General features: G+C 41.2%; 5 protein-coding genes across 10 annotated transcripts; 4 read left to right on the top strand and 1 right to left on the bottom strand.

Annotated features, from left to right (window-relative positions):
• Nucleotides 1-28563: 28563 nt before the first annotated feature.
• LOC107380225 (arfaptin-2) lies at nucleotides 28564-36583 on the top strand. 3 transcript variants are annotated; one of them, XM_015951361.3, is made up of 10 exons: nucleotides 28564-28780; nucleotides 28873-28981; nucleotides 29683-29791; nucleotides 31315-31377; nucleotides 31881-31967; nucleotides 32089-32189; nucleotides 34892-35113; nucleotides 35186-35343; nucleotides 35454-35628; nucleotides 36215-36583. In XM_015951361.3, exons 2-10 carry the CDS (start codon nucleotides 28883-28885, stop codon nucleotides 36368-36370), a joined length of 1170 nt encoding a protein of 389 aa, XP_015806847.1. In that variant the 5' UTR covers nucleotides 28564-28780; nucleotides 28873-28882; the 3' UTR covers nucleotides 36371-36583. The 3 variants fall into 3 exon arrangements, with proteins under 3 accessions (XP_015806847.1, XP_015806848.1, XP_015806850.1); XM_015951362.3 differs by lacking the exon at nucleotides 31315-31377; XM_015951364.3 differs by lacking the exons at nucleotides 31315-31377; nucleotides 31881-31967.
• A 3641-nt stretch (nucleotides 36584-40224) lies between these two features.
• fhdc4 (FH2 domain containing 4) lies at nucleotides 40225-46586 on the top strand. Its single transcript, XM_015951366.3, has 12 exons — nucleotides 40225-40330; nucleotides 41036-41404; nucleotides 43085-43146; nucleotides 43665-43767; nucleotides 43869-43954; nucleotides 44037-44137; nucleotides 44225-44295; nucleotides 44384-44491; nucleotides 44586-44656; nucleotides 44735-44852; nucleotides 44936-45100; nucleotides 45184-46586. Exons 2-12 carry the CDS (start codon nucleotides 41063-41065, stop codon nucleotides 46444-46446), a joined length of 2490 nt encoding a protein of 829 aa, XP_015806852.1. The 5' UTR covers nucleotides 40225-40330; nucleotides 41036-41062; the 3' UTR covers nucleotides 46447-46586.
• A 4145-nt stretch (nucleotides 46587-50731) lies between these two features.
• LOC107380228 (tripartite motif-containing protein 3) lies at nucleotides 50732-70266 on the top strand. Of its 4 annotated transcripts, XM_015951367.3 has the most exons (13): nucleotides 50732-50885; nucleotides 63909-64084; nucleotides 64162-64402; nucleotides 64502-64653; nucleotides 64751-64931; nucleotides 65016-65745; nucleotides 65820-65923; nucleotides 67022-67189; nucleotides 67357-67525; nucleotides 67979-68038; nucleotides 68227-68297; nucleotides 68497-68637; nucleotides 69884-70266. In XM_015951367.3, exons 2-13 carry the CDS (start codon nucleotides 63939-63941, stop codon nucleotides 70034-70036), a joined length of 2316 nt encoding a protein of 771 aa, XP_015806853.1. In that variant the 5' UTR covers nucleotides 50732-50885; nucleotides 63909-63938; the 3' UTR covers nucleotides 70037-70266. The 4 variants fall into 4 exon arrangements, with proteins under 4 accessions (XP_015806853.1, XP_015806854.1, XP_054598622.1 ...); XM_015951368.3 differs by lacking the exon at nucleotides 67979-68038; XM_054742647.2 differs by having other exon boundaries at nucleotides 64162-64653.
• Nucleotides 68647-69877, top strand: LOC129163809 (uncharacterized). Its single transcript, XM_054742649.2, has one exon. It carries the CDS (start codon nucleotides 68749-68751, stop codon nucleotides 69853-69855), a length of 1107 nt encoding a protein of 368 aa, XP_054598624.1. The 5' UTR covers nucleotides 68647-68748; the 3' UTR covers nucleotides 69856-69877.
• A 5237-nt stretch (nucleotides 70267-75503) lies between the features above and the next one.
• Nucleotides 75504-143587, bottom strand: frem2b (FRAS1 related extracellular matrix 2b). Its single transcript, XM_015951369.3, has 24 exons — nucleotides 138433-143587; nucleotides 137279-137368; nucleotides 109349-109495; nucleotides 105217-105447; nucleotides 102022-102147; nucleotides 101051-101302; nucleotides 93089-93238; nucleotides 92052-92261; nucleotides 91759-91956; nucleotides 91517-91681; nucleotides 90533-90715; nucleotides 90318-90448; nucleotides 90071-90226; nucleotides 89560-89863; nucleotides 89250-89381; nucleotides 88780-89111; nucleotides 85973-86165; nucleotides 85787-85891; nucleotides 85495-85622; nucleotides 85291-85425; nucleotides 83730-83856; nucleotides 83070-83257; nucleotides 82834-82980; nucleotides 75504-76217 (listed from the first exon to the last, which is right to left on the bottom strand). The coding sequence occupies exons 1-24, from the start codon at nucleotides 143444-143446 to the stop codon at nucleotides 75711-75713; spliced, it is 9351 nt and encodes a 3116-aa protein (XP_015806855.1). The 5' UTR covers nucleotides 143447-143587; the 3' UTR covers nucleotides 75504-75710.
• Between the last annotated feature and the right edge of the window lie 592 nt (nucleotides 143588-144179).

Raw genomic sequence — 144179 nt, 5'->3', positions numbered from 1 at the left:
AGGAAATCAACCTTCTCATTTAGTGGCTGGGCCCAGAGTCTTCTGAACATGCCAAGAGACTAAAAGCAGTCAACATAAAGTATCCACTTGTCGGTCTGAACATGATATGGTCGAGACTAGAATGTTATGGCTCAACAGAAGCAACAGAGAACTCATTGTTTGCCAGACTACAAAACTTTCCAAAACTCTCTAGTAAAGAACCACAGAAGCTTCGAGACCTGTCAGATTTATTGTGTGAACTCCAAGCTGCAAAGCTGGATGGTTATTTGCCTGGGTTAAATTACCTTGACACAGCCAGGGGAGTTCATCCAATTGTGGAGAAGCTGCCCTTCCATCTTCAAGAAAAGTGGACAATGTCGGGGTCAAAGTTCAAGGAAGACCACAATGTAAGCTTCCCCCATTCTCATTTTTTGTTGAATTTGTGAAAGGTCAAGCTAAGGCAAGAAATGACCCTAGTTTCACCACAACCTTCAACTCACCTCTCTCTTAATGTCAATCAGATATCAAGCCACAGAAAAGACAAATCAGAAGGCCACTATAACCAAAGGTCAACGGTTACAGTGCACAAGGTGGACATATCATCAGAGGCTAAAGAAGCAGAGGACGATAAAAAACAATGTCCCATACATCAAAAACCCCATCCACTCAAAAAATGCAGGGGTTTCAGAATCATGCTGCTTGATGATAGAAAAAAGTTGCTCAGAGAGAATAAACTTTTTTTTTGCTGCCTTACTTCCACCAGCCACCAAGCCAAAGACTGCTCAGTCCAGATTAAGTGTGAAGAGTGTGAGAGTGAAAGACACCTGGCAGCTCTTCATCCTGGCCCTGCACCGCAACTGCCCAAGTCTCCTCCATCCCGTCAGGGGCACGGCGGGGAGCAAAAAAAAAAAAAACAAACAAACAAAAAAACAGGATCAAGATGTGACAACTACATGCACAGAGGTATGTGGAAATAAATTCACGGGCAAATCCTGTTCCAAGATCTGCTTAGTACAAGTCTATCCTAAAGGTCAGCGAGAAAAAATGAGGAGAATGTATGCAATGATTGATGATCAAAGCTACCAGTCACTTGCAAAGACGGAGTTTTTTGACATATTTGATATACAAAGCACAACTGAACCATACATGCTGAAAACTTGCAGTGGTGTAACACAAGTGACTGGGAGAAGGGCAGGTGGCCACAGTCGAGTCACTGGATGGGAAAGCAAGTTTTCCTCTTCCCATGCTCATAGAGTGCAACGCCATTCCCAACAACAGGGATGAAGTGCTCACTGCTGAAGCAGCTTTACACCACCCTCATCTAAAAGCAATAGCTGCTGAAATACCACCTCTCGACCCCAAAGCAGATATTCTGTTGCTGATAGGACGAGGCCTTCTGAGAGCTCACAAAGTAAGGGAACAAATTAATGGCAGAGACAATGACCCATTTGCACAGAGGTTAGACCTGGGCTGGGTTATTGTTGGTGATGTTTGTCTTGGCAACGCTCACAAACCAATTAAAATAAATGTTCGGAAAACCCACATATTAGACAATGGCCGACCAAGCTGTCTTATTCCCTGCAACAGTCACCTCAATGTAAAGGAGGACTTCAGTCTGTTCGAAGGATCTTTCATGGCGGTGAAAACGAAGAGTCGGAGTACCCGGCCCGGAGGGTTACCGGGGTCCCACCCTGGAGCCAGGCCTGGGGTTGGGGCCCGTGAGCGAGCGCCTGGTGGCCGGGCTTTCGCCCATGGGGCCCGGCCGGGCCCAGCCCGAACCGGATACATGGGCTCGTCCAACTGTGGACCCACCACCCGCAGGAGGAACATGAAGGGTCCGGTGCAATGTGAATCGGGTGGCAGACCAAGGCGGGAGCCTTGGCGGTCCAATCCCCGGACAAGGAAACTAGTTTTTGGGACATGGAACGTCACCTCGCTGGCGGGGAAGGAGCCGGAGCTTGTGGCAGAGGTTGAGCGGTACCGGCTAGATATAGTCGGACTCACCTCGACACATTGCATTGGCTCTGGAACCCGAGACCTGGAGAGGGGTTGGACACTCTACTTTGCTGGAGTTGCTCCGGGTGAGAGGCGGAGGGCTGGGGTTGGCTTTTTGTTAGCCCCGAGACTCTCTGCCTGTGTGTTGGGGTTTACCCCGGGGGACAAGAGGGTAGCTTCCTTGCGCCTTCGGGTCGGGGAACGGGTCCTGACTGTTGTTTGTGCGTATGGGCCAAATATCAGTTCAGAGTACCCACCCTTTTTGGAGTCCCTGGGACGAGTGCTAGATAGTGCTCCATCAGGGGACTCCATTGTCCTGCTGGGGGACTTCAATGCTCACGTGGGCAATGACAGCTTGACCTGGAGGGGTGTGATTGGGAGGAACGGCCCACCTGATCAGAACTCGAGCGGTGTTTTGTTATTGGACTTCTGTGCAAGCCGCAGTTTGGCCATAACGAACACCATGTTCGAACATAAGGATGCCCACCGGTACACTTGGTACCAGGGCAGCCTAGGTCACAGGTCGATGATAGATTTTGTAGTTGTATCATCTGACCTGCGACCGTATGTTTTGGACACCCGAGTGAAGAGAGGGGCGGAGCTGTCAACTGATCACCACCTGGTGGTGAGTTGGATCAGATGGCAAGGGAACATGCCGCGTAGACCTGGCAGACCCAAACGCATAGTGAGGGTCTGCTGGGAACGCCTGGCAGAAGAACCTGTCAAGACGGTCTTCAACTCCCACCTCCGGCAGAGCTTTGACCACGTCCCGAGAGCAGTGGGGGACATTGAGTCCGAGTGGGCCTTGTTCCACTCTGCGATTGTCGAGGCGGCTGTTGCTAGCTGTGGTCGTAAGGTGGCCGGTGCCAGTCGTGGTGGCAACCCCCGTACCCGCTGGTGGACACCAGAGGTTCGGGGAGCCGTCAGGCTGAAGAAGGAGGCCTACAGGGCGTGGCTGGTCTGTGGGTCTCCGGAGGCAGCAGACAGGTACCGGATAGCCAAGCGGGGTGCAGCAGTGGCAGTTGCCGAGGCAAAATCTCGGGCGTGGGAGGAGTTTGGTGAGGCCATGGAGAAAGACTATCGATCGGCTCCAAAGAGGTTCTGGCAAACTGTCCGGCGCCTCAGGAGAGGAAGGCAGCAACTCGCTCACACTGTTTACAGTGGGGATGGGGAGCTGCTGACGTCAACTGAGGCTATAGTCGGACGGTGGAAGGAATACTTTGAGGAGCTCCTCAATCCCACCAATGCGCATTCCGAGGAGGAACCAGAGCTGGGAGGCCTGGGGATGGACTGTCCGATCTCGGGGGCAGAAGTTGCTGAGGTAGTCAAACAACTACACAGCGGCGGAGCCCCGGGGGCGGATGAGGTTCGTCCTGGGTATCTCAAGGCTATGGATGTTGTAGGGCTGTCATGGTTGACACGTCTCTACAACATTGCGTGGTCATCGGGGGCAGTTCCTAGGGAGTGGCAGACCGGGGTGGTGGTCCCCATCTTTAAGAAGGGTGACCTGAGGGTGTGTTCCAACTATAGGGGGATCACACTCCTCAGCCTCCCTGGAAAGGTCTACTCCAAGGTACTGGAGAGGAGGGTCCGATCGATAGTTGAATCTCAGATAGAGGAGGAGCAATGTGGTTTTCGTCCTGGCCGTGGAACTGTGGACCAGCTCTATACCCTTGCAAGGGTGATGGAGGGGGCATGGGAGTTTGCCCAACCAATCCACATGTGCTTTGTGGATTTGGAGAAGGCTTATGACCGTGTCCCCAGGGGCACCCTGTGGGGGACGCTCCAGGAGTATGGGGTGGGTGGCTTTCTGTTAAGGGCCATTCAGTCCCTTTACCAGAGGAGCGTGAGTTTGGTCCGCATAGCCGGTAGTAAGTCGGACCTGTTCCCAGTGAGGGTTGGACTCCGCCAGGGCTGCCCTTTGTCACCGGTTCTGTTCATCATATTTATGGACAGAATTTCTAGACGCAGCCGTGGTGTGGAGTGTGTCGAGTTTGGTGGCAGGAGAATCTCGTCTCTGCTTTTTGCGGATGATGTGGTCCTCCTAGCTTCATCCAGCTCTGACCTTCAGCTCTTGCTGGGTAGGTTCGCGGCCGAATGTGAAGCGGCTGGGATGAGGATCAGCACCTCCAAATCTGAGACCATGGTTCTCGACCGGAAAAGGGTGGCTTGCCACCTCCGGGTCGGGGGAGAGGTCCTACCTCAAGTGGAGGAGTTTAAGTATCTCGGGGTCTTGTTCACGAGTGAGGGTAGGAGGGATCGGGAGATCGACAGGCGGATTGGTTCGGCGTCTGCAGTGATGCGGACGCTGAGCCGATCTGTCGTGGGGAAGAGGGAGCTGAGCCAGAAAGCCAGGCTCTCGATTTACCGGTCGATCTACGTCCCAATCCTCACCTATGGTCATGAGCTTTGGGTAATGACCGAAAGAACGAGATCGCGGATACAAGCGGCCGAAATGAGTTTCCTCCGTAGGGTGGCCGGGCTCAGCCTTAGAGATAGGGTGAGGAGCTCGGACATTCAGGAGGGACTCGGAGTAGAACCGCTGCTCCTCCGGATCGAAAGGAGCCAGTTGAGGTGGTTTGGGCATCTGGTCAGGATGCCTCCTGGACGCCTCCCTGGGGAGGTGTTTCGGGCATGTCCTGCCGGCAGAAGGCCCCCGGGTCGACCCAGGACACGTTGGAGAAGTTACATCTCCAATCTGGTCCGGGAACGCCTTGGGGTCCTGCCGGAGGAGCTGGTGGACAAGGCCGGGGAGAGGACGGCCTGGAGCTCCCTAGTTGGGATGCTGCCCCCGCGACCCGGACCCGGATAAGCGGAGGAAGACGAGACGAGACGAGACTTCAGTCTGAGCCAAACTAAAAGTAGCTCTACACAAACACCAATGGTGTACCCACATCCAAAGCCTACAGCTGATCATTTAGGACTGTGTTTCAGCAAGCCAGCAATGACAACCAGCTTGCTCAGTCAGTTGAGGATATGATTTTTCTGGAGAAGATGTTTGGGTTTTTCAAAGATGAAACAAACAGCTGGGTCGCACTGCTTCCCTTCCGAAGTCCCAGACGCAGGCTCCCAGATAACCGTCCCTGTGCCTACCGGCGGCTTATGTCTTACGACGTATGCTAGACAAAAGGCCAGAAATGAAAATGCATTTCTTGAATTCATGCAGCAAATGTTTAACAACCAACATGCAGAGCTCGCTCCACCTCACAGCAAAGATAAAGAGATCTGGTACCTCCCTGTGTTTGGTGTGTATCATCCCCAAAAGCTGGGGAAGATACGCGTGGTGTTAGATTCAAGTGCCCAGTTTGATGGAGAGTCCCTGAACGATGTCCTATTATGTGGCCCGGACTTAAACAACACACTCCTGGGTGTGTTGCTCCGCATCAGGAAAGAACCAGTCGCTGTCACAGCCGACATAGAACAAATGTTCTACTGCTTTGTAGTGCGGGAAGATCATAGAGATTACCTTCAGTTTCTATGGTACGAAGACAACAACCTTGCCAAGGACATAGTGGATTATTGAATGAGGGTGCACATCTTCAGCAATAGTCCCTCCCCGGCAGTGGCAATATATGGGATGAGGCTGGCAGCAAAAGAGGCGGAAAATGAATATGGAGCTGATGTACGGAACTTCATAGAGCAAAATTTCTACGTTGATGACGCGTTGAAGTCTTTTCCAACCATTGTCGAGGCAGTTGACGTCCTAAAGAAAGCGCAGAAAATGCTTGCTCTCTCCAACCTGCGTCTCCACAAGATCGCCTCCAATAAAGTGGAAGTGGTCAAGGCATTTTGTCCTGAGGACAGAGCCAAAGACATCAAAAACCTGGATCTGACGAAAGATGAGCTTCAAGTCCAACGCAGCTTGAGGGTAAGTTGGAACCCCACGTCAAACACCTTCACATTTCATGTTCCAAAAGAGCAGAAACCCTTCACTCGCCGTGGTGTACTTTCAACTGTGAACAGTTTGTTTGACCCTCTTGGCCTGCTGGCACCTGTAACCATCAAAGGCAGACTTCTACTTAGAGCACTCTCTAGCAGTAACCTTGAATGGGACCGTTCTTTACCCCAAGACATGTACGAGAGCTGGAGGAGTTGGAACGATTCACTGAACAGTCTGACAATTCTACACATTCCACGCACCTACGTCGCATTCTTCATCTCACAAGCGACCTTCACCGAACTTTGTGTGTTCTCAGATGCTTCAGTGAAAGCCATCGCTGCGGTGGCTTACCTGAAGGTCACACATGAAGACCAGCACAGTGAAGTTGGGTTTGTCATGGGAAAGGCCAAACTGGCTCCCATACCAGAGTCTACCATCCCACGATTAGACCTCTATGCGGCAGTGTTTGCCGTGGAGATGTCAGAGCTCCTCAAAGAAGAGCTAAAAATCCAGATTGACTAGACAACGTTTTACACCGACAGTAAAGTGGTGTTAGGATACATCAATAATCAGAGCAGAAGATTCCACATATATATGAATAATCGTGTGCAGAGAATCAAACGGTCGTGTTTACCAGAACAATGGAGATATGTTCCAACAGAACACAATCCAGCTGACCATGGTTCCCGGTCTGTACCAGCAGGAAAACTCTCCAGCACGTTGTGGTTCCATGGACAAGCATTTCTTCATAAGGAAGAGACTGTATTTCCAGAAAAGGGTCCATTCAAACTCATCGATCCAGAGTCAGATGTGGAAATCCGGCACAACGTTAGTGTCCTTGTGACCACGGCTGGTCCAGGAGTGTTGGGTTCATCACGCTTTGAAAGGTTCTCAAAGTGGACTTCTCTTGTCCGTTCAGTGGCCTACCTTTACCACATCGCCGACAGCTTCAAGTCCAAAAATGGTGGCGAGTGCAGAGGCTGGCATCTTTGTAAAACAAGTCTCAAAGGTGATGCCTTAAGTCAAGCGGAGCATACAATCATTAGGTGTGTGCAGCATGACATCTATGCAGAAGAAATAAACTGTATCATGATGAAAAGAGAAATCCCGTGCACTAGTACTCTTCTCAAGCTTCATCCCATCATGGATAACTACAGCTTGCTGCGAGTGGTAGGACGTCTTGCAGCATCCAACTTAACGAGTCACGAAACTAACCCTCTTCTGATACCAGGAAAGCCTCATATTGCCACACTGCCTATCCGACACCACCACGAGGCTGTCCAACACCAGGGAAGACATTTCACAGAGGGGGCTGTGAGAGCAAGTGGACTATGGATAGTTGGTGCGAAGAGGTCCATCAGCAGTGTAATCCACAAATGTGTCACCTGCAGAAAGCTTCGGGGCAAGATGGAACAGCAGGTCATGTCAGACTTGCCTGCCGAACGCCTACAGACTGACCCCCCATTCTCTTATGTTGGTCTCGATGTGTTTGGACCATGGGAGGTTTCAGCACGCCGAACCAAGGGTGGCCAGGCTAACAGTAAGAGATGGGCAGTCTTGTTCACCTGCATGTCCACCAGGGCCATTCATATAGAAGTGATTGAGACTCTGAGTACCTCTAGTTTTATTAATGCACTTCGTAGGTTTTTCGCCATCAGAGCCCTGGCAAAACAGTTGAGGTCAGACCGAGGAATCAATTTTGTTGGCGCTGCCAAAGACCTGAAGTTGAATCCTCCAAAACCTGATGAGACAGTTCTGGATGCCTACCTTCAACAACAGAGGTGTTCCTGGGTGTTCAGCGCTCCATACTCATCCCTTATGGGCGACACTTGGGAGCGTATGATAGGAATCTCACGACGCATCCTAGATTCGATGCTTCTCCAAACAGGTAACCCCACCTTGACACATGAGGTCCTGACAACATTGATGGCCGAAGTTACAGCCATCATCAATACGAGGCCCTTGATACCCGTTTCCTCCGATCCTGATGCTCCATTCATCCTGACACCTGCAAGTCTACTCACCCAGAAGTTTGATCCTGTCCCTATACCATCTGGAGATTTCACCAAGGCTGACATGTATACGTGTCAGTGGAAAAGAGTTCAAGCCCTTGCTGACACATTCTGGGCCAGGTGGCAGAAGGATTACCTCCACATGCTCCAAAGTTGTCAGAAGTGGCAGTGCAGGAAACCGAACCTAAAAGAAGGGGACATCATTCTTCTGAAGGACAGGCAACTAAAGAGAAATGAGTGGCCTATGGGCATCATTGTGAAGACGCTTCCAAGCAAAGACGGAGTTGTCAGGAAGTTGGAAGTCAAGGTTGCACGAGACAAGACGTCGAGAACTTTCTGCAGACCTATCTCGGACTGTATCCTTCTTTTAAGAGATCAACCTGTTATTTCGATGGGGTTTAATGGCATTTTTAGAATAATGCCAGACGGGGAGTGTATTGGAACCAGTTTAGGTTCATGTTTTCTTCCTGGCCAGTAGGGGGTGGAGGTTTGCACAGTTGCTATGTTGAGCCAGTGTGTAGAAGTGTGCCAGTAAGTTTCCCACATGCGAGAAGCAAAACCATCTGTTCAGCAATCTGAAGCCATCCGCTCTATTACATCCCTTTGAGTGGAAATATGAGTGAGTTTTTCCATGTGTGTTAAGTTTACACAGGATTTATGATATTATTGGGAATGAGTTTGAGTTACTTAGTATGTTTTATAGATTGAGGATCTGATAGGAAGCAATGTTAACGTGCTGTTGAGATGAATCCTTTAGTGCACCTATGCTGAGGATGTTTGTTTAAATTGATCATCTGTGCTGTACACTAAGATTATTTTTCTGTATTTTGTATAATTTCAGTTTCACACTTTGTTGCATTAAATTCCGTCCAAATACAACACGTGCCTGTTCATTGGAGGAGAGCGATGCAAGAAAGAGTTTAGCTGGCTGGGAATCTCAATATAGGACACAGGGTTCACAATGGGTGCAACAGTACATATATATATATATATATATATATATATATATATATATATATATGTGTGTGTGTGTGTGTGTGTGTATAAATATATGTATATATCTATATACATACTAATATTTAGGCTTACTAGAAAAAAATGATTTACATGGGAGTCATGGGTGCAAAAAAATGCACTAAGGGCGGTAACACTACAAAATTATTTCAGTGGGCACGTTAAACACAGGTCTTAAGACTATGATGGGCACTTAATGCACTGTGATTTATTATCATGTGATTGTTCAGTTAAACATTGTTGATTATATATTTCTTCATCAAGTTGACGCAGTGATAGCCTGATGTTGTTGTATTGTTGTTGCGTCCCTTTTTATGTTCTTTTGCTTTTTTTTCTTGTCTTTTTATGCAGGTCTGGAAGCAGACTCTTGTTCATTATTGTTTATTTTTGTGGAACCCCCCCCCCCCCCCCTCTCTCTCTCTCTCTCTCCCCACCTTTTGTTTTTTCCTTTCTCTTTCACCTCTGACTCAGTGTCTGGTCAGAATTACAAAGCATTCAAAAACAATAACAATAAAGTTTTAAGTATCAGGCGTGACATTAAAAGCAGACGCTTTGATGCTCCACCTTAAGAGTAAATCTGTAAGGCTTGTTACCAGCATTCAGACATCAATTCTGTTTGCTTCACAGCCAGAAAGGACATGGTGAAAAATAAATAAATAAATAAATAAATAAATAAGTAAGTAAATAAATAATTTCAGTGTTACAGTAATAGGAGTAGGGGAATTTTTTTAATTGTTTTTTTATTTCCCCCCAAAATACACATTCTCCCCCAAAAATACATACATTGCAGTGGCATAGCCAAAATTAACCCCAAAAATACACCTATCTGCACAAAAAAATGCACTTAAGACATATAAGGGTTACAGCTGCAACAGTCTTTAAATGCAAACAGTCGTGGAACTCTCACCCCTCCCAATGGTTATCATTCCCAGGCCATGTCTGCATGATACAGGAACCCGCATTGCCAAAGTAAACGAGAGAGTGCTAAAAACTACTTGCAGTTTTCTACAAACATAGACTTCAAATGGTGTTTTTCCTTTTTGGGACACTGGTAGTTTGCCTTAAAGTTGAAGTGGTAGCAGCTGGCTGTTTGTTCTTTGATATTATTGAGCAGAGAACCTCTCAAACCAGTGGTGTTCTGTTGCAAAACACTTTTCATTTTGGGGCAGCAGTAGCTCAGGAGGTAGAGCGGGTTGTCACTTGATCGGAGGGTCATGGGCCCAATTCCAGCTCCCGCCAGGGGTATTCTGCTGTTGTGTCTTAGGGCAAGACACTTCACCCAACTTGCCTGTGCTGGTGGTGGTCAGAGGGTCCGACGGTGCCAAATGGCAGCCTCGCCCCTGTCAGACTGCCCCAGGGCGGCTGTGGCTACATAGTAGCTTACCATCACTGGCAGTGTGTGAATGTGAGAGTGCGTGGAAGTGTCTTTGAGTGTCCTAAAAAGTGCTATATACGTTTGATGTATTATTATTATTATTATTATTATTATTTAAAGGAAGCATATATAAAGTTAAATAAAATGTACCTAGTCCAAGACCCTGTGGAATTCCATAACTAACTCTTGTGAACATGAAGGACACATTGTGACTCTGAACAAGCTGAGATCTATCAGATACTTGTGATTTGAAACCAATTAGTCCTGATTGTAATGAGATGGTCTAGTCTGTGATGAAATGGTGCAGTTGGGTCAAGCAGGACTAGCACTGAAACAAGACACTGTCCGACGCGATTAGAAGGTCTCTAGTCAATGCAAAGTCTGAAGTAATTATCTCAATTGTTGCTTTTATCAATTGCTACTTCCATGCCTGTCCTTGCCTTTCATTGTCTTTCGCTTGTGAAACACTAACATTACTTGCTTCTCAGTGTCGGTCGTCATATCTTTCCTCAGCTCATTCAACTCAGGAGACAGACATAATTTGTAAATCAGCGCTTTGCCAAATAACAGTGTGGTGAGACTGGTGGAGTCCAAGTATTTGGAACTTCTCCTCTCCTGCCACATCTCTGAAATAAACCCAGTAAGTAAGTTCTGAACAAGTGTGGCCCACTTTAAGTGGAAAGAATTTGAACATGCAGTCCCATCTGCTTTCACTTTGATATCCCTTCGGCATAGACACCGCCACGAGAGTGAGGATATACATATTTTACACTGCAATTCACTTCAAAAATATTGATGTGAAGTAGATTTTCTCACATCATTATAAGTTTTTAATACACAGCGTGGAGGAGTAGCACTCTCGGCATCTCATAAAGTCATAACTCATAATTGCAAAAGTTTTCACAGCCCATGGGAAACTATTAAGTTAGAAACTTCAAACTCAGACAACAATGTTACTGATATATTGAGAAATTGGCTACTTGTTTTTTGAATTCCCTAAATGCGTAAAAATAACTTAAGGGAAAACTAACACCAGAGGAGTGAGGTTTCTCGCATATAATTTGCGAAAGCTCTCACCATCCACCTCCTCAACTGGTAATGCGTATTAAAGGAAAACATTTAGGAATTCTCATAAAAACCGCAGCATTTATTTCTTGGTAGAGCCACATTTATTGATAAGAGTCTTGAGGCTAGGAGGAAGGAGATTGATTAGCTCACATGTGAAAAACATATTCAAACATGGCCAACAGAAACATGGTGAATGACATGTGTCAGGATGGCTCTTTTTGGATTATCATGATGATCTCTTTAGCTTCTTTGGCTTTTTTTTTAAATTAATATTGTTCCACCTAAGATCTGAAGACTGTCAGCACTGTAAAAACTGAAATCTTTATTACAAATGAAAGAGAAGTCAACCTTTAATTGTGACAGATCTTTGTATATCTAATGGAGCCAAGTGGAAAATACGGTGTAAAATGGCAAATGTGTCTTGTTCTGTGTCCCTCTGTCCCCAGCCTGACTGAAATGCAAGTAAAATAACAGAAACTGTACAAACAGCAAAAAGCAGCAGGGTTGCAAAAATACGTGTATAATATAAATCAAATGTACCAACTGGTTTTGCCATGTTGGTATCCTCAACAAATTACAAAAATAAATCTTTAAGTCATTTTAAAGACACTGTTAGCAAGACCCATAGCTAAAAGAGATCATTGCACACAGAGCAGGAGAATCCATCATAGTCCGAGGTAGTGATCGAAACTAGACAAAAGAAAAGACAATAAATGAAAAACAACAGATCAAATCAGCCGAGCAATTTACATCGCGATGCACCTCAGAAAAACCAGACTGCACAAATTCTGCCCATATATTGCAGTCCTTATTCATTAGTATTTTATTCTTGCAAGCTTCTCATTAGTATCCCCATTACAAAAGGAACCTGAAAACCTAAATTGTTCAGTAGAACATCAAGGAACAAAGACATTTTCTGAAGTATTTTATAAAAGTTGAGATGCAGTGTTCAACAGGTGCGGTTTTAAAACCCCACTTCAAATGCCTCAAGGGAGTCTGAGCCTGTAGAGGCAGAGTACAACAGATCTTTGTCAGAAGAAGCAATTTAGCTTCCTCACAGCTTTGTCCCTTTTTTCCGGTTGCTATGATTTAAAAAAAATAAAAGGAGTCCTGCAAGTTTTGATCCACTTGTTCGGCGCTATAGTGACATTGTGTTCCCATGTGAAAATAGAATGCTGCTGTGCAGAACTACAGTGGTTCTGTGAAGTGGACCCCATGGTGGGAAAAAACTTTTCAGAGTAAAACGTTGGTAATTCTTTTCTACAAGGAATATATTTTCTCTACAGCAGACATGTTTGGTTAATGGCCATCTTTGAGCATTAAATATCTTTACAACTTCTTCATACAGCATTAGCCATGTTTCCCACTACAGGAGTTCTGGGAAGTTTTTGGGAAGGAGGAAAGTCGAAGGGGAAATACAAAGGCTTGGTACTCTCTGCCGTTACCGCTTTACAAAATCAGCTCTTTCAGGACTTTGCTATGACGTCCACATGTTGAAAATGAGTGACATCACTGACATTCCCAGCTATTATAGGAAGCCTAAGGGTGTTTCTGGCGAGGCCAGGGCACCTTCCTTGGTCAAAAAAAAAAAAAAAAAAAAAACGTGAAATGTCGTTATATATCGGGCCATTTCTGAGGACATAGCCCAGCTTATGTACTTGGTTGGTTCCGTCCAGAAAATGCTCCTTTTGGGCCAACCTGGTGAGATCAGGACATGCATGCCTACTGTGAATCTGGTTAATTTATCCGGAGGTTCCGATAGTAGAAACAGGGCAAAAGTCTTCCTTAAAAATAGAATAGGAGACCTCGTGGAATTGAGTCATTAAAAAAAACCTGTGCCTTTACTTTATATAGTGGAGGGACGGGGGTGTTTTTGACTCTAAATAATACTAAATCAGATATAAATCATTACAGCTGTAACTGTAAAAAAAGAGGGGTCAGTGTGAACACAACAGACTTTGATAGAAAAACTTTTCTATAGTGCTTTAAATCAAACTAAACCCAAAAGTCAAACATATTCAAAACAGATAATTGGATTCCTTCACAGCAGCAGGTTGGCAAAATAGTATTCAATTCCCTAAGCTAATGGAGGCATACAAAGTGCTTCTTGAATCACAGCCTTGACTGTTTTCTGGCCTATCCTCCAGATAAGCATTCATCTGGGCTGAATACTTATCTTTAATCTGTTTTTCAGTTTTAGTCAGACTTTTTTATACCTGCATTTTTAAAATCACGAACCACAGTGCATCCACTGCCAACAAATGCTGAGATACGGTCATGAAATCCTCCTAGAATGGTTACTTTATTGTTGGAAAAGAAAAGCGCACAAGCAAAGCACTGCTAAATTAGACACTTGCATCAGACGATTGCATGAGAAAGTAAGTAAACAGTATAAAAATGAAGTAAACACGGCCTTTCGTGCATGGCCTGACCACAGCTTCTGTGGGCCAACCAAAGGTAGGACTCATGAAAGCAAGTAACAGCTACTTTAACACGTCACTGAAAATGCCAACAATGCTTTGTAAGATTTACAGTTGTTAAATTGCTTTCACAGTTTATTTGCGACCCCTGACTAAGTCGTCTCTTTGATTATGCAGGTGAATTTAAGAGGAAACATCACAGTAACACCACAGCCTGTTTCACCGAGGTAACGGTTCTCACGCACCCCACAGTTTGGCTCACTGCCAAATTGTCGGCTCATAAAATAAGTTTGCTGTTTAGAAAATCACAGGGAAAACTGCTAAAATTATCATGCTAAATAATTCATTGGCTTTTGTGTATTTATTTTTCTGTTTTAAAGATGTTCCTTTATTCAATGTTTGGGATCTTGCCTAAATAAATAAATGAAAAGAAAACTTTTGACAGCTCAGTGTTTATTCTTAAATTAACACTTTGAAAATGAGGAGGTTGAGAGGAAAAAATGAAACGGAGTCTTTGTGTCAGCGAAAATCCTTTTAAAAACATCTGTCAGTCAAGATAATTTATTGGTAATGGAGAACAGATTGTTTCTTAGAAATTTTACAAAGATTTGCTCTTTCTTTACATTGAGGACAATGTTGTTGTTATTATTAAGACTAATAATCATTCAAGTACAAGCAAACAAGTATTTATTTATCTTCATTATGTATTGTCTTGTTAGAGATTAGAGCTTGAGTCACATCAATGAAAACATTCAAAATAATAAATTATTAATATGACAGTTGACTGAGTGCTTGAAATGACGTTTAAAGAAACCAGTTCCATATGTCTTCATGTAAAAACATATTCTTTGTTGATTGTTTTCTCTGTTTATACATCCTTGTTTTCTGCTGTGGAGCACAAAGGACCGTGTGAGGATGAAGTTCCCAGCCAACATCTGGAACTACACTTAATGATCATTAATAAAAAACACAAGATACTCTAAAATAGCAGGGGGAGGGTTACATTTGTGGTTTAGAGCCGCCATGGTGACAAACAGCCTTTTTTCAGAAGAGACCCCGCCTGAGATCTTTGAATTTTTAATTCTGATGTTCTAATTTGACAGGCAAACACTACCTTCAAATCTGCATGATATTTTGGTGTCTTGATGATTCCATCCCACATTAAAGGAAAATAAAAAACCTCACAAATGGTGATTATTGCCTTGTTAAACTATATAACTGTTGCGGTGCTGCAGCTGTGATGTTTATCGCTTCAGCATGTTGAATCGTGGGAGAATTTGTAATTAAACTCTGGCTTAATGAGGCTTAATTGCAACCTGCCAAACTTGCAATCTTGTACTGTGCTATTGTGTAAGCCCAGCACATAATTTCCTTTACTTTCATTCCAAAATGCAGAACAATTGCTTTTCATCATTCTCAAAATCTCAGCTACAGCAGGCTGTTTCAGGCCCGTGGAGGTTAAAGATACCTGATGTTAAATCTGTCACTTTTTAAATGCCAACTCCTTTCAATAATTCAGTCAGCCAACTGTAAATAAAGGGAAATTACATGGAGGTAGACAATTCAGACAACTCTTCTGTCATTTTTGTCCAAACTCCAGTGAAGAAACGTAGCTTTAAAGTTTGTTGCAAGTATAGACCCTAAACTAAGTTGAAACATTAACATCATCTTATGACATCTCTCAATGGGAAAAAACAGCCAAACTAACTTTTCTTAATCCTTAAAGCTAGTGTACATAATTCATATTTTTTAAAGTCAAACATGCTTAAATTTGACTGTCTGACCCTAATATATGATATAATGTAGGTCTTTTATAATTTATGTATCCCTCACCTGGCCTCTACAGCAAAACAAATCACTGACATGAGTCTAGAGCAGGGGTGTCAAACTCATTTGAGCTCAGGGGCCACATTGAGGGAAATCTAGTCCCAAGTGGGCCGGACCAGTAAATTAAAAACAACTTCAGATTGTTTTCTTTGTTTTAATACAATCGATATAAAACAAAGCTGGAGCCTGAGGACAGTGTAGTACAAGTACAACACCTGAAGTGTACTTGAAAATTTGAAAAACATTAAAAATCAATAAATGAAAAAAAAAACATTCCTTAGTGATTCAAAGAGCTTACAGATCACATGGCAAGATCAGTTTCATGCAGCACTTAAAGTATATTTGACTCATTTTACTTTACATCTTTTAGCTTTCACCAGCACATCAATATCAGAAGTCACATCCTGTGTGGCAGCCAACTTCAGGATGTGATTCAAGTTCTTGTGTGAGCCTTTAGCGCAGCTTTGTTTTAGTTATACTCATTACAGAGAAAACTTGCTCACAAAGATACGTTTATTTTCACTCTACATTGTAAAGTATGAAAATAAAGTTTACACAACCATCTCGCGGGCCGGATTTAACCCGTTTGCGGGCCGGATGCGGCCCGCGGGCCGGATGCGGCCCGCGGGCCGCATGTTTGACACCCCTGGTCTAGAGTGATGACCAACAGAGTTGCTTGGTAACAAAGGGGAGCCAATCAACAAGAACGCACCCCAGTTCCCATCATGCACTATGGGGCGACACAGACATAGACGTGGATGTGCTTTTTTAGGTGATGGAGCAGTGTTGCCAACTCAGCAACTTATTTTCCAAAATGCGCCTAGCGACAAACCTAGCAACTTTTGTGAGGAACCTTTGCTACCTTGCTAATGTCTCTAAATGTACTCCCCTGATGTTACAGAAGTCTCTTTTATAAGACAGACCATTGCGTCATTACAAAGTGATAAATACGAATTTGTGGGTCTCGTAAATGTGGCAAGGAGCAAAGGGGAAAGGTGATAAAACTCGATTCTGATGCGTGTAGCCTCGTAGTAATATTACTGCATGAGCCCCTCACCTCTGATGGCTAAATGTGTGTCAGCCCCGCTAATCCCTTTGGAGCGACTGTGGGAGCCCCCCCCCCCCCCCCCCCCCCCCCCCCCCCCCCCCGTCCGGTCTAAGTACTCTACTATACCCACTAACAGAATCATCCAGTACTTTATGCAGAGCAGAAGCAAGTATGTGAACAAAGATGGAGCCTGCGCCAACGTGAGGTTAACAGGAAGTATATTCCAGCCCTAAATGATCTTTGTAGCTTCAATATTGTGTTCCATTGGACTATTGTTTTAGCCTGTTGTAGCATTAGCTAGTTTTGTGTGGGCCATGTTTGTGCTATTTTTAGTTAAAATGAGTGTTAAGCAGGTCCAGCAGAATCTGGTCAAGGCTGAGAAAAGTTTTCAACAGTAAAAATCAGGTGCATCTGAGCAGGAACATATCAAAAACATGACTAATCCATTAGTACTAAAAGGTTATCGGTGTGCGCAAGAGGGGGGACTATTGCTGTTCAAATTTCAAAATCCCCTCCTCTTCTTAATGACACCACGCTATGGACCTATTGACCATGTAAACATGTTAACCTTTTAGATATTCAACTGGAACCAGAACATTGAAAAGAGATTTAACAGCTATTGTGTCTGGTTCCTGAACATGTTTAAAGTCCCAACTCCTCCATGTAAAGACATATTGTCGATTTTCATTGGTCCTACCTTGCTTTGCTCAAATATTAATTTTGCTTGAAGAGACAATGTGTACTTTTTATCATTTAATCTCTGGAAATATTGGCGCTTCGAAAGATAAAACCAAAATCAGGTCTATAACACACAGGAGTGGCTCTAAGTCTCTGGATGATGCCATATTAGAATCTGAATCAGATGGGTTTAATTGTATGGTGGCGCAGTTGTTAACACTGCTGCCTCGCAGCAAGAAGGTTACAGGTTCGAAACCTGGCTGCAGCCTTTCTCACTCAATGAGTGCGATGTAGAACTGCCTCATCGACTGTGCTGGCAGGTTGAATTTCTTCAGCTGCCTCGGGAAGCTGTGCCACGATCTGAACTAGAGGACCCGTGATGACACCAAACACAGTGAGACACTTTAACAGTCTTAATCAGCCAGGAGCTATGAGGAGGTGTTACCAGAGTGATACTCAGGTAGGTGCAGAGTCGAAGACAGGCGTGGGTCAAAACCAGATTGAAGCGAAGCAGGTACATGGTGCAGGCTAGAGACGTGGTCGTGGACAGGCGACGGTCGTGGTTGCAGGCAGAGTCCTTGGCAAGGGTCAGGCGTGGAAACGAGGTCAGGAGGCTATGATACAGGCAGAGGGTGGAGTGCTGGAGAATTTAAGAAGAAGAACGTATCATTTCTATAGCGCCTCTCAAGATAAAAATCATGAGGCGCTTCACAAAAACAAAAAAATGTAAAAATATAAAAAACGCATTTAGAAAATGTTTAAAAATATATTTCAAATGAGAAAAAAGAGACAATTGTGATAAAAAAAATGTTAAGAAAGAGAGAGAATAGGAAAAAGGGAAATCAGTGGTTCCTGAGGAAGATGGAATAGGTGGGGAGAGCAGAATAAAGAGAGAGTTGTGAAGAAGGTCATACAAAACCCAGGTGTGAAACACGAAGGCTGATGAGGTGAATGATGGTGCATGGAGGTCAAGGCATGGCAGGATCATGACAGAACCCCCCCCCCACAAGGGCAGATACCAGATGCTCACAGGAAACCAGAGCAGGGCGGGAGGAGGGGGACTAGGAAGGAGGGCCACAAACAAAAATAGAAAGAAAACCAAAAGGCGGACCCAGTAAAGGGTGCCTGATGAAGCAAAGTTCAGTAGGGCGGCCGGGAGGCCGCACGAGACACAGCTCTGGGGCCCGATGACGTGGAGCCAGGGGTAAAGTCCGAGAGGAACTGGGGGACCGGCGGCGACGAGGCAGGGGTTGGAAGACCCTCGGGGTTCGGCGACGATGAACCAGGGACCAGGAGAATTTGGGAGTCTGGTGGCGACGAGGCAGAAACCGGAGGGCCCATGGGGGTCGGTGACGATGGACCAGGGACCAGGAGACTCTGGGGGGCCTGCGACAGGGAACCAGGGACCTGGAGACTCTGGGGGGCCGGCGGCAATGAGGCAGTGGCCAGAGGGCCCTTGGCTTGAGACTTGAGTGGCGTGATGACAGGAGCTTGAGACTTGAGCGGTGTGGCTGCTAAATCTTGAATCTGGGAAGGCAGTGAATTAGCAGAGGGTCTCCAGGCCGCCGCTGCCGCTTTGTCAGGAGCCCGCTGCGCAAGACCACCGCAGCAGGCCTGGATGGAGGGGTGGAACCTCTGCGCAGCAGTGGCCTGATTGCCAAACGCGTACCCCAAAAAGGTGACTCCTGTTCCTTCTCCAGCTCCATGAATTCAAGGAGTGTGAGAAATTCACCTGCTGGATCCATGACAGGTCGGATTGTACAGAACGTTGGCTCACCTCCTGCTTTGCCAGTCCTGTGTCGGCGTCGAGTCCAAGTATGGCCAGATTATTTTGTCACGATCTGAACTAGTGGACCCGTGATGACACCAAATACAGTGAGATGCTTTAACAGTCTTTATTAGCCAGGAGCTATGAGGAGGTGTTACCAGAGTGATACTCGGGTAGGTGCAGAGTCGAGCTGGCCTTTTTTATGATGGAGGTGATGGTGGGCTCCCACTTGAGGTCTTGGGTGATAGTGGTGCGCAGGAAGCGACATGAGTCCACCATCGTGATGGGAGTGTCAGACAGGGTTATGGGGGGGAGGGGGGCTGTATGGTTCCTAAAGTCCACAACAACCTCCGCTGTCTTCTGGGTGTTTAGCACCAGGTTGTTGTGGCTGCACCAGGACACCAGCTGTTCGACCATCCCCGTCAGAGATGAGTCCGTTGACAGTGGTGTCATTAGGTGAAATTTTTACTGTCCTGTGAGAACAAAACACATTTAATGATTTGTAACAAGTGGTTATAAAACTTTGGCCATTCATAAATGTTGTTGTTTTACACATTTATCTCTTCACTCCCTGCCAGTGATGAAAGGGAGTCTTATCTGCTTGTCATTTTGCTGGAGGTTGAACAATGTGATGAAATACTCGTTTGAAAAATGCACTTCCATAGATTTTAGACCCAAGTGGCCGCCCATTTGTAAGGTCTTACTCAAACACATATATACTGCTTTCTTGCAATGATTTAGGTATGTCCTGCTCCCTGTCGACAGGGAAAATACACACTGTCACTTTAAAAGTTTTGTTGCAAAAGGTTATTTGTTGTGTGGACCGCTAAGATGACCAGACAAATATTTGTTGAGGTGAAGCTCGGAAAATTAGAATGTCATGCAAAAGTTCATTTATGCACGAATATCCTTGTTTTATTGATTTTAAGTAATAGTCTAATTTTCTGAGATTTTAAATTAGGTGTTTTCATAAGCTGTACGTCATTATCATCACATTTATAACAAATAAAGGCATGAAATACCCCAATTTGAATTTCATAAGTCTTTGTTTATTTATTTCAAAAACTCAACTTAAAGGGTTAAACTGTATTGGCCGAGGAACACTGGAGGGGGTCAGTTTAGTTTCATCACTGCACAAATGTGCAAATGATGCAATTCCAAGTCTCATTTGTCATTTGGAAAACTTCATTTCTTATTTACAATTCACATAAAAAGAGGTGATATTGTGTCTGGTATAAGGAATTTAGAGGAAAATTTCCCATCATGCAGTACTAAAAAGTTTGTGAACAATAATATCCAATAATATGCTTAAAAAAACTAAAATGGTAGGATGATCAAAAGCAAAATTTGAACTGAGACAAATGAGGAAAAGAACTTAAAACTCGCCCATCTCAAGGCATTCCATAACATGCAACTCTCACAATCATATAACATGTCTCCACCCCCATAGTGGAATCATGCCATCTATGAAACATTTGACATGCTCATTTGTGGATTAGGGCAAAAACAAGAATATACCAACATCATTTTTTACCACTGTCACTTTGATCTTGCAAAAATGTAAAAATCAGGAAATGTTTGGAAAAAACATGACTTTCAAGTAAGCTTTAGATTGAGAAAAACTATTACAGTGTGTGTGTGTGTGTCTGTGTGTGTGTTGGAAGGATGGTAACTGATCAAACCTGAGCATTTACCAAGAGCATCAACATTTGGAGCCCATGTGTAATTTTCCTCGCAACTCTGATTATAACAAATGGGGCAAATTATTTAAAGTGTGGTCATTTAACTAGCATTATGTTTATTTATCTTTGGGCATTTCACATGAAAAAAACAAAAGGTTGTAATTAGGGTAAAATAGTTTGATTTTTTTGAGATTTTTTATTCAGTGCTGCAACATTTGTCTCTCTAAAGATTTAAAATTACAGGGTGTGCGCATTGTAAAGAATTTGGAGTCCTGAGGTTTATTTCTTTACTAATTTATTTACCTTTAGCGACATCTTCAGGTAATTGTTAGTACTGCAATGGGAGGAGAAAAGAAGAGTTTGCACGGATCAGCTGATCTGAGGTTCAATCAACAAAAGGGAAAGAAAAAGGATAAATCTCCAACCTTGTCTTGCTACTGGAGAGCAGGAAGACATTTTATTTCTGTTTTTAATTTTTCATTTCAGTTCAAACCTTTTGGATTTGTGTGTTCTCATCACATTCAGAGTGTATATTTTTTGTAATGTCCTCATCTTTATTGATATACGGTATGAGAAGTTTAGTGTAGTATTGTTTGAAAAAGAATCAAATAGAAAATTATTAGAGATGTTTTGTATATTTTTATACATTTTTTATACATTAAATGTTCTTTAAATGACATTTTGCAGAATTATTTGTTTTGTTGCAATTCCTGTGAGAATGTGTAAAAACGGTTATTATGACATAAATAACCAGAAGAAAATAATATATTGTTACCAAATGTGCTTAAAAATATATTGTGATATACTGTAGATTTGAGGCCATACCGCCCTTTCCTAGTTTAGCTGCTCATGTGATTTCTTTTACTTTATGACAATGTACACACGGAGTCTGGAAAACATGTTTCCATAGGGAAACTTTCTGGAGCTGCGGAACCGCACAGCAACACTTCCAGTGTGAGTTTTCTGACTGGACTCAACGGGTGTGTCCGAATCTGTGGGCAGGGTGCTTATGAGAACGGGTCCTCACCGGTCTAAGACCGGAACCCAACGGCTCTGAATTCGGACAGTCTAGCCTTCACCTCTACGGTGGCCTGTAGGTCCCGTCACAGCCGGGACGGCAGCTACACGCAAAGGAAAAATGATAAAGCTAGCGAAAACCGAGCAGGAATATTTAGGAGCTACAGCAGCTTCACCTCCATCAGCAGCGTTCTTTCACAACCGTTTTAAGGTAAAGTAATTTATTTAATTCTAGAAGCTTTCAGGACTTACATGTTAACTTTAGATAGTTTCATTATGTTTCAAGCTACAGAATGAACTGGTTAAATGTACACAACACATTACTACAGAGTATTAACATGAAGGTAATTAATATAAACGTAATGCATTATAAATGTTGAATGCAGTAGGGCATTTTCTAATGTTAATTGGACCTTAGAACTTATTATGCATCAAATGGGGGTAAAATGCTTTAAAAAACAGGCTTTTTAATAAAATAGCATTGAAGTGTTTTCAATGTGCATTTTTTATTCAACTTAAGCCTAATAATGCTTAGATCTGTCTTAAAAATGTAAATTCTCTGTTGTTTTGATTTAACTATTTCCTGCTGCTTTGCTTTAAACTGAACATAACCAGTGTACTGCAGGTTATATGTTTCGTTTTAAAATTTTCAATTAAAAATACTCTTTTTTTAATCTATTACAGTATTATAGGTCAGCATGCACTATTCTGCACATCTGCATCTGTGCTGGTGAAGTTGTGGGTCTGGAGGATGAGCCTGAGGAAGATGTGTGTGGAGGAGGTCAGTGGTGCTCTGTCCTGGAGGAGGTACCAGCAGACCACCACTACTGTTAACATGCAAGTCATTTATGTAGGAACCTCTATTACTGTGGTTTTATTTGCTGAAGTGTCACAATTGTTATACTAGTGGATCCATAAACCATCTCCTCATTTCATATTTCTGAATACATCTTAGAGATGTAACAGCCGTCGTCTGAGCCAGCCCAGCAGTCCCTGTAGATGGACGATGGAGTGGACAGTGAGAGGAAGCGTCCCCAAGCTCTCTCTGCAGACCGTCCTGCATGATGTTCCCCTGACCAGAAACGTCCAGCCACGGGTCTGCTCCAGCCCTCCATCCACGTCTGGATCCTCCTGCAGCAGATCCAGCTGCACTGTTAAAGACTTCCTGCTCACTCAGTTTAAATAAAATATCCAGAAGAGTCACTCAGGTTAATCCTGCTTTAACCATACATAATTGGTCCATACTGGTTTTGATCTATAAATAAGTTTAACCTATTATAAATAATCTTGTCTCCTTACCATCTTTTCATTTTCTGTTCATGTAACATGTTCAAAAACCTCTGTAATAATAAAACTGGTGATTAAATCAATGACCAGAAAGAGTTATCAGTTAGTATTTGTTTTAATAAATGTGTTCAAATATCAAACAGCTAAATAACATTAACATGATAACAGTAGAAGGCCTTTCTCCCAGGAGGACCACCAGGTAAAGCCTCTCCTGACCCTGGACACCTGCAGTCCTACAGAGAAAATCAGATCACAGGTGACAAAAAGGCAATAAACACATTTTTATATTTATCCACATTAGAATATAAAAATTATATTCTTCAAACAAACAATTTTAACTTCATTAAAACATGTCAGCTGTGTAAATCCCTGAATGTAAAACTACTTTTCACAGCAGAACACAGAAGAACCTCTGTGGATGTGTGTAGACAGCTTCACTCTTCACCTCTAAGCTTAATAAAAACCACTTCTTTGCGCTGTTGTCCTTAAAACAAATGATAAGAAGCTTAATTTGCTAAAGAAACACAAACACAATTTTAATTGTTCTTTAAAATGTAAGCTGTCTGAATGTAAAACTACTTTTCACAGCGGAACACAGAAGAACAACTGTACTCATGCATAAACAGCTTCAATCTTCACCTCTTAGCTTAATAAAAATGCTCTGTTGTCCCTAAAACAAATGACAAGTTTAATTCGCTACACACACACGGGAATAACTACGGGACCCGCGATACAAACTCGTTCTAGAGGATTTCTGCCTAAAATGTAATTTAAAAAACGAATATACAAATGAAAAATGTCTATAAACAGAACCGCTTTAAGCTTTTTAGGTTTCTACGGCTAGTTTTCAACAAACTTACGTTTAAAACTTCGTAGCTCTCCCCATTTTCTCTGCCTGTCGAAAATCCACAGCCGGCTCGCATGCTGGGATAGCCTTGTTCTGTGAGGATACAACAGACCCATCCTCGAAATGTGGGTGGAGCGAGGACGCATTTGAGGACGCGAGTATGAATATTCTTGGAATTCGGACAGTACTCGTTGCTGCGCTGTGACGTCATCGACCTCAAAATGCGCCCTTACAAGCATCCTTCCCACGGATTCGGACACACCCAATGTCTTAGTCAGTGGCGGTTCTACATCGAATTACTCCCCGGGCGAGGCCCCCTTTGAGCGCCCCAACCGCCCCCCCCACCACCACCACCACCACCACCACACCTACACGAACACACGCATGTTTTCTACAAACAGGCATGTTTTATTAGAACGACTATTGAACATTCATTTTTCTAAGTTGCACATATTTACATTAATTACTATGAAGTTGTCAGAATGTAAAGCACTATACATTATATACTGTATCAAAATATATAGAATCAAATATACAAAAACAAACAATAACTAAATATTAAGAATATATGAACATAATTTATAATAAATATTCTAAATAGCAAAAATATTTCACACATAACAAACTAAAGATAATCACTACAGCACTGCACTTAGAATAGAAAACACAAACTAAAATTAAAACCTAACCTTGATGCAACGTCATCAATAATGTCATCATATGAAATCTGCTCCCCTACTGAGTGATTGATACTAATCAGAGCCAGGTTAGTGAGCGGCCCCTGAAACATAGTTGACCTCAGGTATGACTTGATCAAGTTTTGAAAAGCTCCTCTCAGCTGGAGCCACAGTGACTGGCAGAGCAGTCCAAAAGTTGGGGTAGATCTCCAATAGATCTTTATCATGATCCATAATATTTTAGAATTGCCTCTGAAATTGTAATTTAAACTGACATAAAAAACTGTAGACTACCAAAAATGCCAACTTTTACAGAACAAATCATGTAAAAATAATCAGTGCAGCCATCTGCAATAAATAAACAGGATAGTTAGTGGTGACTGGGGAGTTTTCTTCTGCTTGCAGAGTCGTTTTATTTATTATTATGTGAACATGATCAACATGTGTTTGTTGTTGTTCAGGCAGGCCACAGGCTGCAGTGAGCATTTAACAAATCCTAGTTTGAATCAGTAAAAAACAATTCAAGGACTTTTTTCGAACCATTTGAATATTCGTTTCAATATTTCAGCCCTATTAGCTCTGTTAGCAATTAGTTGACCGCATTTAACCGTTAAAATCCCAGTTAACTGGTTCAAAAAATTGAAAACATGCATCATGAGAGCTACATACCTTTATCTTTCTCCTCTTTTTTCTTTTTTTTCCTTTTCCCCCTGAATGGGGCACCTGGTGGTTTTAGCCTTTTTATGTTCATCTCTTCTGTTTGGCTCCTGACTCAGTAAGTTTCCTTTAGTCAGGACTAAACTATTTGACCTTGATGGGGGGGTGACCACAAAATCGTTTTGTTTTTCCTTTTTTTTATTCGGCCATTTCACACAATTCAGAGAAACCTGAAAGAATGATAGGCCTGTGTTTATGATATTATGAATGAAATATAGAAGAACGTTAAGATGTGATTGACTTTAGCCATGTTAATACAGTTGATTCAGCCCCTGCACGCTCATTTCATTTGGGAAAGACGCAGAGGTGAATTCCCCCGCCACACCCCTCCCCTTCCTGTTCTTCATAGACACACGGTGCACGTGAACGTTCTCAGTCAGCAGGAGCGCCTGCAGCTGCAGGGGGCGCCAACTTGCTGTTTCCAATCCAGACACTGTCATATGACAGATAATAGAAAACCTCTGTGCGCGCAGATTTCCTTTTTTTGTTTTTTTACTCCGCGCTTGTGCGCCCCTTTTGTGTCATGAAAAAATGCCGCCCCGGGCAACTGCCCTGTTGGCCCGTGCCTAAAACCGCTACTGGTCTTAGTCTATGTGGAAGCCATAGAGTAAAAGTCCCATTAGTCATCATCACACACTGGTGAAATCTCAGCATTTGACCCATCCCCGTGGGAGAGTGGTGAGCTGCAGCTGCGGCTGTACTCGGGAACTATTTGGTGAATTAAACCCCAAATCCAACCCCTTAAAGCTGAGTGTCAAGCAGGGAGGCATTGGGTCACATTTTGAATGTATTTGGTATGACCCGACCAGGATTTGTACTTCAATCTCAGTCTCAGGGTGGACACCCTACCACTAGGTCACTGAGAATGTCAGCCGGAGTCAATTTGCTCCATATTAGATGCAAATGAGGCTTTATTAGCTCTCTGTTTGGTTTCTTCCAGAGTGTTGGTTGTCCTGTTTTGTTTTTTCTCTCTTCTGTTTGCAGACACCGTGTTATCAGCGTTTGAAGCACCTGAACTCAGTGACCTCCTGCCCTATAAAGGCTGCTTCCATCTCTCTGTTCCGGTGGCTCTCCAGTGCAGTGGAGACTCCTCTTTGACCACTTTTTCTATTTAGTTATTCACTAGGTGGATTTAAAAGCACAGCTTATTATCTTTAACAAAAACGTTTGAATCTTTCTGGTGGCACAAACTGTTACAGAATTACAGTAAATCAAAGTAGGCATGTAAAACCATCCAGGCGGTCCACCTCCGTGAAACTATGCTGGGAAAAATTTGCATGCATGTTTGTTGTAATTAAATACATTTGAAAGTAATTCTTACATTTTAGTTTATACCCTTGCATTATTAGAGTAATGGCTCAAAGTGTCACACTCTAATCAGGTAATTAACCAAAAACACCTGCAAAGGTGCCTTTAAATGGTCTCTCGGTCTAAGCTGAATTACTGAAATAAAAGAACTTTTGCACCATATTTTAGTTTTTTGAGTTTCTCCTGTATGATGTCTTACCTGCAACAAGTGTTGCAAAGTGCAGGGTTGTTTTTACCTCTCACTGCATCTGATTGTCTTGGATATTTTTTTCTTTCAGTTAATGATAAAACATGTTTTTGTTTATGAGCAATAAATAGAAGTAAAGTCTGAAATAAGTACATATAATCTGGGTAATTCCAGGTTTAATAGTGATCATTTCACAGTTTTGAAAATGTTAGGATTTTGAAATGAAGAGTTTACACTTAAGAGATAATACAGTTAAATATTTGTGAAAATTGTGTACGTATTTATCCACAATGTAAATGGCTGATTTAAAAGTGCTTGAATTTGACAACGGAGTAAGAATCTTTTTGAGGGGCACCTATTCTAGTTTTCCTGTTTCCATCTTTATACAGCTTAGATTCTGATCTTCACCAAGAACTAACTTACTAGCAGAGGTGAGGACTGGAGTCACATGACTTGGACTTGAGTCAGACTTGCATCTTTCTTTTAATGACTTCTGACTTGACTTGATAAAATCTATAAAGACTTACGACTTGACTCGGACTTGAACACCTATGATTTGCTACTTGAATCGACTTGCATCTGTTGACTAGATGATGACTTGAGCATATTTGATATTTTAGCACAAGAGTGGCACGACATGGACAAAAATCATTCTTCGTTCTGGGTTTGATGTTGTTCTGCTAAATGCAGCAGCACTTTGTTTATAATCTATTTCAGTTGCACTTTCTGCTTTGAGCAAATAAATGAAGCTTTAAGAAGCTTTAATTCTGGAATTTATTATCATTGTCATTAAACTGGACTCATTTGACTTGGACTTCCACATGACTGACTTCGGACTCGAATTGGACTTGGTTGTCTTTGACTTGAGCTTGACTCGAGACTGGACTGGAAAGACTTGTGACTTGCAAAGCAGTGACTTGGTCACACCTCTGCTTACTAGCCTGGCAAGCCAAACTAAATAAAGACATCATTTAAACTTTGCATGGCAATAAATTGGTTTAGGCTAATAACTTGCAGCAGAAAACCTTTTCCCTTTTGACTCCCGCAACTTTTTGTTGTTGGGTAAAATATTTGATGGTGCATTACATAAAATTTTCCAAAACCGCATGAGGTCACATAATTTCCTGAGTTATCAAACAGAAACGATATTTGCATACACAAACCCCAAACTCAAATTTTCATAAACCAACTTCACTTTGCAAATCTTAAAACGAATTATTAACCTAAAATAGCTGCTTAGAGTGGATGAACATATAGCAGAAAAATAAAATAACTACATTATTTCTGAATGTATTTTAGGAGGGACCTGTCTAAGAGGCCATTGTTTTCGGCACAACACCTGTTACGGGCGGACTGGCTTTCTGGTATATACCGATTACCCGGTGGGCTGACGTGCTGTTTGGACCGACAGAACTCCAGCCACTTATTTTATAGTCGTGTTGCGGCCGGGGTTGCGGTCCATAAAACAGTAGCTCAACGGAACGTCAACACTACGTGGAAGATTGTGTGGGGGAGGAAGCTTCGGGGTGATGCTATATGTTAAAAGTATTACGCTTCAAAATAAGAGCGTCGCAGTTAAAATGTCCAGTCCTACCTGTTGTTTTTATGCAACTTGCACAAAAAAACACAAATAGAGTACTTTACTGTACATATTTGCTGTTTTATCTTGTAAATGTAATTGCAAATAGAAATAAACTTTAAGCAAGCTTTTATTTTGAAGGGATACCGTTAAACTGCTAGCTAGCTAGATGCAGGGATTTTCTGCCTGAATAAAGAACAGCAGGCAGGTAATCATGTAACTAATGTAGATAAATGATATATCCACATTAAAACAGTTCTGTTTTTCAGCTGAGTGGATCTAACATTCAGTCAGCTCACGGAACATTTGCAGCTTGTTTCTTTTTCGAAAGACTGGATTTTATTCCTAGCTTGGTAGCACCAACCAGCCACATCAGCACCGCAGCTGCTACTCTGCCACGTTAGCTCCGCTTCAAGTGAGCTGCTTCTTTTGTTTCTATGTAGATGAAAAAAAAATGCTATTTATTTGTTACTGCAATAACAGTTCGCATCGCTTCTTGTTTTGCAGATATTCCATTATGGCAGACAATATCATGAGCAAGGCTGCTACCATGGAGATCCCCATTAACAGCAATGGGGATACTGGGTCTCTTCCAGAGGATGACAGCCTGGAGCAGGTCAGACAGTCACATATTCTTTCACCTCACTGTTAGCAGCCTGGTGTTGTTTACATATCATTTGTGGTTCTTTTTAATAGGACCAGTGCGTATGTTATGGACTTAAGCTGCTGAGGCAGTAGCTAACTATGCACAGGCCTGTGGCTCAGGGCAATAATGATCTATCCTAACCAACAGGAGCACCTGCCAAAATGGATCTCTTAAAATATTCATTATTTTAAAAAGTTCATTTTGAATTTGCCTCTTTCAAGCTGTTTACCATAAATAATCCCACTCTTTGATTTATGTCCTACTCTGCTTGCTGATGGAATACTTTTAAGTATTTTTTTCAGTACATGTTTATTTCTCCCCAGAAGTAGATATTTGATAATCTACAAAAGTTTAGTTGCAAATATAAAAACAGAGGAGAAAAGCTTTTTCAGGGAGAAAACAATGGTTTTAAAAATACGGTGGTTATATGCAGAGCATAAAAGTAACAAATTTGAAAGGTTTTTCAAAAAATTTCCACAAACTCTAATAAAAATAATTTTTCATGATGAAATGAAAACATTTATGCTTTATACATCCTCAAAGATTTTTTTCTTCATTGATGGTGCTCATTGTCATTTTAGTACATATCACAGTTCATGCAAATTACAAAAATTGTGATGATATGACTTTTAAACCATATATATGGTCATTATTTGGCTTTTGTCCATCAGGATCTGCAGCAGGTGATGGTGTCTGGACCCAACCTGAATGAAACCAGCATTGTCTCAGGTGGTTATGGAGGACCTGCTGGGGGCATCATTCCCACAAGCACCATTAAAGGTACCGCAATCAGATCAGACAGGCAAACTTTACAAGTTTCAGGTTGTTTTCATCTAATAAAAAATGGTTTGCTCTGTAAAGATGAAACAAATGTAAAGGTACATTAAAGTAACACATTGCAGTTTCCTGCTCCTCTGCTCTACTTTGAAAGTGAAATTACAGGTGTCGTAAACAACCCTGCTGCAGCTAGCTCTAATGATGAGCTAACGCTAACATGAGTTGACTAATACTAAAATAAACCACAAAGTAAAAAAAGATCCACAATGTTGGACAAATAATATTATTAATTTCAAGTAAAGTAGCAACAAAGCCAGGTCACCATCAGTCCGTGATTTTGAAGCCTCCTTTAGCTACCTCAAACTAGTGTAGGCCGCGCCGTTATTCACTCCGGTTTTAACTCTTTGCTTAATCTCCAAAAACATTACTCTTACTTTTACTTTCAGGCTCTGCCATGATGCCAACAGAAAAAGCAAACTGCTTCTATTTATTCTTCGTGTGCTTTGTATTGAAGGTCAGCGAAATGAAAATGCTAACCGATAGCATTACAGCTAACAGCTGTAAAGCAGATAAAGAGTGCCCCCTAGGACACCTACCTGCTCCACAAACTATGAAGTGTGTTTTTTCTTATGTCAGCAGTGTGGTGTCAAATATGAAACTGGTCAAATTTCTTACCCAAATATCACTAAGATCCATGTTAGCTTAAAGTTTAAAAAACTATCTATTGTTACTTTAAAAAAGAGTCACTCTTTCAAAACTTAAAGCAGATTTCCGGAGTTTTCCCCTTTCAGAAATGATGTATAATTTGTCAGAAATCCATAAAAGTGATTGTCTTATCATGTACTGTGATATAATGTAAGCAATACATCTTTTTTTTTTTTTTTGCTAAGCACGCCCCCTGCCCCTCAGAACTCCGTGCAATAGGAAATTGAGCGCCGACCAGAACGAACCAATAGTGTTAGACTACCGCTTACTTGCTTCAAATTTAAGGAATACCTCGGCTGATGCAGAGCTGATGAACTTTTCACGGACAAGTAAGTCTCTAAATATAAATATATGAGAACACAACATGACACGAGAATAATACTCGTAAAACAACGTGTTTTAGCTCTGTGTATCGGCCACAGAAGCACATTTATAAACAGAAACGTGAAGTCGCCATCTTAAAAAACAGAAGGAGTGTGATATGCTTGTCAGCCACTAGATGGTGCCATTGGATAAGAGAAATACTCCGGAAAGAAGCTTTAATATTCAGATAATAATTAAACCTTTTATTCAGCAATTCTGCTGATGTTTATATCTTAGGCAGCGCACACACACTGTTCTTTCCATCCTCCATCTTCACTCTCCCACTCCAGTTGCAAACCATTTTTAGCTTTGCCAGAGATCCATCGGTGTTGTCATAATCCTTCAGTAGCTGAAGGAAGGCAGGACATCATACACTTTGAGAAGAATCTTTCCTTCGTGTCTGTGTGGTTGCTGGCCTCAGTGCTGCTGGCTTATTTTACAAACCTCATATTCTTTAGGACCTGCAATTCACTACAACCCTGAGTATCTGGACAGAAGGCGAGCCCCTGCACCCGTACAAGGTGGCCTAGTAATCTGATGATAACATTTTGGTTTTCCTCCTTTACCTTTACTGTATGCATTTGGGTTTCTGGACTCCCGTAAAAGGTTTCAGTCCTGGAGGGAATTGTATGCAACCTTGCTTGTACCTACCCAACTCACATTAGCAACAAATATTTGGCAGCTTTGGAAATGAAGGCTGCACTAACATTCCTGAAAATTTTGCGTTCATGCCCAATAAAAATGCTTCCTTTGGGTTACTTGTCTGCTTTTCATCTCATATTGTCCATTATCGTTTTTTGTTTGTTTTTGTATGCATGAGAAAGCTGCATCATGGACCAATATGTCTTTAAACCTTCATTGACCCCAACTTTTTGCATTTTTTTGTTCACATAACCCGATAAGTTTACTTTAATCTGCATTTTCTCTCATGCACATGCACATTGTATGTTTCACTTTCAGTTTTCGCTCCATTCATCTAAAATTTCTCATGTCAACATTTCATCACTACCACTGCCTATTTCAGACATTCGCATGAAATCCAGGGGAGTTAGCTTGTCTCAGAGTCACTCTTCAGCCAGTCGGCTTGCCCATCACTCAGTCCAGCATCAAGGTATCGCCAAGTTCTTCATCCCCATCCCCATGCTGTCTTTAGTTTTTGTCATTCATGCTAAAACATGAAAACAAAGTAGATAAAATGTACATTTTTATGATTTATCTGTTTTACCCTTAAGGATCCTTGAATCATAACAACGGTTCAACCGAAGAGGTTTCTCGTGGCGTAGCTGTGGAGAAACTGGACAGTGTAAAGAAATGGGGCATTAACACATACAAGGTATTGTAGACTGTAAAGGTAATTTATTCAAAGTGGATCTTTTTTTTTTTTTACTTCAGATTAAACAATTTAACATCTTAAAACTTGTAGCAAAGAAATACAAACAAAAGTAGTATATGAGAGAAAAAAGTGAGGACGGTTACCATGCAGGGTATCTGCAGGTTTAAGGGAGCCAAATTTAAGACTTTTTAAGACCTTTTTTAAGACAACTTTGACCAAATGTAAGCTATTTTTAAAATTAAATTTAAGCTATAATTTCCAGCTATTGCCTGGAACCGGTGCTAACCACGTCTTGAACGTGGGATTAACATCCAGTGACCATTAAACTTGCACTTCCTATGGCGCAAGCTCCCACTAGCTTAACCAGCTAATGTGCACATCTAAAAATAGCCCCCTTTCACAACCAACTGAATGTGTACGGTTCCGCTTACGCCAACATCGTACACAAAAAACGCTGAACACCAACTAGAAATTCACGAAAATTTTTATACAGGGTATCCGCGGATCCTTAAAAAGTCTTAAATTTGCTTTTCCAAATTTAAGGCCTTAAAAATCCTTAAAAATGACCAATAATCCTTAAATACAGTTTCCAAAGGTCTTAAATTACCAAAGACCCAATTAATAAGACTCTTTTATTTCTAAAAAATTTTTTTTGTGAATTTCTAGTTTGTGTTCAGCATTTTTTGTGTATGGCATTTGCATAAGTGGAACCGTACACATTCAGCTGGTTGTGAAAAGGGGCTATTTTTAGATGAGCACATTAGCTGGTTAAGCTAGTGGGAGCTTGCGCCATGGGAAAGTGCAAGTTTAATGGTATCTAGATGGCTAATCCCACCTTCGCAACGTGGTTAGCACCGGTTCCAGGCAATAGCTGGAAATTATAGCTTAAATTTAATTGAAAAAAAAAAAGCTTAAATTTGGTCAAAGTGGCCTCATAAAAGATCTTAAAAAGTCTTAAATTTGGCTCCCTTAAACCTGCAGATACCCTGTTATAGAAATAAAATAATCTTGTTTATTGGGTCTTTGGTAATTTAAGACCTTTGGAAACTGGATTTAAGGATTATTTGTCATTTTTAAGGATTTTCAAGGCCTTAAATTTGGAAAAGCAAATTTAAGACTTTTTAAGGACCCGCGGATACCCTTCTATGACTTAGCTTAATTCAGGTAATCTTTTAATCGTTAATCCTGTTTTCCAATAAAGTGAGGTCAGGGTCAGGGTTGGGCTTATTGAAACAGCTTATTGTTGTGAGTTAATTATGTTAACAATGTGACAACCTTTTTATTGTAGAACCTATCTCAATAAAGTGTAAGATCTATTTTTAATAGTGGATGGTTTGATTTAATTTAAAAACATTTTTACTGGTCTCGTTTGCTTGGAGTGTAATATTTGTTATTTTTGAAATATGATTGGTCACTGGGTATTTCTTCAACCCCCATCGCCTGCATTGGCCACAGAAAGGAAATAAACAGGAAAACAATATGGTCAGAAAAAGCCAGACTTTTGTAAGTCACAAGGAAAATTAGCATTCATGGCCCCGCCCACCTTGAGACCACCCATGGAAAGGAGAGGGCAAGTAGAAGCTGACCATCAAGTTCACAACATGGCGGAACATGTTCCTGCTTGTTATTGTGGAGATAAAACATCAGTGTTGCATTTTTTTACCCAAGAAAGAAAAGCGAATGAAGAGAGTGCAAGAGTCACGTTGCTGTTGGCCAATCAGAGTTGAGACCTCCTGAAACATGAGTGCAAGAGCTTTATTTCTTTACAGAAAATGATGCACAAGGCATTCAATAGGTGTGTTGCCACTATTGGAACTTCAGGGTAATTTTACCAGAGCTTCTCAGCATTTGCGTGTCTCCACTTCAGCAGGCCGGACTAACGGGCCATTTTCAGGAACTCGGAGTGGCCCGGCGTAGTAGCTGAGTGGAACCTTTGATTAACTCACACTTTACGTTAACGCCACATTTTACATGGTTGGTTGTAACTCAGGAGGAAATGACATCATCAGACGCTGTCCAAAACAACCAGCATTAGTAAAATTAGAAGAGTTGCTTGTGAAGCAGAATAAAAGCACAAGCAAATAAGAACCATTCATGCTGCTTTAAAATCACTGTAACTACATTCCTAACACCGAAAAACGCTGCAGAAATTCCCCCACAACGACGTAATTCACAGGCTTTGTTGTCTAACAGCGCCGTAAAAAACGGTGCTTCTATTATTGATCGCCAAATTTTACATCACACAGCTGCTCTTGTCCTCCGAATTGATTAAATTGGTGTTCTTCAACAGAATAAAACTTGTAATGTTACTGTGAACGCTTTTTGGCGCTGATCAGTGACATCACTCACTGCAGAAAGCAGTCAGGATATGCTGACGTCTGTGAAAAGTACTTAAAGGGCTGAATTTGTACAGAACTCCCAAGAGCTGAGAGTACCAGGCCATCGTGTCTCCCAGTTCCCCACTCTCAGAAAATACCCTGAAGTTCCGACAACGATAACATGCTTATTTATACTAGAGACCACACCAGAGTTGACATAACCAGTGAATGAGACCTTTAAATGTACATCAGCAAACATAAATGAAAACAAAAAGTTAACTAAAATGACAGTTGAGGTGTAACGTGAACAATTTTCAATCAAAAACTCAACAGAAATTGTCAGCACTATCAAATATGCTTATTGTTCTTATGTATTGTTTTTAGTGTACAAAACAGATGTTCTCTGAGAAGTTTGGCAGAGGTTCCCGAACAGTCGACCTGGAACTGGAAGCTCAGATCGACGTGTTGAGGGACACCAAGAGCAAGTATGAAAACATCCTAAGACTGGCCACCGCACTCATCACTCATTTTCAAAACATGGTGCAGACGCAGCAAGCTCTCGGGGACACGTTCACCGATCTGAGCCAGAAGTCACCAGAGTTGCAGGTACGGTGCTGCAAACACCTCTCAACATGGTGTGTTGGGAAATTTATAGGTAACAGTTGTGTTTTGCTGCAGGATGAATTCGGGTACAATGCAGAAACACAAAAGCTGCTGTGTAAGAATGGCGAGTCTCTGCTTGGTGCCATCAACTTTTTTGTGTCCAGTGTGAACACCCTGGTTAATAAAACAATGGAGGACACTTTGATGACCATTAAGCAGTATGAAAATGCAAGGTAAAAAAAAAAAAAAGACTTCTTATCAGGGGTTTAAGAATCTCATTTGAATCGCTGTAAATGCTTGTTTCTGATGTTTGTTTGCTTGTTGCATGAATTGTAATGTGCAGACTTGAGTTTGACGCTTATCGGTCTGATCTGGAGGAGCTCAGCTTGGGCCCGAGAGACGCAGCTGCCATGGTTCGCATCGAGATGGCCCAGCATGAGTACCATCTCCACAGAGAAAAATATGAGCGACTCCGTAGTGACGTCTCCATTAAGATGAAGTTCCTGGAGGAAAATAAGGTTTGTTTGACAAAATTAGTGCATGCTTTTGTTCAATTTAAATGTTATTTTCCAGTAGCTCCGGTAAAATTACCCGGAAGCTCCGATAGTTGAAGCGTGTTTGTCTTTGGGGGTAAAAAAAATATCAGCCTTATGTTTAGTCCAGCTGGAACATTTGTGACACAGTCTAGCTTTTTTAAAAGCTTTTATTGAGCTAGAAACCAAAATAATCTGTTTTTTCATCTTTATAGTCACCATAATGACAATACTCGTGAATTCCCATTATAGTGCAGGAATCACCCCATGACATCACAGTAGGGTGTGGTCAGACATACAGTAGAGCAGAAATGTGTCCACACCCAAACTCAAAGACCATTGGTGCTTGATGCGGTCATGCCTTGATGGAAATGCTTTTAAAAACAAAAACTTGTTTCAAAACATCCTATTTAGATTAGATTGGGGAATTTGGATTGCATTCTTGTCTGTCTTTTTTGGCAGCCACAATTTGTTTGAACTAGTTCACTTTAGTTTTAGTAAAAACGTTTATTTACTTGCAAATATAATTGTATTTAAAATGAGAATTTCCATCTTTTCTTTTTTCTTCTAGGTGAAGGTAATGCACAAGCAGCTGCTTCTCTTCCATAATGCAATCTCTGCTTACTTTGCTGGCAACCAGCAACAGTTGGAACAAACTTTAATACAGTTTAATGTAAAGCTAAAGCCTCCAGGATCCGACAAACCGTCCTGGTTGGAGGAGCAGTAATGAGCGGCCAGGGTTCAGCTGTTTGACGTGTGTGGTGATCAGTTAAAAAATGAAAAACTAAAGTGGCATTGTGGTTAGATGGACAAGAATACAAAGCTTAAGAGAGGTTTATTTGCAGGATCAGTAGAACAGAGAAATCTTTTTTAATGTTTTTTTTTTCTGTATCATAAATGAAATAATCCACTTTTGTTATTTTGATCTTTATTAGTACAATCATCTGTGTAAGTCACATATTTATGTACACCATTAGGTTTAGAGTGGAAATCCACTTGGGCTGTTTGCACATGTCATTGAATTTTTTTATGTTGCCTAAAGATAAATAATCGTTGCAGAAATTCCACAGATTGGATTGCTGGAATATTGTAAACAATGTTATGAGATATTGTCCTGAACTGTATTTTCTGAACCATTTTCTTCATATTTTTACAGATCTTATGTCAGATCTCATGATATTGCTTTAGTTTTCCAAATGAACTGGTGTTGTTTTACCATCACTTTGTGGAATACCTGCCTGAATAGTGATTTTACTGTTGATGTTTAGGGGGAACCAACGTATACGGGGAATATAGGGATTTTTCTTTAACATAATACACAATCCTAAATGATTTGGTCTTGTAAATTTATGGTGACTGCAGATAAAGTATATTCATATGAATCCAGCACTATTACAGGTATGTGTTTGTTTTTGTACTTCAGAGTTTATGCTTCCAAACTGAAACTGGATGTCACATTTCCAGTATTTTTGCAGCAATCGATACATGTCTGATGCTTTATAACTGAATGATCAGTTATTGTACAAAAATTAAAATGTGGTAAAAAGCTAGTTCAGTTTTGGTACAATAGAAGGTATCGGTGTGTGAGGGAAATAGAAAAAAAAACAATCACATTTATTCTTAAAGGTGTGGATCACTCGTTTAATTTATACATTTGCAGTGGTCTCTAGTAGGAACAAATGAATGCCTTGTAAGTTGTACTCTGGGGAAACAAAGCTTGGGTGCACCAGTTTCAGGAAGTAGAAGTGAGCCACATCAGAGTTGAGGTTCAGATGGCAGGATTTGGAGTCTTTATTTCCTGATATTTAAACATCTCTCCTCTAATTGGCTGACTCAGCTTGTTTTACGTTGATGTTTTATCTTCACAAAGAACACAAGCCTGGAACAGTTCTGTGTTGTGGAGTTGCTAATGCTAACATATAGCTTCCACTTGTTGTGATGTTCTCTGTTTCCTGGACGCTAAACCAACAGCCTTCCCCGTCAGGAGTTAAGATGGATGGGTCCACAGAGTTCGAATTAGGGCGAGCTAAGGGGAGCCCAGCTCCCCTGAAAGGATGACAGGCTCTCCTGGAAGCCCACAGCTTACACACCCAGGAGGAGCCTGGGAAAAAAAAATATAAAAACTTTTTTAATCTATATTGCATTCTTTATATGTACTCTCAGTGTACCGACACTTTTTATGAGCGGAGAAGACAGAAAGTGCTGATTGTTCATGCGCTCAGGCAGCTGCATCCTGCGCATGGCCACAGCAACATTCTCAAAGTGGCGCCACCAAAAAAAAAATAGTTAACACACTATCGTTCATGCCTGCTCATATGCTCTGGTACTTTCTGTTTTGTATCTGTGCCTGACGCGCTCCGCTGCTGTGGAGCTCATCACCCGTGCGCCGGTGCTTAACCTCACTGACGTGGTCACACCCAGGGCCATGTCAAGGCACTTTGGGGGCCAAGGCAAAATATAGGGTTCCCCCAGATGCCTCTGTGTACTTCCCTGTGAGTCCATGAATGTTAAGTGACTGTGTGATGTGGATCTATCAGGATTTTGAAATCCTAGAGTTTCACCATTATTTTTTATCAGAAGTGAATGCAGGAAATGGGTGTAGGAGATTATTTTTATGTTCAGCCAGCATGAAAAACTCAGTGATTCATTATAATCTGACATAATTTTGAAAATATGGTTTTTCGGTGTTCCACACCTTTAACTTTTACAGTTTGATGTATTAAAATCTTAAACTGCATAATTAATCTCAAATTACAGCCAGTAAAATCACATGCACTTTAGATTGCTGTACAAATGTCAGTGTCCCTTTGAATAAAGAATGTACAGAGTTAGTTTTATTTATTCACTTGTTTGTAACACAATGTATGTTATGGAGGTTTCTTTTAAGGCTGTAGTCAGCTGATTGTGTTATTCTTGTTCTGCATTTCCAATAAAGTGCTGGTCGTTACATTTCATCGAACAGTGTCGTTGACTCAGATTTGTCGTGATGGAATGTGGAAAACATCAATAGTTTAAACGATGATACAAAATAACGAAGGTTTGATCAGCTGTTATGTTTGCTATTTCCTCTTAATTACACATTTCAGGTCAATCTCTGATCATAGCATGATATTTTTATAATTCACACTCTGTTATCAACAAAAAACTTCACACTTCATTTAGAACAGCTACATTTTATTTGGTACTAACTTGTGATAAACTAATTATCTCAGGTTTGTTTCAGTAAGCTGCTGCAAACTGAAAATGCTCCAAAAAGTATTAAATATAAACAATGCATTTTCACAAAACAAGTGAAAAATATGCAGTTGCTTGTTATGTTTTTGTGTATATTGTAGTATTTTTTCTTCAGTTTGCTATTGATCAGGCATAATGTGATTTAAAATATCAGAATGGGAATATTGGCCATCTTCCAAAATGTTAAAAACTGCATGTTTTAAAAATGTCTTGTTTTTTTAAAGCAGTTTTAATGGCAAAGCCTCAGATGAACATACTGTAGAAAGAAAAACAATAAAAATAGTTCTGAAAAAGTAACAATTTGAAGAATAGCCCAAAAAAGCAAATCCCAGTTTGCATCTGAACTTAATTGTTTACTTTATGATAATAATATAATGTATATAATAAACTATTTTAAGGCTTGAAATCCCTTGAGATATTTGTGAGCATGCTTCAGACTCTTATTTTGAAGGATTTAAGGAAGTTCTCACTGCGGAGCCTGCTGCGAAAGAAAACAACCTTGAAATCAATACGTTTTTTTTTTTCGTTTTTGTAATACATGTTTTTTCTTATCACACTCATAACCATTTTTTAACAATGCCAATAAAACAAAGGCTTTTGCCTTTCTTGAATAAAACTGCAATCAATTTTTTTCTGGACATTTCAACTTAATTCTGAAAACAATGTCCATTTATTTGTTGACATTTCTCGACACTTTATATTTTTCTTTGTCACAGAATAAACATTGTTTTCTTGAGTGAAAGAAAGACTCAAAGATAAAATGTTTTTAATTCTGTTTTCATTTATTTTAATCTGAAGCCGTTCCCTAAAAACACGTGTTGCACAAACACCGGGTTCCATACAACTCAAAGCTTCAGTCCTTTCAGGCAACGTTGCATTCTTATTTTTAGTCTGCAGAGCTGTCCAAACATCAGTCCAAACTAGCGGAAAGCAAAACAGGGTTCATTTTCAAAATAAAAGCTGGTTTTAAAGTAAAATCCAGCTAGCGCTCACCTTCCATTAAACAAACAAAAAAAGTCACCCTTACAAAGTTACGATTGGTGTTTGGTTTTTATTGGGTTGCTGAGGAATTGATGGGCGCTCAGGCATCCCTAAAACAACCCCAACCCGCCTCTAAATAGCTCCAATCAATGGGAATTCCGATGAGAGGATCAGGAGGTCCGGATTCCGCTCACATGAGTCGTGACCTGACAGCTGGACAGAGAAGGCAGCTCTGTCACAAACTCCTGCCAACATGCCGATACCGTAAATCGGGAATCAAAGGCAGATTTGTTGGTGCTGGGAAGGTGTGGACTAACATGGAAAGAAATGACTTACCTGGGTGTGTCGTCAAACCCGCAGGTAATTTCGACACTCTCTCCATACTATATCCTGGCTGACGTAACTGGTGTTCCCGAAGTTCCAACAAAAGAGTAAGAAACGAAATGGGACTTCTGCTCACACCTATTCACACGTAAGTAATCTTTTACGTTTCATGAGAGTTTCTGAACAGAAATAAGTTAATGCTTGTTTTAGGTTTTAGAGTTGGTGCTGAGGAAAACATGGACAGTGAGAATTAAGGGTGCTTTTTTTATCACACAGAAAACTAAAGATGTTTTCTATTTAAAGGGTGATCACGTGTTCGACCTTCGTTATTTGTCTGACACAAGTAACAAGTTGTAGATAAGAGAATTGTTGTTCTAAGATAGACTAGAATTTAATGCCATTTTTGGACGTTTCAGCAGTTTTGTGTGAGGTTTATTCAATGGTACAACTTTAGTTAACTTTAAAGAAGTTTATTAAACACTATTGAACCCTAAAAAATTCTATATTCTCTAATAAGCTTCCAGTTAACCTCAAATGTGCCCCAACTCTAGCAACATTTAAATCAAAATGGAAAACACAGATGTTTTCATCTGCCTTTGGCAATAACTGATTAGATTTGTAACATAGTCTTTTATTTTTCTGAAATTGTGTATTTTAATTTTAAACACATTGTGTTATTTTATGTTTTTGCTGTTTATTTCACCTGAAAGCACATTGCATTGCCTCTGTGTAATGTGCTATAGCTCATAAATAAAACTTCCTTTCCTTTTCAAACACATTTAAATAGTTTTCTAGTCAAAGTAAACCTAACATTTAACTGGACATTTGTTAACATTCCAGTTTGTGTTCATAGGAGCTCCCGAGGCCATCTAATTTAGAGATGCAGTCAGTAATTCCTTCTGTTCCACCACCACCACCACCACTTCTTCCACCTCCACCTCCTCCACCACCACCTCCACCCCCTGGACTTCCTCCATCCCAACATGGACCTGGCCTCATTGGCCGGCGGCGGTCCAGGATGCGCAATTTCAACTGGGAAACCCTTCCCAAACACAGTGTAATGGGGAAGCACAACATCTGGACCGCTGATAAGACAGATGGGAAGTATGAGCTGGACACGGATCATATGGAGGAGTTGTTTAGCCATAGTCAGCAACAGCTCAAAGGCCTAAACCATCCAAGTGTCAGAGGGCAACCACTTTCTGGTCCAGGAAGGGAACTGGTGAGCAGTTTTACACCTCATCACCCATAAATTCAACAGATTGTTACATTATTAAATCATATTTACAATGAAATATTGAGATACCAAAACATGTTATTTTGACCCCAGTTGATTTTTCTTTCTCAAGGTGAGCGTTGCAGATCCCAACAAACTCCTTTTGTAAAATGGTCAAGCACTGCTGCATCAATCATTTACAAGAACTGACATAAAGTCACTGGCTTGGCTCATCATTAAAAAAAAACAAAAACAAAAAAAAAAAACAAATAAATTTAGACCGACCACAGCAGTAGCAAAAGATTTAGCTCTGCAGATCGGTTTAGCCATGCTACACTGTAGGCTCAGCAGGTCTACCATTGGTCTGGACAATTTTAGGTTCACACTTTAGGTCCACACTATCACAGCGGTCTGTTTGTAAAGAAAGTTTGGGACAGGCTTAGCACCAGAGCTGCAATGAAGAAACACTACCAATGCGGCATTGGCTCAGGAACGGAGCTCACGTAAAACATCTTTACCATCAACTTTGGACAATTAAGACTGGGGCTTTTCTTTGAGACTTGAGCAGATCGAGGTACTTACAAATCTACAGAACAAGCTAGCTTTTAAACACAAATGCGGTCATGGAACACTCACCCCTCCCATCGGCTACCATCTCTGGGCCACAGCCGCCGGAACCAGTATTCCCAGAGGAAAAGAGATGGTGTTAAACGCCATTTGCCGTTTCTCGGTCCAAACATATTTTTTTCCCCGTGACTTCAATAATTTTTTTTTTCTTTTTGGGTTTCTCCTTCTCTGACGTAATTGAGCAGAGAACCTCTCACACCAGTGGTGTTCTGTAGCTAAATGCATGAGCGTGCAATGAGTGGAAGACCCAGGAAAGTACGGAAGTGCAGAGATGCCAACAACTGGATGGTCCATTCGTTGGTTTCGGTCTGACTTGGTTATTGACTGAGGTTTTTAGACACATGCAAGAGAACCACTTTATTCATTTCTTTCATTTATTTTTAATCTCTACAAAACATTCATAGCTATACTATGTTAGAAAGTTGTTTAAAGGCATGAAATGTTTTAAGCAAGCAACAATGTAACTGACTGCCCAGTCTAGTTACAGTAGATACGGATATATGACGTTGCTCTGATTGGTCGTAGTGCAGTCCAATTGCGTGCATAGACTGTAGATTCTGTTGCACAACCGAGTTCTGTCCAGCATACCTTTTTGCAAAAATTCAAACCATTTATTAACACATTGTTTGACCAAAACAGCAAAAAAATGAATAAAAGAAATGCATTGTATGTAGCAACAATGACCAACTGAAAACAAGGGTGGAGTCTTGCTTTTCTAATTTGTTGACCAAAGGAAGGCATAATTGTGTCCTTAAAAATAGACTCGTGCTGCTCTCAGTTGTCACTATTGATGTAGTAAACAGTATGTTTGTCCTTAATCATCCCAGTTCAGTCAAAAATGTGTTAATTTGATTTGGTTCTTGGAAAAATACACTTAATAATGTCCAAAATATGTTTTTATCTGTCTCCACACTGTTCAATAGCCAGCTCAGAAACTCGTTAACCTTTGGAATCAGCTGTCTCATTAGGAAAGTCGAGGTGTTTGTGATAAACAAGATGCTTCACAGGCCGATACTGAACTGATGATATATGTGGGCATCTGTGTCCTTTCCTTTCCAGGTTTCCATCCTCAGCTCCAAGAGGAGCATGAACATTGGAATATTTTTGAAGCAGTTCAAGCGGTGAGTCAGCGGTGTTTGTGGCTTTGCGCAACATTTTCTTCATGTTACAGTGCAAAAGGGCTCCTGATGAGGCAGATACAGTAGGTTGGTCTGCCACATGGCTGCGTTATACTGACAAACCTTTGAGAGGCGACGTGTCCAAACATGCTGGATCTGCAGGGTGACGTCTCTGGTATTCAGTTCAGATTGTCTCTGTAACTGAACAGATTTGTTAACATAATGTTCAAGGCTGTTTGGCAACCGCAACACATGCAACAGGAAGTCAATAATCTCATAAAACATTTGCAGCTCAACTGATAGAAAAGTCAGCAACTCAAAAATGAAAAAATATTCATTGATTTTGTGCATTTTATTTTTTTTCCAGAACATTTTTTGTTGGATTTTTGGGTTTGCAGAGCATCTAGAACAGGGTGGGGCTTGTTACTGTCTGAGGCCAACGTTTTTAAAGTGCACATCACATACTGTGATTGTGATTGATGTTGACTGAATCCTTCCTGTGTCTCCACCTTCATCCTCAGGCCTGTGAAAGACATGATCCAGGACATCAGGTCAGGCATGGCTCTCCGTTTTGGCACAGGGAAACTACAGGAGTTGTGCAGGTTGCTGCCAGATGAAGGGGAGGTATTCGAGTCAGCTTTTTTATCTTCAGTTCTTTGTATTTTTTATCTGAGAATAGCAGCTCAGATTTATAATTTGCATTATTTTGTCTTTCCTGGATGCAGGCAAAGCAGCTGGTTGGTTTTAAGGGGGACCCAGCTGCTCTTCCTGAAGCGGATCTATTCATGCTAAAGCTGGTCCAGATTCCCAGGTAAGCATCCTGAAATTCCAATAATGGTATATTTTAGTGATCTTGATGCTCTTCTAGTGAGATGATGGCTTTTGTTTACTAGTTATGAAGAGCGTCTGAAATACTTGGTGTTGAAAGAGGAATTTTTCCCCCTCATGAATGAAATGAGAAAATTCATTAGCACTCTGGCAACTGCTGGACAAGGTATGTTTGATGTCCTTGCAATATTCACGAGACTTGAGCCAGATAAATCTTTGAATGTGGATTTGAACACCGTGTCATTTCTGTTAGAGCTGTTAGAATGCGAAAACCTCCATTCTGTCATCCGCTTGGTACTGAAGACTGGAAATTACATGAATGCTGTGAGTGTTTTTTGTTATTCAGGAGTATTGAAGGTATTTATTTCTTCCTTTATGCATATTTGATGTAAAGCGTTGTGTTTATTCACAGGGTGGCTATGCAGGCAGTGCAATAGGCTTCCGAATGTCCTCTCTGCTGAAGTTGGCTGATACCAAAGCAAACAAACCTGGAATGAATCTGATGCATTATGTTGTGATGGCAAGTCATCTTTAATACTTCCATTTGATTGCAATGAAGCCTTGTTTTTATGCATTAAAGTCAAATGTGATCATTACGCATTTTAACCACACAGCAAGCTGAGAAGGCAGATGGAGCACTGCTTCAATTTCCAGAACAACTCAAACACATCGAAGCTGCAGCAAGGTAGTCGTTTGATGGCATCTCAGTGTAATTTAGAAATCTGCTGTAGATTTGTAATATTTATTATTTTGAATGTTCTAGAATAAATAAAGGCGACATTGACGCTGAATTTGAAAGGCAGGTGAAGAAAATCCAAGACGCCAAAACAAACACTATGAAACATGAAGATTTAAAGGCACAGATGGAGGTTTTTCTTCAGGTGAGGATCGCTGTAGGTGTACGTTAATGTGAAACTTAATGATCAAACAAACAGGCAAACTTCTTGGTTTGGGCTTTGTTCAGGAAGCCCAAATTTGCCTGGAGGAAGTAGGAGCCGATCGGGAAGAACTGCAGTCAGCGAGCGACTCTGTGGCCGAGTACTTCTGTGAAGATCCTACGACTTTCCGACTGGAGGAATGTTGCTCCATTTTTCACTCGTTCTGTGAAAAGTTCAGGCGAGCCATGAAGGTAAATTCATATACTGGTGTGCTTCTCATCCAGGCTAAAATAAACTCTTGTCTTTATTCATTATTATGTTACTTTCTCTGCAGGAAAACAAGGCGAGAGAGGTGGCAGAGATCAAGCGGAAACGCATTAATCGATTCGATAACACGGCCAAGCGCAGATCCACTGCTACCTGCTCCAGCAGAGACAAAGACATGGATGGTATTGCATTAGAATATGCGCTCCAAAACATTCTTACGGATCACATGTTTAAAAAGAGATCTGCAAGGAGTTCTCCAACACAAGGAAGCCCCAGGAACGGCAGTCCAGCCAATGGGAGCCTATCAGAAGTCGGCTCACAGTTAAGTCTTCCCTCTGAAAATCAAAAGCATCGAGACATTTTCAGAACCAAGGACATGTGCAGAAAAGAGTGGAACTCAGCAGCTGAACTCACAGAAACATTTGCAGATAAGTCACGTTTTGAGGAAAATAAAGCAAAATATGACAAAATCCACGATGAAGAGATTAAAATGATTAATGAAGAAAACTCTAAGGGCTCGATACAACCAGCCAGATTAACTACAAGCATCATCTCCACAATCAGGGCTTTCTCCGTCACTGCCGAGGGCGATGAGGAGGATGTGCAAGACAACAATGAGGAGGAGGCGCAAAAGTTACGTGAAGCATCCAAGAAGGTGATGCTGTATCAGAAGAGCCGTGGCAGCACCTCTTCAGCCGAAAACCCTCCGGAAAATCTGAAGTCTCCCGCTTCAAAGTCCACTTTGTCTCGTCAGCTGACCTTTGATGAGGAAACACAGAGGTACTCTGATGACCCGACCAATGAGGATCTGGTTAAATTTTTGCTCGGCTCGCAGACTTCCTCAAAACGCACCCCCGTTCGCCGACACACCATGCCTACGAACGTGGCTCAAGAGAAGGAACAGCAGTGTAATCAGAGGAGTCGGTCAACCGCTAAAAGTCCAAATCATTTGGCACAAGTCAAAGAATCCCAGCTGAAACAAGCTGTTGGACCAAAACCAGTCTTTGATTTTAATGACGCTTCTCACTACCTTCAAAAGTCATGTGGTCAAGACCAGAGTTCCTCATCAGCTGGAGAGAAAAGTCAACCAATGGATTCTTCAATCTGTGTTTCAGATGGGGGGTTTCGGGAGCTAATCCGAGAGGGTGAATCAATGGAGAGTGCAGGCAAAGACCAGCAGATAAACAATGAAAACATTCTTCCTCAGACCTCGTGGTTTAAGTCCGAGAACCCTGGATTTTTCTTTAACTTCCTTAAACGCCTTGGTGATTTGGGCAAACAGCCGCACGGCAGGGAGGCTCTTCACAAGGGTACCGACTCCAGTGTGTAGGCGCTCCGGACCTGTGGGAATTAGATGAAAATGTAATATGTAGCTTTTAAGCTTCAGTAATTTACATGTTATTTAGAATCAGAGTTGAATTAAAATAATATATTAGTGAGATGTGTTTACTAATGGTGACAGTTTGCTGATTTTATTTAAAGGGAAGAGTTGCAGGTAGCAATTTGAAGACTTCTTTTAAGGAGGTAGCTTGTATTTTATACCACTAGATGGCAGGTTTGACAGTAAGATGAAAGAGGAGGGTGTGTGTGAGTGTGTGTGAGGGAAGTTTTGTGAAGGCAAGCTGTATGTTGTTGAATATCAAAAGAAAGATGGGCAAAGTCAGTGTTAGAGGTTTGTTTTTGCTGACTGTGTCAGAACGTTGGATAACGAGGAAGTGCCAAAAATTTGGTAAGTAAGAAAAAAAAAATAAGAATGTGCAGAGGAAGTGTTGAGATTGGAGATGAGATTACAGCATAATCTGTTAAAATGACTTGTTTTTATATGATTATGTACAATTTTGATAATTTTAAAAAAATGTGTACCATGATCTGTGTATTTCCATTCTGATTTGTTGAATTCCCGGTCTGTTGCTGCAGATTTGCAGGACCTTTTGTGTTTGTTTTCACTGTGAATTCATCCTTTGTTTTCATCTAATATGGGTCAGTGTTACAAAGGCTTCCTGTGTGTGAACAGAGCTTAACCACGGAGAATCTGTGGCACAATTCTGATCCTAAAAGAACTTGAGAATATGTTTTTATTGTTGACCTTTGAACAGCACAGCTCAGTTATTACTGTTAGCTCGATGGAGGAAGTCTTCCAGTGCATAAAATAAATCAAACGTTAATTTAAATATCCTTAAAAAGTTGGAATCACTATAGTTTTTAAAACTTGCATTAATCCAACCAAGAGAAGACCAAGTATGACCATGGAAATAAGATCAGATTGCTGCAAATGTTGTTTTGAGACAAAATGTTTTTTTTTCTTCCAGTTTATGTCAAGTTAAAAAAAGGGGCCCAGTTGTGTGTTCGGAATGTTTTTATGACTGAATCAAAATAAATGAATAAAACATTGAAGAACCTGGATAAATTTATTAACTGATTTTATTTCTGTATAATAGACAAATTACATTATTTAGTAAAATCCTTCGTTGTTGATGACAGACGACAAGATCAGATGTTGTTGGGCCTGAAGAAATGACAAATGTCTGTTAGCTCCACCTGTGGATGGGATTGCAGTCTGCTATAATAATTCTAACAGCGCCTCTGATGAAAAAAAACCTGTTATGTGATGATGGAACAAAAAAAATTCATTTTGTACAAATGAAAAAAATTGACACTAATTCAATAAAAATAACAAATACATAATTGTTGCAGCTCATTGCTTCATTGGGAACCTGCAAGTTCAATAGTGTTAGTAGTGTATTTTTCTAATTAAGTGTAACCTTGAGGACACAAATTATACAAAGTACGGTACATAAAACTAAAATGATGGTTTATTTATAACTAAATGTATGAAGCATTACATCACATCTCAGCCTGCTGAGAGCTGAAGTTATTCAGGAAATGCCAGTCATGCCAGAGAAGCTTTTATTATGTATGTGTGTTCTGTTCACTGCTGATGCCAGACTGCAGCAGGCATCTTGACTAAACTGGATGCAGTCTCCATGGCAACCCACACTGCAGAATAAAAGCCAGAGAAGGCAGTTTGCCCTTCACCCTTAGCCCCACCCCCAACAAATGCCCCATAGCCTACAGCATTCACACAATACAACACATTATATTACAGATTACCACCTTTTATGGAGCACACGGGGTACTTTTACACTGTTGCATCCCTTCTTTAAACCACATTAAGAAGTCTTGTACTTTTCCTCTTTCTATCTCCTTTTCTTTTTTAAGTCAACAGTTTCATACCAACACCCAAATAAACTGTATCAGTATTTAACAGAAGGGAAAAGAGTTCCCAACCTGGATGCGTTTTTCTACAATCTTTTTATTTATCAAAATAATTATAAGTTTAAGTTCTTTTAATTTTTTTAAATGGCTCCTTTGGGAAATAATGACGAACTAACTATAAAATGTTTAAATAAGTGTGTTAAAATTTTCACATTTGCATGATCATTTGCTAAATAGTCCCAACAAAACTTTGCATACTAACAATTAGATGACCTGTGTGGATTAAAGTGCATCCTTTGCCCTTTTAAGGATGTTGGGTGGGAACTAAAGAAGCCAACCCCTTTGCAGCAGACATAATTTCCTCCAGTCAGATCCTGAGTATGGAGGACTCAAACTGTGGAATGCTCATCCTGCCAAAACAGGAAATAAATAAATACTTAATTTAAAACAAATGTATAAATTAGGAAATAAATAAGTGAAGAAGAAGAAACAATTTTTATATAGTACCTCTGAATATAAAAATCATGAGGTGCTTCAAAACAACAAAATAAAAAAGTAAATTTTTTACATATATCATAATAGAAAATGTGTGTGTGTGTGTGTGTGTGTGTGTGTGTGTGTGTGTGTGTGTGTGTGTGTGTGTGTGTGTGTGTGTGTGAATCATCAACATTAATATATGGACAATGGGTTTCCATAGACTCCAATAACAAGTTTTTGTAATAAAATGGGAGGTGGCCACCACCGCCATTTTGACCTTGTCACAGGTTCCATCAAGCCCAGACAATTCCATAAAAGGGAAGAGAGGAGGAGCTGAGGGTGGGGCTGTAAGGCTGGGATCAAGTGACGACACCCGGTCGAACTAGCTACAAGCTAACCTGAAGCTAACCCAACGCTAATGCGGAGGTGGGAGCTAAGCTAACGGAGGTAGCAACCTAGCTACAACCGGAGTTAACTGTGCACAACACCAGAACTTCTGAGTCAGAGATACGCCGGGCTGACCGCTGGGTAAAACCGAGTGGAACACAGAGGTCTCGGAGACCTCCACAAGCCGGCAGCTGCACAGCAGACAAGCGCCGCTGCGCAGAGCTGCCGCTGGGGAGAACCGGGTGGAAAGGTTTCCATCCCAGAGCTCCACAAGCCGTCAGCCCGCTGTAGCCCACAGAAGCCGCGATCAGACAGAGATGCGCCGAGCTGCGGGGAGAAGTGGCGTATTTTGGCGGTTCTGGCTTGCCATAAGAACCAGCCGTCAGCCCGCCGCAGCACACAGAAGCCGCGATCAGACAGCGATGTGCCGAGCTGCGGGGAGAAACAGCCGGCATTCCGGGTGGAAAACATCTGTCTCCCGAGAGCTCCACAAGCCGATAGTCGGAACCCAGCTCCACCAACATGTTATATTTCAACCCATTTTCTAAAGTGCAGCATTATGTTAAATGCACTGGGTTTTACCCTATTACATTTACATTTCATGGTTAAACAGTACATGTTAAAATCTAAGCTCAGCTCGGCAGTGACCTAAAATACATGAATATAATTTTACTTATCGAAAAAATGAAGTGGAGACTCCTTGGACGCTCTATTAGTGCAATTAATGCCACAGCAAGTCATTTTGTCCAACAATTGCACTAAAAATATCCAAAACAGAATACACAAACACAGATACTCTAAATCCCGGAGCAGTTTCCAAGCCAGACCGAGGCCCTACTGAGGCCTTTCCACGGAGCTAGCTCTGTGGTCACGTGGGTCAGATGCTCATTAATTATACAGAATTTTAGGCTTTTAATACACTTAAACAGAAGAGTGAGATAAAAATTCAGCCCCCTCAGAGTTGTCATGAGTGTAAACTAGATAATTTAAACAAAAAACCTGTTTTGGTACCAGGCTGTAAACATGTTTATTTCTGCTGTGAAATTGGCATTTTTAACAAGGGAGTCAATGAGGATTTGCTCGCTTCTGACACCAGCCCCCAGCGGATGAGGGTGGAACTGCAATTTTTGGTACTTCCGGGTTGGGACCAATTTTAGAGCCGCATTGTGGGGGCTTGGTGTAAATAAAAAGTGTGAAGAAAGAGACAATTGGTAGAATCAGCAGCATGAAGAGAAGGTATTGAGGATAAATAAAAGGATGAGGACGTACAAATGTGAATAAATGATGAGGAAGTACAAATGTGTGTAAATAAATGAATAAGTTCATGTCCAAATAAATAAATCGACAACTAAATCTATTTGGACGTAAATGAATCATAAATAAAGGCGTTTTCTTTTTTGCTTTCCTTGGCAGGATGAGTCCTCCATACAGGACGTCATCTCTTTTGCATAATCTCTGCCCCCTCCAGGATCCTGTGGCTCCGCCTGCCGGCTCTACGGATAGGCCACGCCCCCCCGGGCGCCTTCTCTCCACCACTCCTCTCCTTTTCCTCGCTGTCCCCGTCTTCTCTCCCAGACAGACCCTGCCCTTTCCTTTCTGTCGCCTTGTCTGTGGATTGTGGTTCTGTGCTGGAGGATCGACAGACTGACAATGGGAGCCTCTCTCTGACCCTCCTGCTCGGGAGTTTATGTAAGTGACATTCTTGGCCTCTCACTCCTTTTCATGCGGTCGTGTTTCTGCTCTCTCATCTTGTTTGTGCCTCTACCCGGAGTCCACCATAATGCACTGAACAGAGAGCGGGAGGGAGATGAATAATTAATTACTTCATCCATAACAGCATCGGTGCTTTGATAAATCACTGAAGGGTTTTACTTGTTTTCAAGATTTAAAAAAATCCATCTTATTTTCTCTTATTATCTTTAGCAAATTCATTCTCCTTTATAAATTAAACAACCCACTAATACAGTTGCATTAATCTGCTCTGCTGCTGTGATTTCCTTAGTGCTTCCTGAATCGGTTCTCCATTTTCTGTGCAGCCGGCTGGGTCCAGTGGCAGGTGGGCATCCCTGCTGCAGTCTGAGGGCTGGGCCGTAATCAGCCATGCTCTTTTGTTTAGAGGATTACTGAGCTTTCTTTGCTTGTCTGGTTTGAATTCATATGAAGCCTTTAGCTGGGAATATGCATGTTGCTGGCCTCTGTCAGCCTGTGACTACTTGAATGACATTGTGCTGCAGCAACAGCATCAGGCGATGCATCATGTCTGCACCACTGGCCCGTTAGCAGATGCTTTTGTGCTTCAGTGTGGAAGGTCTTTGTTCTTGAGGATGACTCATCGCTGTGTAAAATCATGGGAAAAGTTTCTTCTATAGGTCAGCCATGGGAGTTCACCGAGAGGTTCCTAGACAGTCCTGGATGCTGCAGCAGAGGGGATGATACTCGGCAGTAGTTGCATGTCTGCGAGGCCTTCAGGGTTACTTTAAAGTCTGCTACTCCTCAGATTCGAGAACCATGTTTTCATTAAAATGCATACCAGGGAGTATGGTGGGATGGATTCAGTTATGCAGACCCTTTTTTGAATAGATCATATTGATGTTTACTGGTCTTGGTGATATTTAAAAGCTTGATCAACACTATTGCATAAAAGTGTGTGTGTGTGTGGGGGGGGGGGGGGGGGGGGGGGTGTCACATCACTGTGTTGTTTACAGTAAAAATAGTCAAAACTGTATTTTTTACAGTTTTAATGGTTTAGTGCTATCTATCTGTAAAAGGAAAATACAGCAATGCCTTTGAGCCAACTTACATTTTTTGAACAAATCTTTGAAATAACGTTACATTTAGACAAAACTTCAATCTCTGCTATGCTGGATTGTCAGTATTTATTATTAAACATTGAATGTGGTCATATCATCCACCTCTATTCATAGAAGGCGTTGTCTGAGATCATTTTATTCTTAGATATTATACAATTTTAAGTTTTATCACGATTTCAAAGAGAAACATGCAAATTGATTTATTTTCTACCAGTTTTTATTCAGTTTTCTCATAATTGGATAAATGATGGTTTTGACCTCCATACAACAACAATATTCTTACTGAAGTAACCCAAAATTTGTATTATTATATATCATTAAATAATCCAAAAGTACAGCCAAACAGCTAGTCTAAGAAGTGGATTAACTCACACCATCTGGTTTAGATCATTTTTAAACCAGGTACATAATTCAGATCAACTTGATTGTGTTCTGTGTTGTTTTTGTGCAGCATTTCACAACAATAAATACAATTATTCAAAGAATTGTCGTGAATAATTGTTTAGAAATAGACCAGTTATGGTGGAGATTTCTTTAAATCTTTTAGGATTTCAACTAATCTTTTTTGTAAAATCACACAAAAAGATAAATGGGGTTTTATGAAATCCATGTTGGTTTTCGTTTCTCTCTCAAATAAATCATTTAATGTATTTTTTTCATGAATTTTAGATTTTAAATCATGGAGTTCTAAAAAATAAAATCCATACGATATGGGTGGGGAAAACAAGCTCAGAGAAAGATTTAACTGTATTTTTGCTGTTTTCAACCATGTTATTATTAAATCAAACACAGTACAATGCAATACTTTTATATTTTAAACAAGTGGTTCTGCAACATGCAGCTCAACTGTAGCATATTTAATCAAATCAACAATTTCAGACCAACACAAAACCCATTAAACATTCTGATCATTCACTCGTCATGCTTCAAGTCCTTTATGCTCTGTTTCCAGCCATCAGGATGATTTATGCACTCAATGCATCACACAGACCAGTGGTAATCAAATCAAGTTAAAAACTCTGTTTGCATAAGATAGGGCATTGATATGATTGTGATGAGTTACTTTGTGCAGAGGTGTGCTCTCCGTTGCTCCTCCTGCAGGAGTTGCAGGCATTGATCGACCTTTTGTGAAAACCTGCAGTGCATGTCGGGCCTGCAGACACACTGCCTGCATGCCGCATTTTTTTCTGTCAGGGTTTATCACAATAGGGTCATGTGGACTGAGACACATCTGATGTGATGTGGTCTACTTTGACACGTGTTCACTTTTAGGTTGTCAGAGTTTAGCAATCTAAAGTCTGCTGACACTTTTAAATGGATACTATTGGAATTAAGGTAGATAGTCCTGGGAAAAGTTGTTCAGGCTAGCAGCATTGTGAAAACAGACCATTTAAAGGTCCAAACCCTTTATTTCAGGCTCCTCCTTTAAGTTATTCTTCCAGAATACAGGGAAACGCCAGAGGCAACAGATACTGTCAAACAACCATAAAACATAACGTTATCTTACCTTTTCGACCTGTTGTTGACACCTTTTCTGCCATAATTTCTAACATGACGCACCAAATTATAGTCGCAGAGCCTCCAGGCTTCTGATGGACGTCTAACCTGGTGCAGATCAGGAGTTCTCTGGACTCTGTCCCCACAGAAGGTTGAGGGGCAGAAGCGACTGGGATCTATATCAGTTTGTCGAAACAGAAGGATGCTTTAGCCACACTCCAGTGGAACCTCTGCAGCTCCGGCCATTTGGCCATTCACAGCTCTCTGTTAGGTTTGCATCTTTTTTGATGATGTACGGAGGACTGTCCTGTTCACTGATATGTGTAGCGGTCCAATCACATCGCTTTATCAGTCAGTTAGGCAGGAAGTTAGTGCAACTGATCAAAACTAAGATGGCGACGGCTCTGCAGCGGTCCAATCACAGCACTTTGTTGGTGGGTGGGTTGTTACTGCGATTGAGCAATCAAACATCCCACTTCACATCTAAGAGCTGTCACTGGGCAGTGTCCAGACCATATATTCACAAATACTATAGCTTGCCATGCTAATTGCTGGGACCTAGATCTAAGGACCAATGGGAAGGACTGGGGTTACGCTGGAAATGCCCTTTGCCACTTCTGTTCAGGCTACATGACTGTATAATTGTTTTGAATGCTAACTAATATAGCTAGCTCTGCTCTGGCTTCACATCCTGTTCACCTGCTCCAAACCGAGAACAATCGATTTGTGCACAAAGCGGGGTATGTGCAGAGGGGGTTTGGTTAGAGGGCAGTTTGATGGATGGATCAGGATCCAGTCATTAGCAAGGGGATGTTTACAATGATTGCAGGAGGTTTTTACAGGATTGTACGTTTCAGAGAAAATCTCAATTATTGTTATTGTTTTTTTTTAATAGGAAATTTAATTTATTGGTTGTCATCGTTATGTGAAGAGCATTTCTGATAATATGGCACAAAAAGCTCTGCAAGAACATCTTCTATCCCACCTTACTGTCGTATAAAATCTCGATGAAACTTAGGAAGCAAAAAAGTGGAAAAATTATTACACAATCTTCAGAAAAAAAGTAAATAATAGATGAAATAGCATCTTATGTTTTTTTTCCCATCATGCCACATTTTAACATTCATTACCTTGACCCTTCTTACCTTTCTTTTCATCTGATGCGTTGAAGTGTAGCTTGTACATTTCAGTAGCTGTTACTGTTATGTGAATAATGACTGATGAGTCATCATGGCTCCAGGCACCCTTAAAGGCTCTTCAGCTGCTCCTTATATATATATATATATATATATATATATATATATATATATATATATATATAAGAATGGAGCTAGTCTCATTCATTATTATTTTTATTTTCACTAACAACATCTCTAACATATTGTTTTAGTTGTCAATAGTTTTAGAAGTAACTCTAATTGTCGTCATGGTAAACGCTTGATTATTTCCATGCATCGTTCCTTAACACTAAAAGCATCCGAGGCTGCAGGGTACAGGAACAATTACTGCGTGAAGACACATGAGTAAGTGGTTGAAACGCAAACTGCGGTCTATTTTTGAACACCATCTTGACAGCACATCAGAGAGCCAACATTTCTGAGTTGAGATCAGCGAGAGTTTTGCCAAAGTTTGCCTGTCTAGTACACGGCGTGAACAGCTGAAATAAACTGTCCCAGGGTTTCTCGCTGCTGTGCCACAAACAGAAAATATTAACGCAAAAACAAAAGACATATTCTAACTAACTGTCTGTAATTCAACATACAAGTGAATAAAATATATTTGAGGGATTGGCTGTGATAGAGATGTAGAAAAAAGACTAAAAAATTGAGTTAAGATTATGAAAAAAATATACATAAATATCATGATATTTTTATGTTATGATACTGAATTGATCTTTAAAGAGCAAGTCACTCCAAATCAACATGTTTTTGCTTATAAACTATATAAATGGGTGTCTGATCGTGCTGTAGACAAATGTATTCAATAATTCGGCATTTTAGTTAAAATTTAAATATTCTGCCTAAAACTGTCTGCGATGCACCGTCGTCAGGTTAAAACTCTGCAATGCATTTGAATTTAAATCTGCCATCGCTATTGGCTAAAAGTTAAACTATGATGTTAGATGGTACATTATGATGTCACAATGTCGTGAGTGTGTGTATTTGTTAGTGACTCCGCCCTCTCGGTCTGCTAGGCAACAGCATTTGTTCCATTATTCAAACAGGAAGTGGGAGTTGAGTAAGAATCTGGTCGTGGGTGACTTGCTCTTTAAAAGCAGTGTATTGTCTTATTTTAGCGAGAATTTGCATGCAGAAATTTACTGTGTTGCTTTTGTGTGGTGCAATTCAAACGCAGACTGCTAGGTGGCCGCGGTTTTCACCGACTTCACTCTGATGGAACATTGAGAACTCACGATAACAATGAACGTGTCTTGGAAATATCCTGCCTGTGTTTTTGATGGCATGGTAAAATGGTAAATGGCCTGTATTTGATATAGCGCCTTCTAGAGTCCTGGAACCCCCCAAGGCGCTTTACCACACAATCAGTCATTCACCCATTCACACACTGGTGGGGATGAGCTACGATGTAGCCACAGCTGCCCTGGGGCGCACTGACAGAGGCGATCATGTCTAATATAATACCGATATCGGTTAATGCAATAAACGCCGTATCAATATCAGATATCGATATTGCCCAAATATTGATATTGATATCAATGCATCCCATTGAAAATTTTTCATGAAAGTAAGCTTATTTGTTTGTGTGTGTGTTAGAATCAATTCTACAATTTAATCAGACTTATTTAAGTGCTCACATTAGCTGATTGGCAGCAGATCTTTTTCCACTAAATGTGAGTTCTCAAGTGATGGGAACATTAAAACAGGGGCGAGAGGATTAGATCAAACATCTGTTTAGTCTCACAGATGTTTTTCATCCACAAATATCTGAAGGTCACAAAATAACTGGTTAACTTGCAAAGAAAATAGCATTTATCAGATTAGTGTATTAAGGGATGATCAATTGAATTAATGCGAGATGCTTAATTTTACAATATCGTTGTGTGCAATATCAGTATTGCATAATATTCCAGTAAACTGCAGGTGCAACAGTGTGATTATCAAGCAAACCCAGTATTTTTAATAATGGTTTGATCATGTGTGTAAAATCTGTTAAACTCATTTTATAAGACGTCCTGCATGATATTTATTCATTTGTTTGGAAAGAGAGTGCTAAAGGCTGCAGCCAGCCCGCCGAGAGGGGAGGAGCCTCAGGGCTTTGGCTCATCCAGCTTCCTTCTGATGTCACTGTTCATGCAGTAAGGAGAAATCTTAGGGAGGGGAGATAGGGGGCTGGGGGTGCGGAGGGTTGGCCTCGTTGTGTGGACAGTGAAAGGGGCTCGATGAAGGCCTTCTGTTGGGAAGGGCAACAATAGGATTTATGTGCCTGGAAACATCCTTGCAAGATGTTCGCGGTTGAGTTGGAGGCCCGGAGAAGCGACGGGGGGCATCTACGACATAAAAAAGTAAAACGATAATTAAAAGGAGGGGAAGATGAGAAGAGGGTTAGATATCTGAGCAGAACTGGAATGTTATTGTTAGTGTCTGCCTCTCTCTGCTGTAGAGGGACAGCTGCATCAGAGGCCAGGCCTGCATGTGAGACAGACAGCACACTGAGTCTCTCCTAAAACAGAGAGAGACAGACAGGTGGTTCCTGAACTCAGCCTGCTATGAGTCAAGGGAAGGAACTAGAAGGAATTTGGGGAGTGGCCTTTTAAAGCTTCCCTTTTCCTCTTATACTCTCAAAGAAAACCATCTCAGATGTTTTTGTTAGAGCACAGTTCCAAGCTAAAGGTGGTCCAGATCATTAGACTGAACCAAGGTCAGCTCAAGAAAATGGTTTTAGATGGCAATATTAACAGTTCGTGCACAAAAAGCAATAGTGAGGGTCTGCTGCACTGACATGACTTAGTCTTAATGAAGACAGCTGGGTGTTCCTTTGGTTTACTTACTAGATTGAAGGCAGTACATTAATATTTTATGTTTTACACTGAGTGATTATGTAATAAACGCTGCAGCACATGAATATCAAAGACAAGGACCGAGTCTTGTCGTTTTTGCTTTTACCCATCAGAAAAATCTTTATTTTATCATGCAAGTTAATTGCATCGTCTTTTAAATTCTTGTTACCGAGTCCTGTTATATTGATTTAGCTGAGTTCATATTGTACATAATTTCGGATAAGTTACAAACATTCAACCCCTTCAGAGTTGCCATGACGGTAAACTTGGCCCATTAAACTTAACCCCCAGAGACCCACGGTTGTAATATTACAACATCAGATTTAAGTCTACAAAAATAAACCTTCCCCATTTTTTTCTTTTTAAAACCACATTTACATTGCTAATAGGTCCTATTGTTCAGTTCTGCAACACTATTGGCTGTTAAAATGTGTAAATAGGCCCGTTTATCTGGCCTCCTAGAACAACATGTGAAAAGTTAAAAAAAGATTTTGCAGTTGTTTTCTAAATTTGGGTTTCTGGGGGTTAAAATGTTTTTTGTACCAGACTGTAAGCATGCTTATTCCTGCTGTGAAGTTAGCATTTTTAACACAGGAGTCAATGGGAACTTGCTCCTTTCTGGAGCCAGCCCCTAGTGGATGAGAAGGGAACTGCACTTTTTGTCACTTCTGTGTTGGCTTCACTTTTGGTTGGCACAAGTTTCCTCCTTGGGGAAGCCATTGCCTTAAAGCTCTGGGGTCTCATTTATAAAGCTAGCTTACATACAAAACGGGGTAGAAAAACTGCATAAGTAACTTACACTCAAACTTTGGTATTTATAAAAAAACGTAGCGAAAAAATGTGTGCAACTTTAAGTTGACTAAGAACCTGGCTTACGCAGTGCTGCTGCTGAGAAGGATAAAATTATGAATTCCAGCAGCATTAGTACTTGTACTGCTTCATGTGCATACAGAACAACAAACACCCCCCCCCCCCCCCCCCCAAACGCACACACACACACACACACACACACACACATTTTATAACTGAGACCCCTGGTTTGTAGCGTGGAGTCATCAAGAAGGGCAGGAGGAGAATGGCTATAGGCCCCCGCCCCATCTGGCAAGCCATCCTATATGTGCGAGTATGTAGTCTGGCCACAACCCATGGGAAGAGCTCAGTTGTTGGGCAGAATCTATGGTTGCCTTTCAAACTTTCTCCGCATGTTATTGGACAACAAACAACGTGACATACTCACCGCCACGGATGTCAGTCAACATGGCAGTCCGTCATACACTGTCGAAGAAGATGCAAATACATATTTTTTCTACATAAAGTACCTTTATTTGCTCTTGACTCAAAGAAAAGCCCAAGTCTAAAGCAGTTTCAAACAAGCTGCCACACTGTTGTATCAGTCCGCCATGTGATTGGCATAATACAAAACTCCTTAGACCAATGATAGGTCTGCAGAGGCTCCTTTGGAGCATAGCTAGACCGACCTGCAGAGCAAAATCATTTTGCTTTGGCGACTGTCTTTCTAGATTTCTATGCTAGTCCATTGTTACAGTTCTCTAAAATACAATAACTTAGTTTACCTGCCCAAAACAAACTTGGCCAACTCGTCATCAGTTTAAGTGGTGATGCACTGATTTGAAATGTTTGGGCCGATATCCGATATTAAGATCACTTTTATGGCTGATAACCAATATTTGTCGATACCGATATACTGACATGAATGCTTCTAGAATCAGCAGATTTTGTATAGAATAAAAAATGATTAAATCTGAATTTACGTTATTATGTACACACAGCACACACATTTACGGTTCTGAGATGATTTCATTCACTGTTCACATGATTAAACAATTACACACACACCCACCCCCCACCCTCTGAAACAGGCAAACAAATGGAGACGAGATGGAAAAAATATCAGTTGTTAATATCGGCTCTGTGTTATTTATCAGACAGATACCGATATGTTAAAAAATGACTAACATATATATTGTCCATTCCTAGTTTTAAACCCTTGTAGCTTCCTCCATCTTAACTCTTTCGCTGCCAGCCATTTCCTGATTGGTAAAGCTCTTACCTGCCAGTGTTTTTCACTAAGAGTCACAGAACGTTGCGCGCTAGGATGATGTCGACGCCAAAACAACCAAAACAAAGCGGAGACTCACCTCTTACATCAGGAAGAATACACGTGTTTTGAGCTTTATCCCTTCTTTCATTGTTCCGTTGTTGAATTGTGATCGGCAGAAGCTTTTCTGGTTTGCGCTAGGGGTGCTCCGATTGATCGGCCACAGATAATTATCGGCCGATTTTCCTGCAAAAGTGTGTGATCTGTGATCGCCGATCACTGCCTTTCATTTCCGATCTGGCACTGGCGCTTACTCTTCCCGGCCGGTAGTTCACCCTTCTGCTTCTCCCCGCTTACTGCGCATGCGCGTGGCGGCAAACCCGCAAAGACAAACATGTCTGCCGTGTGGAACTTCTTTACGGTGTGCGAGAGTGATATTAAGTTTGCGTGTTGCAACACTTGCAACGAAAACATACCCCGCGGAGGAAGCACTTCAAAAAAATTCAACACAACGAATTTGATCCGACATTTAAAGACTAAACACTTGGCGGAGCATGGTGAGTTTATGAGGCTCACCGCAGACAATGAAAAGAAGCCTGCTATTGCAGCCACAGTCAGACGGCAGCTAACGCAGCTGACGCTTGGAAACACTCGCCCATATGAGCGTGACAGTCAAAAAGCTAAGCAAATTACCCGTAAAATCATCGAGTTTATTGGACTAGACGACCAGACTTTTTCAGTTGTGGAAGATGCCGGATTCCGCCGACTACTAACCCACTTGGAACCTCGCTACATGCTACGGGGACGTAAATATTTCGCCGACGTAGCCCTTCCAGAGCTCCACCAGACAGTGTATTCTTTCATCGAGGGACTCCTTAAAGAAAGCGTTTCATCCTCTGTGAGTTTCACAAGTGACATTTGGAGCTCAGATGTCAGTCCTGTGTCAGTGCTGAGCTTAACAGCTCACTGGATGTATCTGAATGTATCCTTGGCTACTTAATTTGATTTAGGCGGTGATGTGAGATATTGACTTTTTTTGCACTATTTGTAGCCTAAAGAGAGCCTTAATGTTTTCAATTTCATATAAATTGTTACTGATATTACATAATTTGAAGTGAAGTAAAACCATGTTTTTTCTGAATTAATATGTAACACATGCATTAGAACTCACCATAGCTAAATGAACAATTTACAGCCAATCTATGTAAATGGTATCGGTAATCGGCTGATCGGCCATGATCGGCCTCTTGGCTGATCGGTATCGGTGATCGGCAAATTAAAACCTGATCGGAGCATCCCTAGTTTGCGCCTCACTTCTTTTACAGCAGCGGCCCAAAACGATCTCCTAACTCATGGATTTTCTGCTTCCTGATCTCGTGACATGTGACGTATGCGGATGAAGATCGGCTTTAGAGCTGAGATGTTTTGTTCTCACGGTGCGGGAGCTCGTTCCGATGCCCACACAGTGAACAATGCAAATGATGACTTTAGTCGTCATTGGCAGTGAATGAGTTAAAAGTGTCTCCACTGAAAATGTCTCCTCGACTGTTGTGAATGTCTCATGGTGAGTTTAGCTGAAAAACTTTTTAACTGTTTACATATTTTTTTAGATTTAATATGTAACTTCTGTTCTTGTTGCTTCATTGCAAACCTCCAGCTTTTTCTTCTTTGTTGGTGTTCTAAGCAGGCTGGGACGTGTTATTGCTGATTAACAGCTCCCTCTAGTGGATATGCAGCTCTATTGGTCATCACTCTAGGTTTACGTAAACGATTCATTTTGCATTAGAGGCCAGAAGAGGGGCTTGGAAATATAAATCATGAAATATTACAAATTTTATATTATAAAACTGGGATTGTACGGAAAAGGATTAGGGCCACGGAAAAGAAATTTTAAAAAATTAAAAGAAAGAGAATTCTGACGTTTTTATCAGAACCATTGACATATAAATATTGGACAATGGGTTTCCATAGACTCCAATAACACGTTTTTGAGGCTAAATGGGAGGTGGCCACCACCGCCATTTTGGCCGTGTCACAGGTTCCGTCAAGTCCAGACAATTCCACAAAAGGGAAGAGAGGTGGAGCTGAGGGTGTGGCTGTAAGGCTGGGATCAACTGACGACACCCGGTCGAACTAGCTACAAGCTAACCTGAAGCTAACCCAAAGCTAAAGCGGAGGTGGAAGCTAAGCTAACGGAGGTAGCAACCTAGCTACAACCGGAGTTAACTGCACAACACCAGAGCTTCTGAGTCAGAGATACGCCGGGCTGACCACTGGGTAAAACCGGGTGGAACACAGAGGTCTCCCGAGAGCTCCACAAGCTGGCAGCCGCACAGCAGACAAGCGCTGCTGCGATCTGAGATGCGCAGAGCTGCCGCTGGGGAGAACCGGGTGGAAAGGTTTCCATCCCAGAGCTCCACAAGCCGGCAGCCCGTGCAGCAGACAGAAGCTGCAATCAGACAGAGATGCACCGAGCTGCGGGGAGGGGAGAAATGGGTGGAAAACATCGGTCTCCTAAGAGCTCCACAAGCCGATAGTCGGAACCCAGCTCCACCAACATGTTATATTTCAACCCATTTTCTAAAGTGCAGCAATATGTTAAATGCACTGGGTTTTAACCTATTACATTTAGATTTCATGGTTAAACAGTACATGTTAAAATCCAAGCTCAGCTCGGCAGTGACCTAAAATACATGAATATAATTTTACTTACCGAAAAAAAATGAGAGAATCCTTGGACGCTCTGTTAGTGCAATTAATGCCACAGGGAGTCATTTTGTCCAACAATTGCACAAATAATTTCCAAAAAAGAACGCACAAACGCTACAACTAATGGTCTAAGTTGAGAGACTGAAAATGACCGAACAGTTTTCAGGCGAGGCCGAGGCTCAGACTGAGGCCTTTCCACGGAGCTAGCTCTGTGGTCACGTGGGTCTGATGCTCATTAATTATACAGAATTTTAGGCTTTTAATACACTTAAACAGAAGAGTGAGAAAAAAATTCAGCCCCCTCAGAGTTGTCATGAGTGGAAACTAGATAATTTAGACAAAAAACATGTTCTGGTACCAGGCTGTAAACATGTTTATTTCTGCTGTGAAATGGTATTTTTTAACATGGGAGTCAATGAGGATTTGCTCGCTTCTGACACCAGCCCCCGGTGGATGAGGGTGGAACTGCAATTTATTTCATTTCTGGGTTGGCTTCAATTTTCCCGCCGCATTGTGGGGGCTTGATCAGAACTCTGACTTTTTTTCTCAGAATTAATGAAGCCAGAATTCAGAGATTTAAGTCAGAATTATGAGGAAAAAAATCTGAATTATAAGAAAATAAGTCAGATTTCTGACAAAAAAAATGTCAGAATTCTTTCTTTTCTTTTTTTTTCCTTTTCAGTGGCCTTAGTCCTCTTCTGTAAGAATGTGCAGTTTCATCATTTTACAGGTATTTAAATAACATTTAACTATGCACCCCAGCTTTAATTTACAATTGCATGCTGTGATCACAATACTTTCATTTCCAAATTGATTGAATTTGCACAATTACTTGCTCTGATCAATTGAATTTGAAGTATTTCTTAGAAAAAGGATGCATTCCCATTCCTGCAAAGTAATACACTGGCTGAATCCTAATCAGTTAAAGAAAAGCTTTTCTTGTTTTTAGGCTGCTTTGAGTTTGGACCCGTGATTCCAACCATGCTGTTTTCACCACAACCTAATGATCCATGGTGTTTTCCTTCTGATGTTGCAGAAAAATTATAATGGACACAAAATCCTCCTTTATGTTCATCTGTTTACCAAAACCTCAGTGTACATTATATTACTTTATTTAGTCTCTTGTGCTTCCGTGCAATATTACAGATGTACGCCGCGCCATAGACGTGCTGACCTAATCTGTGCTTGACCCGGTGATACAGTTTCATATGACGACAGAGACCCAGCATGACATCAGCTGGTCTGAACGTCAGGTGAATCATAAAATGACTCTCTTTAGGGTGAAATACAAGCAGCAGTGAAACAAAGGATTGGCCGGTTAAAGCCCACGGATGTTGAGACACGGATATGATCACATGCTTCGTTTTTCCATCACAGGGAGATTCTTTAGTCCTGAAGTCATGTGAGCTGTGGCTCAGAGGCTCCCACTGCTGACATAATTTCTGAGAGCACAAAAAGTCAGAGAATACAGAATTTAAAGGAGGTTTTTATAATGCCAACAGAAAGATGACTCATGTTTTCCATTTGCTCAAGCAAATGCGCTCTCCTCGCCCTGTGTGACTGTTTCCTTCAGGGTTTTTCTTAACACTTCCTCTGTTTCTTCCAATTCATATGTGCAGGCTAATTGGTCCCCCCCACTCCGCTTTTGAATGTCAGTCATTATGGCTAAGCGTGAGACCAGCAGCACCAGCCCTGTCGTCAGGCAGATAGACAAGCAGTTCCTGGTCTGCAGCATCTGTTTGGACCGTTATCACAACCCAAAGGTTCTGCCCTGCCTGCACACGTTCTGTGAGAGGTAAGCTCTCTGTGACGCATGACGATAATGCTGAGCTTTCAGACTGTTATTCACAGTTTGATTTCTCTGTGTCGCAGATGTCTGCAGAACTACATCCCTCCCCAGTCTTTGACGCTTTCCTGTCCAGTATGCAGACAGACGTCCATTTTGCCCGAAAAGGGGGTTGCAGCCCTGCAGAACAACTTCTTCATCACAAACCTGATGGAAGTGTTACAGAGAGATCCAGAATGCAGTCGGGCCGAGGCGTGCAGCGTCCTCGAGTCGGCCACCGCGGCTAAAACCTGTCAGCCCCTTTCCTGCCCCAACCATGAGGGCAAGGTAAGAAAAAAAAACCCAACTTTTAATGATTCATCACACATTTACAGCATTTACCCACTTTTGCCCTCTATGGTTTTTGTTCCACTGCACCATCTACAGGTGATGGAGTTTTACTGCGAGTCATGTGAGACAGCCATGTGTCTGGAGTGCACAGAAGGGGAACACAGGGAACATGTGACGGTTCCTCTGAGGGATGTGCTGGAGCAGCACAAGTCGGCTCTTAAAAATCAGCTTGACACGGTGCGCAACAGGTACGACTCTCAGGGATTTAACTAAAAAAGGACATTTGTAGATGGGCCGAAAGAAAAACGAGATCAAGTTTTAAACATTTTCATCTGTGTTGGGCAGGCTACCTCAGCTGACGACGGCCATAGAGCTCGTAAATGAGATCACGAAGCAGCTAACAGACAGGAAAAATGATGCAGTGACCGAAATAAGTAACACTTTTGATGAGCTTGAAAAGACCTTGAATCAGCGCAAGACTGCTCTAATTACTGAGGTGGAAAACATCTGCAGTGGAAAGCAGAAGGTCAGAAAACCTCCGGAAGACGCAAAAATCTTCCTCACCTTTCAGTGCTTAAATATCACTGCTTGTCTTCTTGGACTTTTCTAGGTGCTTCAGACCCAGCTGAGCTCTTTACTTCAAGGCAAAGAAAACATCGAAAGCAGCTGCAACTTCACCGAGCATGCTCTCAGCCACGGCAGCGCCACCGAGGTCCTGTTGGTTCAGAAACAAATGGGCGAGCGCGTCAGTGCTCTGGCAAGACACACCTTTCCCGAGCATCCTCACGATAACGGACATCTGGAATGCCAGGTCGAGACGGATGGACTGAAGCGCTCCATTCAGAACCTGGGCGTCCTCATCACAACCGGAGCAGTTGGCCATACAAGTGTCGCCACCGGAGAAGGCCTGCGACATGCCGTGGTTGGCCACCACACCACCATTACTGTCACCACTAAAGACAAGGATGGAGAGTTGGTGAAAACGGGGAACGCTGCTCTCAGGGCAGAGATAGTGTCCGCGGATGGAGTGCGCACTGAAGCTGAGGTGGTGGACAACAAGAACGGCACCTACGAGGTGGGATATACCATTCGATCTGAGGGAGAGTTCACCTTCGCTTTGCTGTTATACGAACAGCCCGTGCGGGGGAGTCCATTCCGCTTGCGTGCCGTCAAGCCGTCAGATGTCCTGCAGTCGCCAGACGACGTAAAGAGACGAGTGAAGTCACCGAGTGGAGGAGGAGGTCACGTTCGACAGAAGGCTGTACGCAGGCCCTCCAGCATGTACAGCACCACCAAGAAGAAGGAAAACCCAATCGAGGATGAATTGATCTACAGAGTCGGTGAGTGAAAAACTAAACAGAAAGAACAACTTGCAAGGATGTCTCACCGCTGAAGCCCTCTGATGTGTTGGCAGGAACAAGAGGGCGAGACAAAGGAGAATTCACAAACCTTCAAGGCATCTCAGCCTCCAGTAATGGGAGGATTGTAGTTGCAGACAGCAACAACCAGTGTATACAGGTTTGTGTTGAGCATTCTTTAAAGCAGGGGTGTCAAACTCAAACTCACGCGGGGCCGAAATGAAACTCTGGGACGGAGTCGAGGGCCAAACTTAATATTTTTTGAAAAAGTGACGGCAAATTTGCACATTTTCTTTATCAACATATATGCAATTTTGAACCTTTAAATTTGGAAATAAACTTATTTCTGCATTAACACTGAATGTGGGATAACCAAATTACACACGAGCAAGTCAGTTACAAATAAAAGGCATCAGTGGTATTCATTACTTGTGGTATAATCAGCATTTTTAAAATCTTTTGAATCTTTAAATCTTTTAAATCTTTTCTCACGGGCCAACAACAACAAAAAAATATCATTTTATCTTAAATGAAAATGCAACATCTCACCTGTTAAGTTTCATGTTTTGGAGCAGAAAAAGAGCATAAAACTAACATATTTAAAGCTCAGTTTGCTCCACTGGTTTACTGTGATGCTCACCTGTTCCAGCCAGATACCTGCATCATGGGGTTGATCTGAGCTGAGGAGGACACTCCTGTTGTTTTGTTCACCTTCATCATAATAATGACAACATTAGATGACAACAGGTGCTCACATACGTTTGTGCTGCTGAACATGTCTGAGCAGCTAGACCACGTTGTTGTGTGTCGGGGAGGAAACACGACAGCAGCCACAGAGTCGTGCTGGTTTGAGCGTGTCGCTGCTCGCTGGAGTTATATCGGCTCTGTCTGGACGTTAGTTGGAAAACTTTCTCTTTCAGTCGTGAACAGATTACTGAGTGGCTAGAATCTCCGTTTCTGGGCTTCAACGTCAGAAAATAGCTGAGTGAACTCGGCGCTGAGTGAGAGGAGTGTAGTTTGTCCGAGACAGCGGAGCTGCAGACACCCGGCAGCAGGCGCTGGAAAAAACACAAAGGAGGGGGAGTCTTTGCGGTAAAATCGGCCAGCGGGCCAGTTTTAATATATTTTTGATATTTATCTCGCGGGCCACATAAAAATGCTCCGCGGGCCTTGAGTCTGACATATGTGATTTAAAGTGACAACATCTTTAAAAAAAACCCATTAATTTCAGATTCTGAGCACTCTTCTATTTTTCCAGGTCTTTTCCAATGATGGACAGTTTAAGATGAGGTTTGGCGTGAGAGGTCGATCACCAGGCCAGCTGCAGCGCCCCACAGGTGTAGCTGTAGACATGAACGGTGACATCATTGTAGCCGACTACGACAATAGATGGATCAGCATCTTTTCCTCAGATGGCAAGTTCAAGGTGAGAAACGTTAGGCAAACGGGCAACAAAACACCCGGAATGTCTCTAAACTGTGTTTTTAATTGACTCTTAATTTACATCGAAGGTTCAGAACCTGAAGCAGCCTTGCAATTTCGTTGTGCAATGACAAATGAAGACTTCTGTTCCTATGTATTTGGCTTTCACAGAATAAAATAGGTGCCGGAAGACTGATGGGACCCAAAGGTGTGGCTGTAGATAAGAACGGACATATCATCACTGTTGATAATAAAGCCTGCTGCATCTTCATCTTCCAATCCAACGGGAAGCTGGTGACTAAGTTTGGAGCCAGGGGAACTTCAGAGAGACACTTTGCAGGTAACGGGTGCAGATTAGAAAAGATGTCTGTTACACAAAGGAGCTGGTGTCAGCTCATGTGATTGGGCCAGATTTATGGATTTTAATGTTGTTTATGCAATCACCTTGTTTTGAACACCCTTTCATTTAGAGTCTAATAAGTGTGTGCATGTTCATCAGCTTGTTTACTTATGAGCACGCAGTCACTTGTTTGCCTTTGTTGCTTTAATCACCTCAGACTGTAGACATGCACCCACCCAGTCAGCTGTAAAACAGAGCAGCTATTGGGAGTTTCATATAGTTTCACAATACACATCAATGCATGAAGCAATGTGATGTGTTTCTTAATGCATCCCTCAGGTTTATGTAAAAGGACAATTCCTGGTGTTTCCGGACCTTAAAGCACTATTTTAAGTTGTAACTCACCCGTTCTTTCAGTTTCGTTGCTCACTTGAACCTCTTGTTTTCTTTTAGAGAAAAGTGGTGCAAACATTGCACTGGAATCAAAGCTAAGTAAATCTGGCCCTGTTTTCAGTAAGTAATCATTTCACCGTGAGAGTGAACTGATAACCTAAATCTTTATTAGATTCTATCTGTGAATTTTTTTTTTCATCTTGTTTTAGGAGTTTAGAAAAGGAGAGGAACTTCCTCCTGCACGTTGCAAAGCATCTGATGACTCATCGTTTCTCTTTTCCTTTTTATGTGTGCTTTGCTTTTTTCAGGTCCTCACTTTGTGGCTGTAAATAACAAAAATGAGATTGTGGTGACAGACTTTCATAACCATTCAGTCAAGGTATGGGTTTCTGCAAAATATTGGAACACTTTAGGTCACAGTAAAGTTAAAATGATTTGTTCTGTTAAAACCAGAAAAGGTGGATTCATTCAATCCGTTGAACCTGATTAACTGTTGCTTTCTGTTTTAAATGCACATTTTCTATTATTAGCAACAGTGTCATTATCCTAGCCTTTACTGTGCTTAATCTTGTTGACAGGTGTACAATGCTGATGGGGAGTTCCTGTTTAAATTTGGCTCCCATGGAGAGGGGAATGGCCAGTTCAATGCACCAACAGGTGTGGCTGTAGATGCCAACGGAAACATAATTGTTGCTGACTGGGGCAACAGTCGCATCCAGGTAATTCTGGGAAAAAAAAGAATGAATAAAGATTTCACCTAACACTACGGAGCCATTAAGGGGAAGTGAGCAGGTAAAAAGTTGGTATCTTGTACACAGCAGATTTTTTTCATGAGCACCAGATTGTATCTCTACCGCACCAGGTCCAATCTCAATCACACCAGACAGGATCTCGTTTATACCAGATATGATCTCATCCACACCAGATATGATCTCATCCACACCAGATATGATCTCGTCTGTACCAGATATGATCTCATCCACACCAGATATGATCTCATCCACACCAGATATGATCTCATCCACACCAGATATGATCTCATCCACACCAGATATGATCTCATCCACACCAGATATGATCTCATTCACACCAGATATGATCTCATCCACACCAGATATGATCTCATCCACACCAGATATGATCTCATCCACACCAGATATGATCTCATCCACACCAGATATGATCTCGTCTGTACCAGATATGATCTCGTCTGTACCAGATATGATCTCATCCACACCAGATATGATCTCATCCACACCAGATATGATCTCATCCACACCAGATATGATCTCATCCACACCAGATATGATCTCATTCACACCAGATATGATCTCATCCACACCAGATATGATCTCATCCACACCAGATATGATCTCATCCACACCAGATATGATCTCATCCACACCAGATATGATCTCATCCACACCAGATATGATCTCATCCACACCAGATATGACCTCATCCACACCAGATATGATCTCATCCACACCAGATATGACCTCATCCACACCAGATACGATCTCATTCACACCAGATATGATCTCATCCACACCAGATATGATCTCATCCACACCAGATACGATCTCATCCACACCAGATACGATCTCACCCACACCAGATATGACCTCATCCACACCAGATACGATCCCATCCACACCAGATACGATCCCATCCACACCAGATACGATCCCATCCACACCAGATACGATCCCATCCACTCCAGATACGATTCCATCCACACCAGATACGATCCCATCCACTCCAGATATGATCTCATCCACACCAGATATGATCTCGTCTGCACCAGATATGATCCCATCCACACCAGATATGATCTCATCCACACCAAATATGATCTCGTCCACGCCAGATATGATCTCGTCCACACCAGACATTATCTTGTTCACACCAGATATTACCTTGTATATGTTGTCTAATTACCTAAACTGTCTTCCTGTCTTACAGGTGTTTGACAGCTCAGGGTCTTTTCTGTCCTACATCAACACATCAGGTGACCCCCTTTATGGCCCCCAGGGCCTGGCCCTTACCTCTGATGGCCATGTGGCAGTGGCGGACTCTGGGAACCACTGCTTTAAGGTCTACCGCTACCTGCAGTAGAGACCCGAGATGGCTAACCCAACCACTGCGATCACTGATGACACAACAAATATATTCCACTGGGTGCAATGAAATTTCCAGTACAGCCTTTTGATGTGCACATCGGCATATTTGCCAGACACAACAGCCATCCTGTTTTAACTTTTTCGATGTGCATTGAAGGTTGATCCTTTACTATGTAGCGTCCTTTGAAACCAAGGAAATCTACAGACAAGTTTTAGAGAATGTGCAACCACATTTTAGTGTGATTACTACAGAACTAGGTTTTCTGTGATATCTGACACCTTAGAATTTAGACTGAAGTATTTAACCAGCCAAAACCTGCATGAAGTTTACATTTCTTTTTTTTTCTGAGTTCATTGACAACAATACAGCTTTACATGAGTTGTTTTTTTCACCGATATTGTTAATGCTTACAGTGAAATGAACAATGCTATGCCTCTCCAGCGGTGAAATGTAAAAGTTCTCATTTACTGGCTTCTATCATAAAGCTCTAATCACCATCTGTGCATTGATTTTCTGTATTTACTGTATATACTGTACATGAATGTACATTGTATATATTAGATCACTTCGTATGTAAGTGCTTTGATTTTGAAACACGTTTTTTTTTTTGCCTATTCAGAGAGCATGATGATGATGATGATGATGATGATGAAGGACTCCCGGGCTTTATGTGTGGAAGCTCTTAAAAAGGGAGCTTTGGAAACATACCCAGCACATGCATTAAAGATGAGTGTCATATAAATGCTTATGTAAGCAGCACAACAATATTTTGTGTGTATAACTTTTATGTTAAAGGGGAAAGCAATGTAAAGTGGTAATTTATTTTATTTTATTTTATAGTGGCCAAGCATGTAAAATATATTTTTATAATTTGTTTTTCTTTATGTGCTTCTTCTCTTTCAAAACTTTAAACCTTTAAGGGTAAAAAATGTCCTCTAAAACAGAATTCAGCATCTGCCAACATCTCAAAAATGTAGGTCAGCGTTTATCCAGAAGGATGTTCGTTTCCACAGCTAACCCATGTGTGTTTTCATTTTCAATGCCATGAAAAATAATTTTATGTTCTGTCTATATTAGTTTAAAAGCTTTATTCGGTGAATTGCTGTCACCTAATGAGGACAATGCACATATCTCAGGAAACGCATTCAGATTTGATTAAAGTGGCAATGGAACAATGTTTTATATTTTTAATGCATTTGCATGAAGAAGGGACACATTGGTAGGGTTTTGAATAAAAACAAATCTAATTTGAAAGGTTACAGATCTGATGGAGATGGATAATGAATTCTGTTTTAATGAGACATTTGCTGTTTTTTGGCTTTATAACAAACAGCTATACTGCAGTGAATGACTTTTTTATTAGATGAAATTAGCCTGCGAACGCTTAAGAAATCCACTCAAAGCAAAACATTTGTTACCTGCCTGATTAGTGTCAGAATCCATCTTCATCACAGTGATAGTGCTGCTGTTGCTCATGCTCCCCCTCATGTTCATTCTGTGTTCTACAGCAGAAGGGCGTGAGGTTGTATTTGAGACAGTTTATTCATGTTTCACATTCAAGGATCAATCTCAGCTTTTCAGAGTTCAGTTGCTGTTTTTAATGCACCTGATCGGTCATTTGACATCTTGCCAAATAGAAGCCAAAACATCTTTTAGGAGTCAAATGTTCACCTCTTTTGGATATGTCTGAGTTCTTTCACCCTACTTGTACCATTTTCTTTTCCTCTCTGAATATGCACTGGTAATAAAAGCACATAGTTTACTGAATCTTGGTGAATCATTTTAGAAAAGTTGCAGCAACATTTAGGTCTTAAAGGGGACCTATTATGCAAAACTCCCCTTTAGCATCCTTTTGTGTTGCAATGTAAGTTTCTATTGGCTCTAGAAACACTTCAAACATGAAAAAAAACTTGGCCCATGTGTTTTCTGTCAATGTTGGGTTTTAGGAATTATATGCCTAAAACAAGCAGTTTCAAAAAGTCCCTTTTTGTGACATCACAACTGAGGAAATTAGTATAGAACGACTTCTCACCAGCAGGCAGGTGCGAGCAATGGCTCTACTTCGAGCAGCCCCTGGATATTGGAGCTTCTCAGCTTATAGCAGCCTGAGTGGGCGTGGCCAGCTGCAACTTGCTTTCTTAAAGTGAGAACCTTGAAGCAGCTGATTTGGACAGGTACTGAAACTGTCAAGAATAAAACTGCTGAAATCTCAAACTTTTTAGAAACCCTGGGGGTGCTGCTGATTAAGACTGCTTAATAAAAAAGTTATCTTTAAAGCTTAAAATAAAAGCTTATCTATGGCTTTATTACTGGTTTATATTATCTTCTTTATGCCTTATGTACAGCCATAAAAAATTGGACATTTTCTTGAAAAATTATTTATTTGCAGACCAGGTTGTGCTTCAGGTCTGTGATACAAATCCTTACAGCAAATAACAATAACCATTTAAACAATAGCCATTCCCCCAATCCTCCAAATGGTACATTTATATGTAAAATATATGTATATACATACATACATAAATGTGCTTAAAACACTCAGAATGAAATCAAAGCAATAATTCATAAAAAAACACTGCAATGTATAAAAAAAACAAGACATAAACACACATTCACACCTGAACTAGTGAGCTGATTGTGTGAAAACAAACAAAAAATCATTTAATAAAAATGTTACAGGTTGCATAGAAGTGTTTTCAATTTCTAAATCAAACTATGTAAGCTCAACATATTTAACAGACAAGAGGAATAAAGAGGTATTCAAATTGTGCTTTGAAATTAGGAAAACGCACAAATAAACCAAAATCTTGGCGAGTTTTGTGTAATTTACAGTGTTACACTGAAAACATGACACAGTAACTTTCCATAGATATTCGTATCATGTAGAAAATCTCAAATAAGGATAAAAACAACCACGGGAATATACACGATTTACGCCACAAAGCAAAGCACTGAAAAATAACTTAAATTTAGCACTAATAAATCATCCAGAGAACGATGAGAACAGCAGTGACTGAGATTAAAACATCAAATTCCCTTTATGCTTAAAATATTATTCTAATTATTTAAAACTCGGTCATCATGAAGCCTCGCTGTGACAGATTTAGTGTCGGTGTTATTTCTACCAAACTACATTAGCGAATAATTAAAAATAGTGTACAAGTTCATTCATCAAGAGTGAAAATTGTTTTTAAACTTGATTGACCTTAAACCGTTGCTATACTACACTATACTGCAGACCAGCTGTCTTTAAAGTTGCTTTCCTACTATTTTTCTTTAAAAAATTTTCTTCTATTTTTTTTAGTGCCATATGCATAAAATCATACAGTGGTTCAACATTTAGATATCAGGACAAAAGTCATAATAACTGTGTGCTACCGATAAATACAGGGATAGACAGTAAAATGCAGCCTGGTAGAAATACAGCAGCTCAGACACAAATTCAACTCTAAAGAAAAACATTAAACCCATGCAAAACATGAACACAACAGTTTTATTCTAATGAGTTCTGAGTTATTTAATTTGAATACATGTTTTACTGATCACACAAGACAAACGTTTTAGATAAAAACCCTCAAAAGCCTGGAACCTTCTTGAGCACGCAGCGAAACTAAATCAACGTATTCTGTGGACTGTCTTTGTGCACTTAGATTTAATGGCAAATATGCACAACAAGCTAGCTTAGAGTGAGAATGTGTTTTCCTGGTGATAGGGGGCAGTACATAAATAAATCTTTGCAAGCAAGCAGTATTTTTGTGTTCGAGTAAGACCGTACCAACGGATGGCCATTAGGGCCAAAAATCCCTGGGAGCGCAACCTCCAGCAAAGTGACGCACATCAGTTGTTGTTGCCGTTCATCACTGGCAACAAGTGAAGAGGTAAATGTGTAAAACAATGTTTATGAATGGTGAGTGTTTTGTAACCCTTTGTTACAAATCAGTAAATGTGTTTTGTCCTCACGGGCTCCCATAGAAGGAAACATGTCGTCTAATGTGGTGTCACCCACAGACTAAGGGTGTTTCTCAATGCCAAGGAACCTCGCCTTGATGTCTTGGTCCTGCTCTGGTTGCCTAGGAGATATGTCATCAGGAACTGCCAAGGCGTGTTCCAATGTTCATGATCTACCGAGGCGTCTTTTCCATTTGTTAGCGTTTAGCTAGCTGAGCAAGGATACACGGGAGAAGTGTAGTCTAGCCTTGGTCAAAAATTTCCCAGAATACACCGCAGTATTTTCTAAAGGATGGCGGTTCCGAAGCCATCAGCTACTTTGGGGGAAAATTTAAATGTAAGTCAACTAATTGTAGCTATCGGGCTGATATCTGAAATGCTTTTTTTTAAATATCCAAAGCAGTTATATATGGTTGGTTAGATGCTAGTAGTTGCAGCTTTAGTGGCTAGCAGGTAGTAACTCACTTACATATTTAATTAAACAAATATATACAAATTTAAAAAGTAAAAGGCTTGTTATACATTTATATTGAAACATATAAGTATAAAATATAATGTTATCTCCCGTATCACGTGATGTTACGTGACTGCCGTGGAAGCCGCGGTTGTGATGCAAGTCTGTTCCATTTAACCAATTTCTTTCATCAAGGAAGGACAGTGTCCTTGTAAGCAAGGTGCCTGGCCTCGCAAGACATCGCCTTGCGAGGCCAAGTACCTCAACACATTGAAGAAAACCCTTAGGCCTGCTCCCATGTATTTTAGACCCAATTTTTATGGTTACGAAACCATAAATAACGTTCAATAACTGGGCATCACTTAATTCATTTTCAGCAACACTTTGATGCATGTTTCCAGAGATTAATGGTAGAAACTACACATTATCTCTCAAACATTTTCAACATCCAATCTACAGGATAACTATAAATATTTTGTAGAAATTAAATCAAATGAAAAAAATAAATGAATGAAGGGATTTTCTCTCATGCGTCTTAAAACCTGAGCCAATAACAGGGCTCGGTTCAAAACCACCAATTGAACCATCTAGTTGCCGGTCTCACCGAAACACCACACTTCTGCATTTACTTGTGTCATCCACTAATTACACACTCACACATTTTGCAACAGAACACCACTGTTTTGTGCTCTATTGTGAAGTTTTGTGCTCTACTGTGGCAATGTGTGTTCTGGTATCAAGCAGACCCAGGGGGGTGTGAGACAGGAGTGGCGAGAGCTCGTGACCGTGTTTGTATTTAAAAACCAGATTGTTCTGTAGATTTGCCATTGCAGCTTTAAATATACAAAGTCTGTTTAATAACAGCAAGCAAAAAAAAATTAATAAAATAAAATCTGCTTCTCTTGACCTACTTAGCAAAACAGCCAGTGCCATTCAAGTTAAGGGAGATCTCCCGTAGCACCTTTGGAAACACGACACAACCTTTATTTTTTGGATAAGTAGGCAACAAAAGCCCATCAGTAACAATAAGAGTGTTCTGACATATTGACAAGTACCAGAAAGCAGCTGCTAACACCATCCGTCTCCTGCTTAGTGTCCAGATTTCTCCCTGGCTTTGGAAGTGATGCAATACTTCAAGTAGTTTTCTGAATAATGTCAAGGCTTTTGTAGTTTGTGCTGCTTCACACACAATCTTTATTTATTTCAGCTAAACGTGAGGCACTTGCAAAATAAAAGTGTTGATTAAATCTGTTGACCGTTGGTCCGTTAGACCTCGGAGCTGTCAGTGCTGCTGAGGCCTTGAGTCATCATCATAGGCTCTGCACTGCTGGAGTTCCTGGGCACTTCTTTCTTCTCACGCTTTGCCCGTACTAGTAGCACAACCACAATAACGATGAGCACGGTGAAGAGCAGTCCAACAAAGACACCGATGATTAACACCAGTCCATCATCACCTTCTCTCTTGTTGAGCTCACGAGGATTGCTGCTTTTGGTGAAGATTTCCCCATCTGGGCTCATCTTCCGCTGGCTGCTGCGGTCCAACGCAATGTGCAAGATGTTGGTGCCCCGGTTATTGCTCTCGCCAATCTCGTCTACTATGTCTGGCACATCACTGGCTGACCTTTTGCTGCGATGCTGGCTCTTTGGAAGAAGATTGGAGTACTGGCTCATTACATGATATTCCAGGCTTCTCTTCCCGATGCCTCGATTGGCATTGGTCCGGGAACGGACGGTGTAGATGGAGTGAATGTACCACTCTCTCCCTGCAGCCACCTGGATCAAAGAAAAAATGCTGTTTAAGAAGCATATAAAATATTCTGTCTGTCTGTTTGTAGAGGGTTAATAAGAACAGGTTTACATACATGTAATGTGTATTTTTATTGTACCTGAGCTTTAGCTTTAAAGGTATAGTGCACAGCCTTTATGAGACCACTAGATGGCACACTAGAGCTTCAAAACGAACAACTGGGTTTGTTTTCTTGCATTTTAGAAGAGTTCCACTTGCACTGAATCTTTTTATACACATGAGAACTGCTTTTATCGACCAAGTCAGACAACTAAATGTTTTTGTCATCTATTTTTTTTACTAAGCACCATAAAATATGAAACATCTCTGCCCTTGCTTTCAGATAAAAATAACATTTTACCAGTTTTACAGAACAGAAATAGAGCAGAAATAGGAAGCTTTCATAAAGGTGTTTTTCACTTGTTTTTTCAATAAATCTGCTGTTTCTAGTATGAATTAATACCTTGTGAATTGTTTCCAGTGGAAAAAAATGACTCTGGCGCTCCTGTTTTGTCTTAGAGTTTGGGTGGAAAACAGCAGGATAGAGAGCCCTACTTGTTACTATTCATGATATGCAAATGTGTCTAATGCCGCTGACTGGCTAAGAGCAACTTGACTCTTCTGCTGCCTCTGTTCGCTCTTCTTTCTTGCAACACTGATGTGTTATCTCCACAAATAACAGACCTGAACGTATTCTATCATATTAACGGTTAGCTTCTGCTAGCTGAGATGTTCTCTGCTGTTTGCTGGACACTAAACCAACAACAGCCTTCCAGTTGTGAGTCAAGATAAGTGAGTCCATGAATGTTAAATGACAATGTGATGTAGATCTGTCAGGCTTTTCAAATTCTAGAGCTTCACCATCTATTTTCTATCAGAAGCTAATAGCTGTAGGAGACTATTTTCACGTTCAGCCTGCATGAAAAGCTCTGAATGAATGATTACAATCAGAAATAAGATTTAAGAAATGTTTTTTTTAGTGAGCCTCACCTTTAAACGTGTCCTGAACTAACCTTAGCAGGGAAAATCTAGTCTAGATTTTAGATAAATGAAAGAAAATTGTCCCTTTTCTACGTTGCATCAGTTTGTCAAGCACAAAAAGAGCAAATTCATAAAATTTTAAAAAAGCAAGAGCAAAATGTTTGAATTGCAAATCCTTCAATACTGTAAATTCAGTCATACAATAAAGTGAAAATACTCCATTATAACTTAAGTTCTTACAATACCCTCTCAGATTTATTAGTAGTGTCTCCTATATTGTCTATTACTCATTGATTCAGTATGACCTGAAATAATCCTCTTGCACCAGAGCATCATTTAGAATTCACATCCTGTCATATCAGAGGATAATAATAATAATGCATTGAACTTATATAGCGCTTTTCTAGACACCCAAAGACGCTTTCACACACTCTCACATTCACACACTGCTAGTGATGGTAAGCTACCGTACTTGTAGCCACAGCCACCCTGGGGAGGTCTGACAGAGGCGAGGCTGCCATTTGGCGCCGTCGGCCCCTCTGACCACCACTAACACAGGCAAGTTGGGTGAAGTGTCTTGCCCAAGGACACAACAGCAGGATACCCCTGGCGGGAGCTGGAATCGAACCCATGACCCTCCGATGACCTTCCGCTCTACCACCTGAGCTACTGCTGCCCCAGGATGCAGAACCCATGCATTTGGTGTTTGTCTGATTAAATATAAATGCCCCAACACAACCTAAGGCATGTTCAATCATTGTATAATTGAATATAAAAGCAGAACGATTTTAAAAGCAGTGGAGAATACTTACTTCCTTGTAGATTCAATGACACACAGACCCAGTGACTAGAAGAAGTTATCTGGGGCCTCCTTTATCAAGCTTGCTTACTCACAAAACGGGGTCGGAAAACTGCGTAAGCAACTTTCCGCGCAAACTTTGGGATTTCTGAAAGAAAACTTAGCGGAAAAATGTGCACAACTTTAAGTTGACTAAGGACCTGGCTTACGCACATGTTGGAGACGGAGAGCACCTGCAGTGCTGCTGCTGAGAAGGATAAAATTATGAAATCCTGCAGCATTATCACTTGTACTGCTTCGTTTTCACACAGAACAAGACCCCCCCCCCCCCCCCCCCGCGCGCGCGCACACACACACACACACACACACACACACACACACACACACACACACACACACACACGTGCGCAAGCGTGCACAGACACATACAGCCTGAAGTGCAGAATATGGAATGCAGAATATCAGCAGGGGGACTGATTGAGACAGAATGTCATGCGTCTCTGACAGTGTGTGTCCTGTCACTGTGACCTGATTGATCATGCGCCCTGGCTACAGGGGAGATCTCCGTCTGGGTGACTGGTTAGCGCGCGTGACTTTCACCTGGGAGTCTGGCGATCAAATCCCGATTGGACCTTTTTTTTTTTATATCCACCACAGATCTCTCTGAAGAATTCACAACATTGACGGCTTCAGCAACGCTGTGCCACTCCGTGGATTTTCTCTTATTTGTTTTGCAAAAGCACTTCCTTTCATTTCTCCACCTCACCCACAAGTAACTCAATTTATGTTTGTGAAATAGCGCTTACTTGATCTGCTGTCGTGATCGAAATGCTGCAACAAGCCGGCTAATGCACTTTGCATTGACCATTTATGGCAGTTAGTGGGTGTGGTGAGGGCGGGATGTGACAAAAACGCAGCTGAGAATCTTTCTCGTTAGTCTCTGATTTATGAAGCGGAGATTGCGTGCAACTGTGCGTGCTCCATGTTTGATAGATCACAAACATGGCGTAAATAAATTTTTTTTTGCTGAGCTTAAGTACGGTTTTAGTAAGGATTCTACGCAATGTTTGATAAATGAGACCCCTGGTCATGATGAGAGGTCGAGACTGTGACACATACCTGACTCTGTGATCCGAGGCCATTAGAAGCCAGCTCACATAGAGACTGGATTACTCACTCGCAAGAAACTTTCAATGGAGCCACACTTACTGTATGGTCAGAGTACATATTTTTCCTGTCAGTTTGTAAAATTACCAGTATAAGAAAATCCTGTAATTAGAAGCCGACTGATATATCGGTCGGCATATATATCGGGCGGATATATAAAATTTTTTCTATATCAGCAATAGGCCGAAATTATATTTAAAAGCCGAAAAGCCAAAAAGCCCAAAAATCAGGAACCCATGTGGCCACCTGCCGCCACTACTAGACTGAAGAAAGGACCCGAAGGACCTTAACACCGTTTTTTAATGTTATTTTGTGTTTAATGTAATCATCATTAGATATCGGCCTAACCCTAACCTCTACAACAAAATTAATTTAAAAATCTGAGCTGAATGAAGATAAGACTGAGATCCTCATCTGTGCCCCAGACAAGCTGGTTCCCAAAGTCAGAGACTCTCTTGGTCAGCTTGCTTCTCACACCAAACCTTCTGTCAGGAATCTTGGCGTGACCTTTGACCCAGCTCTCACCCTGGATTCTCGTGTCAGTTCTCTTGTTCGCTCTTCCTTCTTCCATCTCAGGAACATTGCTAAGCTGAGTCCCATTCTGTCCCGCTCTGAACTTGAGACAGTTCTCCACACCTTCATCTCCTCACGCTTAGACTACTGTAACTCTCTCTTCACGTGTCTGAGCAGAACCTCCCTGAACCGTCTACAGGTGGTTCAGAACGCCTGTGCTCGGCTTCTGACCAAGTCCTCCAAACACACCCACATCACCCCCCTTCTCCTCCAGCTTCACTGGCTGCCAGTCAACTTCAGGGTTCATTTCAAGATCCTGGTTCTGGTCTATAGGGCCTTACATGGACAAGCACCATCTTACATTGGTGATCTTCTTAGTCCCTACACCCCCAGCAGGTCCCTGAGGTCCAGTGATCAAAGCCTACTGGTTGTGCAGCACACCAGGCTTAAGACCAAAGGTGACAGATCATTAGCTGCTGTGGCCCCCAGACTCTGGAACTATATTTTTAAACATTTTCTAAATGCTTTTTTAAAGTTTTACATTTTTTTATTTTTGTGAAGCGCCTCGTGATTTATATCTTGAGAGGCGCTATAGAAATGATATTTTCTTCTTCTTCTTCTTCATATTGGTCGGCCCCTACCTCTAACCACGTTGAGCAAATATTTCAATATTTATTCTTGCTCTCTACATAGAGAATTGCTCATACCAGTTTTAGTATGCAGAGTACCTGCCCTGGGAATGCGAGATCGGGTCAAATCCGATCAGGTCACACCGATGACTTTATAAATAGGACCCAATGTCTCCCTGCTTGACACTCATCTTTAAGGGGCTGTATTGGTGGATTAAACAACCAAATAGTTCTTGAGAGCAGCCACTGCTGCAGCTCACCACTCCCCATAAGGATGGGTCAAATGCGGTGTGTGATGATGACTAACGGAAATTTGACTTTATAAGAAATTGTCAGATTTACAGCTTTAAACATTTCTAAGCAACTTGAAAATTGTTTAAATTTTACAATCTACCCATTCTATGATTTAAATTAGGTAATCTTTGAGAATTTATATTTCCCCTAGATCCTTCTTCTGGCCTCCACAGCAAAACAAATCATTCAGGTGGGCCTAGAGCTTGACCAAAAGAGCTGCATATCCACAAGAGGGAGCTGTTAATCTACGATAATGCACCCCAATCTGCTTGGCACACCAGCAAAAAAGAAAAAAATTGGAGGTTTGCGATGAAGCAACAAGAACTACTACAGAAATTATAGGGTGTTTCTCAATACCAAGGAACCTGCCTGGATGTCCTGACCCTGCCCCCGTTGCCTAGGAGATACGTCATCAAGAGCCGCCAAGGCTTGTTCCAATGTTCATGTTCCACCGAGGCGTCTGTTCTCTGTTTGTTAGCCGTTTAGCTAGCTGAGCAAGGATACATGGGAGGTGTCTTGTAGCCTAGCATTGGTCAAAAATTACACAGAATACACCGCAGTATTTTCAAAAGGATGGAGGATCACAAGCCGGCAGCTACTTCGGGGGAAAATTTCAAGTTTAAAAGTAAGTCAACTAATTTAAAATGTGTTTTTTAGATCCAAAGAAGTTATCTATGGTTGGTTAGTTGCTTAGTAGTTGCAGCTTCGGTAGCTAGCAGGTATCGCTTACATATTTAATTTAACAAATATACACACAATTTTAAAAGTAAAAGGATATATTTGTAGTGAAACTAATACGTATAAAATATAACGTTATCTCCCGTGTCACATGATGTTGCGTGACCACTGCGGAAGCCATTTACCCATTTTCTTTGACCAAGGAAGGACAGTGTCCTCATAAGCAAGGCACCCACAGATTTCTCTACTGCCTTCTCCTTCTCAAAGAAAATTTAGTCTAAAAGTCCTTCTGTGAAACTCACTATGAGATGTTTGTGACAGTCCATTAGAATTTAGATTGGAGATGCTTTAAAAGGATGGAGGAGCTTTGTGATCTACAAGGGCTCAAAACTAATGAAGAGTTTCAAATTTTCTTTTGGGCAGGTAAATACTATGTTCTTTAGTGCTGTTTAGAGAATTGTATCCTAAACTTGATCTGAACAAAAGAAACAACAGCTCAGATAATCACTGAATGCTGCGCTCACCGTACACCAGGGGTGTCAAAATCATTTTAGCTCAGGGACCACATTGAGGGAAATCTAGTCCCAAGTGGGCCGGACCGGTAAATTAAAAACAACTTCAAATTGTTTTCTTTGTTTTAATACAATCAATACAAAACAAAGCTGGAGCCTGAGGACAGTGTATCCAAAACAGTACAAGTACAACACCTGAAGTGTACTTGAAAATTTGAAAAAACTAAAAAATCAAACAATAAATAAAACATTCCTTAGTGATTCAAAGAGCTTACAGATCACATGGCTGGATCACTTTCATGCAGCACTTTAAATATATTTGACTCATTTTACTTTACATCTTTTAGCTTTCACCAGCACATCAATATCAGAAGTCACATCCTGAGTGGCAGCCAACTTCAGGATGTGATTCAAGTTCTTGTGTGAGCCTTAAGCGCAGCTTTGTTTTATTTTTACTCATTACAGAGAAAACTTGCTCACAAAGATAAGTTTATTTTCACTCTACATTGTAAAGTATGAAAATAAAGTTTACACAACCATCTCGCGGGCCGGACATAACCCACTTGCGGGCCGGATGCGGCCCGCGGGCCGCATATTTGACACCCCTGCCGTACACTAATATGGTGCTAGCTTAAATGCTAACTCAACCTCCATTCAATACGAGATAGTAATGACGGCAGGGTACCCCTCTGTTGTCCTGGTGGGGAATTGCTTTGCAACAATCCCCACGTGATGGCAAAGTCCAAAGGGAAAATGTGTTTGTGCAACTCCACACTTGAGCTGACGGACAAGTATAAATTAGCCCTAAACACTACCAATGTTTTAACTTTCTCTGTTGACTCCACTGAGGAGTGGCTTTTAGCTCCTTCCAGAAGGTGAGGGGGAGGAGGAGCAGTATCTGTAGCCATTCAAATTTAAACTCCTCCTTGATGACATCACATTACGAACCAAAGCTTTAAGCTGTCAGGTGACCCTAGGACTGCTTAAATTTCAGTAAAAAAATGGAATTTAGCACGACCGTTTTACTGACCTGGAACAGGGCTGAAGAATCCATTCTGAAACCATCTGCTCCAGGTTGTCTCACCAGAGGTAAAGCTCCAGGGTCATCCACCGCCAGAAAAGCATTAAAGGCTACATCCCCAAATGAGTGGGCCTGTGTCTCTGGCTGAGCTTTATCCTGGGGTCACATAAAAAAGAATGATGTTTTCTGAGCAGATACATAGCACTTGATGTGAAAAAGTAAAAACGACTCTTTTTATCACTTACAATGATCTTAAATCTGTAGAGAAGAGACGGAGCGTCGGCCAGACAGCCAAACTCAAAGTTGCTGGGGTTGTACTTTGGGACGTATCCGTCTGCTCCTGTGCACAGGAACACTTTCTCTATGTTACAGATAAAGGAGTCACCCAAGTTCTGGACGGGATCCACCATCACTCTGCCATAAACCGTGTCCCCTGACAAAAGAGAAATCTCAGTTTAAACCACGTTAAACCACATCAAACAAAATCTGTGGAAGTTTTATTGAACGGTTTGTCAAATGCAATAGTTTTATTCCGACTGTGGATAATTGCATCATTAAAATTTTAATTTTGCTCTCCGGCGCTAAAAGAAGTTTTATATTCACTTGGACAAAACCTTTTCAAAGATTTTCAGGACTTCAGTGAAAGAAAAAGATTTCTTGCTCTCCCTTCAATTTGCCGGCATACAAGGATGATGTGAAAAAGGCATTTCACGGAAGCTTCACTTATCTTTCATTTGATCTCACCGAGTTGGAAAATAATTGAGAACAGGTTCGCTGAGTCGATAAAAATAAACTACACACTGATATTTCTTTTTGATCATTCGTACGGGGGAGAAAATATGAAATGAGCCAAGCATCTGTTTGATCTCTGTGTTTTGGAATCATGTGGTTCTGTTGGACTTTACCTGGTGAGAAAGCGGTGTCAGTCTCCTGTCCAAAGCCCATGGACCCATCTGAGAGCCAGAGCGTCCGTTTGGAGAGTAAGAGCATCTGGGTGTTTAAACTGAACTCAGCAGCCACCGGGTCACTAACCTAAAACAGCGCAAAAAAAAAAATCTAAATAAATAAAATATCAAAATAAATCATGATTAGCTTCTAAATGAACCTCTATCTATTAATTTAATGAATTATCAGAAATTTGAACAAATCTATCTTCGTTTACTTTTGAGTTGCTCACTTGATGGAGCTTTAAAGGGATATTCCACCCCTAAGTAAAATGTAGTCTGTTGCCATATTCCTCAGAGTTAGATAAGTGCAGAAAAGCATTTTGTAACCAGCTCAGTCATTCTCCTAATCTGGCAGTATTCCGTTAGCTTTAGCTTAGCATAAATAATGTAAGTGAATGGAAACAGCGAGCAATTTGTGCGAAAATTTCCTGAAAATTATTCAATATCGATCCCAATTTTTCTTCGTGATATAAATAACCATATTGGCAACAAAATTTGATTTCATAGCCATGGCACTAGACTTTTAGGCGTGGCGCTGCGCCACCTACAATACTTCCACAAACACAAATGCGTGAGCTGCACTGACTTTTTTACCACCGTTGTTTCAGTATGTCACATTTCTAATGCAAGAAATTTTTATTTTCTTGTTTAGCAAAGGATTAAGAAAGCAAACCGAAGACATACAGCACACAGAATTCCATCCAGTCAAAGGCTTGCTGCGGTGGGAATTCCCCCAACAACACGAATTTGGAGTCGATCACCAAGAAATATCAGAATCATTATTGAGTAATTTTAATGAATTTTTCACACGGAATGCTAGTTGTTACCATTTACTTATTTTGTTTATGCTAAGCTAAAGCTAACCGAAAACTGCCAGATTAGGAGAATGACTGGGCTGGTAACAAAATGCTTTTTCCCACATATCTAAATCGGGGAAACATGGCAACAAACAAATTTCTCATTGGGGTGAAATATTCCTTTAAGTCACTTGTCAAACTAAAAATCAGTAATCCCAATTAATGCACTTTTTTATTCTGTTCAATCTTGCTACCATGACCCCAAGTGGATTTTGATGCTTGGTTGATTTAATTTAGTCCTCAGCCCCAAGAGCTTCACAAGCCATAAATACAACAAAACTAATTAGACGAAAAGCTGAATTGTTGTAGAAAAGCTTGTACAGAGTCTGTACGGAGCTCGTTATAGCCTGTCACATTCTGGTTGGTGGTGACCTTCTGCTTGTTAGCTTTGTGCTCGCTGCATTTCTTTCACACGCGTTTACTTCAGATGCAGCTTATCTCATCTACCTTCCCAGCCTTCTCCTACATGAACAGAAGTTCTCTGTTGATTTAAATAAAATTGATACAAACACTTTAAATATCAGGCTACGGGTAGATATGCTTTCCCAGAATTTTCCAGAATGTCACTGAAGCACAGTCATCACCAAAAACAAATAAGAGTGAAAGAACCATGTACAACAGAACCTCCTGCTGCTCCAAATTATTAGATCAAATGAAATTACCTGCTGAAACCGGATATCCAAGTCAAAGGAGAGTGCTTCTCTGGGATTGCAGACGGGAGGGATGGTGTACTCCAAGCTTGGAGGAGAAGTACAAGGGATCAGCTTTACTGTGTACATGCCAGAGTAATCCCGCACCTGAGAGAGGACGTTATGTTGAGGAGGAACAGGATGTGGCTAAAACGATTAAAAAAAAACTCTTCTCACAGCAAAGTCAGAGATGAATGTCCACTGCTGGATGGGCTGGTTGTAGGTCGGCTCACTCCGAACGAGGCTGAGGTTAAAGGTTAAACCAGGGTGGTCAGGACACATGACCATGGAGGAGAGGGATGAAGCTGATAAAACAAAACATAAATCAGCAGAAAAGTGAAATATCTGAGCACATTTTTACACGTAATAGGATTTTTTATGATAAAAGTGTTTGTTTCAGTTTCACATTTAAAGCAGACTGATACCATATAAGTGATTAAAAGTCTATGTCTTCTAGGACACGCTGTACCTGGATGATCAGACACAAACAAGCCCCTGAATCGAGCCTCGGTGCGGAAGTTCACGACCAACTGTCCCTGGACATTTATACGCATGCTGGTCGGGTAAAGGGCCCCTGCAAAGACATCATTCACTGTGAATGTATGCGTGAATATAACACACTATTTAAAATAAGAGCATCCAAACTCAAGCTTGCCTTGTAGTTCAGCTTCTGGTGGACTACCGATCCCCTCCCTCCACAGGATGGCAGTGTCGTACACAAATGTGAGCCTCAGCTCCGACTGCAGGTCCAAGTGCTGCCACCCTCCTGCTCCCACAGGCGAATGGAAGACGTAGGACACATGTAGTGGGACTCGCAGGGTCAAGTAGGACTGAACCAGATTCAGAACCTGCAGTAAAACAAACAATATTTAGAAATCAGTGAAATCTAAGCATGTAAAATGAGGAGAAAGAATGGAAGCCTTGATTATAGACAAGCATTTTTGATTTGTTAGTTTTATTTACACTGTTTCACTAAGTCAACAAACTAAGCCAGTCATGTCTAAAATGTGGCCTTCCAAGTGATTTCTCGTGGCCCCCATTTGCATTTCTAGAATGAAATCATTTTGTGTCTGCAGCAGGCTGTTGATGTAGAACAATGCATTTTTATTGAGTTTTACTAACTTTGAACCTATTTTGAAGAAATTAAATAAAATCACCATAAAATAATGTTTGCATTTAAAAAAAACATTTTTGGCAGTGAGGACCATTCAGCTGCCGATTTTGGCCCTCGTCTCAAAATGTTTGGACAAAGCGAATCAACGACACTTCACAGAATTTATCACACTTCGTACCAATAATGTTCTTTATGTAGAAGTCCCTAAGTGGGTTTATGGACTCACGACGCTACGTATAAAGTATGGATATTTCTACTACAACAAATTCAGAAAATGCATTTACTGCATTTCATTTTGTCCTAAATGGTTGAAGCTCTCAGAGGGAGCTCTCTTTGGTATCTGCACTTTCCTCTGACCTGTGAGACGTACCTGCCTGCACTAGCTTTGTGCTCATGTGTGGACGTGCCTTTGCCTCTGGGCACTGAGAGCTCAGGCAAACGATTTGCAGAATGGCCTTCTGACACAGCCTGCTGGGCTTTGATAGATTCCCGTGGTCTTGTTAAGCTGGGCATGAAGACCTGCACTGTGACATGACACTAGCCTAAAGTCTTCCCTGAGCTGTCTCCAATCAGCTGGCCAACTCACTTAGAGAAGCACTTCGGTCACAAGGCACCCTCAAATAAAGGCTGCTCCCTTTTTCCTGTTGAGCCTGCCCTACAGATCCTGAACCCGGGACCTGTGGAGCTTCACTCTGACTTTTGAGCAGGCTGAGAAAGATGGAGTTTTCTGTGTAGTCACAGAATTCGTATGTTGAGTAAATACCCTCGTCTAAAGCAGAGTTTGTAAAACTGGCAGCAGACACATAACTTGTCAAGACAAGTTGATAACTGCCAACACGTTTTTATTTGTGGTTGGAGGGAACACTTCACCCTGGTGCGTTATTAAATTAACCTGAAGCTATGTAAAACAAGATTCTCATAAAAGAACGTGAAAATCATCACATAGTCTTCAACAAGCATCAGAGTATATATTATTCTATGTTGAATTATAATAATGCTCAGATGGGATGTAAATAACCCCATCATACAGAATCTCCACCTCCACTGCAGTTCAAGTTTTCACTACAATGTGCAGCAAGAAATCTTCCAGACCTTCTTTATTAACTTTTTACCTTAATTAACTCAACATGAGCTGAGGACAAGTTTCCAAGGTGAATGCAAATGTTAAACCCTATGAGGCATGTGTGCCCGGAGGCTGGAGGGAGATTTAGGCTCTCCTCCCTCATGCACTGCATAGCATCAGCTGCTGCAAAGATGCTGTTGTGCGTGGAGCAAAAATTACGACTAGGAAGTTTTATAAGGCTGCTGGCTATTGACTTGTCTTGACAGGGCAAGTGATTTTTCTCGTTAATAACCGAAGGAAGCCGGTGTTTTATTAGACATCACTAAAAATCAAAATCTTAATCGATTCTAAACATAAGTTATATCTAAAAACAATAGTGACAATTCTAATAACAGTATTCAGCCAACTAGAAGAAAAGCAGGTGAAGAAAGGTCGTGGTAAGATTGCATGAGTTTGCTTAACCATTGATCATTTACCATTGGGCAAGGAGAACCCAGATAGAGGAGTATTGATGAATGATCTGTTTCTGAGAGAGAGGATCTGATCTGTTCACCGTGCTTTCATACTAGTGGAATAATTCCATTTTACAGCTGCCTGATTTTCATGTTATACAAATACTTATTTTAACTTAGAATATTTAGACTTAACTGTGCATATTTATTTTATAAACATATATTTGAATATGATTAGAAAGTATAAGTAATTAATACAATGGTAAAAAAGTGACAAAGAATTTTCCTATATTTTCCTATTCCTATTTTATGACTTTTTTCTTAAGTTATAATAGTTCTGTGTCTTTTAACAAACATATTCATTTCCTTTGCATAAAATCCCCCTCATATAAAGCGATTTCAGCAGTTTTTTCTTGGCATTTTCAGTACCTTCCAGAATGAGCTGTTTTTTGGGGCTCTGTCACTTTAAGAAAACAAGCTGGCCACCCATCCCCAACAAGGCTGCTTTATGCTGAGAAAGTCCGAAATGCGGGAGGGGCTCAAAGTAGAGCTGTTCTCCTCCAGCAGCAGTTCTCTCTGACATGTGTGAGGTGTTTCTATTGTATTATCCCTGTTTGTGACATCACAAGTGGGGACTTTTTTCAAACAGCTCATTTTAGTTATCTTCTTTTTTCTTATTTAACACAGTGAAATAATTAGATGTTTCTTTACTTTTGGCTGACATGTTTTGACCAGAACTTCCGTTTTCGTCAGAGCCGCCAGCTGTTTGTGGCGTCACTTCCATTTATGTGTGGGAAGCAAAGGACAATATTGCCATCTCAAGGAGTACTAACCTGTCCATCAGTCCCAATGGTTCCTCCACAGACACTGAGAAGCTCAGATATGTCATAGTAGCTAGTGAAATTCCACAAACATGCCTCCAGGTTCAGGTTTCTATAGAAACGCAGTGTACTGGACCCCCTTAGGGAAGTGCTGTATTCGTAAGGTTTCGTCTCGCCAAACACTTCTGTATTCTTGGTGGCGTCAGTGAGAAAGCCATAGCGAGTATCGACCTCACTGTAATCCAACAAATTGGAGCAGCGATGCTGTCCGACCCGGCTCGCATCAGGGCTCAGAGTCAGCTCAAAGTTAGAAAGGGATCGAGTGGACACCACAGGCAGCATCCCTGATGGAAGACACAAACTGGTTAGAAAAAAGGGTCAACTATAGACATACTGAACCACAGCTTTCACAGCTGTTAAAATGTGATGATTTTGAAATCAATAACTGGTTTAGAAGTTTGGTGAGGAAATGCTCTTCTCACCATCAATGTGAGGCATGGTGACAGTTAGTTTGATGAGATTGGGGTGGTCTGTGTCCTCTGCTCCACTGTATCGAAGCTTGGCAGAGAACGGCTCTGCCCCCACAGTTCCTGCAACGCGAGGCTGACACATTCCTGCAGCCGTGCCATAACCCCAAAACAAAATATTTAGTTTCTCAGAGGATAATTCCATTTTCTGTCAGCAAAGGCGTAACTTATACTGCAATTGGAAATACAATACCACCCAGACAGACTTTTAATATGATTATTCTGTTAAGAAGGCTAAAAAGGATAGAAAATTCTCTAAACTTACCCTCAGTTGTGCTGATTGACACTATGGGGCTGCTCAGTTCTAGACCTTCATCCCCATTAGAGTTCACAGCCCTTGCAGCACATTGGACCCTGGAGCCGGCCTGGAAATAGACTGAGTCCAACGTTATGAGTTTGGAGGAGGTGAAGAAAGTGTCAAAGTCAACTTCTCTCATTGGGCTGGTCACACCATCTGGGCCGGTTGGGGCGCTAACGAGCCAACGATAGCGAGTCAACGTATTGTTGATATTCTCGCTCACACAGATAGAACCTGTTTTATCATAGTCTGGATATTTGGGGTCACAAGCCTGGAAAGGGGGAGAAAACTATGTAAAAATGTGATCAGTTCAGCAGACAGTTTTCTCTTTATATTACTGATGATTCATTGCCACAACTTGTGCTGAGATCCACTTCCATAACAGATTTAACAGTTTCAACTGGATTTGTGTGTGTGTGTGTGTGTGTGTGTGTGTGTGTGTGTGTGTGTGTGTGTGTGTGAATTAGTGGGGACATACGGTGACACAAATGACAGGGTATCCAGTCACTGGCAGAGCGTGCCTGGTCCTTCTGGTGTCATCATAATGAAGTAAAGAAACCACTCTGGGTATGGAGGGAAATGTCACATCCGCCATGCTGTTAGCCTCTTCAATGTGAATGATGGCTTTGCTCATCTGTTGATTGGCCAAACAGAGCGACCCATATTTAAGGGAAATCTTGTATTTCTTGTGTGAAAGTGAGATAATTAATTGGTTTAAACAACACCTTTGTTTCTGCCACCATGTTCTCATCAGGCTTAAGGTGAACAGTGAAGGCCTCCCTCATTTCTCTGACCCCATCATATAGAATCTCCACCTCCACGTAGTGCTCTGTGTCACCCTGTTTGAACACAATTTCTGCAGGAAAAAGAAAATATCCTTGAAAAATATATTTCAGCACGATTCACTGGCTTGATAAAAGGGACTTGCTGTAATATTTACCCTCAGATATTGGATGGTAGTCCTCCCCGGAGGTGGCAGATCCATCTTTGGTGTGGACTCGAACAACAGAGACCTTGGAGGTGTCTCCGACACGTAACACTGGGATCTTCACCACCGAGACTTGGCCCTTTTCCTTTGGTTCACTCATACTGAATTTGGTCAATCCAAAACTAATAACTGGTCCTGTGAACATGGATTTTGATTATTTTGATTAAAGATGTAAGAAAATAATTGACACACTCAACTATTGTGATAGTTTATGTTATGATACTGAATCAATATGTAAAAGCAATCGATTGTTTAAATAGAGAATTTGAATGCAAAACTTTACTGTTTTTTTTTGGGTGGTGCAATTCAAACTGTGACTGCTAGGTGGCAGCATTTCTTACTGCCTCCATTCCGATGGAACAACAAGATTTTGCGATGATACTGAATCAATATGTAAAAGCAATCGATTGTTTAAATAGAGAATTTGAATGCAAAACTTTACTGGTTTTTTTGGGTGGTGCAATTCAAACTGTGACTGCTAGGTGGCAGCATTTCTTACTGCCTCCATTCCGATGGAACAACAAGATTTTGCGATAACACTGGATGGGCCTGTGAAGCGTCTGGCTGGAGTTTAAAAATTAGCAAATATTGTTTGGCTTTCAGTATCGCAATATATCGAATCATGCAATATATTACATGATCTCCACCCTAATGTGATCTATATCGCATTGTCTCCCATATACTGTGATATACATATTGTATTACCAGATTATTGCCAATACACCCCCTTAATTTGAATTATGCTGGTAAACTGTAAAATTGCAGTTATGACACACTTCATAACCACCATGGATGTGACTCTTTAATCTGTTGCCACAACAGCAATCGTAGGTCTAATTATAAAGAGGTAATATGTGAGTAAAATGCTCCACGTAATTATTATAAGCAGGACTGATGACAGGATTAACATGTAACAAGAAAGCTAATCATCCTTACTGTCTGCCTCATCGTTTATCTTAATGAGGGTTTCGTTTTGCTTTCCAATAGAGGCTCCAAATGGGGAATCACTCTTGGGGCTTCCCAAAACAAGACGAAGCTCTTCTTCCTCCTCATATTCTGAGTCATCAACCAGTACCAGTAAACAGGATTTTTCAATCTCTCCTGAAAAGCAGTGTTTTAGAAGTAATGATTGAGTGTGGAAACAAAAGCCACAAAAAGGGGACGTGTGTTACAATTACCTGGGAAGAAAGTGATGATGGAGGCGTCTGTGTTCGGCCTTTCATTGAAGTCCATCATGACCTGGGCGGTTCCCTGCCGGCTGTAACAGCGAACTGTGGACTTGTAACTGGTGTCACCACTGCGATACACAGCGGTTGAGACCTGTCCTGAGTTCTCATCGCCTACATACACAGCGTGACGAAACTGCACCTTTGGTACTAAAACAAAACGATTGAAACCAGAAAATAGAAAGGAAGCAAACTATCATGCGGTGTTCAAATAAATCTTTTAATTGATCACGATTTTCACTCACAGTCTGAAATGGAGTCATTAATGACGATAACGGTCTTGCTTGACTCCCCAAGGATCCCATTCATGGGCATCCTCAGCACCAGTTCAAACTTCTCTGGACCTTCCAGCACAGGCTGTCCAAGATCATCCAGAACAGTCACACGGAACGTCTGCATGGTCACTCCTGGTGCAAAGTCCAGATTCCGGCTGATCCCCACATAATCTACACCAGCTGCCCAGCAACACAGTATAGGTTAAGTGAGACATATTTGTCATAATGTTAACGAGTGTTAACACTATTCTGGGTTTTAGTTGAAAAACCTGTTTTTTTTTCATATTATTTTACAACTAATTTTAAGTGACATTTAGTGAGAAAAAGGAAAAATGTGATGATAAGGTATTCTATCACATCGCTGACAGCTATGAATCAGTTCAGTTAAATAGCCAGGAGCTGGACAGCTCTTGGAGTGCAAACAGAATTCTTGTTTGCCATTCTTTGAAGAATCTTTATAATGAGACCTCAACCTTTGCCTGCCGGCCCTTTTCATACATTTATAACCCGTATATAGGTATAGGCTTGGCTGATTAGAAGCCTGTTGCTTTTACAGTTGCAGAGAGGGAAGTTGTTACAAATCTGTGGAAAAGGAGCTGCCTGCCTGGGGGTTAGAGATAATAGAAGCTGTTGGGAAGACCCGAGGAAAAAGCATTGATTTATTACTCTAAAGCGCTTACCGGTGTGGAGAACTATCAGTATGCAATCTTGAAACTCAGTTGTCAGTCAGTCTCGCATTATCTTCCCAACAATGTGTAGATTTGGTGTCTTTAAGACAAGGTCTAAGCTAAAAAGCCCTGGCCTCTCTTCCCCCTGCCTAAAAAAATGTTTACATTCCCCTGACCATCCACTCAACATATCCGGAATGGAAATCTTCTCCCACCGATGAGCTCGGAATACAAAGTTTGACAGGATGATGATTTGAGCCCATTGTTGTGTTTGGTTTACATTTATCTAAGCATGAACTAGCTGAAGCTGTCAGAGAAGGACTTTTAACAGACACACACCCTCAGCAGAGATGGGATCTGTCTTCCTGGAGCGCACCGTGACAGATCCTCCTTTGGAAAGATCTGTCCCTGTTCTCCACACCTGCACTTCCACAAAGCCATCACTCTCATCCACACGGTATTCCGTGCTTCCAAAGTAGAAAATGGGATCTGGGAATAATAAGAGAGGGGAAAGTTAAACAGACAAGGACACGACAACGTTGTACAGTAATTACAGGTAAACTGAAAGAGTATGCCTGCTGTTAAAGAGGGCCACTTCTATTAAATTAGCAGCAGGTAGTCAGCACTATAATTGTAAACCATCAAATTGTAGACCTTTTCAACATTTTTCAGTAATGTTTTGAAAGTATTTATTATTTTAGGATGCAGCAAACTTTTATAGACAAAAGCCAACCTCAGGGCACAACAGAATTTCCTTGTTCCGCTCGGAAAGGGCCTGCTAATTGTGCTGACTTTCATAGTGATGGGTCTGAGAGGCAGACAGGAGGCCTGACAGGAGGTCTGGGGGAAGGAAAGCTCGAACTGTGCCAGCCCGGGCCTGTCTGACTACAATTAGTGCTTCTATGAGCTGAGATTCCACTGCAGCCAAACTCACCCGCTGTGATATTTAACTCTTCCACTCCTTTCAGTGCTGTCCACCACGCCATGCTGTTTGTGAAACGGCTGATTTATCATGGATTTCTGTGTTTGTTTACTTCAGGAGGCATCAATAGCAACTAGAAAATACGGAAGTCAAGCGGCCAAAAATGGAAACCAATCAAGGCACAATTTTTTAAAATAAAACGACCATATTCTTATAAATAATGATGAGTCCCATTAATGATCACGATTTGTTGTGGTCACTAATGACACAACAATTTATCTGTAAGGACCCTGTGGGTTTTAAAACACCTGTGACCAAATGCTGAAGAATTACAGCTAATGGTAATGGGTGGAGTGTTTGTTTCCATGACAATGGACCTCAGCACCAGTAAAATGATAAGTTTCTCGTGACAAGCTGGGAGGAAAATGGCCACTGTGGAATTAGATCTATACTAATTATGCCATGTAGTGAAACCATACTCTAAACATGCTGCAAGTCACCATTACTGATCAGGAAAGTTTGTTTACTACCATTTATCTTGCAATTATTCCTCCAAGTACTTTTATTTGTAGGGATATATTTGCATATGTAAATGTGGTAGTGACAGTCTAATGGTAAACACAAATAGTGTTCTGAAATGAAGTAAAGTATATGTTTTAAGCAAATTTGTAGTTCTCAAAGCAGTCGACTACACATTTAAAACGGCAATCCCTGAGTGAAGGGCAGAACACTTCCATCTTGAGAGTGTAGTCAGGACAATAAATGTTGTATCAAGAGGCTTTCAGCTGCCAGGACTGCCCCTAGAGAGAAACCAAACAAAGATTGTTTAGGCCGCCTGCATCGGGTCTCCACCTGGAGGAGAAATCAGATCTACGAGACCGAGGCTGGCAGCCAGGAACTAGGGTACCTGTTGTACTAGTCAAGTAATCAGATAAGGTGTGCGCCAGACAAACAAAAAGCTTCAAAGTCCTATAAGGCCCATTAACTGAAAGGTAAACCATCCACAACCTCCATCAGCTCTGCAGCAGCTCCGACCCCACAAAGCACCTCTAAGATTACACCGAGGGAAGGTTAGAAGATCTATGTGCAGATAGACGTCAAAAGTGCAGACACGCTGATATTTTAATGGGTATAAAAATAAATAAAAGAACTATTTACTTTAAAGTGCAGTAAGAACAGCTCCTTTTATATAGTCAGGAATAAAGCCAAAAAGCCTTAAAGTTAAATATATGGGAACATAAAAAATAAAGATGAGACGAGGAGAGACACTCATCCCTGAGGAGAATGTCAGCCTCTCTGACGGCTTGATTTCACTTGAACTTTGCACAGAATTCCCACAGCGCTAAATGGCGTCTTTAATGGTGAGACTCAATAGAAGTCTGGAAAATGCTCTACTGCCAACTGTGCAGTGACATGTCTCCTACAGAACAATTATAAGCTCCATATTCGATCTGAAAAACCAACCTTAGCATTAACGTAGCACCAAACATCAGAAATTTCAGCCAAGGATACCAACTGAGCTGCAGAAGACTGGATTCAAGCCAGTATGTCTTTGCTTAAGTGTTGTGGACATCTGGTAATATGCTTAAAAATGGGAAACCAGGTGGAACATAATGACAGGGTTTGTACGTTTCCCTTACATTCACGCCCATCACTAAAAGTGCTTATAATCATACTTTCTGAACCAGAGTCAAATTTACAGGCAAGTGTCACTAAACTATAAATGCACCACAGTCCTGCTGTACAAGCATTTTCATGTCTTACAGCCTGGCCCCACCAAAACATTTTTCCTGGATGTAGAGCCAATATTAAACAGCAATTACCTCTGCAAGAAAGAACAAGTTTCTCCAAACCCGTCGCAGGCAAAGGAAACAAGGTGGAAATCACAGGGATTTGGCTTCCTAGCTGTCTGCCACTGGGAAAACAGCTGTTGCTGCACAGATCGCAGCTGTCCAAAATGATGTGGAAAGCCAGGACAGCTTGTTAACTTTCCTTTTTTTAGCACCCAAAAATTCCCACGGCCAGAATATATCACCCGGTTTAGAAGGAAGCATAAAAAAGAAGGCAGCTAATTCATCTCTGCTTTCTGAAGTCTGTTATTTAAAGATGTGGAACACTTGTTTAATTTGTAGTGGTCTCTAGTGGGATTGAATGCCTCGTAAGTGGGTGGGTGGGGTGACACCGGTGCACCATTTTTAGGAACTAGAAGTGAGCCGCATCACAGCAGAGCTTCAGACGGCAGGTTTTGGAGTTTTATTTCCTTATATTTGGAAATCTCGCCTTGGATCAGACAACAGCAACCAGACTCCACTGACTTGCAACGTGGATGTTGTATCGCCACAAATAACACAAGCCTGGAGGAGGTCTGCTGTGTGGTGAAGCTGCTAATGCTAACAGTTAGCTTCTACTAGCTGAGACGTTCTCTGCTAGAACGTTCCTGGAACAAACAACAGTCTTCCCTGTCGTGAGTCAAGATGGATGAGTCCATGAATGTTAAGTGACAATGACTACGTTTACACGCAGCCAATATCCGGGTTATGATCGGGTTAAGGTCGGCATTCGGGTCTCTGAGTTGATCAGAATAACCCGTTTACAAGCACAAATAGAAAGAGTTACCCCTAACTTGCATAACCCGATGTAAATGCCGACGTTGGGGTAGCGTCAGGACGTGTGGACTACGTCCAGTCGCTATATGCGTCATTTCCGGTTCTTCTCGTTCCGGTATCCGTGAAAACAACAAAATTTTTCCCAGTTTGGAAGAGATAGCGACCGCAGTTGTTTGTGCTTTAGTTTCTTCGTCACTCCAAAAGTGTGGTGCTGTGCCACAACTCGCCATGTTGCCCCCAACGTGTTGTTTACTTCCGGTGTTCTGGCGCATACAAGACGTCTCGCTACTCAAAAGACCAAGATTCTTTGCGAACAGAGCATGCGCAGAACACACGCTTTGATGGTGATATCCCGATATGCGTTTACACGACCAAACATTCGGGTTAGAAAAGGGTTACCCCAGGTGTAGTAACCGGGTTTTTAAAAACCCAGTTATGAGCATATCCGGGTTTCTGGCGGTGTTTACACGGACCTGCGGAACCGGGTTATTGTGAATATTCAGGTTTTAAAAGGGTTACTGGCTGCATGTAAACGCACTGAATGTCAGGATATTCAAATCCTAGCGTTGCAATGTTTATTTTATATCAGAAGCAAGATAGGTGTAGGAGACTATTTTCATGTTCAGCCTGCATGAGTAACCAAGTGTAACCAGGAATAAGGAATGTTTTTTCAGTGTTCCACACCTTTAATTATTTTTTGACTAAGGATCAAGAGAAAAAAGCTACTGTGGGAATAAAGGCTGTGACACACGCATGAACCCAGAACAAGGTGCTGATTGATTTACAATAAACATGTAAATCCTCAGAAGCCTGAAACACCTACATGTGAAATCTGCCCGTAGGTTTTTCATTTGAAGCAAAGCTGATTAGATTTACTCCTTCTGTTGGTGAGTTGGTATGCTAATTAGTAAAATTGACGTTTTGATGGGAATGAAAACACACCTTCTCCTCCAAGGCTCCAAACTAGTGAGTCAAGCAGTTTGGCTTAATTTGGAAGAAAAGCTGTAATGTTGTAAAACCTCCAACTCCTGTTTTCTGCATATGCCCAGATGAGAATAAACCAGCAAAGACTGAATTTGTGTGAAGCAATGTGGCTTGTATCTAATTTATAGATTTTTTTTCAGCCTGCAAATCCTGTAGAAAAGGCTTTTTTAGCCAAATCAGTAGTACTAGTGTACTATTAAAGCCCACAATGCAGGGAAGGTGCTGAAAAGCCCTCCTGGGGAGTCCCAGCTGATCTTGGGCAGGGCCAGGTGCGTGGCCATGCACAGACCCTTTCTGCACAACACTTGAAAGCTATTCTAGAAATGACAAAGAAAGATGTGATGCCCCCATTCGCCTTAGATCCATGTGCATACTTGGAGACCAGAGCCAGGATTACACGCTTGAATTTAGCCAGAACAGCTGAACTAAAAGTTGTAATGAATCTCCTGCTGCCTCTCTACCCTTTCAGGCGGGAGTTCAATCTTCTTCTTCTTGCCTCAGAGCTGTTTACCATTTACTTCAGCATCAATGCTCAAGCTTTTTCATTATCAACTCCTTCAGGGGAGACATGAAGGGTTGGCATCATCTCATTCCTTCTCACTCTTCATGTTTTGACACCTTTATTCCATTTTCTATATAACCTTCACCCTGTCCAGGGTTAAGGAGGGGGGTTGGAGCCTATCTGATCGGACACTGACTGATAGCCAGGGTATATCCTGCACTGGTTGCTAGTTCTTGGCAAGGACAAAGCACTCATAACTCAGGTCAGTTTAGCATTTATGCCATTAGATTGTGTAAGGAAACCAGAAGAGCTTGAGGAAATCCAAACAGAGACAGTTACAGTGTGCTAACGTTCTTGCTAAGAGACAACAGACGTACCCACATCAATGTGACCTTCTACGTATGCGACATCGGCACAACTAAGGGTACATATGTGTCTTTTTGTGTTTATAAAAGTGCATTTGCAGCTGAGGTGATGTTGGCTGCTTGAGTCATTATTAAACAAGAGCTCAAATCTGACAAGATGCACATAAAACCTTTGTTGTACTTTAAATACATTTTAGTTTAGTTAATTCAGTCAATTTAAAAATTAAAATGTCATTAAATCAGAAAACATGCTCTAATAATATTTACTGTACACGAGTGAAAAGGGACAGTAGGAGGAAACATCTTGTGCAAACCAACAACTAGGAAAATGAATTCTGTTTTTATGATCGTGTACGTTAAATTAATCTAAATTGCAAACAATATCAAACTTCATATTTTATTTAAAAGTACTAAATAATTTAGAATTCTGTTCATATAGTGCTCCATGAGCCGCTCCAGTCACCGCGTCTCGTTATTGGCGCTATTTAAACCAATGTTGTAAAATGACTTCTGCCCAGCCCAGATGTTCTCACATGTGCCCCCGTGAGCCGTGGTTCCGCTGGAACGCGTCTGACCTCTGACAGACGCACTCTGAACTTCAGATCTTCAGCGCGCTGTTAGTAGCCTGACACGTTTAGAATGCTGTCCCACAGTCAGTGTGCTAATATAATAATATAATAATGCTAAAATGCTCAGATGGGAATCATTTCTTGATTTATTTTGTTACATCCACAATGTTCTGTGTGTGAGGTTTACAATGCCAGAACACCTGCATGAGACAGGGTGTTAATTACTATCTGCCAGAATGACTCGCCACCTTCAGATTTCTCCAACACCGTTAAAAATGATCAAATACGGAACATATCTTGCTATTGACAGCGTGCGCAGGCCAGAGCGCTAAAGCTCGGCGCATTATTATTATGAAGCTAGGGCACATGCGGAGGACACACACACACACACACACACACACACACACACACACACACACACACACACACACACACACACACACACACACACACACACACAAGCGAAAAGTATTGTATTTAATTACATTTATTGGGCCCACTTACTTTTTCTTAGGCCCACCCACGAATGAGTTTCTGGCTACGCTAATGGTGACATATGACAGACTTCTCTGAGCTCCACAGCCATTACACTTTTCACCGCGCGCACCCCCTAGCGGCAGCTCTCGCACCCCCGGGGGTGCGCGCACCACACTTAGGGAATCCCTGTTAAAACCATCAATTTTTCTGCTACCAAAAATCATGAATTTAGAATTTTTTCTATTTATCAGTAATTTATTATTCTTAAGTCACTCATTAAATTTAGAAAATGAAAGAAAAGGAAGAAAAAGAAACATTAATGCTGATTGTCAGTCCCAGTGAAGTAATCCGCCTCTTAGGATCGTGAAGGAAAGCTAATAAAAAGTGGAACAAATCTGGTGAACTTGGTTTATCTTGTAATGAACAAACCTTTTCAGAAGTACAATCATTTGCTGAGAAAGGTAAAAAGTCAAAATAAACAACAGCATCCTCATTATTGACAGAATCTAGAAGCAATTTAAAAAACAGTATGAACATGAATGGGCTATTTACCAGTAACAAACTGGTTAGTTTCTTCAACCAATAATCCAAAGCTTTTTTCAATTAACTTTTAAAATAAACCATAATTCATGTGTTCTTATGCAACATTGTGACTTGAATTAATTGGATTTATAAACATGGGATCGTCATTCAAGAGTAAAAGACAAGCAAACTGCCATAGTGTTAAACCTGTCCTATATATATATGTGAGAAGACATTCATGACTGACAGAGCTTTCAATAGAGCCGTGAAAATGTAATTTAACAGCAGAAATGGAAACATATTTCTTTGTGAAGAAGACTGAATGCTGTAGGAAGTGACAGGTGAGCCTCAGCAGCTGTTAGGCAACCTGCAGTTAATACCCAGGAGAGGTACGGAGTCAAAAGGTCCTCGGCTCCCTCTCAGGTTACATTCCATGCTGTCTAAGAAAGAAAAGTGGCCAAACATGTGGCTTCCTCCATCTTCATGCACATAAAAATACACTTAAAGCATGTAAAAACATAATTGATTCACTTGATTCTGATTTCTTAGAGCTGAGCTTTGACTACAAGCTGAAGGATGGAAAAGAAAACTTTAGGGAATCTTCATTCCAGTGTTATTTATTTAACTTTTCTAAAAATAAAATAAAAATAAACAACCCAGGAGCAATTTTCTGGACTGAACGTTTCATCATCCCTTCACTTATCTGTCCACGGTTTGGATTAGCCTTAAAGAAGAAACGGACAGTTTAGTAATCACGCTGGATTTTTCAGTTCCACGGGTTCCTGCCTGCAAACACAGAGCTTTGACTTTAGAGTAGTGCTTATGGAGATTGTCAGAGTGATAGGGAAGCGAGGAGAGGCTGTCAGGTGGTGGTGGAACAAAGAGACATCAGGAAGATGCGGTAGACTATCGGACCTCCAGTGTGAGCCTGCAGGTGTGAGATAAACTCTTCAGGAAAAAGGACTGCACACCTGAATTATTTCTGCTATTGTCACGGGCGCTGAAGCAAAAACACGATCAATCTATTCTTGTTTCTCGGCTTTTCTATTCTAGAGATGTTTCTCTAAAGAATTATCACAGTAAACCGTCCGGCTGTTAGGTGGCAAAATGTTAATTCAGATGAAAAACCTAAAAATTTGTTTGAAACTTCAAATTTGATGGAAGTGCCTCAGGGGAACAAAAAGGATGATTAGATGAAAAAAAAATAAGTAAAAAAATGTCCTGTAATTCAGAATGGAGAGTAAAAATTATCAACCAAAATATGCTAAAAAGTCACAGAAGAATCAAAGCCCAATTACTTATTAGCCTGATTGCATTTGAATGTGTACTTACAATCAGGAAATTGGCACCTTACCATCATCCATATCTGGAATGATTACGACTCTGGCTGTGGGGAATTCGGCGCCCAGGCGGCCCCCCATGGGTATGCTGAGGGTGACATTGAAGCTTTCCTCATCCTCGTACAGAGAGTCGTCAATTATAACTATTCGACAGGATTTCTCTATCTCTCCCTTATCAAAGCGAAGAATGCTGTGATGGTCCTCAGGCCTGGAGATGTAATCAGAGTAGGACAGCACTGTGGTGGGGATGGTGCCTTTGGCTGACACTGGAAGGACAGAAAAAAAAAACAAATACAAAATATGACATCCTTTATCCAAACCTCTTTGCATCACATTCAGTTCACGTCTAAAGCAAGAACGCTTTCAGTGTTTCATCTTTTTTCAAATGCATTGATGAAATGCTGTGAGTGCAAAAACTTTCATCTACTTTTGATGTGTGATAATGCAACTGTCTGACTTTGAGCTGACAAGATTAGGCTAGAAGTAATTAAGACTCCAGAGATGTCAAGATGGTAACTTCTGTTTGCTTTTTAGGATGCCAGAAAAACAAATTTAAGCCTGCGTCTTTGAAATCACGGATAAATATTGGGAAAGTACTCTGGAACTTGCAGTGCATTTGACCATAGTAGTTTAAAGTCATACTTAGCAACTTTTTCCACATTTTGAAATTTTGAAATCCCACATTTGTAAAGTGGGGCTGACATGTGCTGGCGCTAGAGTTTACTTCCGGCACGATTGCTGCATGTTTTGGATCGTGAACACAGCTAATTTGTTTCATTTAGTGATAAATCGCTCCTGTAGAAACAAATGAAGGCTGAAGAGACATTTAAGCAATTAAAAAGTGTTAAAAAGACAAACGCACAGCAGGAAGAAAAGTTTCACTTTTGGATTTTCAACAGAGAATTAAGAACGGACTCTAGAGGGTGCTAAAAGCAAGCCAATATGGCATAGTTTCCCTTTAAATGCACATGTTATGCAGGCTTACCTTGCTGAGTGTAGCACATGACCATCAGCTCTTGACTGACGTCTCCACTCCTGAGCACAGGAATAAGCAGCTCGCCGATGTCTTCCTCTACGTTGTACACAGCTGAGGGTATGAACACTGTTGACTCTGTACAAAAACAACTGTTGATTAGTTCTGGTAAATTTGATCTGATTTTAGTGCAACATATCTGTTTTGTAGGGGTGTAAAGACAGCTTGATCACAATACAATGTTATATCAATACAGTGGATTTGCGATGCAATGTTTGCTGATATGTCAAATTCAGTCACAGTATCACTTTGATTTGATTCTATTGAGGATCCACCGATTGACGCTGCTGGCGTTTTTATTTAGCTTCATCATTTCATGGCAGCAGAACTTTAAAGTGAAGCCACTTTTTTAAATAAAAGTGAGCTTCATAAATAGTTGTTCTATCAATTTTTGCATTTTGATCAATGGCCATATAATTGATATACTGATGTTGGCGATATGATCGAGGGCCTCTTAATTAGTCTGTATTTGTATAGGGCCTTGCTATGGTTGTACAACCCCCCAAGGCGCTTCACAACACAATCATTCACACACTGATGAGAATGAGCTACAATGTAGTCACAGCTGCCCTGGGGCGCACTGACGGAAGCGAGACTGCCGAACACAGGCGCCACCAGTCTCTCTGACCACCACCAGCAGGTAAGGAGGGTTAAGTGTCTTGCCCAAGGACACAACAGCAGCATTCTCTGGCGGGAGTTGGGATTGAACCTACAACCTTCTGATTACTGGACAACCCACTCTACCTAGTGAGGGGTGTGGTTAATGTGCTAATAGATTTCCCTTCCCAATACAGCAACATTCAAATGAACTTTTACACCATCCGTCCATCCCTGATTATCCAGGGCCGGGTCGCAGGGGCAGCATCCTAAGCAGAGGCCCAGACTTCCCTCTCTCCACCCACTTGGGCCAGCTCCTCCGGGGGAATCCCGAGGCATTCCCTGGCCAGAGACATAGTCCCTCCAGCATGTGAGTCTTCCCTTGGGTCTCCTTCCGGTTGGACGTGTCCGGAATATCTCACCAGGGAGAGATCCGTGCCAGATGCACGAGCTTCTCTTTGCGGAGGAGCAGCAGATCTACTCCAAGCCCCTCCCGGATGACCAAGTTTCTTATCCTATCTCTAAGCAAGTGCTCAGCCACCCTGCAAGAGAAAACTCATTTTGGCCACTAGTATGCATTGTCTGGATCACTACCCAAAGCTCGTGACCATAGGTGAGGGTAGGAACGTAGAACAACCAGTAAATGAGAGCTTTATCTTCTGGCTGCACCAATCCACCTTTCAGTCTCTTGCTCCATCTTTCCCTCCGTTCATGAACAAGGCCCAGAGATACTTAAACTCCACTTGGGGCAGGACGTGACCTGAAGAAGGCATCCTGCCCTTTTCTGACTCAAGAAATTACTACAATTCCACAAAAATAACAGCAGAACTTTCAAAGTTATACGTGTTGAGGAAGCACATTAGTCTGTTCAGAGTTAAAAGAACATTTTTTACGGGGACCACAGCAGATCTCATTACAGCTCTGTTGTTTTGTGCTTCAATTTAATCAATTTTTTTTAAATCAAAACCAGCCATCTACTCATTATCTGAGGGAGATTTAGGGAGATTTAACACCCGTAATTGGCTGACATCTTTAAAAAAAGACGTTTGAATGTTAGAAGATACAAAATAATGTAAAAAAAAAATAATGTGCAAAAAAAACTGTAGATATAGTTTAGTGAATAAAAATAACCCTGTCTAAAAACCTTAACACAGTAGAAAATGTTTGGCTCATTGTCTGATAAAATGAGTTCACGTTCCAAGTCTGCAAAGCTGAATCACTTCTTCTGTTCCTTAGATGTTTCACTGGCAGGTCTCCATTTATCGTCTCCTTCTCTGGGCTTTGCATGACATTCAAAAAGGTAACAAGCTTGGAACGTTTCAGCCATGAAATCCACACAGCTCCTCTTAGTGAGTATTATGGATGGCTACATTAACAACACATTAGTTATTTAGCAATACGTGTCCTTTCCTGCACAAACAAGCCAACTCAGGAAATCCTATTTGTAACACTGTTTTTGCTCCCAATCTAAGCAAGCATAATCAGTCTGGTTTCAGATAAATGATCTTTCTAGTTTCTTGATGCCAGTCCTTAGGCTATTCTACTTTTGGTCCTTCCAGAAAACAGAACATACATTTTTTATAAGCCTTTAGAGTTTATTTGACCTTGAGAAGCCAAACTATTTTTAATGTTAGAAACCAACAGCGGTGTAAGAATATATGGTAATAAACGTGGCTGCAGGATGGTGATGTTTGCACAAGGCGTGCAGAAACATCAATAAGTTTAGATCCTGAAAAGACGCAGTTGCCAGTTTTTTTTATTGCCCTTCAGGGAGTGGCATTTTTAAAAACAAGCTGCAGCTAAACATGCTCATTAGCATAAAATGTTTACTGCAAATTCTTCTTCTCCACCCAGTAAAGCCCTATGGGATGTACATGCACTGTAATCTAGCCCAAGTCTATTGGCGTTTGCTCAGCAGCACCTTTCTCCTCTGTTCTAGCAGAGCTTCCTCGGTTATTTCACTGAGAACATTTCACATGTATGGCAAGTCATTAGTGTCTATGTTCTTTTAATAATGTCTTATAACATTTGAGTAATGACAATGACTCCATCACTGATGCACAGGATCTGTGTTCACAGCAGGTTTACTTTGGTTCAGTTTTCTTTTATCTTTCATCTGTATTTATAGTGTTCTGATGCCCGGAGGTAGATGAAAGATAAATCTCCATAATCAAATCCAAACATGAAAATAATTTTGATAAAAGCTGAAGGATCTTTAACTCAGCTCTTTGCTGCTTGGAAAAACAAACAAGTCATTCTGATGAATCATTTTGTTCCATTATTCATATGCAAATGAATAGCTTTTTTCACTCTTTTATGTTTTTTATACAGACAAACTTTTGCATTTGACCCTGTGCTGCTTGTTCAGATCATAACTGACAAATTTATCTTGTTTACTGCAAGTTTATCTAAGCATAATGATTGATCATCACTTTGATGTTAGATATGTGACATCAAATACCTAATATTAGAAAAAAATATTCAAATATTTAATATTTAACACCACTCTAATTAGGCAGAATACTAATTTCAGATCAGACAGTTACTGACCATCATCAGGGTCCAAGATCTCCACAGTAGCAGCCTCAGGGAATTCCAGAGCTGCCATAACAGGCTCTGACAGAACAATCTGGAATGTCTCGGACACTTCATATTCGCTGTCGGACAGGATCCTGACCTTCCAGGTGGCTGTGGTCTGCCCTGGGTTGAACTGCACCTGTTTTTGAGACTTCCCACGGAAGTCTTTGTCCTTTTCTGCAGAGCCATCCTTTGTGCCGATGCCTTAAGAAAAGATGTGAGCAATTAGATTGTTAGAAATAAAGTCTAACATCCACAAAAGTTTGATTCAGCACCCATGTCTGTACTTACTCTTGTACAACTTTTGCGTTAAAAAAGGTTTTGCATTCCATATTTTGTGAAAGTACCACATCATCTTTTCACTGACTACTGTGAGATGGACGAGAAGCAAAACTGACACATGCAAATAGTTTAATATGCAGCTATCATCAGTTTTCGGCACAATGCAGATATATTGGATTTGAGGTCAGGGGCATTCTGTTTGATTTCTTTTTGTGATTGTAGAACGTCCATCGTTCGAACGAAAGGCCCTAAAATATTTTTTCTCTCTCTCCATAAAATCAACCATATTTGCTTTGAGGTTTTCAAAGTCAAATTATATTTGGTGAAAATTCAATTAACACCAGCCTGGTCTTTGAAAAAGTGGTCCGAGTTTAGCATATTTTGACCTTTGATGGCATTCATAGTCACCCTAGATGTGACTTTGGTGGGATTCTTGTTGAGTAGGAGTACCAAAACCAGTAAAGTGTAACACAGCTTCTCCTTTATCCTTGTTTACTGGCTACATAACATGCACCAGGGCTCGGCAGAACACAGAATAAAAAATGGATGCACTACTCACATGAAAGCTAAATAAAGGGTATTAAAGTGGCCTCAATTCAAGAAACGCTGAATAAAATGTTGAGCTATCAGTGTGTGATTGCACACAACATCTTCAGTAGTCTGCAGATCGAGGTATGCAAAGTTAGGGTTTTTCAAAACGATGATTCTAGTCTTTGATGAAAATGAAACCGGACTTTGATATGCAAGAGCAGATAGGAGGAAAATGCTTCTGCACATATGCGCTGAGATAAAAACAGTCACACTCAATTGGGCTTGAAAGATCGGCAGCCTTCAAAGAGCAGCTAGATTCAGAAGCATCATTTAAATTCTGTGCCTGAGCTGAATGGGTCAGAGTACAACAGTCGTTCTGAGGACTCGAGGCAGGTGGGCTCACAGTAGACTCCCATCCGGTGCCACCTTCCCCGTGTGTGAGGCAATAGCCCACCACTGGAGGGGGAGTCCTTTGATAAGGGTTCACTCTGACATGGCTGGTCAAGAAGAGATATCCCCAAGCATCCATGAAAATATACTGATATGGTATCAGGTTCTTCTTCATCACTTATTGCCATCTGCTCTGCTGGAATGTTTGTCAGTTAACCAAATTGGATTCCTGCTTTTCCTCTCCTAACCTCAGCAAATCAGACAGAGTGAAATTCGCAGTGTGAAAACCACGGCTGCACTTGGAAATTTCACACACATGCACCCTTACTAAGGCAGAAAATGTGTTGTAAATTGGGGTCTCACGATGGGGAATGACGCAGATGAGCTACTGAAGCTGCAGAGTAAGTGAAATTAAAAAGGAATAGCTGTTTATGAGCCAAAGTTATTTTTGCTTAGGCTATTTTTTTTTAATTAAAAACTAGGTGAGGCAGTGTGGTTTTTCTAGACAATAAGTGTTACACCCTTAAAAAATATGACAATTATAAATAATAATACATTAAGAGGTCTCACACAAACTTTAGACTGGATTTGTCAACAGTTTTTCACAGAAGAGAGGAAAAATGCATCATTTCTAAGAACATGTTACACAGACAAAGCAAACCAAACGATATCAGCTCAAGGATGTGAACATTTAATAACTTGGTGTGCTGAGAAACTAATAAAAATGTCTTCACTTTCAGCAAGTCTTTAGAAATAAAACCTGCACCTTGCCGTTGTTGTATTGAAGATTCTGTCAAAACTAAGCAGATCAGAGTAAAAAATAATGACACCTACACCGTTGAGCTTCTTGTGAAAAAGTGCTGCAGAACATCAAAAATAAAAATCTGCATTGTTTTAGACAGAAAAAAATAATACAATAAAAATATCAAACATGGCTTGTTGTCTGTGGGCAGTAATCTTAGTGCATCCACAGTTCACTGTGGCACTTTTCTAACTCTTTAATGCGTTCATTAATAATAAAACAACTTGATGCTGCAATGAAAACAAAACTTGTTTCTTTGTTTGTGTTTATGTATTTAGCAGACACTTTTGTCCAAAGTGACTTACAAGTGATCTTTGTGGTTTTATAATAATCTGAAAAGTGAGGTCATCTGGTTTTTCAGCTGTTTTTATTTTGCTCCAGGAAGTAGGAGTTAGTTGGCGAAGTGGGAGGTGGAAAACGGCAGGACAAAGAGTAATTCTCATTAATATTCATGATATGCAAAAATCTCACCCCTGATTGGTTAAAATAAGCGTGACTCCTCCCCTTGTTCCCTTTCTTTCTTGAGTGAAAAATGCAACTTTGTTGTGTTATCTCCACAAGTAACATAAGTCGTGGTCTGCCATGTTGAGCAGTTTTATTTTCAGTACCTTCCACAATGAGTCGTTTCAGGGCTCTGTCCTGCAAGTCACCTCCCAATCAACTTATTTTTTGCTGATAAACTGCATAAATGAGTGTCTAATAGTGCAGACATGTATAATCATCATTTTGACCTTTTCATGCATCTTATTTCAAATATAAATATTCTGCCTAAAACCTTCACTATGACGCCCTTTTCAGGTTAAAACTGTGCACTACATTTGAATTTAAATCTGCCATCACTATTGGCTAAGGGGTACCCTGTGGCATTTCCTGTATCATATTATATGGCTGCACTGCACTGCAGCCAAGTCTCGGCCACGCCTCTGGCTGACTTGGCCACTCATGAGCCTAAACAGAATGATTTGGCTCAGGGCTGAATGACCTCTCCCAAAAAAAAAAAAATAAATAAATAAAATAAAAAACTTTCTTCTGGTGAAGAAGGTGGAGAGAAATCCTCCAGACCATGAAGCATGCTACTACGTTTCTGTCTGTCTGCATCTCAGTTAGAGTGGAGTGTATGTGTCCTGGAATTTCTCCTTGGGAAACGTGGGTGCCATCAGTCACAAACATAGCGCTGCCCTCTTGGACAGCCAGGCAACGCCTCCTTTGTGTGATGTCACAAACTGGCACTTTTTGAAACGGCTTGGTTTTAGCACATAACTCCTAAAATCCAACACTGACGGAAAATGGATTGATGCATTTTTTTGGGAGTGTTTATAAAGCCAGTAAAGATGCACATAGCAGTGCAAAAGGATACAAAAGGTCAGTTTTGCATAATATGTCCCCTTAAACATAAAAACCACCACTATCTTTAAAATCACGTTTCTGTTCATCGCTTGTTGGGGATTATTAAAAAATCTAAAGTGCAGGGTAGTCCGAGTGAAAGATTTATTGTTTGAATAGGCAAAATGAAGTGAATGCAGTTAAAAAAAAAAAAAATTGGATCTCATTTTTGAGACGTTTCATCACTGCTGCTGCTCAGGGGCATAAAAAGAAAGACAAAACTCTACATGAAATTATCTCTTATCTAATTTGACCTTTACCAGCAGGTCATTTTAATCCAAACTCATTTCATGAATAGAATTTATGGCTAGACTAAAACAAGGGATTGGTGACAGCAGCGAGAATGCTACAGACATTTGCAGCATTAACATTTCAAACTCGGCCCAGTAAATTAGGAAAGCCTCTCTAACTTCAGAAGACTTTGCACAATCATTATGGGATTTTCCTTTTGCTATTCTGTGATTTGAACACAAACACTAGCCAGAGGAGGAAGGTTAAAGGTCACGACCCGTGTGACCTTATTGGATACTTGCTTTTGTCCTAGAATATATCAAAGGACAAGCTTGTCCATCCATATAATAGCTTCCCAAACAATACAGTCTTTGTTTCTTTGCTTGGATTCGAGGGATCTTTACTTAAGTAACTGCAAAGAATTCCAACTTGAAATGTGGTCAAAAAGACTTTGTACACACAATTAAAAAACAAACATGTGCTTACTAACAAATGAAGTCTCCCCCAGGTAACCACGACGTTTAAGCACAACCTCGAGGAACTTGACCTCTTCATCCACCACATAGTATTCCTTTTCCAAAGAGATCCAAGCCCAGTTGAGTCTAAACTGCTGATTCCTCAACTTGTTGCCTCCTGCAAACAAAAACAATGAAGATTCTTGAAATGCTGTGCAACACCTTATCAAACTCCAAAAGAAAACACAGAAGACAAGTAAACCAAGGCTTAATCAAACAACATTTCTTTGAAAATGAATTGTGCAACTTGTTTTTTGATCTGGCACAGACATTTAATACCTCTTATTAGCGTGATTCCTTCGATACCTCAGAACTTGATTTTGAGTCTTGGCCAGTGCTCAGTGGGAGGTTTGAGGCACGCAAAGTCTTTGTACAAAAATAACAAAGTTTGTGCAGTCTAATTGCTTTATTTCTAATTAAGATAAAGGGTTTCTGTTTCCTGTCTGAACGGAGTTATTTTATCCATCTTTTGAAGTTCAATTCAAAGGCTGGAAGCTAGAATACCGGAGGGCATGGCTGCTACCATTTGACCATAAAGACCCAGGCAGGAAAAAAAAAAAAAAGAAAACTCCACACACACACACACACACACACACACACACACACACACACACACACACACACACACACACACACACACACTGACTCATAAAGAAACTACACCCCATTTTGACATTTTCATTTCCAAAGCAATAGCGAGCAGTCTAAATAATGACAGCAGTTAATAAAAGTTCAATGCATTTGGCAGATTGCACAGCGAGACCTGCTGGCTGTTGCTATAATGAATGAGCACAGTGAGATTTAGATGACTGATCCACTGAACACCAAATAGCTCTGAACGTGGTGCAATAACAGCCAGGAGGGTTCAGAGAGTAGTTGTTGTTAATGTTAACCACAACCGAGAGTTCACGCGCCATCCCACTTGTTGTTATGGTCTGTAAATCTGTCACCTCCAGCCAACCACTTCACTGACTTCGTTTCCTTAAAGCAGTTTTGTGAACATTTTGTGTGAGTATACATTAAAGCCATTGAGTGCTTTGTCTCTAGAGTCTTGGATGTTAGAATAACCATTGACCTTTTGAAAGTAAACTCCTGTTTATAATAGAAAATGTGCAAAGAGAACAGGACAATGTAATCTTTATAGATAGTTCCACCTTAAATGTCCCACAAAAATACAGATGCTGATGTGAAATGACCGTACATGGATATTTAAGCTATTTTGAAGTTTGCCTTTATGTAAAATGTCATGAATAATTACGGATGCACTAGTCCAAACACAATTAAGTACAAAGTGTATTACTGCTAAGACCTTTACAGTGATTTATGCAAATGTTCTGAAGAAATGTCAAGATAGACCTGCCACATTTGAATCCTGGATGAACTGGAAAATCTCTTATTTATCTGCTGTTGATATTTACACTAGTTATCAATAAAATAAGTGTGCAATGCCAAATTAGCAGTAGTATGAAGTATTCTAATGTTTTGCAGATAGCAGCAGTCCATTTTTGTCTTGGTTGCACTGGACTAGTTGTTAGCTCAATAATCCTGTCACACACAAGGTCAGGTTCACCCTGCAGGAGTTTATAATTGTCGGACAAAATTTCAAACACGAGAGCCTGCACACGTGTTGATAAAATAAAAATCATAGATATAAGAACTTAGGTCCCATAGTGTGTGATGTGCATCACGATGGAGAAAATAACACACTAGACTTGAACCAGTTTTCCACAAACATTCCTGGGTTTCACCATACTGCTCGAGATCAGACGTAATTTCAGAGTAAACAAACACGGTGGAGGAGGAGCGTGGAACGTGTGTTCTTCTCTTTGTTTGCTGATTGGATACATGCCACATTTAAGAGGCATGTCTCTTGTATGTTCTCGAAATCAGATATTCCAACACATTTGATAGCCCAGATTTATGATAGGAGCGGTCCTTCTGAGCATACTACAGTGCTCGTAAATTTGACGTGTATTTACGATTGTCGGAAGCTGAGAATCATGTAAAAACCTGCAAAATGATCCTGCCTGGCATAAACAGACTCTTCAGGAAGCAAAATAGGTAAGATAGTAGGGCTGGGCGATGAGGCCTAAAATCAATATCACGATATACTGAGGATTTCACCTCGATAATGATAAATGGACGATAACTACAGGTATGCGCAGAAACAAAAGTTGTCCACTAGATGGGGCTGTCACATGTAATATGTTGAGTCACATTTTTACGAGACTTAAGGTGGTGCAGCTTTTTAAAGGGACATGAAGTTGCCAACCTACACACATCTTTTCATTTTTTATTATCAAATTTATTGACATGGGAAGGATTATCTAAATAAGAGTCAGAAATTTAGATAACGACTAATTTTCGATTTATTGCCCAGCCCTATAAGATAGTAATTATTTATTACTTTTAAACAGAAACACACTCAAAATTTTAATTCAACAAGCTTTTAATCCATCCATCCATCCATCCATCCATTATCATCCACTTATCCGGTGTCGGGTTGCGAGGGCGGCAGCTTAAGCAGAGAGGCCCTGACTTCCCTCTTCCCAGCCACTTGGGCCAGCTCCTCCGGGGGAATCCCAAGATGTTTTCTGGCCATCCGAGAAGCGTAGTCCCTCCAGCGTGTCCTGGGTCTTCCATTGGGTCTCCTCCCAGTTGGACGTCCAGGAGGCAGCCTAACCAGATATCTGAGCCACCTCAACTGGCTCCTGTCGATGTGGAAGTGCAGCAGATCTACTCCGAGCCCCTCGCAGATGTTATAGCTTATCACCCTAACTGTAAGGGAGAGTCCACTACCCAAAGCTTGTGACCATAGGTGAGGGTTGGAATGTAGATCTTTTAGACTAATTCTGTTAAGTTACAAAAACTGTGAAATTTGAGCAACAAATCACATTAATATATGATTTAAATAACAATAAAGGTTCAAGGCTAACTGCTTGGGAAACATGTATGGTATTTTCTGAGCCCAGTACTTCTAAAGATGCAAAGATTACAATTGTTTAATAACTCATATTCTGTTAGTTATACTAGAATAGGAACGAGTCGGGTTTAAAAGTCACACCAACTTGAGGTCTACTGCCACAGACCGGGATTTGTGCTTCCTGTGTGTTCCACATCATTCTCGGGAAGACAGGTGACCTTTGTGAGACAGGACCTCGCTGCACCATTTGGATTAAAGCCAGAAGCGCAGCGCTCATGTTAGCAGTAAACACTGCCTGTGTGATCTCTAAGCTGTGGAGAAAACCTGTTCTACAGAGAAAGAAAAGGCTTTGGCTGCCATCGCTCATAACTTTGAAATAGTTGTGACAAAAACACTTGATCTCAAGCTCAAGTAGAAAGTGTTAACCTTCAAAGGAATTTAATCACAATTTGTATTAATTATTAATCTTAAGAAAATGCATCCTTTATCATTTGAAACCTCAGAAACCCAAGATCATATATAAGCAAACACAGTTTCGCAGGACCTTACAGTCCCTTAGAGAGCTGCAGTAATGTAGCCTTCAGGGAACTGGGGAGTAGAGGTGTTCCTTTCCAAAAGAACCTCTGCACTCCAAAATTCATTCTAATTAAGATAAGGAGAGGTTGGACTAAGTCCACTTCAAAGAGACCCCCAAGAAAAACATCCAAGTTAATCTTAACCCAGGCCTCAAAGTGCTGAGACAGATTTCAGCAAACAATATCAGAACCTCTCAACGTCCAGAGTGGTGCAGTTGGCTGGACGTTGTCGGGAACTATTCCACTGCATTTTTCATACCACGTTAAACTCTACTGCTTTGTTTGTGTGCTCTGTGGCAGGTTACCACTATTCTTTTGTTGTATGAATGTCTTTAAATTATATGCAAAATAAATGCCAGCCTTTATTTTTGACATTTTACATTCCACAAGAGCTCTTGTAAAGTTCCAAAAGCTGCACAAGTTCTGTCTAATCACGTAGTAGTTGTGTGACGCAGCACAGAAGGCTTTTGAAAGAGGCAAAAGAATGTGGGAGTCGGTGCCAACCTAGTGCCTCTGCCTCCTGCCTGCATGCGTGTTGCAGCCCGGCCTTATTTGGGTACCATTAAGCTTTGTGGAGCTGCAATGCCTCATGGACCCTGATCTGTTAGCTCAGGAAGGCAGACAGACAGGCGGCCGTTTGCCCACAGAGACATCACCACACTGGGTGGCCAGGACGAATGTTCCAACCTGTGAATTCTGCTCATCTGAAACAATGCATCTAAAAATACATAGGACTCATCTTTCCAAATTGATTGCCTAACATGATGACTATTGTCCCCTTGATGTTTAAATAAACACAATCTAATGTAGAGCTGTTCACGGTGCTTTAAGTAGGACGGTATGGTAACAGATTTTCCAGATATTTATCAGTCAAAATCTTCTAAATGAGTGAAGACCTCTGTCCGTCCTCAGGCAAACAGCCGTCCGTATCACAAAGTGATTTTGCACAAGCTAACAAACACAATGTAAAATCAGATTTTACAATCTAGATTTTACAGATCTATATCAGGACTTTAAGTGAGTTTGACAAACTATAGGTGGAGTTGTAAAAAATTACTTTTTTTATATTTAAACATTTTATGAGTGGGGGAAAAAAATTGCATTATCATTTTTGTGCTCTGTTCCTTCGGTCAAAGGCTGAGCCAAATTGTGTCCTTGGTTTGAGGCCCTTTCTTCATTTAAAAGTTCCCTGGAGTTAAAAACTAAACTGGAAGTTGGTTTCATCAATATGTGAATACCAATTATTACCACAGATGCAAGCATTATTTTTAAGATGGAATAGTGATGTTTAAGCTCAAACTGTAAACATGTATTTAAATTACATAATATTTTTAATTAACCTAGGACTAATTAGCAAAATCCAACAATTAGGCTACTCTAAAGAGTTTAATACATCTACTTGATTTCACTCCCCTTTTCAAATTTTAACAGTGCAGGAGATTTTTATCATGTTTAATGATTAATAAAGGAATTCAATTTTCCCACAGCTGAAGCTGAAACTGTTCCTAATACATCACCTTAAATGTGTAAGTAAATGAGTTTCAAGGCCCAAACCATTACCCGATGTTTAGATCAGACTTTACCTTTAAACATAATGTCTATTTAATTATTAGACACAATAAAAATAATGAGTTCATTTTAAAGTTGTAGTCATCTTTGTATCATTAAATTTGTATCATTAGAAATTGCAAAGGGAGTCTAAATATGGGAGAGTTCAGTTTTCTCACATTAGTTTTTTGTACAGGTTATAAACACAAGTCATTTGTCAGCTGTAAAACGCTAGTTAGATGGGAGCCAGAATGTCTGAAGAAGCACTTAAGGTGGAATGACTCCGAGACTATCAGAAGGCATTTTTAACCCCTTAAATTTCCAGGTTTAATGAACACAATGGGGTTTTGTCTTATGGGCGGGACGCTGGAAAGCTAACGGGTTAAGGGTGAACACAAGGTGAAGGACAAAAACGCCTCCGATTTGATGTATACTTTTCATATGTATTAAAATCTCTGTGGGAGTAAGCTTGAAGATTGTTTGCAGAAGATTAAAACCTTTTAGACTGTTTAAAAATTGTGTCTTCCTTCAACAGTCAGTTGACAATTATAGAGCTCCGGGAGTTGACGTCACTTCTCCCGGCATGCAACAGTTCAAATCGAAACGGCGCCATATTGGCAGGTAGAAGCCGGCAGCTGGACTATTTGTTATTGTCAGAAAACTTAATCAGACAGGAAATATGGTAGATTCCTGTTGTGCCCCAGGATGCAGAACAGACACGGACGACATAAAGAATGTGCCATCTACAGGATTCCCCAAGATCCGGAGCGCCGCAAACGTTGGATCATTGTAATAAAACGCGCTAGTGACCGGGCTAAAATGAAACTGTGGGATCCAGAGAGTAAAGGTTTTCGCTTATGCAGCGATCACTTCATATCAGGTACTTAAACCAACGTTTCCTCAACTGTGTGTGGTGTTTATTTTAAATGCTTTTATTACGATTCTTAGTGGGCTTCCTAAACTTATTTTGCCGTGGCTTTTTCTGTCTTATTACTCATAGCAACAAGTAAACGTCACGTAAAACGTTGCCTCGTGATTTCTGCGTGCTGCGTTAACGTGTTTTATGATCACAGCAATTAACCGGCTAAGCTGTATTTAATTTTTAAGCAATGGTTGAACAATTGTCAGATCACACTTAAAAAGCACTTTGGATTGCTATTATCTGTCTCACCGAGACAGATCTCAGACAGATCCTGAGACGCTCCTGCCTGACATATTTATTTTATTCACGGAAAAAAAAATCAAACTAGTGATTTCTCTTGGTGTTCAGTTTATACATTCAAACAGCACAGCACTCTATTTAAACTACTTACGTGTAAATCTGTTATTTATCCATCCATTTTCATCCGCTTATCCGGAGTCGGGTTGCGGGGGCAGTAGCGTCGAGAGGCCCAGACTTCCCTCTCCCCAGCCACTTGGGCCAGCTCCTCTGGGTAAATCCCAAGGGGTTCCCCGGCCAGGTCTGGTAAGAAGTCCGCTCCGACAGCTTCTGGCGTTTTTAAAAAGTATCCCAAGGGCACGATAAGGGTCGGAGATGTTTAGTCTATTTAATTTCTGACTATATAAAACGATTTCTTCGGTTTTAAAGTGTGAAGTAAACTCCGACAAAGTAAAATCCAAGCCGATCCCGTTCCCGTTCATGGTTAAGATCCGTGTTTGTTTAGCTTCTTTTACCTGCCAATATGGCATCTACTAACTGAGAGTCATGTGGGGTCCGGAGCTCTATAGCCTAAACATTCACATGCGGTCCAACCTTCTGCGACCCGTTTAAACTTTAAAGTGTGTATTTTTCCTGGCAATAGGGGGCAGTAGATACCTATATTGTTGCAAGCAAGCTGTATTTTTGTGCTGGAGTAAGACCTTGCAATGGATGCCTATTAGGGTAAAAAAAAACCAGGGAGTGCAAACTTAAGCAAAATGACAAGCACATCAGACTCCCTTTCATCACTGGCAACTAGTGAAGAGGTAAATGTGTAAAACAACAACGTTTATGAATGGTGAAAGATTTGTAATCGTTTGTTACAAATCAGTAAATGCATTTTGTCCTCAAGGGCTACCGTAGAAGAAAACATGGCATCTAATATGGTGTCAACCAGAGACTTAGACCCGCTCCCATGTATTTTAGACCTGATTTTTATGGTTATATGTTGAGAAGCCACCAATATTTTTCAACAACTGGGCCTTTTGATAGATATTTCCAGAGATTAACGATAAAAAGTACACATTGTCCCTTTAAACAAAATCTACTGGGTAGATTATAGAGCTCCATGGGGGTGGGGCTTTCATAAACTGAACCTGACTGAATCACATGCTTTATTACATATTTTGCAGATGATTTTTTAAAATAATAAAACTGGACAATACATTGTGAAAGGGTTTCCAATAGGATGGTAGTCAGTGTGTTTCAATGCTTTTGTGCTGGGGAACACTCAACTCACAAAATATTGTTAATCTAAAGCCGAGTCCACACTGGAGGCATCAGCGACACGGAACGGCAGTGGGACGTTGCTGCCTCAAATAGAATCTATTATATTCTACAGGGTGGTTCCAAATCGGCCGAGGCACTGAAATTTTCAGGCGCACCTCAGAAGTGGCTTTTTGCGCTGCTAAAGATGGGATTGGGTTCTATATTTGCCACGAGCCGCTTCTGAGACATGTCAGTTTCCACAGTTAACATAAGGCTAGACAGGAAATCACACACGGTTTCTGTGTAAAACGTCTAGTAATTGTCAAAATAAAAGACAATTGCAGCAATGCAATTTCATATCTATGTAGATTACTTCTATAGCTGTGACCTAACTGATTATTTACTCCCAACATTTTTCGAGAACTGCAGTGGTGTGTTTTTAATCCTGGCAGTGGAGAGGAACAACATTATGTATGGCAGTGATATCAAACCTGATTTCCCTCTACTTCTTTTGGTTTAAAGGCGGATGGCATAAACGGAGATCTTTGAAGTCTCGAGGGATTTTGTGATCGCACAAGTCTAGCAAGGACGGCGAAGATGCCACTCCGCGACTGAGACTCCTCTGGTGTGTATTGATGCGCCGCAAATCACGTGAGTAAACCATGCTGCTGTCGTTCCACACCGCTGATGCCTTCAGCAATTGACCCGGCGTCTATTATATCCCGGGCGGCAAAATAAAATAAGACTCTTCTTTAACTACTGTTAATTTTATTTTTAATGCAGAAGTTGGATTTATATGACATTTTGTTTTTCTACTTTGCACAAGGTCTCTGAAAAATGTGTTTTATCATCACAACTTCTACATCCAGGCTACCCCCTAAATGACCTGCCTTTGAGTTTCAGTGTACCAGACCATACCAGCTTTTCACCTCTCCAATTAAGGGAAAAGGGATATAATAATCCTGTCGAAGGGTAAAAAGCACATGGCAGAGCAGAAAAGGAGAGTACGATATGGTCTAATCACTTTAAGCCTTGTATCTGCTGTACCAATGGAGAGTTGGCCATAGCTTTAAAGGCTTTGAAGAGTTATTATTTCACAGGCCCTAAACCCCTCTTTACCCTCTGAGGGAACTGTTCTGCTATAATGTTAACCCCTCTTCAGGTTCCATACTTTCATCCATGCCCACTCTGACACAGTGGTCACTCTAGAGCTGAAAAAGAAAGGCCAGAGGTGCTTCTGAACAAAAGTCCTGGGTCAGAGAGTCCTGGAAAGCTTGAGGCGAGCAATGCTTTGCTCTCAGCAGGGAAAGGTCTTTGAGATTAACATCTGAACCACATATATAACTGTGGTTAAGCTTTCACTCTTCTTTCTAAGATCTGGAATGCAAACGTCAGAATAACTTTTGCCTAAAGATTTGCATATTTAATGAACTTGTTAAATAGGCAGTGAAAAGACAGTAAATGAATGACTGATGATATGGGGTAAGAGCGCTCTTATTTTGTCTGCAATTGAAATGCATTGGAAGAATATGTAATTACTACAGACTTATTTATTCAGACAATTTAGAGACATGCCCATTTGGATACAGTTCATTATTCACATAATGACGGTTGGTTGAGCACTGAAAACAAAGCTGGTAAACTATTAGAAAATATTTCACTGTGAGAAAACAGCTGTGGAAAGTCAGCCAAGATAAAGTGCCTAATCTATAATTAAAATGTTGTTCCCTGCTCTAAGATTGACAGAAAAACAAAAGAAAAATCTTTGATCCTTTTCTAAATTTACTTTTCAATTTTGATTCTGAACAGCAGTGGCAGGTTGTTGTGGAAACCATGCTGTGGCTTTCTTCTTGGTTTTAAAAAGCCGGAGCCACTCACACATGTGAAAAGCAAGCGAGGAAACTACAAAAGCTCGTTTCAGACGAGGCTCCTTCATTTATGTCCCTAAAAAACAAGCAGTAGAAAAAACTACACACGGTGTGCTTATCGCGAAAGGTCACTCCTGATCTGGAAGCCATCTCCATGCTTTGGCACCAACGCACAATGCTGAAAGGGGTTGTACGTGTAAGCAAACATTTACTGATAATCATTAATAGGTGTTTGCAATCAAACAAATTCATATTCCAAGAAAGCAGGTTGGACATTAGTTTAACTTCACCATTCCCAATGAGTTAGTAAGTAGTAGCTCTGAAATACAAATTCCTGACTAACAGTTTAGAGAATATGCCTGGTGTTCTGCTTGGTTTGCTGTTTTCCCACCAAGGACACAGAGTGTGCAGCCAAGCACACAAGGTCATCACCTCTCCGTAATCATTGCCACATTGGCAGGGCAGGAAGTCAGATTCTAAAACAAGGTCATAAATTATATTGGGAAAATAAAAAAATAAATAAAACAATCATGAATGAATATTCATCTCGTCATCCAATAAAGATTCTGTATAGCAACGACCACTAAACCCTAAAGAGGAAATGGTTTTTTGAAAAGCCAAAACATTTTAAGTTATCAGTAAAAAATTCTAGATGAGTATAAAAGTTGGTAAGTGATGGGTTTGATGATTAGAGTGAAAGTACTCCTTGATTGCCCTTGAATAACATTCCTGTCAGTCAAAACGGATGCAGCCTCGAGTGTCTTAATTAACAGTGAGCCACATGGTTTAGAGAGCAGAAGCCTGAACTCTCTATCGCGAGGGGAGAAACAACAAAAGGTTAAATTAGCAGCCACAGGGCTTTTACTGCTCCCACATAAAGGTCACTGTGGATCAGAAATCTTCAGTTTCTCACTCATTACCAGCCAATTGTCTATTGTCTGAAAACTCTAATGTATAGGTTGCCGATACAGCATTAGCAAATCTTTCACAAGCCACTCAGAAACATAAGAGTGGGAATGTAGATCCTAACAAGCCACAGCAATTGGTTAATTCCCTTTTCCCACGTTGTCTGTTCAGCCTTGTAGACGCAGTCGCCTGGTTGAAGATATGAGCTCATTACTACAATAATCTGACTTCATCTATGGAAGTGCAGACTTTCACTGTGTGATGGAGGTGGACCAGTTATTAAGGATTGGAGGCTGTGAAATAAGGTGATATGTGGGTGCAACACATTCTCACACCCTAAGCGTCAGAAACAAACGCTTGGTCAGCCACCCTCTGCGTCAGACCCCAGATGCCAAAAGTGCCCTTTTTCGTTACTTATGTGCGAAAAGGGGTTTTTCCCTTTTGTAAATGCAGATCCCAATGCAGCGTAAAACTGACGTGATTAGATATCCGCTGATGCGGCACCGAACCAGCTCGTTTAACTGCACCTAAACCTTAACGTTTCACTATTTATAACCTTCCCCTCTCCCTCATCCTAACCTTAAAGCCGGGCGTACACTGTGCGGCTTTTTCACTTTTTTGAACCGATTTTCCAGTCGTGCGAGAATCCACGACATCGGGGCGAGTTTTGCGCCGAGCGTCGTGTAGTATACAGGGGGTTACGAGAGGCGATTAACACCACGTGACCAGCTACCGATCAGCAGTCGTGAGGTCGCACGGACTTCTGGAGTGTTTAATATTTCGCTCGTCCCTCGTGAGGGTATCGCACTGTTGAAGCGGTGCTGCGAGCAGCTGCGACCCAAAATGTACCTGAACCGCTCACGGCGCATGCGCGCGCAATCCTGCATCAACGCCGGTCGCTCGCTATTTTCCTAATAACACACGCTGTTCGTTTTTGTTTCTACACGTTTTTTTTACTCACAAAGATTGTCAAGAAAGCGTGTTTGTCGTGTTCATGTCAAATTAAACTGATCACAAAACACAGATTTACTCTCTTTATTTCATTTTCCTCATCCAACCCCCATAAATCCCTGTGTGTCCTCCTGCAGCACTCCCGAAGGACAACAGGCAAAACAAGACAAAAAAGTCTGATGTGTTGTGTAAAAACTGCTATTTTTAGCATATTTTTAGGGCCGACGTGTTGCTACCAGACGTACAGTGTGAGCAGTCAGGTCGCATGCGAGAACTGGGTCGTACAGTGTGAGCACGACTCGTGAGATCTGCCCTGCGAGGAAGTCGTACAGTTTGAGCTGAAGCTGAATGCTGCGAGTGAAAAAGTCGCACAGTGTACGCCCGGCTTAACCCTCTTGCTACCTAAAACCTTACTCTCACTGTGATCAAGCGTTTGTTTTCCATGCATTCTGACTCTGACAGTCAGAGTCTGACTGTGAATTTTCGTATTTGCCGCCCAAGGGGAACGTTAGAACATACCATCTGGCGAGGGGGAGGTTATACATACCCTCTACCATTTTAACCGGGGACGCCGGGGACATGTCCCCGGCAAAATTTGTGATTGGCAGCTGTGTCCCCCCCCACTTTCAAAAATGCCTGCTGATGAGGATTTTTGTTTTACCAGCTCAGATCTTATACCAGGGGTCAGCAACCTGTTTCCATCAAAGAGCCATTATTACCCGTTTCCCACAGTAAAGAAAACACCGCAGCAGCCACAGCGTTGTGGGCGGGGCCTACCCTCAGACAGCAGAGAGCTGCTCACAACCAGGTGACAGCAGCCGGTACCGGTCGCTCGCATGGGCGTCACACCCGTGGGGGATTCAACACCCACACTTTTACTTCTGTTTTGCTCACCTCCACACCAGTCTGGTTTCTTTATGTCGCACTCTCTGTTTGCCTCATCTCCTTCTTCACCTCCTTCTTCTGACAGCCGAAGTCGGGTTTCCAGAGAGCAGGAGAGGGAGGGACGAAAGAGCTCGACTGAATTCATAATTTTACATCTTGACATTAGCTGTACAAAGTCTGAGTTTGATAAAGTGAAGAACAACAATTTGCAGAGGTTTATAACAGGCGCGGCGCCAGGTTTTCATTTTTGGGTGGGCCACGGTAATTTTGGACGGACCTTAATAAGCAGTGACTTAGTGAAGCAGGCAGGTCGCGCTAGAAAATTTCGTTTAAAAAGACGTCATAAATGTGTTCCCCCGTCATTTTTATCTCTAAAATATGAAGTAAAAACTCCCAGTTTAATTTTCATTCATTTGTCATTAATATGTAGTCTACACCCGTGCGTTAAGTGGACCATCTTCCAGTGAAAGCAAAGCTTCCAGCCCATCTCTCCAAATGCGTAAAATGTGCACCACAGCCGTTAGGCGCGCCGCGCGCACCTTCAGCTATCAGCCCAGACAAGAGCAGAGCGAATAGAGAAAGAATAGAGGATCATTCTGTCTGGATGTGGATGGAGGTTACATTTTACAGCAGCCTGATCATCACTTAAATAAAACCATCACCTGTCTTCTAGTCCACGCTATCAGCATTATTTTAATTGGTGTGTGTGTGTGTGTGTGTTTTCCACTTCAAACACTGGTCTAACCAACCAGACCAGCATGTCCAGTAACATATTAATGTTACAATTAAACAGTTTCACTTCATGTAGGCTAGGAACGTTTCACCTGCCGTGGCCCGACCGCTTCTGCTCCACATAAACTTTGTGCGTAATCAAATGTCTCTACAGGTGCTTTCTGAGCTGAAGAGGCTATTCTGCCTCAGACTGGATGCGTCATGCGTCTCCATATTAGAGACGGGAAAAAGCGCTGTTCAGCCAAAGTTTAATAATTTCATAAAAAGAACATTTTTCCAAGTGAAACATCCCTTGGAGAGACCGGGTTTCCAGACCGCTTCAGTGGGAGGAAATCTTATCGCATGCACTGTGGTTCTGCGCTGCGCTCTACAGATCTTCAGCTCACTGTCCACCGTGGGCGCTCCGAGCCGCACTGAACACAGTGTCCAGTATAAAGCTCTGATGTTCTGATGGAAATCAAGTTACCTCTGTGATGTGCGTATTAAAATGTCAGCTCATCCATGCGCATCAGTGTGCGTGGGGGTAATTCTTTCAAAACAACCAACATCCTTGAGTTTATCCATCAAAATACAGTCAAATGGAAATATCTGTAACCTGCCATTTAACTGTTTTGCCTTCTTGTGAAGATTGTTGCAAAGAGAAACAACTAAACTTGATTAACCCCAGAGCCACGCGCACTGCGCTGTACTCCGTGACTATAAATGAGGAGGAAACGATTTAATCGGATCCTTTTCTTTTCAACATGGTTTAATGTAGTTTCATTCAGTACAAACTTTAGTTACACCAATCTAATGAGACAGAGCCTGGATTTGTATTCTGAACAGTTTAAACATGTTTAAAACGGAGACGTGCGCACCTGCTCCGCTATTATGGAAATTAAACTAACAAGATGAATAACATGAACTTATTTTAGGCACAGACAACATCTCCCACACTTTTGAAAATCTTGCAATGCGCCTGGTCGCTCGTGTACGTCAAAGTTATCTTTTATAATACGATAATCAATAAAACGATTTATATAACATGGATCCAGAAGTTGTAGCCCGTCTCTGCCTACAACATTTTGATATTTTTCACCCTGTTGGTGGTTTTACTGAGCAGGTGCCTCTTTTGTCATACATTTCTTTTAAAAACATGTTTAGACTGTTCAAAATACAAATCCAGGCTCTCAGAACCAGAGCGCATGTGAGAAGGTTCCTCCCACTGAAACGAGTGTTTTCCAAACCCTGTCTCTCAGAGACTTGTCACTTAGAAAATGTTCCCTGATTATGAAACTTTGGCTGAATAGCGCTTGTTCCTGTCTCCAATGTGGCGACGCATCCAGGAGCCGTCTGAGGAGAATCCCAGAATCTCACATCCTCCAGCTCAGGAAGCGCATATGATTACGCACAAGCGTGACGCGTCAACCCGGTCTCACAGTCAGACCGGGTTGGACCTGTTCAGGTTTACGCAGACAACCTTTACATTTAGAATTAGCATACAGATGTAAAATTAATGCAGTAAAATATAAAGCATTTTATTTAAATATCCATTCATTATTTTATAAGCACAGAGAGCCGCATCAGATGGATGGAAGAGACGCCGACCCCTGTGCTAGCCTACTTTATTGTCCCCAGCAATTTTTAAACCCCACTCAAGTGTATGGTTATTGTCCCCAGCAATTCTGAAAACAAACTGACGCCCTTGCCCTCTACTTTTAACCTCCACCGTGGTAATTGAAACCTCCCCCTCGCGTTGGCTCAGTCCAAACTCGACCAATGACGAGGCGGCTCCCGCCGTTCACTTCATAGAGCCGACTTTTAGAGCGATCGACACATCACTAACGTGTTCGCTAGTAAGATGGTTAAGGTTAGGATAGGTGTGAGGGGAAGGTTAAATAAGAGGATAAGGTTAAATAAGAGGACAAGGTTAAGGTGAGGTACAATGAGCTTGTTTGGTGCCCTGGCTGCGGACATCCCATCGCGTCAGTGTAACGCTGCATTGGGATCTGCAGTCAAATAAGGGAAAAACCCCTTTTCGCACATAAGTAATGAAAAAGGGCACTTTTGGCGTCAGGGGTCTGACGTGGAGGGTGGCTGACCAAGCTTTTGTTTTTGACGCGCTGGGAGTGAGAATGTGTTGGTGCAAGGGTGGGCAATCTCTGTCCACGAGGGCTGGTGTCCCTGCAGGTTTTAGATCTCACCTTGGGTCAACACACCTGAATCACATGATTAGTTCATTACCAGGCCTTTGGGGAACTTCAGGACATGTTGAGGAGCTAATTTAGCAATTTAAATCAGCTGTGTTGGTTCGAGGACACATCTAAAACCTGCAGGGACACCGGCCCTCGTGGAGTGAGATTGCCCACCCCGGTGTTGGTGGGTAAGTGTGAAAACAAAAGCAAAATAAGACTACAGGAAGACCAGACTTGACAAAGGGAGGAGATGTGCTTTTTCGTGACCTCCTGAATGCACAGTGTTTGCTCTCTTGTCAGACCGGATAATGGTGGACTGTTTGCTGAAAGCAACAGTGTGAGGCCATGGAATATAAAAACCCCATCCGAGTCCCACGGATCCATGAGCTCCATACTAATAAAGGTGGGAATTTGTCGAGTCTGTTCTCAGGGCCGACCTTCACCGGTGCCATTTAAAGCAACATGCTTTGGCTGCATTTCACACCCGTTACTTGGAAATCCTCACATGTAAAAAGGCTTTTGCCTGAAAGAAAAAGGCTCCTTGCAATGACAAAAATGGTAATTTCTAAAGAAGTGTTAAATGACTTATTGTCCTTTGTTTATAGCTGGTAAAAGGAGAAGTCCTGCACAACTGTGCAAACCTGCATGTTAAAGATAAGAATGCTATTCTGCATTCACAAACAGGGGAGAGACAATTTCTACGGATTAACTGATGTCTCCTTTATGTAATCTTGGAGCGATGGTTAGTCTGCAGCAGAACAATTCCCTTGTTCTGAATATGTACTGGCAAGTTAAATAAAGACTTCCTTCTAAGGATGCTTGGAAGTGTTTAACCTAATCATCCTCATGGTGCCAAAAATGTATTTGGTTGGAAATAAAACATGTCTTTGTTGGAAAAATTGCAGAAAGGGTGTTAGGGATTTTGAAGACAAAAAAAAAAGTTCTGTTCATATGTCAATATTAAACTGAAGTCTTTTCCTCGTTCCGACACTGAAAGTTTTTACCAGTTACTTTGCAAATCCATGAGAGACTTGTAGAACTTCTACTTGCAGGAAAAATAATCTAAATGAAAATGAACACTTAGTATCCCAAAGGTTTTAAAATGCCTCAAAGGCTAAATCTGTTCCCACATTTACGAGTTATAACCTTCAAAGCATCACAGAACAATTTGGCGGTAAGTACATAATACATGGAGATTTAAGGAATGAAACTACTGTTTAAAATCTGCAGCCGCAGCCTCTTTGTATTTATTTATTATCATCCCGTTTGCTTGCTAATATGTAACTATTAGCTCCAAGTCGATGTGCTGGGAAACTAAGATAAGCTCTTGCAGGGCCTGGTTAAGTTCAGTCGGCAACGCATTCCTCAGTATTGTGCAAGGAGGGAAGGGGACATTTGAACTATGATCAAAAAAAGAAGGGTCCTTTTTGTTTATTCCTAAAACATTCAGAAAGCAGATAATAAGAAACGAAGAAGGCAGGAGAAAGGTTCAAGAAAACCTTTTTTAATTTAAACTACAAATGAAAATGCATGTAGAACTACATGTGACTCAGGCCCTGTCCACACGTAGCCGGGGATCTGCCAAAACGTAGATAATTTCTACGTTTTGGCCTGTCATCCACACGAAAACGGAGTTTTTTCACACGAAAACGGATCTTTCTAAAAACTCCGGCCAAAGTGAAGATCTGCGTTTTCTCCGTTTTGGGTGTCTGCGTGTGGACAGACAAAACCGGAGTTTTAAGGTCCGCAATGTCACTTTCGGCGACATAAAATGCTGACATCACGTGTGCGACCTGTGTTTACACTAGCCGACAGCATGGATGCCCTCAGAGCTGCTCTTGCTTTATCAATTGTCCAAGCGCTTTCTGCTTGTTTGTTTTTGCAAGCGGAATTACTGCTCCTTGCGGAAGACCACAGACGAAGGCCAAGGTTAAGAACGGGGGAAGTACTGCCGCCTACAGGTCTGGCATGTCCTTAACAACGTATTTATCCGGGTACGTGTGGACAGTTTTTTTTTAAAAAACGAGGTGGTGTGGATGCAAGTTTTTGAAGGGGCGGATATTCATTAAAAAAAAAAAACGGCTACGTGTGGACTAGGCCTCAAAGGTCTCGTTCACTGAGAAACTGAAATTCATGTATTTAAAATATGACTGGTCACTTCAAGTTGCATGTGCACGCTGCACACAAAAGGCACGATATGTGAGGGAGGTAATATGCCAAAAAATGACTGGGTCAGAAAAAGCCAGCCTCTGCTATGTCACAGGGAGAATCAGCATTGACGGCCCCGCCCACCTTAGCTTGGGACTACCAATGGGAAGGCGAAAGCAAATGCTTGGCTGGTATAGCTAACCATTTCCAACTGTTTATAGCAAATTCAGCATTATGATAATCACCACAAAGGCTCCACTCTTTTAGTACAAAAAGTAAGTTTACATTCCATTATTTAAATAAAATGATGATGAAATGAAAATATTAGTGTTCTGAAATGTCCAGAAAGGGATGATTGTTCTATTTCTCTTTCCTTCACGGACTCAGGATCAAATGTGTATGAACTCTCTTTAAATGGTAGGAGACAATTTCTTTGGTTTTTTTTTTTTCAGATCTATCTATTTTGATTTCCCATCAATTCCTTGTATCATACTCTCTTCACTAACCAGCTTTCATTTGTTATTTCACAGTTTAACAAAGTGGTGAGGAGATGTGCCTTTTGTGTCAAAGGACCATGGGACTGGAATAAGTTGCCCACAGATTTACGGTCAATCCTATATCATTGCTTATTTACAAACTCTGTCAATGTGATGCCAACCTGTAATTGCTTTGCTTCAGCAAACTAATAATGTACGTCCCTGTTTCACATATGTCTGTATACATACATGTGAGTAAACTGAGAGCGTTTGTTGTTAAAATAAAGAAAAATAAAATGAAATAAACTTAAATTAAATTTAAAAGGAAACCTGTATCTGCAAAAATATTTTGGTCTAACATAATCGATTTCTGAATTTTTTAAAAAAAGAAAGCAAAACAGCTGCATCGCTGTTAGCCAATCAGGTGTTCTATATTTACATATCATGAATATTAATGAGCAACCCCCAGAATCCTGTTATTTTTCACCCACCATTCCTCCGAATTACCTTTACTCTGTGAGACCTTTTATTTCACTGAAAATGACTCAAAAGGCCTTCGTTTATGCTAAGGACCACCAAAAATTTCTTGAAAAAATTAGTAAATGAGACTTTTAAATGAAAAAATAATTTCAAATCTAAACATCCGTGACTGGCTTTGACTAAAATTACAAGTGAAAATGCTTCCTTTGTGATGGGATGTCATCTTTTATTCTGGTTTTTAAGATGTTGAATATTAAAAAGTATTTTAAAAGGCTGCATGGTGGCAAAATCTTAAGCACTGTTGCCTTGCAGCGAGAAGGTTGCAGGTTCTAATCCTGACAGTGGCCTTTCTTTTTGTCATGTTATCCCTATGCATGTGTTTTCTCGGGGTGCTCTGGTTTTCTCCCACGGATTAGAACATCCATGTTAGGTTGACTGATTATGCTAAACTGTCCTGTGAGTGTGAATGGTTGTTTGTCTCCATGTGGCCCTGGGATGGACTGGTGACTTGTCCTGGGTGTCCCCCCCCCACCTCTTGTCTGATGACTACCGGGGTTAGGGACCAGCTCCCTGTGACCGTAATGAGGAAAGTGGTTAAGAAGATGAGCGAGTGAGAAATATTTCTAAGATAAGCTCAAGGTGAATAAACCACCTCCCCCACAAATGTTCACTGACATAAATAACCATACTTAGAAGTGATTGTGTATTTTTAGAAACATAGAAACAAGACACATAATTCACTTATGGGCATGCATCACGTTTTTGTTAGCATCTAGTCAAACACTGAAGTAGGTCCCATTTGTATGTAGAAGAAGCTACTGCTGAGCCTCCCTATTTCAGCTTTCACCACTTGTCAACACAGGTGGTGTTCAGAGACTGAACCACACATCAGCACATTCATGCCATCATTACAGGCAACAGGAAACAGCTTGATGCCTCAGCCCCTCCAATACTAGCACTTCTATCTTTCATCTCGTCAGATGGTTTTTCCCTCCCATTTTTCTTCTCAGCAAGACGATTCCTGCCTTTCCGGCCACACTTCTGAAAAACATGTGGCAGAGAGCTAGAGCCCGATCCACAAACGGAAGCCCCAAAAGGTTTCATCAGCACCTTTTTATGAGATGAGAGCCCTGCCATTCTCAAAACATGCTCCAACTGAGTCTGAAAATGAAGATCTTCTCTGGGGAGTTTGCATCAGTTTGTTGAACATTTTGAGTTTATTACACCATTATATTATCATACTGACATGCTTCTGGGTTAAAAATAAACTATAATGCTTTTCGTCTAAAGCAAATAAATAAAAAATAAAATTTTCCGTGTCTACATCTTGTTTTTGCATTCAAAACAAGCATTTTCTGATCAAAGACTGACTGCAGTTGGTGTCCAGCATCTAAACAGGGGAAAATAAATCTGCTCTCTGATCATAAAATCATGCAGCTGGTCCCACAATGGATGGAAAGTTGATCCTTTGAGTGAACCACTGTGAACATGCATTAAAAAGTGCCCATGAATGAGGGTGCACGATGCAACGGGTTCAAATAGCTAAACCCGGGCTCATCTGGAGGGAGCTGGAACACCAAAGCCTGAGCCCAGTTGTCAAAGGCTTAACACACAGCAGGGCCAAGAAGCGCTGCTCTGGCCCACTGCTGGGATTCTGGAGCCAAAACACATTATCCAGAGCGATTCTGCAGAACCGACAAAACCTCTGCTACTAAAAGAGATGTCAAAACGGCTACTGAGTTGATGCTGTAGTCAAAATTGTGTCGCCAAATAAAATGTATTAATAAAAATTGTATATAATGAATAAATAAATTATTCTTATATTTTCCGTCTGTTGTATGTATTTGGTAAAAGCATTCATCAGGTGCACAATCCATTAAACAGATGTCAAAATCTTAAACCACGAAGCTTTTGACTTCAAGAGCAATCTCAGTTCTGCTAGACTGATATCCTGAGGCTGTCATGACGACACATTTTATCATCCTCAGGACAAGCCTGGGCCTGGGGTTTCTCTACTTTTGGGAATTTGCCTTTGCTTTGTTAACCCTGACTTCACACTTAGCGTGAATATTAAGACTGAGTGAAAATACTAATCAACCATGGGTAACATATTTTTCTCTAAAGGGATAAAAGGCAAATCCAGTGAAAATAGAGGAAAGACTTAAGTGACTACATGAGTGTTGAATTCATAATGTAACAATGAAACCACTCATTACTTTGTTTTGGGTTGATTGCCTGTGGAATGAGCTAGTCTTCATTTCAGTTGTTTTCTATAAAATATTCCTTCGGGGGGGGGGGGGCTACCCTGGAAAACTGCTGACCCCCCCCCCCCCACTCCCTCACCCCCTTAATAAATTACATATCCTTTTAATTAATACATACATGTTAAAGCCTATAAATACATGTATTCAAACAAATTTTAATAAATAGTGTATTTAATGAATCACAACGTAATTATATGTGTATGTCACTGAGGTCCACTATTTAAAAAAAGTATAAATCCCAAATGTTTGTGTGAATTTTTTGTTTTGTTGAAATAGTAATAAGCAAATTCAACAGTTTAAATTTCTCAAATGAACAAAATTGAAACAATAACTGAAAATGTGTCTTTTTTCTGAAAAGTTTTTTTTGTTTTTAGATTTGAGGTTAAAGCGTAGGATGCATAGGCCTATTGCTTCTTAATGAAAAATAATAAAGGAACAATGCAATGCACAGCTACAGGCTAAACTCTTCCAGACTGACCACAGGGACAAATTTGTTATGTCACACCAAACTTTGGACTGGCCCCCGCTAGGAAAATCTTCTGACGACGCCCCTGGCTTCCAAAGATGGTTTCCATACATGCTTTCACATGCAAACAAAAGGCTATAAACCTGCAGACAGAACTTTTTATGTTGTGTTTTTGTTGTTGTATTTTTCCAGTAAATATACAGATGGATGAGAACATTTTAACAGAGAGTCAGGTGACCAGGGAAAAGACACAAATCACAGACCAAATTAAAGTGATTAGCTTAAATCTGCTCTGCAGTTTGGTTTTTCCGTCTCCCAAAGTGAAGCAGCTGTTACCAAGGAAAAGCTCTGTAATCAGGTGTTTTATCACTAAATATTTTTCAAAATAAAATGACTATACCTTCAATTTCCTGGCTGCAGCACAGGTGGACTGTGAAGAACACACTAAAATCTCTTTAAAGTACAACAACTGAACCAGCTATGCAATTTTCTGCATTATACAGCATATGACTCATACCACATAGGTCCCAAGGACATGGGAATGTTATACCCAACCTAGAAAAGTATAGGGCAGACACTTCCATTATTAACAGGATAGAAACAAACGGGGACGAAAAACCTACAGAGTCATCACTGAAGCTAGGATGGGAATATTATTGCATATATTAACCTTACAACTGCATGTAAGAGCATGTTCTACCTTGAGTTTGCTGTGTCCTAGCACACTAAGGGGAGTAAGATAATCCCTTCAAACCTCAAATTAAACAGGGCGAGAGACAAGGGAGATGGAGTAGGCGCTCATTGTCACAAGCGATTACACACTGATAACATGGGGGATGCTGACAACCAGCATATCAGATGTTGCTGCAGGCCAAGACGGTTCGAAGGTTTTATTTGGACAAAATTCTTCCGGAGAATTCAGCTCATCTTGTAACGTGAAGCAGAAATACCAAACAAAGCACACTTGTTTAGATGGGCTTTGTGTGCACAGAAGGCAAGAGAAATCTGTTTCTGATTCAAGGAATTTCAGAAAAGCGTTCGAAAAAAATGTTACAAGTCGGAAGTTTGCTCTTTTTTGTGTATGCAGGAGAGCATCGTGAAAAATCAAAAATACTGACTTTATGGTTTCTAATTAAAACATGAGACAACTCTGTCTTTTGTGTTTCAGGAAAAGCTGAAAAACTCAACAGTCTGTGATCTTTTTCCACCTCTGGGTTCCACCGTAAAGATAAAACAAAGAGGTGAGGGCTTGGAATGAAAAGCAAAGACCACTTCAGTTGTGTCTGTCATTACGAACATCTGTAATGCTGACTGACTGGCAGGAGGCAGACAGGGGGGGCTCAACTCAATAAACAACTACCTGGGAATGCCAGGGCTTGTGTGTGCTCAGGTAAGCTCACCTGAAGGCACTTGAATCCCCAGGAGACAAGGGGAGTGCTGGAGTCCACCGAAACACAGCAATTACTTGGTTTACAATGACAACAGCACTCCCATCCCAAGTGAACGCACGCTCATCTACACACCAATTTTCTCTCAAACAAAACACTTTCAAGGTAATTAAAGACGTTCACTGGCCCGAGCCTCTATGCGTGACTTTCCTTTCCAGGTGTTACCTTACACCCACAAATTAATATATGCATGTTATTCTTCTGTGATTTTACTTTTATGGCTTTGACATGCCTAAACATTACTGAGTATGGGAGCATCAATAAAGATCAGACCAATCAACAGCTTTTTATCAAAAGCACGTTAAACACAGTAAAACATATTAGCTTTTAAAATTAAAACTAAATCAAGCACATGGTCAAGTCAACAATATCAGAAAAGGAGAAAAAGCCAGCTGCTAATGCTTCAACTTTAGGAAAAAACTACCAGGGTCCCAAAAAGAAAAACACTATTTGAAGTCACGGACAGCAAAAGACGTTTGAACTTAGAAAACAGTGACTGGTGTCTCTTGCTAGGTAGATTTCCAGTTCAGTTAGACTTGGACTGAGGGAAGATACCCAAGAGGAGGGGTGTGTGTTCTGTGACCATGTTTGCTTTCAAAACCTAGCTTGTTTGCAGATTTTCTATAACAGCTTTTTACTCGATACTCTAGGGCAATGACATACAACGGCATTACTAACTGCATTCTTTTTTAGTAATGGAGTAATCTAATTAGTTACTTTTCCATCATTGCAATGCCATTATCGTAACTGGGCATGTAAAGTGGTGCGCGACTACAACGTGGTTGAATGAAGCGCAGTGGTGTCAGGCTTTCTGACAGACACATTAGTGGCGTTTTGGTCACAAATGAAGCCCACACCCCCATCCTACCCCCAGCTGCTAACAAACGGCAAGACTGTATACACACACACACACACACACACACACACACACACACACACACACACACACACACACACACACACACACACACTCAACTTTATTTGTAAATTGCGCCTTACAGGCAAAAAGATGTCACCAAGGCGCTACACTGATCAAGTAAAAAACATAAAACATTAAGTCCAGAAAATAAAAACATTGTCTGAGACACACAAGGACGGGTGTGGCTATGGGTGGACCTGGGGGGCTTAGTGAGTCTAGGTGAAGCAGTTTTAACATTAAATCAACAATCTGACTTCTTCTTATTAGTCAAAATTTCTAATGAAGATATCAACATTTATTAGGTAGGCTGGATAAGCATTCCAGACATGTATCGTTCTATTGTTTCTATTAGAAATGACCATTCCAGAAATTCAGTAGAACATTCTTGCTAAGTGAATGTTTCAGATTCTGGTTAGTTGAGGATCATTCAGTTATAAAAAAAATCTTTAGATATTTAAGAACATAAATGAGTTATAGTATAACGATGAGTTACTAACTAGTACTACAAGTACTTATTTGAAAAAGTAATTTGCAACTATAACTAATTACTTTTTAAATATAAGATGCCCAACATTGCTAGAAATTTAACATGCAAATTGTTTCCCTGAACAAATTAATTAATCTATTATATATTATTTAATATATTATATAATAGTCTTACTTAAGTTCCAATATATGAAATCTATTTTAATACATTAAAGTAAATCTAACCACAATACAAATTTACACATTTTATTTCATGAATAACTGTATTGTGAAAAATCAACACCATTTCTCTTGTATTTTTTCCCGCTAATGTCTAACTGAAGCCAAGTAGCCTTGATAAGATGTATTTGTATTAAAGTTCATAAATATGTCTTTTTATATTTCTTACTTTAAGAACTATGATTTAGGAGAAGGTGAAAAAAGTTGGGCTTTTTACAGATTAATAACCAAAATTCAGAACTCAAGGCCTGCTCCTGAGAAATTCTCTGTTACCATGGCAACATAAAGAGCCTCTTTCACTATATGGGAAACTCAGACTTTAAAGTCCTCAAAGTGGGCTAAGCAAGACGTCTCACTTTGTATTATAGCTCTTTAGTCAGGCCTGATTTGGACTCAACACACCATAAACATTTAAAACACAGGAGAAAAGCAGCAGATGCTTTGCTGCAGACAGCATCCACAGCTTCTGGCAGTCCAATTAAAAACTCACTTTTGCTGCTTAAAGAGCAAGTCACCCCCTACAAGAGTGTTATTACTCCACTCCCACTTCATGTTTGAAAAATGCAACAAATGCTGTTGCCTGGCAGACCGAAAGGGCGGAGCCGCTAACAAATACACACTCAGGTTCACGACAGCATTGTGACATCATAATGTACCAGTTTACATCATAGCACACCCCTTAGCCAATAGCGGTGGCAGATTTAAATTCAAATACAGTGCAAAGTTTTTACCTGACAATGGCGCAACACTGCCAGTTTTAGGCAGAATATTTAAATTTGAACTAAGATGCACTGAAGTGCCAAATTATTGACTACACGTGTCTGCAGCACCATTAGACACTCGTTTATTTAGTTTATCAGCAAAAAAAAGTTGATTTGGGGGTGACTTGCTCTTTAAAGCAACGTAACGGTCAACTGTCAAATTGACTTAAACATATGGAAAGAGTTTAAAAAATTGCTTGTCACTTTTCATTTATTTGCCCTTTTTGTAAAAACAAGCAAAAGCAGCAAAAACATGAAAGTGCATTAATGTGTTGAAAGAGCAGCTTAATGTAATATTATTCTTTTTAAAATAAAGTAAAAAACATATAACAGGGTTTTGCAGGTGTGCTATATGATATTTAAGTAAAACTGACCAAACTAAAAAAAGAAGGGGACACAAATCCGAGCACAAAGGCAGTTAGCAGCAAACACGACTAAGCTCAACCAGACGAGTATAAAATACACAATCCAGGAATACGACTAAGCTGCTGCAACAGACAAAACAACTCTTTCAACCTAAAAGGCCTTGCAAAGTTGCATTCATCCAATAAACTTGGAATTGAGAAGGGGAATGTTTCTTGTTGTTTAACATGACACAGAGCAGCTGTGTGGGAGAGAACGCTCCTCCACAAGACGGCTGTTCAAAGAGCTACGAGCCCCGGGGATTCAGGGCTGCCACCAATACAGCTCAAATCTAATTGAAAAATGTTCAATGACTATGTTTACATGGGCACAAGTATTCAGAATGAATGCCCTATCAGATCAAACATTCTTCCTGTAAACATGTCAGTTGGAATATTCAGCTCTGTTACAGACCGATCGGAATGAAATTCCATTCCGATTGAGAGGCATGGTTTTGTCCAATCACCAGTCCGATTGATGCCATGTACATACTCACTCGGATTCTTGGAGTAAAATAATGCACATTGCGCATGTGTGCAGCTACGGTGTGATGGCTTCCTGCCTTTTAGACGCTCTGGACATGTCGACAACACTGCTCTCCTCTCCTATGGCGGAGGAGCCATAGCGTTACGTACCGCTGAGCCTGTAGCTTAGTTAAAGCGATTAGTAAAAACAAAAGCATACAGGTAAAAATGTGAAGAATGTCCAAAAAAACGTAAGTCAACGGACAAAGCTAGAGAATAATAAAATGAAATGTGAGGGGAAAGACGTGCGGACAAGATGGTGTTTGTTTACAATTTTTTCTGGGAAAGACACCTCTGTGCATGCTCAACCTGTTTAATCTGGCTGAAGGCTTGGTGTATGCATACTCATGCCATGGCATTATCGGATAATTTCAGTTAGTGCCCATGTAAACAGAGACTTGGGATTTCCAATCAACCAAGAATTGGATCGGGGGACTTGGCGCATGTAAACGTAGCTACTGACCACCACACAAGCGTCGTACAGCGCAGTACATAAGATGTCCTCATGGATGGTCGTGTTCTCATTTATAAATTTATTAGAGATGCTCTGATCCTATCATGGGATCGGACATACGGCCTGATCACGTGATTTCCAAACGGTCGGAATCAGAGGGAAAAGATCATGTATAACCTTATGAAACAACCAACTTGACCTTGTAAATGTACCCTGAGATGAGATTTTCAAACGGAGTAACAATGGCTTCGTCTTAAGTTGAACAAGATCCACTACATTAATATTCATTGTTGCATTGATGACACACCTTAAAGACCAAGTTCACTGACCTTTTCAGTACTTTTGCTACTTTTTCAGTGACGCAGCTCTACCAGCGTTTTGCAGAGAAGAGCCAGTCACAGGAAACGTGTGTTGTTCAGTACAGCAATGTACTCAAGAAGTAACAGATTTGAAAGTGACAAGGTTCATTTTAAACATTCCTAATATTAACATGCTTCTTATCAATGCGCTTTCTGAAAGAGTGATTGTTTTTTAAGCTGATCAATTAAGGAAATGACATAAATACAGAAAAAAATAATAAAATAAATAACAATTAAAAACCTAATCCTTTATTTTAGTGCATTGCTGAAGTGTTGGATTGGGATTTGGTATACTCAAAATCAAATGAATTGGACTTGGATCGGAGGCAAAAATTTGGGACATTACTAACATTTATAAAGGTTTTTAGGAACAAAAAAAATCCACAAATTTAATATCAATACATGAAATACTGTAGGTGTGAGCACAAAACACTGGTTTAAGTAACACACAGATTAACTTTTAAGTAAGAGTGTAAAGAGCACTGAGAAAGCAGTTCTAATTACCAGCTATGGAAATCAAATTATGAGTGTGAGATGCAAGTGTGTCATTGGGAGAATGACAGAGAGGACGAAAAACCACCAGAGATGTCTGACAAATAACCAGAGTGAGGTAATAAGAGAGGGGCCGATGGAGCCTCAGCAACAACAGAGTTTCAAATGCGCTTGGCACAAACAGCGGCTCAGATAAAGAACCGCAAGTCAACGCCAGATTTTGCTTTCCAGCCATCATTCGTCAGCACCCCATCCACCTGTTGCCACTGATTTTAACTGAAGCAACAGATTTGTGCTGAGAAATGGGAAATGAGAAAATGAGTAGAGGGGCCACAGAGGTACTTGTGGGAAAAGCGGGCCCCCATTAGAGTGCTTCTTTGTGCTCACTCATCACAGCTGAGGGGTAGAGAAAAGGACACACTGTAAGGCACACTGCTTCTGCTACATGATTGCCTCCAACTTTCACTGAGCCTGTGCCTGATTACAAGTCTCCGTCAGAGGGAAGGGCTACGCTAATTGCTTTACTAATTAGTCATCCGCTAAATGAATAATTTCTTACAAAAAATGTAAAACATAAATTATACTTGGTAATTATAGATGGGAGCCATAAGGAAGGGCTTCTTATAGAGTAAATTGCAATAAGACTAACATGAATGTTTAGATTTAATAAGAAAGTAACCCTGACATTCCAATCTTTTGGTCTCGGCTACAATATTATAAACCTATACACTCCTGCAAAGAGAAAACCATGCACAGTGTAAACAGCGTACATTTTCTTTGGTATCTATTTCCTCACCTGAAATAGGAACTGTGTGAAGTTGTGGCTCTTGAAATCCTTCCTACCTTTGCACACACTTTCCCCCCTAATTAGGCCACAGTTATGTGTGCAACCCTTTCTTATGTTTGAGAAATCCACTGTTCTCAAGTTGAGAGTGTGTAAAACACCTGAAAGCTTCAGACTCATCCATCAGCATAACTATATCCCATTTCAACCTTTTCCCATCGTCATAGACCAAGAAAAACATAGGACTCACCACTGTCCTCGATGGAGAAATGAAAGATATCATTTGTGGCACTCTCACCATTCCTCAGAACGTAGCATATATTCATGTCATCGATTTCAGCTGAAAACAATTCAAAGAATTAGCATAAATGGCAGCAATGTTATTTTAACAATCATGGATTATTCGGCTGAAACAATTCAATGCAGATAAAAAGATGATTAAACTATCTTTTTTGTCAAAGGCAAATCTCAAACTGTGCATTACAATGTATAGTGCGTGATGACGAACTATACAAGCTAATTTTGTTGTGGGATTTAGAAAGAAAACTGGTAAAAAGTGCTGAATGCTACAAAACATAAGGAACAGCTTGACTAATGGTGCAGCATCACTTAAATGTTTGTCATTTTGATGCTAAATAGGATTCATTTGGTAGGCTGTCAAATGCACAATCTTACTTTCTTCACCATTAGTTGTCAAAACATCAAATCTCAAACCTGCTGGTCCCCCTCCCCCCAAAAAATAAAGAAAAAATCCCCAAAAACACAAATTACTGTTAGACAGCTTCTGTTTTGACTGTTTACTTGTGAATATTTAGTCTGCGGGGGCTGTTTGTCACATCGATTCAGTAAATAAATGCAGGAAAAACACGGACACTGTCAAAGCACGCTCATGCTGCTGCACAAATATTTACCATTTATAAAGACAACCCTCTGGTTTGTTTGAAAAGTAACTTAGGCAGTACCCTGCATTGTTTACTAAGCAAGTGATTTACTTTGAGTCAGTCTCATTCTCTTTGACATGTTGCCTTGTTCATATTATCTGGTATCATGGCTGCAATGCTTTTGTCTCTTTTTTAGAAAATAGTAGTGCAGTAATGCCCACATCGCCACCAGTTATCTCCCAAAGTGAAACCCACTAGGCGATGTTTGATAAATACCTTCATCTGGAGATCTCGTAAGCCTGGGGCACATAGCCCCTTTCTAAATATACTTTCTCGTGGATAAAACACGAACAGCAATCACAAAGAAAGAGGCATTTTCAGGCATCAGACAGCGCGGCACATTTAGTACATGATTTAAACATGAACAGAGTTTAAGTTTAGCATCATCCTTGGAGAAATAAAATGTGTTTTCAGTGAGAAAATCAGCAGATTGTCACAGTATTGACAGAAAAATAGGACTTACCTTGTGTGAAGGTGGTTATGCTGGCGTTTCCTCTGCCAAGGTTAATCAGGTAACCATGTTCAGGTGCTGTAGTAATCCTAAAAGTGACAGAGTCCTGAATGCTGTCTCTGTCCTCAGCTTTAAGGGTCTTACTGGTGATGATGAATCCCAAGTGACCTGTCTCCAGAACCCGCAACATTGGGGCACCTTTGTTTACTATCATTTGTGGCACCCCATTATCAACCGGGAGTACCCTAATCTTCATCACTTGGGGTGTTCGTGTCTCAAATACTGTGTTGGGGAAGACGTAGAAGTCTGTGTGGGTACCATCAGTGACGGTGAAGGAGAAGCTGTCCTCTGCACTCTCTGTGCCATCATGTCTGTAGCTGATCAAGTTTTGGTTCAGGTCCTGCTTTGTAAAGGAGGTGACAGGCCGGGTGTTGTTAAAGAGCAGACGACCATGAACAGGGACCTGAATGACTGTGAATTTCAATAGGCGATCGACTGTGTCTCTGTCTTCAGCCGTTAATTCAAAGGGTGTGATGAGCTTGTTTTCTCCCTCGGTCACCAACAGGCTGTGCACTGTTACTACAGGCTTTTTGTTGTCAACATCAGTGATGGAGATGCGAAAAGTGCGAAATACGGGGTTGTAGCCATCAGTCACTTCAAATTCAAAGCTATCCATTTTCACTTCGTCATCAGAAGTGTGAATATAGTAGATTTTGTTGCCAGCCAGCAGGAGTTGTGTAAAGGATGAAATTGGGATCCCGGGTGTGTCTGTGCATTCCAGGTGTCCCCGGACAGGAGCGCGAGTGATGGTGAAAACCAAGTGTTCATCTGGGCTGTTAAGATCACTGGTACTGAGCAGGTCAGTTGTCAGAGTAACTCTTCCACCTTCTTTAAGGGATACACCTTTACTGACTACATCAGGGAAAACCATGTCAATACCACCAATTGTTACATAAAAGTATCTGTCGATTAAAGGGTTGAACCCATCTGTCACATCAAATTTGATGAGATCGCGGATTCCCTCTTGTCCATTGTGGATATATATAATCAATCCCTGATCTAATTCATTCTGTGAAAAATTCATTCCAACTGAGATATTTTGGAATTCACCAGATGGCAAAGTTTTCTGCAAATATCCCTGACCGGGCCCGTATCTGATAATGTAAGTCAGTGTGCTATCCTCTGAGTCCAGATCAGTGGCTTTTAAAACATTACTATTTATTACTTTAACTTCACCTATTTCAATTTCCAGGCCATCGTTTATCGCCATCCTTGGAGTTTCATCATCCACGGGGATAACCATAACTATTATTGTTTTCTCTACGTTGAACTTTCCGTCTGTGAGAACAATATCAAAGCTGTCCTCTGTTGTCTCTGAGCCATCGTGCTCATACACAATACCGGAGGCCTCCCTGATCTGATCCAAGGTGAAGTTAGACACGAGGACGGAGCCAGTAGGAAGTTGATTGAGAATAAATCCGTGTCTAGGGGCGATGGTGATGTAGAACGTGAGATGATCAGAAGGAAGATCTGCATCAGCGCCATTCAGGATGGGAGTGTCAATAACTATGTTCATGCCCTCCATAACTACAAATTCTCTCATGTAAATCTCGGGCTTTTCATCATTAGAGGGGATTATGGAGATGGGGAAAAAGTGCCGTTCAGAGAAATTGATGCCATCAGAGCATCTGAAGGTAAACCTGTCTTCCACTGGCTCAACTCCTTTATGGATGCTTTGAACATAGTAAATGTGATTCTGTCTGATGTCCTTGATGGTGAAAGCACTAATAGCTGTTCCTGATCTGGATTTCTCTGAGCCTGGGGCCGGAGATATATTTTCCACATACCCTGAAGTTGGCTGTACAATAATTGTACAAAGGAGGTCATCACTGGGGGTATCAATATCATCGGCACTTATGTGAAGAATGTGAATGACATTCTTTTCTCCCTCAGTAACACTAAACTGTGGCCCCACAAAGACCTCTGGAGCCTGGCTGTCCAGGGGAAGAATAGTTACATGCACTCTAACACCTGTAATTTTATTTCCTCCTACAGTCCACTCATCAGACATATCTGTCAGAGTGAGGTTGAAAAAGTCCTCCTTTGTGTTCATGCCTATCTCGCCGCTGGTGTGAGCATAGAGCACAAAGCCGTTAATGATATCAGCTTGAGTGAACGTGTCAGACGGAACCCCTCTCACCAGGATTTCACCAAATGATGGCTTGTCTTCAACAATAAAGGTCAAACGGAGGTCATCAGTGTCCTCGTCTTTTCCCTGGATGACATTACTTGTAATTTCTGTAGCTCCATTTTCCAGTACATCTAAGTAGGATCCTATCGTGCCAGCAGGAAGACTAATAGTGGGGATCTCATCATCAATCGGCTTCACAGTAATCTTTATAGTTATTGGGACAATGTGCACCCCATCACTGACATCAATTTGTATTAAGTCTGCTGTTGATTCGTCTCCACTGTGGGTGTATGAGATCATGCCATTTCCAATATCCTGCAGATTGAAAGTATCTCCTTTTGACAAGTCAGTTAATGTAAACTGGATTTGACCATGGAGAGGAGGCTGCGTAATAGTGAAGGTTATCTTGTTGCTGTCTGTATCTGTGTCAGTGGTGTCCAGCTCAGCTCTAGTAAGGACATGTCTGCCACGTTCCAGGACAGTAAATCCAGAGTTTGTTATTTGTGGGGGTTTATTGTCCACAGGCTTTAGGAATATTTGGAAAATTCCTTCTGCCGTGTTTCTAGACAAATCCTCCACAGTGTACCTGAACTGTACAACATGTGTGGTAATTCCTAGCTCAAGATCCGGTGGTTTGTAAGCTATTTTATGGTGGTTAATTTGCGCCTGAGTGAAACTTGTGACTTCAGTGTTGGAGTTCTCAGTCAACACCAGAGCTCCCAGTACAACAGGGTTATTCTCATCTGTGTCCGTTGGTGGTTGGATGATTGTGTATTTGAGATCACGATCCTCAGAGTCGAGGTCGGTGTACCGGAGGAATTTATTTTGGAAGTAGGTAAGCTGATACTCGTGTACAGTCATTTGTAGGTTTGTGCCAGGGTACAGTTCAGGTGGGAGGTCATCAACAGGGAGAACTTTAATTATAAAAGAGTTCTTACCTGACTGATTAGGTGGGTCATTATCATCTTGGACTCTAAACACAAACTGATCCAAGACTGCTCTGGTGCTGTGAGGCCCTACGTGTTTGTAAAACAGCTTTCCATCAGTAATATCCCGCTGAATCCATTCAGTCACAACTTTTTCATACATTTCATCCCCGGTGTTAAACTTCCAAGTAGATGGGTCCTCTGGTGCCTCCGACTGACGCAGCAACACCTGCCCCACTGTTGAAGTGGGAGGCTCTAATGTGAATTTTATTGTTGAATCTTCTGAGTCGATGTCAGCCGCGCTGAGCGTAAGTGAGGAGATTTGCATCATTTGGTTTTTAAACAGAACCAACCCAGTGTTGGCATTGATTATGGGCGGTTCGTCGTCGGTTGGAACAACAGTGATGGGAAACAAAAACTCCACGTCATGCGTGCCATCTGTCATCCTGAATATGATGTTATCACTGTAGGTGTCGCTGCCATCATGCTGATAAATGACTGCTCCAGCATCGAGGTCAGCCGGGGTGAAAAATTTCCTCCTGGAACTAAGAACGGTTAACTCTCCATGCCTCAGGCCATCAATAACAGAAATTTTGACTGTGTCTAAATTGTCCTCATCACTAATTTCTAGATTATGTGAACTAGACAGAGCCCTGGATTGACCTTCATACAGTAACTGGCCGGTGTTTTTGGTGACTACAGGGGCCAATGTGTTCATAGGCTTAACCACAATCATGAAAGCAAAGGGGTCTGACACAGCCCCCTCCGTGTCCACCACCTCAAACTCAATCTGGAAAATCCGGTCAGTGTCTGAATCCACAGCAGGAGGTTTATACGCAATTTTAAATTCTTTGAGGTCCCCTTGGTAAAACGAGGTTATTGGTAAATTCCTGTCATCGGTGCTGACTATGTAGCCTTCTTCAAAGGAGAGAGGGGAGGTGATGTTGAAAATTAATTCATCAGGATTAGACTCCACATCCTCCGCAGCTAACATATCCAGGGTTATCGCGGTCATTACGAACTGGTCAACTTCCATCATCATCATAGCAACAAAACTGGGTTTAGGAGGCGTGTTGTCCTCTCCGTCCTTTATTCTCACCAAAATCTGGAAAAATTCCTGCTTGAGCACATTTCCCTCTCTGTCGTGTAATTCCACAAGCATGGGAATGTAATCTCTGTTTGGTGACTTCAAAGCAGAGGTGTGCTGATAACAGGTGTTCATTTTAATAAACTCATCACAGTCTAACATTGTTCCCAGGCTGTCCTCATCCACAAGTTTTCCATATCTGGGAAGCATGCTTCCACTGGAGGGGGAGACTACTTTGCACTGCTGTGTGTTTCTATCAAAGGTAAATTCTAGAATTCCTTTATCGATGGGATTACTCATTCCCAGCAGGCTGTCAACAGTGACTGGCATGTTTTTGGTAACCACTTCCAGCTGCGTGAAAATGACTTCCACCTCCATCATGAACGGGATAATGATCGTATCCGTTTGGGTGTCATACCTGAGTTGTAACCTCACGCTGTCTCTCGGGGGACTCCTGGAGCCAAAGTGGGAATACTTCACGTCGTTGGGGCCAAATTCACACGGAAACTTTTTCGGAGACAGCTGTCCCGGTCGCTGAGACAAGGGGTCGTTATCCAAAACCGTAACGCTGCATCTATCGCCGGGCTGAACTTGGATAACCAGATCATTAATGGGATCAATGAAAACGGATCTCCCGAAAGGCACGCGGATCCCGTTATCAGCCACCAGTATGGTGTCTTCAGAAAGCTCGGACCTTAGGGCGTAAGATAATCCATGGCTGTTGAAAACATCCGCGGCAGCATCACCTGTCAGAATCAGCGCGAGCAGGACCAGAGCTGCGCCAGTCGCGTGCAAATGCGGGAAGATGATCCAATAAGCCATTTGTGGAGAGAGCGGAACCGAAGCGGAGACTCGCCGAACTTTGCGCACAAAAACAGGCGCAGCAAAAGTTATTGGAATATCAAATCAGAGTTGGAGAACAGTGCGCACCTGCGTCCGCTGAGGTGCATCATCCTCTCACAGCAGCTGTTCACTGTTGAGCTGAACTTCATACTCCTGCTTCGCTGAAGTAAGGCGAGCCGCGCCCCCCTCGTTGCCGATTGGTCGAGTCTCCTACAGGAATTCATAAATCAGGTTTAAAAAGGACGCTGTTTGCGTCATCTGGGAAAGGGAAAACAGGACCTCAAAGAAAAATTGACACACACACACACACACACACACACACACACACACACACACATAGGGGTGGGGATGGGGGGGGGGGGTTGGGGGGGGGGGGGGCTGCAGTTATTGTATGGTACGTTTGTCATCCAAATTATTCAACATGTGTGAAAAATATGTCTGAACACTGCAAACAAGCTGGTCCTGAAAGACAAAAATTGAACTTCAATCAATCAAAATTTGATGGAAAAAGGTCTTTGTCTCCCCCTGGTGGTATCTACCGTCAAAATCCAAACAAATTCACTGTTGATTAAAACAAATCCAATTAGAGGTGTGTTTGTGATCAAGAGGTAGCATGTTCGGTATCATTTATTAGACAAAATTGTTTTCAACAGTAAAGTCATTTGGAAAATTAGGCTACATAACGTGCTGAAATATTTGCCCACAGGTATTT

This window comes from Nothobranchius furzeri, chromosome 13 (assembly GCF_043380555.1).
Source record: "Nothobranchius furzeri strain GRZ-AD chromosome 13, NfurGRZ-RIMD1, whole genome shotgun sequence".
Taxonomy (NCBI): domain Eukaryota; kingdom Metazoa; phylum Chordata; class Actinopteri; order Cyprinodontiformes; family Nothobranchiidae; genus Nothobranchius; species Nothobranchius furzeri.
Note: the sequence above shows the minus strand (reverse complement) of the source record. Positions and strands in the feature narration are given on the sequence as shown.

Excerpts from the sequence above, each read along its gene's own strand:
- LOC107380225 (XM_015951361.3), top strand. The coding sequence starts at position 28,883 with ATGGCAGACAATATCATGAGCAAGGCTGCTACCATGGAGATCCCCATT. Across the intron at positions 31,968-32,088 it reads TCACTCAGTCCAGCATCAAG|GATCCTTGAATCATAACAAC; the intron begins GTATCGCCAAGT and ends TTTACCCTTAAG. Across the intron at positions 35,629-36,214 it reads AGTTCCTGGAGGAAAATAAG|GTGAAGGTAATGCACAAGCA; the intron begins GTTTGTTTGACA and ends TTTTTCTTCTAG.
- fhdc4 (XM_015951366.3), top strand. The coding sequence starts at position 41,063 with ATGCAGTCAGTAATTCCTTCTGTTCCACCACCACCACCACCACTTCTT. Across the intron at positions 41,405-43,084 it reads CTGGTCCAGGAAGGGAACTG|GTTTCCATCCTCAGCTCCAA; the intron begins GTGAGCAGTTTT and ends TTTCCTTTCCAG. Across the intron at positions 44,492-44,585 it reads TGATGCATTATGTTGTGATG|CAAGCTGAGAAGGCAGATGG; the intron begins GCAAGTCATCTT and ends TTAACCACACAG.
- LOC107380228 (XM_054742647.2), top strand. The coding sequence starts at position 63,939 with ATGTCAGTCATTATGGCTAAGCGTGAGACCAGCAGCACCAGCCCTGTC. Across the intron at positions 65,746-65,819 it reads TGAATTGATCTACAGAGTCG|GAACAAGAGGGCGAGACAAA; the intron begins GTGAGTGAAAAA and ends ATGTGTTGGCAG. Across the intron at positions 67,190-67,356 it reads CCTCAGATGGCAAGTTCAAG|AATAAAATAGGTGCCGGAAG; the intron begins GTGAGAAACGTT and ends TGGCTTTCACAG.
- LOC129163809 (XM_054742649.2), top strand. The coding sequence starts at position 68,749 with ATGAGCACCAGATTGTATCTCTACCGCACCAGGTCCAATCTCAATCAC.
- frem2b (XM_015951369.3), bottom strand. The coding sequence starts at position 143,446 with ATGGCTTATTGGATCATCTTCCCGCATTTGCACGCGACTGGCGCAGCT. Across the intron at positions 93,239-101,050 it reads CATTCCAGATATGGATGATG|ATCCCATTTTCTACTTTGGA; the intron begins GTAAGGTGCCAA and ends TATTATTCCCAG. Across the intron at positions 89,112-89,249 it reads CACCATGCCTCACATTGATG|GGATGCTGCCTGTGGTGTCC; the intron begins GTGAGAAGAGCA and ends GTCTTCCATCAG.